Source organism: Panthera tigris, chromosome A3, assembly GCF_018350195.1.
Source record: "Panthera tigris isolate Pti1 chromosome A3, P.tigris_Pti1_mat1.1, whole genome shotgun sequence".
Classification (NCBI taxonomy): Eukaryota; Metazoa; Chordata; class Mammalia; order Carnivora; family Felidae; genus Panthera; species Panthera tigris.
The window spans coordinates 54,733,830-54,870,243 of record NC_056662.1 but is presented as its reverse complement, the minus strand read 5'-3'; the positions used below and the strand labels follow the sequence as shown (position 1 = coordinate 54,870,243).

Here is a 136,414-nt window from a genome sequence, read left to right as displayed (position 1 = left end):
GGGGAGTGAAGGAAGTGTGCTAAGGCCAAGTGACACAGCTTCGGCACCAGCGGTAGGGTGGCCTCGCTCCTGATCAGGACAGAGTAGAAATGCAATAGGCCTGCCCGGAGAGCCCGGAGATATCTCCCCAAGAACATTCCATGGCACAGTCTTGGGAGATGGGGTGCAGATCAAACATGATTTAGAAGGCTTCAGTGAACCAAGTTACAAGATTTCTTTCTGTGCAGAACTCCTCAGATCTTTCATATGCTAATTAAGATTGTGATTGAGCCCTTGGTGGTGGTCTGGAGAGAAATGGGCAGCAAAACAGTGACTGGGGGATATGAGCAACAGGCACTGGTGATGAGTTAGAAAGGAATATGGAATATGGTCCAGCTACCCCCCCAAGGTCAGGCAGTGGGTGGCTGATGGGGCCATTTGCTGTGACTGGGAGACAAAAGCTCTTGTTTAGAAGGGACGAGCATGACTTTGGTTTAGGCATGTTGTGTAAGGGAGCCTTTGAGAGAGCCAAGCAGAGAAGACACTCAGAAATGGAGATTCTGAACTCCAGGGAGAGTATTTTTCTGCAGAATTGAGATGAATGAGGGGTCTTGTGCTGCTCTGAAGGCCTCCGGGGAGCCCAACTCTATAAGTCATCTCTGGAAGTGGCCATTTAGGGGCTCCAGAGATGCCATCTCCCCTTACCTCACCCCACTTAAGTCTCCTGACCCTTCAGATAAATGCAGATTTCAGTCACGAAGTATATTGAATTCGAATAGTCTTACAATGGAAATTTCTTTTTTTAATTGTTAATTGCTTTAAAACTAGAGAATGAATCAAGAAAACGGTGATTATCACTGAATATAATTGTGTGAAACAGTGGAGGATTGCTGAAACGATTCATTTGGTCACCAAACACGCTAGGAACATCTTTCTGCGGAGGTCACTGGGTGTCCTCCAAAAAAAACCACAAAAAAAACCCAAAAAACAGTTTTGCTGAATGGGAGTGATTCAGTCGTGAAGGAAACTAGGTATTGCAAGAGACAGAAAGGAGAATTGCTGGACAGAGTCCTATTATAAAGATGTGATGACCTCAAACCGAGGATAGCTCAGCCCTCATCGTGAGGGGTCAGTCTGTGCACAGACGCACGTACCGTGGTGCTCTGGGAGGTGGCCTGGGGCCGTTCTGTTCTCCTTTACTTCCGCTGACCTGCAGCAGAAAGCAGGAAGTGACATCACAGGAAGTGACAGGATTCCAGAGAGGAAATGGATCATGGGAGAGGGAAGCTGGGTGGACCAGGAAAATATGGCCCCTCGCCACCGTTCCCCAGACTCTCTGCATTGACTCTGAAATGTATACTCCCTGCAAATGTCCAATCCCTATGTGTATACCTGAAACGAATATAATAGTATAAGTCATTTATATCTTAATTTTAAAAAGTTGTTTTTAATGTGTACTCATGGTGCACAAGAACCATCACTCATCCCATCTTGCAAACAAAAAAGCCTTGTAGCCCGCCTCCTTCCCCATCACCCAGCTGGCCTCACAGCAGTACCAGAGACTGAGCCTCACATCTGGGTGGGAAAACGTCACCCAGCCGGGCTTCTCTGACTGCCCCACAGGATGATGCACTAGCTTATAGAGATGGGCCCGCGGTGAGATCTCACCCAGACCAGCCATTTATCAGCGGGATCATTTAAGGCACATTACTCAAGCTTTCTAAGCATGTGACACTGGGCACATTGCTACCCCCTTAGTTTTAGTTGCTTCCTCTGCAAAACGAGTTAATAGTCTCAACCACAGCAGGATGCATTGCCGTGATTAATGTGAAATAATACCGGTGAGGAGCTTTATCTGTCACCTGCTACGTGGTGATCAGTAAATGGTAGTATTTTTGAATTGTGAAATGTTTCCATTTTTAATTGTGCCACATAACATAAACTTTGCCATCCTACCCAGTTTTTTTGTTTGTTTATTTGTTTTCAGTTCAGTAGCGTTAAGCACATTCCCATTTTGTGCAGTAGGTTTCTAGAAGTCTTTTCAGCTTGCAAAACTGGAAGTCCTTACCCATTGAACAACTTTCCACTTCCCTTTCCCCCCCAGCCCCGGGCAACCATTGTTTTACTCTCTGTTTCTTTGAGTTTGATTACTTGTAGATACTTCATATAAGTGGAATCATAAAGTAGTTGTCTTATTGTGACTGGCTTATTTTAGTTAGCATGGTGTCCTCAAGGTTCATCCATGTTGTAGCATATGACAGAACTCCCTTCTCTTTTAAGGCTAAATAATACCTCATTGGATGCATATACTACATTTTTTTACCCATTCCTCGTTGATGGATACTTGGGTATCCCAAGTATTGCTTTCATCTCTTGACTGTTGTGAATAATGCTGCAATGAACATGGGTGTGCAATAATCTCTTTGAGATCTTCCTTTCAATTCTTTTGGGTATGTATCCAGATATAGGATTGCCGAATCGTATGGTAATTCTATTTAAAAATTTTTGAGGGACCTCCATCTTGATTTCCATTGCAATGACGGCAGTTACCAACAGTGGACGAGGGTCACACTTTCTCCACATTCTCATCCACACTTGTTACTTTCTGTTTTATTTGGTTTTGGTTTTGGTTTTCCAGTAGTAGCCATCCTCTGAGCGTGAGGTGATATGTCATTATGGTGTTGAATCTCATCTCCCCGGTGATTAGTGATGTCATGCATTTTTTCATCAGCTTCTTGGTCATTTATAACTTCTTTGGAGAACTGTCTATTCAAATCTTTTACTTATTTTTTAATCTGGCTATTTTTGTTGTTGTGTTGAGTTGTGGGAGTCCTTCATATATTCTGGATATTAAAATCTTGTCAGATACACGATTTGAAAATATTTTCTCCCATCCCATAGGTTGCCTTTCCACTCTGTTGATTATAGACTTTGCTGTGCAGAGATTTTTAAGTTTCCTGTAGTCATGTTGGTCTGTTTTGGGGTTTGTTGCCTGTTCTCTCGGTATCAAATCCAAGAAATCATTACCCAACCCAATGTCATGAACATTTTCCCCTATGTCTTTTTTAAAGAGTTTTATGGTTTCAGGTTTTATGTTTAGGTCTTTAGGGTGTAGTTATTATTTATATTGTTGTTATTACTTTTACCCGGGTTATCCACAAATGTTTCTGCCATTGATGTGGAAAATTAAGAGCTTACTATCATGCATTTTAATCTAATAAAGACTGTTTGTGCTTACTCACATATAAATCTCTCTACTAACTCCAGTGGCAGGAATACAAAAGTAGAAAGACATATGTGTACTCTCAAATAATGTCTAGTCCAGAAGATAAAATATTCACAAAGCCAACTCTTTGCTCACTCGCAGTCTCTGCTCTTGCTAAGGGTGCAATCACTAATTCCATTTGCAGTTACTAATGTTTTGCTTGTTTCCCACTGGGCTTCATCCACAGTCATTTTGCGTGAGACGCAGAGGTGCTTTGTTACCACTGTAACTCTAGCAATTAAGAGGACATTTCCATCAGGCACTTGAGCCAAATGAAAGGACTCTGAAGAAGACAGACAAATTACAAATGTTACTAATGCTGGATGAAGCCTCACCTTTCAGGAACAGTTAATAATGGCAGAGAAGGGCCATCACTTTCCACTCAGTGTGGGCAGTCTTAATTTCCATTAAGTCATTGGCCACAGAGAACACTTTCTGTTTAACTCAGAAGTCCCATTGCTGCAAAGCCAGCCCCGGGCCCTTCCCTCTGGTGATTTCTGCATAGACCACAGAGACCATAGTAGTTTAACAATTTGGCTTCTTCCAGTCTGATTTGCCCTCCCTACCAGGACTCCAATGTTAAGCTCTCCCTCTTTCCCATCCTCTTAATGGACTTGGGGTTTTCGATACAGGAGAAAAATGTTTCCTACATCTTAGACTAGAAACAATGCAGACTTGCGTGAATCCACATCCATGAAGGAGGCAGCCTTGTGGTCTGGATTAACGCAGTAGGTAAAGACTCCAGGAAGCAATGTCCAGAGAGTGTCTGATCCAAGAAGGAGCCCTTGAGAGCCCATCTGGAAGGGCTTCACAGGTGCACGAATGTTCCCTAAACAGAAGGCCCGAGGAGGGCTATCCCTGCTTTGAGGCTTGGGGGCCACATCCTCCAGGAACAATTCCTCAGTGCCCCAGGGCTCTTGATGGCCTCACGGCATGCTGCCTGGTCCCTGTACAGAGCTTGCGCTTTAACTGCTCGTTAAGTAGTTGTCCTCTGGCAGGAGGCTATAACCTCCTTGAGGGCAGGGCTTGATTTCCCTCACTGTCCTGGCACAGTGTCCGCTACATCGAAGACCTCCAAGAGAAGCAGCCCATCAAACTTCATCCTTTTACTTTACTTCTCTTCTTATCCTTAATTATCTATTTATCGTCTCCTTCCCCCTAGACTGTAATCTCTAGGAAGGCAGGATCTGCCTTGTTCACTGCTGACTCCCCAGTGCCTAGAGGGTGCCTCGTAGTCAGATTTTGTCATGTGAATCAATGGGTGAATGGATAGATGTGTGACCCTGGACCTTTCGGAACCAGCTTGCCATGTCCTAGCTTGGTGGAGGCACGTGAATCTCTTTTCACTCTCACTACTCAGATGTTAACCTAACTCCACCTGTGCCGTCAACAAATATTCTAGTAGATCTGTAATGATCACAGCCCCCTCCTTGGCTCCTTTCTTACCTTGACAATGTTCTTCATATCTGGGTTGGGTTATTAATCAGTGCTCTCCAGAGAAATAGAACCCATAAGATGTATGGGGGGGGGGGCGGTTATTTTAAGGAATTGACTCACACAGTTGTAGGGGTTGGTAAGTCTGAATTCTGCAGGGCATGATAGCAGGTTGGAGACCCAGGGAAGGGCTGATGTTGTGGCTCAAGTTGGAAGGCAGGCTGGAGGCAGAATTCCTTCTTGGGGAGGAAGGTCAGTCTTTTTCTCTTATGGCCTTCAACTGATTGGATGAGGCCCACCCACATTATGGAGAGTAATCTGCTTTACTCAAAGCCCACTGGATTAAATGTCAATTTCATCTAAAAAAAAAAAAATACTGTCACAGGTGCTTGGGCAGCTCAGTCGGTTAAGCAGCTGACTCTCAATTTCAGCTCAGGTCATGATCTCATGGTTTATGAGTTCGATCCCCACGTTGGACTCTGTGCTGACAGCACAGAGCCTGCTCGGGATTCTCTCTCTCCCTCTATCTCTGCCCCTACCCAGCTTGTGCTCTCTCTCTTTCTCTCTCTCTCAAAAATAAATAAATATTTAAAAAATACTGTCACAGACACATCTAGAATAATGTTCAACCAATATCTGGGTAGCATGACCTAGTCAAGCTGACAAAAAATTCAACATCACACCCACTTTGGTCTGGAGGGAAGACCTACACACCCTTCTACTCCCCTCAATGCCATCTGCCCCACCTTTCACCAACCCCCCCCCCAAACTAGAAAGGCCGAGAGGGCCTCTCGCTTTTCTTACTTTCGCAAATTTCTTAGAGAAACTCCCTGAAAATCTGACCTCCAGACTTCTCTGCAGAGAACAAACGACATTTCTTTCAAAGCCCAATGACTATTTTGTGAATGTTTCATATCAAATGTTTGAAAAGATGCAAAGACTCCCTCGCATGGTTTGCATTAGCATTCTCAAAGGTATCGGCTAAAATTATTTTGAATAAAGGCGGCGGGTATTTGATTTCCCTGGGTCCAGCTGGCTCAGCCTCCCTTCTCATTTCCTTCCAAGCTTCCAGCACATCAGGAAATGGAGAACACGCCATCCCGGGACGCTCCTGCCCGCGTTTACATCAGATAAGCAGCTTGACTGGAGGGCTGACGGGGAATAATAAAGCAGGAGTTATTCACTCCTTAATTATTTCCTCAAACTGATGTGGTCACTGAAGAAAACTTTTATTGCTGGGGGTGGATGTTTACCAGACACAGAAGCTCACAATATACATAAAGGAGAAAGAAACAGAAACAAATGAACAAGTATGTCATGTGGCCTAATGGTTTTAATAAGTTCTATTTCCTTAATCCTGGGCAGTGCGACTTTTCATTGTCACGGCTGTTGCTCCGAACCACGCCTCAGCCCCGGGTTTTGACAGTTGCCTGATCCTAGTTCCCCACCTCCTTGGCTTGGCGAAGTTTTCCGGGGAGCTCAGGGACTCCCTCTCTGTTTTAGAGACCCCACCTGCCCCCTGCCTCATCACCAGTAAGGATATTTCCCCAGGCAACCCTGCTTGCTAGGGGCACCCGTATTGAGAACCTACACTATAGTTAGCCTCGAAGTTTTATCTGTCTTCATTCTTCTAGCAAGTTCAGGCACAGACCGTATTGCCCCTCCTTTCATGTAAGTAAATGTGACTTGGGCAAATTAAGTGCCTTGACCGGGGTGACCCAGGCAGCAGGGCAGGGCAAAGCTCAGGACCCCAGTCCTGACCCCAGCTGGCTGACCCCAAACCCTCAGTCTCCACCATACCGAGGCCGAAGTCAGAGAATATCCTTCCAGCCCCGCTTCCTCCTCTGCCCCACTCTCAAACTCCTAGTCACAGGGGCAAGAATTTTGCAGACCCTTCCCCTTCTGCTCAACACCGTTTGACTTCGGAAAGAATTTGGGGCTCCTGGGTGGTTCAGGCGGTTGAGCATGTGACTTCGGCTCAGGTCATGATCTCACGGTTCAAGAGTTCGAGCCCCACATCGGGCTCACTGCTGTCAGCACAGAGCCCACTTCAGATCCTCTGTCCCCCTGTCTCTCTGCCTTTGCCCCACTTGTACTCTCTCAAAAATAAATAAAATGTTAAAATAAAAAAAGAAAGAAAGAATTAAGAAGGAATGAGTGTGAATTAATGAGCTGTGAGTAACTGATATGTAGAGTGTATTTTTTCCCCTGGGTAGATGCATTAGAAGCTTGGCAAAGCCCTTGTGTCTGGCTTAGGCCTAATGACACCTTACCTTTGCCCCAAAATATTAAAGTTCAGAGTAAACCACGGGTTTCGTGTTTATTTCCTATGTACTTTTTTATGGAATATAATTTCCATATAAACATTTCATATAAAATAATCTATTTTCAGGCTGGAAATGGCATGCTGAAATCATATGAGCTGGAAGTTTGTTTTTTTTATTTGGAGCACAAAAGAGTGTCCCTTATTCCTCCAGCATCACCCTGGAGGATGCTCTACTCATGAACTTGTCTCTGAGCCATTCTCTAGGGGAGACACAATCCTGCTGTAGATGTCAGGACGTGTTATCTTTGAATTCAAGGCAATAATGTTGCCTTGTCTGTTTCTATATGTCCCTGGGGTCTTGCACCTGAGAGGGGCTCAAGCGACCTTCGATAAATAACGCTTAGATTAATGACTTTTGTTCTACACATAGTCCCAGAGCACCTGCTATATGTTAGACGCTCTGCCGTGCGCTGGGCACACAGAGGTGAAAAGATCAATGTAATTCTTGCCCTAATGGAGGCAACAGCTAGAAATCAACATAAAATGGGGACTGTGCTGGTGTCACCTGTGCTACATGGGGGCAGAACGGGATGTTGGGGGAACAAATGGCAGGTGGCCTACCCCTGCCTAGGGATCAAGGAAGTCTTCCATGAATGAGGGACATTTAAGCTGAGATCCAAAGACTAAGCACTAGCCATGCAAAGCCAAGGTGGAGTAGGGAGGAGGGCGCAGGGCAGGCAAAGGGCTTCAGGGAGACTCCCATATGTACCGAGAGAATGTTGCAAGCGGAGGGAGAAGGCAGAGGGGAATCCGGAGAGTTTGCCCAAGGCCAGATCATGAAAGGTCTTGAATCCTAGCGTTTTTCAATCCTGTCTTCACTGCAACCCGTGGTAAGAAATACATCCGATGTCATAACCCAGGACACAAACATGTGCATGAAACAATGGTCACGAACCGCTCACCCTTACCATGCGCAAAGTACTCTATTTCTGTTCCGGGTTGTTTTTTTTTTTTTTTTTTTCAGGGCTGACTATGACCCCAAAAGTTGAGTTTACAACCTTCTCGTGAGTCTCTGCACACCCTTATAAATCCTGATCGGGAGCTTGGACTTTCTCTCACGGTTGGTAGGAAACCACTGTTGGGCTTTAAGCCACGAGCAAGCTGGCCTACTTTCCTTCATGGATTGATGCTCCAGCTGCAGCAGGGGGTGGGCTGTGGTGAGAGTGAGGAGGGGCAGCCTAGGGCTGGTTGGTTGCTGTGACACCCTAAATGCAAGCTGTGGCACTACGGACAGAGAGAAGTGGATTCATTTTTGAGATTCTTAAGATGGAGAACGGGTCATTGGTTGGCAGCATGAAGCGGGGAACAGGAGGTCAGTGGTGACTCCAGGGTTCTGCTCTGGTCACTGGGAGGACAACGGCGCTGGTTGTTGAGATAAAGAGCAGTGGGCAGAGTCCCATTTGGGGCAAAGGATGCGGAGCTCTGGTTTGGGATATCTGGTGGGAGATACCCAACAGTTGACGTTCCACGGACTTTGGAGCTCAAGATGCGGTGGGGGATTGGGTTTGTAGAACAAGCAGTACCTTGAGGATGTTTGAAAACTTGGAATAGAGGATATCTGTTAGGGAAGATACACGAAAAAAGCAAAGACAGACCCTGGGATATTCACAGTCCCTTCTCTAGAATAATCTTTGCCTCCAAGTAAGAGTCAAGTGATCATCTTCTATACACTCTAGACCTTTGGATAATACTATCCAGATGAGGTTAACACAGAACGGGTCTGTGTGTTTGAGCTGATTGTTAAACATTATCTCAAGAAATCTGAACTGAGCCTCCATTATGGTGAATGAACCTCTTCTCCGGGCTGAATATGGGGGAAGCCGGCATGGAATCGCTAACCTGGGGGCCGTCTCACCCCTGTGGCTTGGCCACGTAACTCCAAATGTTTTCCATCTTGGCTGCTTTTGAACTAAATGTATTCCTCATGCTGGAGAAGGCCTGTGTTTGATGTTATTAGAAGCCTGAACAATAAAAAGATGTTGAAAATTATTAGAAGTTGGAGCAGCTGGTATTGAAATACTTTGGCCCTAGGTTTAAATTGGTGACTGGCTTTCTTGATAAGGAGGAGTATTAAATTCCAGCCCCTTGATTTAGCAAAGGACTTGGCTGCTGTCTAGGAAGGGGCCCGAAATGGTAGGTTCTGCCTGTCTCTTTCTCCCTCCCTCCACCTCACGGTCCTTGTCTTCTATCCCTGTCCATCACATCCATGTATCTGGAGTTCAAAACAGAAATGATATCAAATCAACGTGTACACATACAATGTTACTGATCTTTTAAACCAACCTTTCTTCTTATTAGAAAAAAGCTAAGGTGAGTTCCCTGCAGAAAGATTCAAACATATGGAATAGTAATGGAAGCAAATAAGCACTAGTCATCCATTCCATAAATATTTACTGAGCAGCTATTAAGTTCTAGAAACTGGAATGGGTACTGGGGATACCACAGTGACCCGCACCGACAGGATCCCTTTCCCATTTCTCGCGATAAGTGCTTAGAAGGGAGACGGGACACAAACAATCAGTGGATGGTTGTTAACATTGTGGATATGATGGACAGGGAGGGACCCCCTGCCAGGGTGACTTTTGAAGAAGGTGAAGGGAGGAGACGTGAGGGTCGCTGGAGCAGGAGTTTTTCAGACAGAGGGAAAGGCAAGTACAAAGGTCCTGAGGCAGGCGCATACCCCATTTTTTGGTAGCACAGCAAGGAAATCAGTGTGGACGAGCAGAGTAAGAGAGGAGGGAGAAGGGGGAGAGGGTGACACGGAGGAAAGCTGGGTCTGGAGGTTGGTCTTTCTAGACTTACGTTTTACCAGGAACCCCAGGCTGCCGTGCTGAGGAGGCGATGTGGGAAGTGGAGGGTAGAGGCAGGGAGATAGCCAGGGAGACCCGCTGTAAAAGGTCTTTGCCTTTAACGCGTACAATTATGAACGAAGGATCAAACTTTGTAAGCTATTCTTTAACTTTCCATTCTCATTTGATATTTCGTGAACATATTTCCTTTCCATGCCATTGAATATCTCTCGACAGCATGATTTTTGATGCCTGACACAATTCTGGTTTAGGACATTGTATGGCAAAAGCAGAAGTAATAAAAGCTGGCCTGATCTAGGATCACCGTGTTCAAGGCACTGCACTAGGAAACAGGGAAATCTCACTATGCCCATTTTCAGATGAGGAAACCAAAGGCATGAGACTCGCCCAGCTGCATAGTGATTTGCAAATGGTAGAGTTAATATCCAACCCAAGGGCTGAGACTCGAGGTCCCACCCCTCTGACCGCCTTACTGTTCTGCCTTTTATGAATAACATTGCCATAAGCATCCTTGTGGCTAAGTCTTTGTGAATATCAATAATTGTTTCCCGAGAATCAATTCCTAGAGGTGGCATTTCTAAGTCAAGCCTTTCAAGGTGACCACAGGGTCTATTTGTTTTGTAAATTAAACAAGTATGAGCAAATTGTGCCACATACTCAGAGGGACCATGTATGGTAGTCCATTTAAAAGCAATAATGGGGGCACCTGGGTAGCTCAGTCATTTGAGCGTCTGACTCTTGATTTCAGTTCAGGTCATGATCCCAGGGTTGTGGGATCGAGCCCTGCATCTGGCTCCACGCTGGGCATGGAGCCTACTTGGGATTCTCTCTTTCTCTCTCTCTCTTTCTCTCTCTGAAAGAAAGAAAGAAAGAAAGAAAGAAAGAAAGAAAGAAGAAGGAAGGAAGGAAGAAGGAAAGAAAGAAAGAAAGAAAGAAAGAAAGAAAGAAAGAGGAAGAAAGAAAGAAAGAAAGAAAGAAAGAAAGAAGTGAGGGAGGGAGGGAGGGAGGAAAGAATGAAAGAAAGAAAGAAAGAAAGAAAGAAAGAAAGAAAGAGGAAGAAAGAAAGAAAGAAAGAAAGAAAGAAAGAAAGAAAGAAGTGAGGGAGGGAGGGAGGGAGGGAGGAAGGAAAGAAAGAAAGAAAGAAAGAAAGAAAGAAAGAAAAAGAAAAAAGAAAGGGAGGAAAGAAAGAAAGAAAGAAAGAAAGAAAGAAAGGAGGGAGGGTGGAAGGAAGGAACGAAGGAAGGAAGAGAAGGAGAAGAAAAGAAAAAAGGGAGAAAAAAAAGCAGTAATTACCATTGGTCTGATGGGGTTTCTTGGAAGTGTGATTCCCTGTATACCTAGTTTCTCCAGAACAAGAACGTGGATGAGAATGGGCAGGCATTTCTCCAGAGTCAGCCTCTTTGCTCCCAGGGGCCACAGTAGGTTGGTGGCAGTACTTCTTAGCAGATTTTTGCACCAGGGACCGCGTCTTGGAGATCCAGGCAGGCATTCCCTGAGTGGCTCCACTGCAGGATGCCAGTGAGCAGGCACGGTGACTCCCAGGTGTCCCCCAGCCCAGGGATGAAAGGATGTTAACTGGAGGGGTGTGCAGATACCCACTCGGCCACTTATCAGCCCCGCCTCCCTGGGCAGGCCAGTTCTTCTATCCCCCCTAAGTAGAAATAACTCCTAGCTGGGGGGCTGTGGTCAGGGTTAAATGAGACAGTGTATTCGGCTAATACCTGGCCCCATCCAGGCTCTGTGTAAATTGTAGCTAATACCACCAGCAGCCCCTTTCGGATTTACATCCTGAGACCCTCTCTCCTCTTCTTGGGCTTGTTTTGCTCTGCCCAACCCACTCCTACCAGAAGAGAAATATGTGTTGAAAGGAAAGAATGCGTTTATACGGAGTCCCTAGAGCAGTCAGGTTCATAGGAGCAGAAAATAGAATGGTGATTGCCAAAGGCTGAGGGGAGGGGAGAAAGGAGAGGTGTTTAATGGGTACAGAGCGTCAGTTTTGCAAGATGCAAATGTTCTGGAGATTATACAACAATGTGAATATAGGTAACATTGCTGAACTATAAACCTTAAAAATGTGTAAGATGCTAACACTGTGTTTTGTGGGTTTTACCACTTTTTTTAAAGGACATCATGAACTTCGTGTCATAGTTTTCCCTTTACAATGTTAACTTGGATGGTCGAGGCAAGAGGGCTCATTGTGTTTTCTGGGTCTAATTTCCAAAGCTCTGTCACGGCCACCTTCTCAGCGGCTCAGCTACAACCACAGGAGACAGTTGTCACGTTCCTCTCGTTCTGTATCCGGGGGAAAGGCAGTGCTGAGCACTTAGCTTGCATCTCCCTATTTTATTTATTTTCTTAAGTTTATTTATTTTGAAAAAGAGAATGTGCACACAAGTTGGGGAGGGGCAGAGAGAGAGAGAGAGAGAGGGAAACACAGAATCCGAAGCAGGCTCCAGGCTCTGAGCTGGAAGCACAGAGCCCGATGTGGGGCTCGAATTTCCAAACTGTGAGATCATGATCTGATCCGAAGTTGGATGCTTAACCAGGGTAGCCACCCAGGCGCCCCTCATCTCCCCATTTTAAACATTAGAGGTGTTTTATTATCAGGGGTGGTAAGGCCAAATTCAAGAGATGACCGCCATTGCAAAGGTAGTTTCTTGCTCTCAAGTCCGAAGAGGAGGGGGCACGTCACAGCAAGGGAGGCTGCCTGGGGAAGCACCAGGGTCGTCCAGGAGGCAGAGGGATTAGGAGAAAGTGGGCAAGAGCTTTTCTTGTGGTTTCCATGGGAAGGAATGGGAGAGGCAGGGCGCGCAAGCTTAGGATTGGCTAGTTTGAGCGACCTGAGGGGGCTCTGGGACACAAGGGCTATCCGGTACCTGGCCTGGGGTGATCAGGGCAGGTGGACAGGGGCCCAGAGTGTGGGAGCCCCATAAAGGAGATGGTGTGGGGTGAGCTCTGGATTGGTGATTTGTATTTGAAATGCGTGCTCATGGATGAATTGTTTGCTATCTCTAGGGAACTGGCCAACCTTGGGAGAGGCGGTCTCCCTGGGGTCAGTAGGCCAGGCCCCAGATTCCAGAGCATGAGAATATAGAAATTAAGAAAATCTAGTTAATACGTTCCCCTTCTCCACATTGTTACTGAGTCCCCTCTCTCACGGAGCTGTGTTGCTTCCTAAGGACAAATCCGTTGTCTTCTTCCGAGTTTTCACGTTATCTGATATCCTGTAACACGGGGTTCTCATTCATTCCTGGCTGCCCTCCACCCAGGGGGGGATTTAAAAATCCCAATGTCCAGGCCTCCCCTCTGGCAATCACGTCTCCCCGAGGAGAGGCACAAGTCACCAGAGTGCAGCCGACGTTGAACCTCACCCTTTGCTCGTGCCCGGAACCTCCCACCTCCCATTTTGCTTCTGTTCCCATAGCTCCTAGGTCACTCCTTCCCAGAAGTGGGGTGTCAGCTCTAGAGCAGTGTAAATTTCAGATCTGCTACAGGAGCTGTAGAAACAACGTGGACACTTGGGTGGGGGCTGGAAACGCAGCCCCTGGAGCCCACCCTCAGCACTGATCCCGGAGGTCAGGGCTTGCCCCGGAATGTGCTCTTCTAACTACCCAGAGTAAGTTTTGGAGAGGTAACGTACAGCAGAATGACTTTTACGACGCAGATGGTTATATCCTTGTGTCATCTTTAGTTTCCTTCATTAGTATTTTAGAGTTTTCAGACTATAAGTCTTTCCCCTCTTTCGTTAGGTTGATTCCTAGGTAACTTACGGTTTTGGGGAGCAGTTGTAAATGGGATCGATTCCTTGACTTCTCTCTCTCTGTTGCTTCATTACCCGTATATAGAAATGCAACAGATTTCTGTACATGGATTTCGAGTCCTGTGACCTTACTGAATTCATCTATCAGTTCTAGTAGATTTTTGGTGGAGTCTTTAGGGCTTGCTATACATAGTATCGTGTCATATGCAAATAGTGAAAGTTTGACTTCTTTCTCACCAATCTGGATGCCTTATATTTCTTTTTGTTGTCTGGATGCTGGAGCTGAGACTTTCAGTAGTAGGTTGAATAAATAGGGTGAGAGCAGACAGCGTCTGTCTTGCGGCCCCTAGAGAGTCAGGATTCACTTCTCTTGGTGAGAGTGGCGCCTCCCACCTCCTTCCCCAGGAACCATACTCAGCATCTCAGCATGAAGCACCCAGAGCTTTGAACTGTATCTGTGAGCATCTATGCTTTATCTCTATTTATTTTCTGCCTTCATTAGCAAGATGTATCCTACCGTATAAGAAAAGCCTAAAAGAAGCTATTTTGGGGGTCTAGGAATACTCAACATTTTTCCCCCATATAAATTAATGGCATGGCTTCTTAGCTTTACATTGTTTCAACTTAAGAAAGGTTTCACAACAGGGCACCTGGGTGGCTCAGTCGGTTAAGCCTCTGACTTCGGCCAGGTCATGATCTTGTGGTTCATGAGTTCGAGCCCTGCATCGGGCTTTGTGCTGACAGCTCAGAGCCTGGAGCCTGCTTCGGATTCTGTGTCTCCCTCTCTCTCTGTCCCTTCCCCACTTATGCCCTGTCTCTCTCTCTCTCAAAAAATGAATAAACATTTTAAAAAAAAAAGAAAGGTTTCACAGGAACAATCCACTTTCAGATAGTGGGGGACACCTGCATTTGAAAGTTGGGGAGAGTAGATCTTAAAAGCTCTCATTATAAGAAAAAAACTGTAACTTAGTGATGATGGATATTAACTAGACTTATGGGTGATCATTTAGCAACATATGGAAATATCCAGTGGTTATGCGGTACACCGGAAACGAATACAATATTATATGTGAAGCATATCTCGCAAAATTAAAACTAAATAAATAGCACACCATTTGTCCCACGCCTCCCCTCATCCTATAGTTGCTCTCTGCTTTCTTCCTGATTGAATCAAGGTCCTACAGGAGATCAGATGTTCTGCTAAGAACTTCCTAAAACCAAAAACAAATGCTGATTAGTACTTGTGGCAAACACAGGAGCTCGAGCCCCAGAGTGACCACACATTTAAAGAGGTAACCTTAAGACTGGAAGAGCCCGGGGGTGCCTGGGTGGCTCAGTCGGTTAAGCATCCGACTTCAGCTCAGGTCACGATCTCGCGGTCTGTGAGTTCGAGCCCCACGTCGGGCTCTGGGCTGATGGCTCAGAGCCTGGAGCCTGCTTCCCATTTTGTGTCTCCCTCTCTCTCTGCCCCACCCCCATTCATGCTCTGTCTCTCTCTGTCTCAAAAATAAATAAACGTTAAAAAAAAAAAATTAAAAAAAAAAAAAAAAAAAAAAAAGACTGGAAGAGCCCAGAGCAATGCAGCCACAGCCAAGGCCATCAGAAACAAAGAAGAATTCTTCCCTAGGGCCTTCAGAGGGAGCATGGCCATGTTGACGACTTGACTTCGGGCTTCCGGCCTCCAGAAGATAAATTCTATTGTTGTGAGCCACCCAAGCTTGTAGTAATTTTGCCACAGCGGCCACAGAGACTAATAGAATCCCCAAACCAAAGAGCCAAGCATCCACAGGGCCTCGGGTCAGATTCAGTAGTTGCTCGAAGGGAGGCGGTCCCACCCAGTCTTTATGGTGGGTCCAGAGCACCGAGTCTTCATGGACCGCAGAGCCTAGGATGAGGAGCAGTGGGAGGAGGATGAGAATTGGGAGGAGAAGACGAAGAAAATTATATCATCATAATAATATCAGTAATAGCCTCACTCACTCTTTTGAGCATTTTATAGGCTGCTTTATTTAATCAATTCCTTACAACACTCTGGGTAATGAATATAATTGTCCCTATTTTATACAGCAGGAAAATGAGGTTGGGGAGGCTAAGGGCTTTCCTGCAGTCCATCGATTTTGTAAAAACCAACTCCAAAGTGCACAGCACTAACCACTGTGCAACACTTCTAGAAGCTTTCCAAAGCAGCCTGCCAATGTTAACCCCTAGAATAGCAACCGTTGTAACTGGGGTCGCTTCTGGGTGACTTTAGATGATCATCTGATGAGCTAGACCATGGGACATCCTACCTCTAGCTGTGGGGTGTCCGGGTGGTCAGAACAATAGAGGAACTCCCCAAGGATGCGGTCTTCCCACCATTGGCCAACACCCAAATGTCACCTCCTCTGTCAGCCTAGTGTGAGCACTTTCTGGCTAACATTTTTGGTTTAACAAGTGTGCACAGCAGAATTCAGCACGCCTGTCTCAGAGCAGGAGGAGCGGGTGATGGATGCCCCAGCACAACCTTGTGAGTTATGATCTTCGAAGCTTCTCATTTCCTCGGAAGTCTGGCACAGGTATAAGGCTGTATCATAGATCACGGATTCCCTTGGCCCAAGGCGGGAGACAGATTGTGCAGTGTGCCGCAGAGCCAAATGTGTCATCTGCCTATTATTATCTGTTACCATCCACTGCCGGTCTCAAAGACTGGGGCACTGTGAGTCCCATGAGAGCAGAGTTTTGGTCCCCAGCCAGAGATTTTGCCCTAGTGGGGTCTGAGGTTGGGCCCCAGAATCTGCCCTTTCAACAAGCAGCCCCTGCCAGCTCTGGGCAGCTCATCCACAGACCGCACCTGGGGAAAAACAGACGAGACCATAAATTCCTAAAAGGCAGAGATCACCTTTGGATGCCCCACGCCTGTTCATGGCACCCACTCACTAAGTATTTCTTAAACAAATGAATAAATTAATTTCTTGCCCATGGTTTTGGAAATCTGGCCAAAGGCAAGATTTTACATCCAAATTCGCTCTTTCTTTCTTGTGAAATGACCGAGAAAGAAAACAGCATAGTGTGAGAGTTTGTCTCTTTCTAATGTGTACAGAGAACTTACTAACATACCTTGTTTGAACTGATGAAATATACATACATTTGACCCTTGAACGAGGCACTTAGGGGAGCTAAGCTTAACTTCTGACTCCCACAAAAAAACTGAACTACTAATAGCCTACTGTTGACCGGAAGCCTTACTGACATAAACAGTCAATTAACACATGTTTTGTATGTTATGTGTATTACATACTGTGTTCTCACAATGAAGTAAGCTGGAGGAAAGAAAATGTTATTAAGAAAATTATAAGTAGAGGTGTCTGGGCGGCTCAGTCAGTTAAGTTAAGCATCCGACTCTTGATTTCGGCTCAGATCACGATCTCACGGTTCATAGGTTCGAGCCCTTCACCAAGGTCTGCAGAGCCTGCTTGGGATTCTCTCTCTACCTCTCTTTCTGCTCCTCCTCCCACTCATGGGCACATACTCTCTCTCAAAATAAATAAAAACTAAAAAAAAAAAATCATAAGGAAGAGAAAATGCATTTATGGTGCTGTACTGTATTTATCAAAAAAATTTGCACAGACCCTCACAGTTCAAACCTGTATTGTTCAAGGATCAAGTGGATATTGAATGGCACCTGTTCAAGATGGCAAGGCCGACTTTATCCAGGACCGTTGAGATAGGTACAGGGTCTGGTGCAGGGGGATTTTGCAGTAGGGGAGAGAAATGGCGCTCAGTCTCTAACACAGCAAGGTCGAGGTGGAGGAGGAGGGTAAGGCTTGCAGCCAGGGAGCAGGGTGGGGGTCAGTGTGTGGAAAATTCCTGAGAAGAAACATCAGGGGTAAGGGAGGTTCTGGCTAAGCCCACCTGACAGGAATCTTGCTGAAGGCAGGTCAGGGGGATCAGACATCACTTGGGGAAGGGTGGAGGGTGACAAACCTAGTCAGATATTGAGGCGATCAGACATGAGGTGATCAAATATTGAGGGTGGGGGTTTCCTGCTAAACTGACTTAGCCAGGTTCTTGCAAAAACCAAGTTTTACAAGGAAGTGTGCAGACGGGTCTAAGAGGAGGTTCAGGAGCCTGACTAAAGTTTGGTCAAACAAAGAATCTGTCATGACTAAGACACACATTTTTTTTGGGGGGGAGGGGTTGTTGTTGTTTGTTTTGTTTTGCTTTTCAAGTGTTCTTTTTTTTTTTCTTCACATTCTAACATCTCTAAGACTGGGATGCATCTTACAACCGTGGTCGTTGGCATAACTGTGGTGGTTGTCACCTACGCGCCATTGTCTGCGGCCGTGTGGGGGGCGGTGGTCACAATGGCTCATGGTGTTATCACTCCAATGTGCAGTCCAGTAATGAGCATCGCTGGTACCAGTCTGTTTAAACTGCTTTCAAAAAGGTTACATCCTAATTCTGTGACAAAACAGAGAGTTCTGGCATGCGCACGAAGTTACACATGAAAACACCACAGCGGGGTGTGCATTTCGCATCAGTATCCCAGGAATTACTTGAATTCCACATGCTCCCACAACACAGAAACCAAATACTTCATAGGGCCTAAGAAAGGAAGTGCGCAGGCAGATGGCTTTGTATTCTTTATGAGAAGGTGAGTCAGGTGTGGCCACCAAAGGAGACAGAGGGGCTCGGGAAGACAGTGTCTTATACTCCCAGGTCCTAGAAACAGGTACCCCACACAGGGCGACACAGAGAAGACACCAGGTAGTCAGGAGGCAGGAGCGAGAGGAAGGTTTAGGCCACTGCCTATATTGGGGTTTCCTGGGAAGGCCAAGGCAGGGCAGTGTGAACACCGTAGGATTGGCTGGTTTGAATCATTTGGGCGAGCTCTGGGCTATCGCGGTGATTTCTAGTCCCTGACACCTAGCCCTGGGACGATTCACGCAGCCCCAGGCTGCGTGGGGCCAGAGGGAGGACGTCCAGCTCTGGACTGGTCAGCTTGCCTATAGGGCAGGCTCCCGCCCGGCCCTTTGCTGTCTCTAAGAATTGGCTAGCCCTGGGAGAGGCAGATCTCCTCCCCCAGGAAGGTCTTCTAAGACGTCAAAACATCACAATACATAGAAAATGTTAAATATTTGTAATATACATAGGAAGCTGCATTGCGTTTTGCTAGCAAGACATAGGCAAAACAAAAACTAACACCCCAGGCAAAACAAAAACTAACACGCCAGTTCTTGTGTGGCACAGGACGGCCATTAAGACACTGTGGGACCCCTGGGTGGCTCAGTCGGTTAAGCGGCTGACTCTAGATTTCGGCTCAGGTTATGATCTCACGGTCTGTGATGAGAGAGAGCCCCCTGTCACACTCCGCGCGGGGCATGGAGCCTGCTTAAGATTCTGTCTCCCTTCTGTCCCTCTCCCCTGCTTGCACTCTCTCAAAAAACAATTTAAAGGGGCGCCTGGGTGGCTCAGTCGGTTGAGCAGCCGACTTTGGCTCAGGTCATGATCTTGCGGTCCGTGAGTTCGAGCCCCGTGTCGGGCTCTGTGCAGACCGCTCAGAGCCTGGAGCCTGTTTCAGATTCTGTGTCTCCCTCTCTCTCTGACCCTCCCCCGTTCATGCTCTGTCTCTCTCTGTCTCAAAAATAAATAAACGTTAAAAAAAAAATTTAAAAAAAAATTTTAAAAAATTGAGAATTACCAAAGACGCTCTGAGTCAGGGTTTACTTGGAAGTGTTTATACCTTGCTAATGTAGGTAAAATAATGAAGCCTCTTAAAATCAGTGGGCCTTAGAGTCAACGAAAGACAAAATGTGTATGTTTTCCACACCTTTTCTCATTTAGTCCTTACAACACATACAGATGAGTGTTATTCTACCCATGTCACAGATAATGTAGTTGAGGCTCATAGAATATAAACACTTAGAACACCTGACTAATGACTTCACAGGAAGACCAAATGCTGAGTCTGACCCACTCTGAGGTCCCCCCCACTTAGAGTGCTACCCCCATGTCACACCCCAACGTCTTGGATTCTAGAAGCTCTGCTTCACGGGAGACACTGCCCTTCTATCCAACACATCATTCAAGCAAAAACACTTCCAGTTTGGTGTTTGCTATTAGGTGGAAACCCAGGAAGCAATGAAATGTCACCTTTGTATTCACAGCCATCGTATAGGTGGCCTTTGTTTGTATAACAGCAGGAGAGCCATATGCAGCCGGGCTCATTTGAAATTGTCTGCTGGAAATCATGTAGGGCTTACAAAACTTAGAAGTTGACAAATCCCTTTTTAAATGTTTTAATAATTTTTATTTTATTTTTTTTTTGCATCTTATTTATTTTTGAGAGAGAGAGAGAGACAGAACACAAGAGGGGGAGGGGCAGGGAAAGAGAGAGAGAGAGGGAGACAGAATCCGAAGCAGGCTCCAGGCTCCGAGCTGGCAGCACAGAGCCTGATGCAGGGATCGAACCCAGAGCCGTGAGATCATGACCTGAGCCAAAGTCGGACGCTTAACCGACTGAGCCGCCCAGGCGCCCCTGGTTGTTTTATTTTTATGTAGACCCTCTTAGCTCATTAACCATGAGCAAAGCCACAGGCAAATTGGCTCCTGTCACAGGACACACCTTAAATACCAGGGGGCTCAAACTCTGCTGACAGAAGGGGTTGAAATTCCAGAGCTGTGCTTTCTGCCAGACCTCCACCTCTGTGGGAGAAGAGCCACAGAGATCCCAGTTGGAGGAACTGAAAAGAGAGGACCCGCGTGCCACTTTCCCGCTTCACTGCGACCTCCTGAGAGTTCAATGACACCGGTGATGGAGTCAGGAAACATTTCGCAAAGCATAAATGCCAAACATTCAGACACGAATCGATTCAGGAGTCCCTGGGTGGCTCAGTCGGTTAGGTGCCCAACTCTTGATTTCGGCTCAGGTCATGATCTCATGGTTTGTGTGATCGAGCCCTGAGTTGGGCTCTGTGCTGACAGTGTGGAGCCTGCTTGGGATTCTCTCTCCCTCCCTCTCTTTCTCTGCCCCTCCCCCATTGTCTGCCCCCACCCCCACCTCTCTCTCTCTCTCTCAAAATAAATAAATACACTTTTAAAAAAGAATTAAAACATGAATTTATTTAGACGCAAAACCCTCAGGAGAACCTCAGGACAGCACCCCCAGGGACCCACGTACCCACAGTTGACTGAGACCGTCCCTCCCATCTAGCGTATTGTGCGATGGGATTGTACTTGCCACCTGCCTTGATAGGGACCCCCTCCCTGACCTTGCCTACTGCCTTGTGATTTGCAAGGGGCTTTTATAAACGTGTAATGTTCACAGCAGCCCCGGGAGGTAGGTACGGAAGTAGAATCAGGGGCTGAAAAGTTGGGAATTGTTCTCCAGATTCCAAGGCCAAGGAGCAGAGCCCAGGGTCATAGCTTAGATCTTCTGGAGTTTACCTTGTTGCCCAGGTTCCACTACCCCTTGCACCTCATTTGTTCATCTTGACTTTTCATTAGTTGGTTAGTATTTTGGTAGAGGCATGGGTAAATAAGTTAAGTTTGCCCGGCTCCCTACCCAGCTAATACTTGTTCAGTCAGGGTCATGAATGTCAACATGGGCCAGGGCCAAAGGACTAGAATGATTTAAAAATTTTTTTCTTTTAAAGTTTATTTATTTTTGAGAGACAGAGACAGAGAAGGAGTGGGGAAGGAGCAGCGAGAGACGGAGACACAGAATCCCAAGCAGGCTCCAGGCTCTAAACTGTCAGCACAGAGCCCGGCGCGGGGCTTGAACTCACGAACAGCGAGATCATGACCTGAGCCGAAGTCGGTCGCTTAACTGACGGAGCCACCCAGGCGCCCCAGGACTAGAATGATTTAATTGATTTTTCATCTTGATTAGGAAGGTAGCCTCTTCAATACCATTTTCCACCATATGTCATGGGCCTGGGCAAGAACGTAAGGGCAGAGGCTTCTAGGATGACCAGCCCTCCGTTAGAACTGGCAAGTTCTTGGGTGGTTTGGGGAACTCACCTTTGGGGAAAAAAAAAAGACTGAAATCACTATTAAAAACTTCAATCAGTTGGGGTGCCTGGGTGGCTCAGTTAGTTGAACATCTGACTCTTGATTTGGGTTTGGGTCATGATCTCACGGTTCGTGAGATCAAGCCCCATGTCGGGCTCTGCACTGACAGCATGGAGGCTGCTTGGGATTCTGTCTGTCTCTCTGTGTCCCTCCCCCACGCTCTCTCAAAAAAAATAAACATTTTTTTAATGAATAAATTAAGAAAAATGAAAAATTCAATCAAGTGACTGAGAACAGACACAAGGGATCTTTTTTTGGGGGGGGGTGGAAATGCTCTAAATGGATGGTGAGGACAGTCACACATTATAAATTGACTAAAAAAAAATCACTGAATTATAACCTTACAATGAGAAAATTCTATGATATGTAAATTATGTCTCAATAAAGCTATTTGGAAACAGCAAAATACCATCAAAAATAATTTTAATCAAATACATAAGCTGTGCCTGTCTTTATTACAAATGAAAAGGCACACTTTTACCCAGATTTAGGGTTTGGTTCTGTTTTCAGAATAGAGGCGTGCCATGTTAGAAAAATTGCAGAAGATAGAGAAAGAAGTTCGAAAATGGCTTTATTGGGGGGCTTATTCCCCCCAGTAAAAGTGGAGGAAGGGTGCCTGCAGATGTGATTTTCAAGAAGGAAAAAGTTTTTGCAAGGCAGCCCTGTCACAACCTGAGAAGTTGGAAGTGCTGGCCTCAGGTTTTCTGCAACACGAGTAAGCCACTGCGGTCCTGGGAGCCCCAGGTGCAGGCTACTTGGGACGTCACGTGTTCTACCTGGAGGAACCCGGCATTGGCAGGTCTTCCTTCTGGCATCTTGAAGAAGCGCTAAGTGTCTCAGATTTCATTAAAATACCAAGCTAGATCCATTTTTAAACAAGTGCCATATGCTTTGTGCCTCCGGCAAAATCTTCATACGTGGATCAGGGACTTTAAAAACCCTACCTTCGATGCAACACCTCGAAACTAGTTCAGAAGGCAAAATAAGAAGTTGGCTTTTCACAGCTAAATGCACAAATAAAATTCTCAAAGATGCGCTTGGTAGCTAATGACTCTAAGCAAGTAATACACGGTGGCTTCCTCTAAAGAGAGGTGGTAACACACCTACGTAGAAACACAGTTTGTGAGTGCCAGGTAGGTTATTGGGGGCTTTTCAGAAATACTTAAAACAGCAATCGTTCTTTCTCGTCACTAGATCGAGAGTAGTTGATCTGAATCATAATCTGCATCTGGAGAAAGGAATTCGTGCACACAACAAAACCCTGAGGACACTAAGGTATCCTTGACCTGGGTCCTACCCAGGACAAAGGAAAGGGGATAAGAGCCTATGGGGAGAAGACAAGACGTTCTCTTCCACTTGTGCCACTTTTTGTTTTTTAAATTTATTTATTTTTGAGAGAGAGAGAGAGAGAGAGAGCGAGCTCGAGTGGGGGAGGGCAGAGACGGAAGGAGAGAAAGAATCCCAAGCAGGCTCCACACTGTCAGCACAGAGCCCAGCGTGGGGCTCAATCCCAGAAACCGTGAGATCATGACCTGAGCTGAAATAAAAAACCAGACGCTTAACTGACTGAGCCACCCAGACGTCCCTCTGCTTGTACCGTTGTAAGCAAATTGCTGAATTTCTATGGTTTCCTCATCTGTGAATGGGAATAATAATCTATCATCAGATGGCTATGAGAAAGAAATGAGAACATACTTTTAGAACATTCTGTATATATTTTTTTTATCTTATCCAAATACGAGATGTTATTATTATTTCTTTGATCAGAGCAAAAATTCAGTCTGCATTAGATGCTGTATATATATGTGGAACCCTAAAAGTTGGCTAAAGATTAGAGTTTCCCAACTAGGGTGCATGGCCCTGGAGCAGTGAATGGGCTACTGGTGTGTCTAAGGCATTTACCTTCTTAGCCCTCTGATGGTCATTCTAGTATTCCATACAAATATTTTCTGTATGTGTCCTGGGGAAGAAGCAAGGATTGAATAGAGACTGGTGAGGGGCCAAATCCCCAGGCTACACTGTGTCTCCCACGGATCTAGCATTAAATCCTACATCTGCAGCCAGCAGAATTTCAATAGAGGGGACAAGTAAGTCCCATCCACATTTGCTCCAAAAGCATCAGTGGGAGCTCGTCCATCTGGGCCACAGAGTGTAATCCGGGTCAGAAGCAGCCTGGTGTTCATGACTGCCTGGGGCGCTGCTACACTCCAGCCCTTGCCACTCTTACAAAGAGTCCCTACGTCCACCGCCCTTGCTTCTTCTCTGTTCCTGCTGAAACACATCCTTGCCCTTGCTCCGCAATGCTAACTTGTGGCAAATATTAAGTCTTAAGTAAACCACCACTTATATCATGGAAGTGGTAGCCAGGGATTAAACCAGGGCTCCGGGGTGAATCTACTACTTTCCAGGTAGGGAAAAGGTCGTCGGTTTCACCGGGTCAAAAGCCAGGTTCAGTGAGATAAGCTATGGTTGTGGTTCCCACAACCGAGAACAGCTAACTCCCTGGGCACTTTGTTAAAACGCGGATTGCGGAGCCCCGCCCCCAGAGCTCTGAGTCAGTAGGTCAGGGCAGGGCCTGATAATCTGCATTTGAAACAAGCCCCTGGGTGATGCCGATAGTGTAAGGGCAGAGAACCCCTGCGCCATGAAAATGGCTTAGCCTGGCACGTAATACATTTTAGGCACTACTAAGAAAAATAATCAATTAAAGACTTGCTCCCTTAAAAAGCTTCCCAATTCTGTTCTATTTGAAAACGTCCCCCACGAGTCCTGCCCGAGTTGAGAAACAAACAAACAAAAAAAATCTGGTCTCCTTCAGCTCCCTTTTCTTAGAAATTCAGACACGCGGGGTAACACCTGTTTCTAAACACAGCTACTTGACGTATTACCTTCGGCGGCTCTTGCATATTTTTTCATTGCCAATAAAGTTATTGAAATTGAAATATACCATCTGTTTGAGAGTTTGCATCAAAAAGACAGGTGACAGGGTTGCAGGTAATGACGGAGTCAAGCTGTTTCAACAGCGAACTTTCCCATCTGCCAAAATTGACTTTGTTTCTTAGATTTGGCGCTTGTGGACCCGACACGTTCTTCCGGCGTAGGAATTAAAAATCCATTATTACAAACACCAATTGGTTCTCGAAGCAATATTAACAACTACAGAGAACGGGCCCACCAAACTTCCTGCCCTTTGGCTTGAGTAGAGCCAGCAAAACCAGAAAATTCTATTGGAGATCTATATACATGCTATAATATATATTGTATGCATATATACCTATGTGTATATATGTAAATGTGTATTTTTAAATCTGTGAATTAAAATCTAGATGTGCCTGTGCATACAGTGAGTACCTGAGTTCTTTACTGTTTGTGTAAAATAGTTCAAAAGAACTACTTCTCTTTGGCATGGCACAAGGAGCCTTTCATTCCCTGAGGAGGTCACGGCCCCGCCCCCAGGAGCATACACTGAGCGGGGCCTCAACCACACAGTCAAGTCTCAAGGGTGACCTTGAGACTTGCACAGGCAGGTGCAGATGGGCAACTCACCCTGGGAAGCTTATAGCCAGGGATGTCCCGCTAGGTACAGGTACAAAGCCACGTGGGGAGAGGGAAGGGCCAGTGACTGCTGTGCTTGAAGGACAGGCAGGCGTCATCGCAAAGGAGCTCACTTCTGGCATACCGAGTCACTGCCCTGTAGGAAGATGCACTCACTTTCCTAACGAGCCTGATGGTGGTGACATGAACTTTCTGGACTACTTAATGCTTTTCACTGCTGCAGGGAGTGCATTCTGTTTTAAAGGCGTCAGGGAAGGAGGTCGGAGCCCTCCATCGCGAACCCATGCTTGTGCCTGACCACCCCAGTTGCCAGGAAGTCTTCCTTGTACACGTGGCAACTGCCCAGTGCTCTACCAGTGTCCGCCCCCTGACTCCCACCATCCTCTGCTCAGTCTTTCTCATTCGGCCCACACACTGTTTTCCCTTCTTCCCTCCAGGCTTGATGGCTTTCCGGGTTTCAAGTTTATAGCCCGATCGATCTTTTCATAGCTGACCTCAAGGATGAGAAATGAAGAAAGACCCTGGGGGTTCCATCCTTCCCATCAATTTTAAGCCAGCCTATGCCCAGCTAAAGATGAGATTCACTGCCCGAACTTGGAGCTTTGCAAAACAGAGGGCAACAGCCTATCAGGGACTCATCTCCCGGTTAGGTCCATCCTTATGAGATGAGGTCAAATCCTCGGAAAGGCTTGGAGAGGCGCCTCCTGGAATCCTTACTCCCCCTTCGGACGTCCTGTCCTCTAGAAGGCTCTCTTCGGTGTGTCCTCTCCTTGCTCATCAGGGCTCTCCTCCACCTCATAGCCTGGCCTCGTCTCTCCAAGAAGACCTGGCAGAGTCTCTTCGTGGGACTGAGAACAAGAGCCTGAAGAGGAGATATATAGGGAGAAGGAGTTGCAAAGCCGCCTCCCACATAAATGGAAGGGAGTGGGAAAAACATATCTCAAAAGCTCGGTTAAATGGGGCATTGGTATACTATTTTTTCTATGTTTCTATAGGTTTGAAACATATCATAATAAAAAGTTTCATTTTTTTTAATGTTTATTCATCTTTGAGATGAGAGAGAGAGCACAAGTGGGGGAGAGTCAGAGAAAGAGGGGGACACAGAATCTGAAGTAGCTCCAGACTCTGAGCTGTCAGCATAGAGCCCGACACAGGGCTCGAACCCACCTGAGGTGAAGTCAGACGCTTAACTGACTGAACCACTCGGGCACCACATAATTAAAAAAAAGGTTTAAAAGTTAGTAAGGAGGGGCGCCTGGGTGGCTCAGTCAGTTAAGTGTTTGAATCTTGGTTTCCGCTCAGGTCACGATCTCCCAGTTCATGAGATCGAGCCCCGTGTCGGGCTCTGTGATGACAGCACGGAGCCTGCTTGGGATTCTCTCTCTCTCTCCCTCTCTCTCTCTCTATCTCTCTCTCTCCCTCTCTCTGACCCTCCCCTGCTCACTCATGCTCTCTCTCTCTCTCTCAAAATAAATAAATAAATTTAAAGAAAAAGTTAGCAAAGACAGAAGGGGATGGCATCGCGGAGGCAAGCGGGTGTGACAGCAGCATTGGCAAGCCATCAGAGTCACCAGTGCTTCCCAGCAACCTGTTGAGGGCCCTTGCCCAGGGTGACGCCTCAGGGCACCAGCTGGTGATTCCACATGGAGCTGCCATATGCAGAGAGCAGAGGGAAAGATTCCTTCCTTCCCCTCACGGTTATCAACCACCAAAGCTCTGTTTGGAAAGATACCATGCTTCAGCTGCTGGAAAGGAGAACAGGGTGTGATTCCATCACAAAGCTTTCTGCACCCCATCTTGGATGGTTTGGGGTGAGGGATTGCTTTTCTTTTCCCCGTGCTTGCGAATGTCACAGACCTGAAACTGCCCGCACTCTCGCCATCGTCCTGACCAGACTGGTCCCCCTTTTGGTGTCTTGGTACCCAAAACCTGGTTTCCAGCCCTGGCTCCATGTTTTTAGTGCTTTTAGGACCTTGAGATCTCTTTACTGTATCAGAGCTACTCTTCCAGGCGTGAAGATGGCAAGATAGGGCATCCCTGGGGGCTTGGGAAAAAGTCTTTGCTGTGTAGAGGCAAGGTGACAGGACAGCGGGGGTGGTGTGGTTGAAGGAGCTTGAGGAAACATTGCAGTAAGGTCAGCGTATGGATGGCAGCATTTCCTTTTTGCTCAGGGTCAAAAGCACCTTCTGTCTTTTGCACGGACTCAGCTCATTGAGGATATCATCAGTGTGCTTCTGCTCACCCCAGAGCACACAGTCAATGCACAGGCTGGTGGTCCTTTCCTTGGCTTGTTTATCTTCCAACACCTGCATGACCTCCCCATTCTAGAATGAGATGGTTTGGATAGGATCTATAATAAGTGCCTCAAATCGGTTCTGTTCCCAGCTTGCTTCTTTCTCGGCTTATCATTCACACCATGGCTCCCGTTCCTCAGAGTGAAAACCACCAGAACAATGGTGAGTGCTGTTTCAAATTTAAAAAAATCAGTAGTAGAACACTCCTTGTTCACTTGTTACCTGTTACTTTGATCTTTAACTTGCTGGTAAAAGTGCTGTTGATTGGGATATTAATAACAAGGCTGTGACCGAAATGCTAAATTATCCTTACTTTTTTAATCTTTATTTTATTCTATGTCCTTAGAAAGAGCGTGCGAGAGTGCAAGTGGGGGAGGGGGGCAGAGGGAGAGAGAATCTTAAGCAGTTTCCACGCTCAGCACGAAGCCCGATGTGGGGCTCCATCTCACGACGCTGAAATCATGACCTGAGCAGAAATCGAGAGTTTTGGTTGTGGTGGATTGTACATCACAACTCCCTTCAGTTTGAGATACAGGTGTCCCCCACTAGCTGGAAGTACAGTGTTCTCGTGACACCTTTCATAAGCCGAAATGCTGTCCGGAGAAGAAGCAATTATTTGTAGTTTCCATGGGAACAACTTTGCGGTGTTCCCAGACCTTAAAGATAACCGCTGTTGGGCTTTTCGGATACCTGAGGACACATCTTGCTGGCGGATGCACAGAATAAATGGAGATAAGGCCCAGATGCTCACAGACACAGGCCAGAGCTCTGGCGGTGTGATGGTGAGATGCTGAGGGTAGCTCCGGAGAACGGGGTCCTGTGTGCACTACCCTCTGGGGTGACTCCCTAGAAAACCAATGAAAACAACAGTGAATGCTGTTGTCGCTTTTTGGCTTGTTTTGGTAAAAGCAAACTCCTCTTCGGATTTCTTTCCGTTAGCGAAAACCCCGACTAATGTAGGTTTTACGCAAAAGCAAGGTGGCTTACTGAAAACTTCCAGAGAACGGGGGGGGATCCCTTTCTCTCTAACGCGGACCATAAGGAGCTTAGAAGAAAAGACACTTCTTGCAGGCACTTGAAGAAGTGGGGGTTGATCAGCGGAAGGCAGGATGAGGGCTTCTGAAGACGAAACGCAGGAGGTCAAGAGTGTCTGCTCAGGTCATGATCCCAAGGTTGTGGGATGGAGCCCTGCACTGGGCTCTGCTGTGGTGGTGGAGCCCACTTAAGATTCTCTCTCTCCCTTTGTCCCTCTCCCTCTCTCACGCGCGCTCTCTCTCTCTCTCAAATAAAAATAAATAAACTAATAATTTGAAAAGAGGTATTCAAGGGCGCCTGGGTGACTCAGTCGGTTGAGCATCCGACTTCAGCTCGGGTCATGATCTCACACTCCATGAGTTCGAGCCCCACATCGGGCTCTGTGCTGACAGCTCAGAGCCTGGATCCTGCCTCAGATTCTGTGTCTCCCTCTCTCTCTGCCCCTCCCCTGCTCATGCTCTGTCTCTCTCTGCCTCAAAAATAAATAAAAACATTAAAAAAAAATTTTTTTTTAAAGAAAAGAGGTACTCAGTGGGGAAAGGATAGTCTCCAATAAACATGCTGGGAAAGCTGGATATTCACAAACAAAAGAATCAAATTGGACCCCCATGGCACACCACTCACAAAAAATTAACCAGAAATGGATTAAAGACTTAAATGTAAGACCTCAAACTACTAGAAGAAAACATAAGAAAATGGCTCCTTGACATTGGTCTTGGCAATGATTTTTTGGATATGACACCAACAAGCGACACAAAGCAAAAAGAAACGTGTGGGACCTTGCACCAAACTAAAAAGCTTCTGCACAGGAAAAATAACAATCGGCAAAATGAAAAGGCAACCAGCAGAATGGGAGAAAATACTTGCAAACTGTGTGTCTGATAAGGGGTTAATATGAAAAATGTGTAAAGAACTCCAAGAGCAAAAAAACAATCGGATGGAAAAAAAAATAGGCAAAGGACTTGATTATACCTTTTCCAAAAGAAGACATACAAATGGCCAACAGGTACATGAAAGCAAAAAGCTAAAAATGCAATAAAACCTAAGGAGTAAATATTGATAGACATATGGAAATACAACTTTAGTTGGAAACCTGTCAGGAACTGAGGTAGATTTGCCTGTGTTTGTTTCCTTATACACACACATATGTAACCTTTCTCCACCTCCTAATAGCTACTTACTCTTAGTTTCTGTTTCCTGGTAGCTTTGGTTTGCCAGGACCCCTTGTATCTATCAGGGTGCAGATAGGAAAGAGATCAAGGGATTCTTGTCAAAGGAGAGGCCAGGTTAAGGGAAACCCAGGAGGGCTGGAGAAGTATCCTGGGCTAGCAGCCGCGGGAAGCCCAGTCACCCCTAAACCTACATGTTGAGGCAGGGAACAGCAGGGAACCTGCAGAGAGGGCTGGGCTGTAGGAGAGGCTGCCTGGAGAGGCTGAGAGCTTTGGAGAAGAATAAACCACTGTCAACCACAACCCGGTAGAAGGGAGCCAGAGCAAGAAAGACCGTCTGTCCCTCCCCTCATACCAGAGGCCAAGGGAGCCCAGTCTCCCAGGCAGAGGTAGGAGAGAGAGTGGCCAGGAACTCTAGAGATGCATTGGTAGAATATCCACCATACCCTTGAGGCCTTAAGGCTTCTTTCTGTGTATTCTTTTGTCACATCCCTCTGGGCAGTTGCTTTAGTGACCCACTATTTCTTAGGTCACATTTCCCGCTGAGCGAGTGAGAGCATTTCAGCTCTGCCATCAGTGGCCAGGCTCTGGATTAGCTGCCCTTAGGTCATCTGCCCAGTCCAATCAGCTATATAAGCACACCTCGAAGCTATTGCAGGTTAGGTTTCAGACCGCTGCAATAAAGTGAATATCGAAGCAAAGTGAGTCAAATGACTTTTTTTGGTTTCCTGGCATATTATAATTTCCTGTAAGCATATTAAAGTTATGCTTACACTAAACTGTAATCTCTTAAGTATGCAACAGCGTTGTATCTGAAAAAAACTATGTACATGCCTTAATTTAGCATAATTTAATTTATTGCTTTTATAAAAAATGCTAGCCATAATCTGAGCTTTCAGTAATTTACAATCTTTTTGCTGGTGGAGGGTCTCGTCTCCATGTTGATGGCTGCTGGCTGATCAGGGTGGTGGTTGCTGAAGGTTGGGGTGGCTGTGGCAATGTCTTTTTTTTTTCCTCCTCCTGTCCCCCACCACTGCCATGCTGGCCACTGTAGCAATTTCTTAAAATAAGACAAAGATGAAGTTTGCCACATTGATGGACTCTCTCTCACGAACAATTTCTCTGGAGCACGTGATGCTTTTTGGTAGCAGTTTACCCACAGTAGAACTTCTTTCAAAATTGGAGTCAATCGTCTCAAACCCTGCCTCTGGTGTATCTACTAAGTTCATATAATATTCCCAATCTTTAATTGGCATTTCAAAAATCTCCACTGCGTCTTCACCAGGAGTAGATTCCATCTCAAGAAATCACTTTCTTTGCTCATCCGTAAGAAGCAACTCCTCACCCATTAAAGTTTTATCATGAGATCGCAGCAATTCAAACACAGTAATAATGAAAACGTTGGAAATGTTGCAAGAATTGCCAAAATGTGACACAGAGACACAAAGTGAGCAAATGCTGTTGGAAAAATGGTGCCGATAGACTCGTCCCACACAGGGTTGCCCCGCACCTTTGATTTGCAAACAAACAAAACGCAGTGATCTGCAAAGTGCAGTAAAGTAAAGGGAAGTGCCGTAAAACAAGGCACGCCTGTATTGGAAATGGTGAGGAGTGAGGGAACGGGAAACATACTATAAACATCCTCGCTCTGGGTAGAGCCACGTCACCTGTTGGCAGGTATACGGCAGATTCAGGTGCACCCGCAGGTATTACCTATAAATGAAGCAATAGCCAATTGTAACATTGTAATTGGTTTCCTTCAGGGCTGTGGGTGATCGAATGCCGTCTGGGATCCAGGCGTGGTGAAAATCACTTTATGGGTATTCTCCCAATCTTTGCAGCTCCTCTGTAGGGGCCTGATCATTACTCCTATGTTACAGATGAGGAGGTCCTATCAGCCGAGGTCAAGCAGAGGTTAACCTGCCAGAGGGTGCCAGAAAGTAGCGGAGGCAGGCTTTACCCAGCCCAGGCAATCTGACTCCATTCCTGAGCTACCGAACACTGTTCTGACCACACCTATGAGAAATGAAATAAAACTGAATGTTGTCTTTGAAAAGAGCTTATCTTCAGGGAGAGTTTCCTCCTTCCCATCGGCAGTTCCAAAAGTAATCCTCGGCAGCACTACAGTTATCTAAGATATTAGCATTAGGGGAAAGCGGGTGAAGGGCATCTGAGAGCTCCCTGGATTTTTTTCTGACAACTGCATGTGAATCTACATTTCTCTCAAAATAAAGTTAAACAAATATTATAGTAGCAGCATCAACTACCATTTATTTGTTAATTTCAATTCGACATTGGGCATCTTCTCTGTGCCAGGCACCGTTCTTTCTCTGTTGGGAATATAGCGGAGAACAACACACACACACACACACACACACACACACACACACACCCCTGCCCTCATGAAGCTGGCATTCTAATGGAAGCTGCCCTGTGCAAAGCTCATTTGGCCAGGCTCCTTATCATAAAAGTTATTAAATGCATGCTCATCACAGAAATATTGGCTAACGCTGGATTCACGTCCTTATCCCCATAAAGTAGGTCTGATTAGATTTCCCTAGGCTACTTGACAAGACTCATAATATTTGTGAATACCAAGCCTTGTCCTGAATGGCAAATCAACGAGCCCTTCTTTCTCTCCATTCTGTTTAGAATACTTGTAAAATCTAAACACTGCTCTATTCAAAACGTGCTTGGAAAGTCTCACTCCCTTCTCTCCCCTGCTCGTCTTTGCTCTAGGCTACAGAGAGCATCCAAGTAGGAGGCTGCAGACACAGTCGGCTGTCATGCAGATGATGAGGCTGTGATTGATGAATTGCAAATCCTGGCTAGTGCTCCCAAAGAAAACGGCTCTCTCTACCATTCCAGTATCCTCCAGATCCAAGACATGCAACCCGCAGACAGGAAATGGCAGCCACCAAAGCGCTGAGGGGAGCCCTTCCAGTCGTTTCTGTCCCGGCTCCAAGTTTTTTCCCATGATGGCCTGCAACAGCTCCACCGTCGAGACCTACCAGTACTTGCTGCTGAACGGGAGCAATGTGTCCGACTCCGGGGCCACCCCACCACCCGCCCCCCTCAGGATATCCTTGGCAATAATCATGATGCTGATGATCGTGGTGGGGTTCCTGGGCAATGCTGTCGTCTGCATCATCGTGTATCAGAGGCCAGCCATGCGCTCCGCCATCAACCTGCTGCTGGCCACGCTGGCCTTCTCCGACATCATGCTGTCCTTATGCTGCATGCCCTTCACGGCCGTCACCCTGATCACGGTCCACTGGCACTTTGGGGATTACTTCTGCCGGCTCTCCGCCACCCTATACTGGTTTTTTGTCCTGGAGGGCGTGGCCATCCTGCTCATCATCAGCGTGGACCGCTTTCTCATCATCGTCCAACGCCAGGACAGGCTGAACCCGCGGCGGGCCAAGAGGATCATCGCCGTCTCCTGGGCGCTGTCGTTCTGCATCTCGGCCCCGTCGCTGGCAGGCCGGACGTTCGTGGAGGTGCCGGCGCGGGCTCCCCAGTGCGTGCTGGGCTACACGGAGTTCGCGGCGGAGCGCGCCTACGTGGTGGCGCTGGTGGTGGCCGTGTTCTTCGTGCCCTTCGGCGTCATGCTGTGCTCCTACCTGTGCATCCTGCACACCGTGCGCAAGAACGCCATCCGCGTGCACAACCAGTCCGACAGCCTGGACCTCAGACAGCTCACCAGGGCCGGTCTGCGGCGGCGGCAGCGGCAACAGCAGGTCAGCTTGGACTTGAGCTTCAAGACCAAGGCCTGCACCACCATCCTGATCCTCTTTGTGGGCTTCTCGCTCTGCTGGCTGCCGCACTCGGTCTACAGCCTCCTGTCCGTGTTCAGCCGGGGGTTCTACTGTAGCTCCTCCTTCTACACCACCAGCACCTGTGTCCTGTGGCTCAGCTACCTCAAGTCTGTCTTCAACCCCATCGTCTACTGCTGGAGAATCAAAAAATTCCGCGAGGCCTGCATAGAGTTGCTGCCCCAGACCGTCCAGATCCTCCCCAAAGTGCCTGAGCGGATCAGAAGGAGAATCCAGCCAAGCACCGTCTATGTGTGCAATGAAAACCAGTCCGCGGTTTGAGGGACGGGAGGGAGGAGCACGCGGAAGGTTCCAGGACCGAGCTCAGAGTCCTGGCACTTTGGCCCTAGCCAGCATTTCCGGTGGCCCTGTAAGCACAAAGGTACGCCTCTGTTACCAGATAAGCTGCTGCTTCAAGTTGGCAAGATGAATTTTTTTTTTTTTCTTGCTACAGGAGAGCAGTATGTGGGTCTGATGGAAACTGGAAGGTAGTTGGGACAAAATGGGAATGGGGTGGGCTGTGTGGGCAGGAAGTTAGGGAAGAGGAGGGGTCAGGGAGGAAGGCTCTGTCCAAAGGGCTTCCAGTGCTCCTGCTTAAGAGAAACCCTGTGGTGCCATATTCTGCCTTTCTTTTTTTTTTTTTTTTTAATTTTTTTTAACATTTATTTATTTTTGAGACAGAGAGAGACAGAGCATGAATGGGAGAGGGTCAGAGAGAGGGAGACACAGAATCCGAAACAGGCTCCAGGCTCTGAGCTGTCAGCACAGAGCCCGACGCGGGGCTCGAACTCACGGACCGCGAGATCATGACCCGAGCGGAGTCGGCCGCTTAACCGACTGAGCCACCCAGGCGCCCCGTGTGGTGCCATATTCTGACATGAGAAACCCAGTAGCTGTCATCTCACAGGTTACCCCTCATTTTATTTGACGCCAGTATTCTTAACAGGTACTTATGTTTGTGGCACGTGGGGAAACAAGCAAGGATCTCCGTGTTGGTCGGCTGTACATCTCTGATCATGCCGAATCATCCTTTCTATAAACCAGAATCATGCTGGGAAGCAGAGTGAGCCCCTGTGCTAGTCAGTTCCCCAGTATGACACATGGGAAGCCTCAGTGGCTTGAAGCCCAGAGAATGATCTGGGTCCGTTCAGCAGAGGGCTCGTGCATGTACCAAGCCCCTCCTACCTGGCCCAGCTCTGTCCCCTGTGCCCTGAAGCCCTTCACCCTCCCTGCCTGCCGTAACTGTGACTGTCCTCTCTCTTTCCCTCCACTATTCCCCGCCTCTCCCTTTGTTTCATCCCATCCATCCAGCCTACAGGAAAAAAAAAAAAAAAAAAGAAAGAAAGAAAGAAAACCACTCCTCCCGAAATTCATCTTTTCAGCAAGGGTCTGTAGTGACTTGCTTTCAGATTCAGAAGCGGTCAGTAGGCTTTGTTTACATGTTTCCTCTCAACTCCCTGAGGCTGCAGGTTTTGCGAGCTGCTACATGGACTTCAGCGCTGGGGCTGCCGGCAGGGGGCATCATACACACAGACCCAGTTCCCCATTGAGCTCTCCTCCTACCTCACTCAGAGCCGCCCGTCTGACTGCTGCAGTCTGGGCCACCTACCCCAACCTGGGGCTTCCCACCCCAGGTGGGCCTGGAAGCCCACGACTAAAGCTGCCTGGAGGGGGACCTTTCTGCTTGTGCTGCACACTTGGCCGCCGTGCACAGGGCCACCCATCACTACCAGGAGCTTCCGATGTTGGCGGATGATTTTCAAGTTCAGGCGGGCCGCTGACTCCACCGAGTTCTCCTCAGAGTTTCAGATCCGAAGAGAATGGGAAGTTTAAGGAGAGATTCAGAAAATCTGATTCCGAGTCTAACTCTTCAGGGAACCAGTCACGCGAGCGTGTTCATTTTACCTCGCTTCTCTGGGTCTCATTGTCCCCATTTGCCAAGTGAGGAAGGAAGTCTAGATGATCTCCAGTGCCCCTCTCTCAGATTCTAAATGTATATGTTTTCTACTCAGAGTCACCAGATCCCCTGCATTTATTAAGTGCCTACTGGATGCAAGGCACTGTGGGGGGGTTAGTGATGAATATGGCATGGGCTATGAGCAGAAGCAGCTGTCCAATTTATTTTAGGATGATGGTGACTCCCAACTTGGCCTAACAGCACAGAAGCTCTCTTTGTGTCTCTTTTCCTATTTCTTTTCCAAGATTGTGTTAAGAGGCCAACTAATGCTCTCTTCCTGTGGTACTGGTGACAGAGGCAAAGAAAGAGAACACCATTTACATTAATCTAAGCCTAGAGGAAGGTCTGTGAAGAAAATACCACTTCTTTCCCACCCACTACCCATCCTTTTGTATTCAGACGAGACAGAGAGACATAGAGACTGAAGTCTGGCAATCGGTGTGTGATTGATTGAGGTGGGTCCCATCGATTCTGTGTCCCTAGTGCACCCAGTAAGGCCATGGTTTGCCTTCAGTTCCCACGAGGCAACTAGCGTGGCCTCCGTGGTGTCCAAAAAACACAGCCAGACCAGCCAGGGTAACAGGCCACTGGGCACCTCCCCTCTGGGGGGCATTTAAGAGAATGTTCTTGAGGAGCAAAAGAGAAATCACACACTGAATGAATGAAGGTATCGAAATTTGTATCACTCAGTGTTATATGACGTATGCTGGACAGTAATATATATGTTTTAAAATAATAATTTTGTATATATTTTAAATAAAGTATTACTGCTCTTTTGGTGTATAAGACTATGTCCTTACCAGAATTAGCACCAGGGCCATCAATAGTAAGCCACAAATCTGGTGTCTACACCTCCTAGGACAACTTCAGGAAATCTAGAACCTTGAAATTGCTAACCAAGCGCAAATGACTATAGGATATTAACGCGATAAGATGACAATGGGGAGACTATTTAAACAATGGGGGGGTCACAACTGGAGCTCCCAACTAAAAATCATTCATGGCCCCACTAAGTACCTCCAGCTAATTAGTCTTCACCTCTGACTTCAGCCTGCCACCTTCAGAATTCTCCCCCACTTCAATGAGCCTTTAATGAACTTAGCTTTCCTAAAGTAGTGCATAACTACCAAGTTCTTACATCTTTCCCTGAGGCTTGTGGTCAAGCCCTCTGTTGGCTTTTGGTTTATATCTTCTCTTTAGCCCTGGGGCACCTGACTTTTTTTCTGTGGGGCCTGGGCAGTGACTGTGGTAACAATGATCTCAGAAGCTCCTGGGGAGAGCCTAGCCTCAGACTGTCAAACTAATACTGACTACCCCTAAAAATCCAGTGCCTTCTTGTCTTGAATCTTGATTCCCTGTGGCTGGGGCGAAATAAAAGCAAAGTTTCGCTAGGACGTTCTGATAGCCAAGCTGAGCAAGAAAAAATCTAGATCAATTCCCACGTTGCTGCACTGAGCCCTGGGAACGTTTTCCCCAACATCATTTACATCACATGTTTTTTTTGGACTAAAACCCCCACCATGTTAAGTATTTCCTACATGGCTCTGCTTGCTTCAGCTGAGAGTGATGGAATAAGGTATGGGCTGTGCCACAAAGCAGTGTGGCTCGGACCCTCGAAGTTGGGGGAATGCCCAGAGACCAGGCATTTGCTGTTATGGAAACGCACGGGCAGTGGCGTGCGAAGGGCGCGTGCTCTGGGATGGGACAGTCCAGACCCCAGGGCCACCTTGCTCTCCGTGGGATTCTGGGTAAGTCATGGAGCATTTTTGCACCTCAGCTTCCTCATCTAAATGGCAGAACTACTCCAGCCAGGGGGCCTCCGTGAAGAATAAGTGAAATAATGTGTATAAAGGATCTAGCTCAGGGCCCGGTCCAGGGTAGAGGCTGAATGAACGGTGGCCATAATGATCACGGTTGTATTGCCAACTTGTTTTATGGCGAAGATTTGTTCTTTGGGGGCAAGCGTAGAAATTTGTTTCAGAGACTGGCTCTTCAGTCCAAATCCTAAGATTTCAGGGCTCAGCTGACAAGAACACAGCATGCAGCGAGGCCCAGAGCATGGGTTTGACTTCAAAGGGCAAATTTCTCAGTGGCCGGCACTGCACCATTTCATTCTACTGGAAGCTCTCCCTGGGCGATGAGTTGGCCTCCCAGCACTGCTGGTGGAATGGGCTGGATGGGAGCGGGGGGGGGGGGGATGCACCCCCATTCCCATGCCTGGGAAAGCATCCTAAGGTGCACATGCGGCTGTTCCGAGGGCGGTTCTGAGGTCTGCAGAGAGCAGAGTAGCATAGTTAGGACCACAGGGAGGCAGGAAGGAGAAAGGAAAATGGCTTTAAGACAATAACCTTGCTTCCCTTGGTCCCGGGGCAGCTAGGTGAGACCTCCGCTTGTGGGGTTGCTCAGTTATCAGGTTCCTTTGATCCAGTTTCCCACTAACCCTCCAGGGCACTGTCCTTATCTTTGTGGTCGGGTTTGCCTCCTGAGGAAAGGAACAATGACATAAGACACATCACACTCCCCTGATCTTTCCTGGCCAACAGCCGAGTCACATGACCACAGCCAGCTGCACAGCAGGCTGGGAAATGGAGTCCCTGCCTAGTGGGGAGAGAGGATGTGCCCAGCCACAGCTTTCTTAGCATGGAAGGGGAGAAGGATTTGGTGGATTCCCAGCAGTTTCTGCCAAAATATTCCACGATTTTGAAAAACAAGGGATCCTAGCACACAAATTCTGAAATCCTGAGCACAAATGTCATAAGTGAGCTTTGCTCATTGTAAAATAAAAACACCTCTACTGCATCAACCCAACAGTGGTGTCTCTGCACCTCTAGCCGTCAACATAAAGGGACCTACATCCACAGAGAAAACCTGCATGCATTTATGCCTGTGCCATAAGGAGAGAAAGCGGCCACATTTAATATTTCAGACACAAAAGAAGAACAACATGAAAGATAAACTATTTGAAAATTTGCAGCTACAGGGGCACCTGGGTGACTCAGTGGGTTAAGCATCCGACTACAGCTCGGGTCATGATCTCATGGTTCGTGGGTTCGAGCCCTGAGTCTGGCTCCAGAGCCTGGAGCCTTTTTCGGCTTCTGTGTTTCCCTCTCTCTGTGCCCCTCCCCTGCTCTTTCTCTCTCTCTCAAATGTTAAAAAAAAAAAATGAAAAGAACATTTGCAGCTACAAAGAAATGAATTTGGTCAGGATAAAAAAAAAATTACTATTTCAAACAACAGTCAACAGTGATGGAGACCAACTAAGAAGTTAAATATGTTCAAGGCAAGAGCATAATTTCAAAATTGTGCCTATTGCAAGGTAGAGACTGGTTGCCTGTGACAAGAGGGTGAGGGCAGGGGCACAGGCCGGGCTGAGGCGATTGAACTCTCCACGGAAACGGAGGGCCTGGGAACCCTAGCTGGGAGGCTGGCGTTTTGATTCTGTAAGAATAAAAGGAGGTTTGAAGGCAAAAGCATGGTGTGTGTGTGTGTCTGTGTGCGTTGCACCGGCATTATTGAGGCAGGTGTCCAAAGTTGCTTTAGCAGACAGTTCCAGTCTACCTTCTGCTCCCTCATTTTTCATCCTGGAGAATCCAGGACAAGATATGAGAGGAACAAGAGAGTTTCCTGAGACTGCCTGGCTCAGAGAGCGAACCAGGAGGGGCTATGCACAAATATATTTTCTTTTTTTTTTTTTAATATTTATTTATTTATTTATTTATTTATTAGAGAGAAAGAGAGAGGGAGAGAGTGCGCACAGAGGAAGGGCAGAGAGAGGGGGAGAGAGAGAGAATCTTAAGCAGGCTCCACGCTGACAGTCCAAAGCCCGACTCTGGGCTCTGTCTCATCACTGCGAGATAGTGACCTGAGCAGATATCAAGAGTCAGAAGCTTAACCGACTGAGCCCCCCCAGGCGCCCCTACAGATAGGCGCCCTATTATTTTCTGATTAGTCTGATAGGAGCAGAAAGAACTTACCCGTATGAGAAACACTTGAATGTGACCAGAACTTTACCTTGTTTTGATCACAAATCTGAGGGTACTAATATACAAGTTCAGCCTTCTGAGGTGCTCAGATAAATGCCCGAAGACCCCGGGGTAATAAGAACAGATCCTTGGGGCGCCTGCGTGGCTCAGTCGGTTGAGCGTCCAGCTCTCGATTTTGGCTCAGGTTGTGATCTCACGGTTCGTGGAATTGAGCCCCACGTGGGGGGGTTCTGCACTGATAGCACAGAACCTGCTTGGGATTATCTCTCTCTCTCTCTCTCTCTGCCCCTCCCCCCCATGCTCTCTCTCTCAAAAATAAATAAATAAACATTAAAAAAGAAGAAGAAAGAATAGATCCCTTGCATTGAATCTGTGCGTTCCACCCCCTCTGTGTTCTTAGCTGCTGCCTTCGCCAATCACTGCAGTTGAGGGGGGAAATAGCCAAGCTCATTTTCAGAAGCATTTTAAAAGACAGATTTGCTGCTCCTTATTAACTGTCCTTGAGGGACTGTATTTCTCATTTCCTCCCGCACTGAAATGCTGCTGCCCTATTCCCTTGTCGCAGTCTTTTTCTGTCGCGTCACGAAGTCTTCCAATGTTTTATTAAATCACGAAGACAGGGTCACTAACCTCGCCATAAAAGACAAACAAGACTGAACAATTTAAAAAATGCATAAGGAAAAATGGAAAACAGAGTTTGCTTTCAAAGTGTGAACAAAGGCAAGGGGGAAACATTATGGGAAACAGGAGGCTCTTTCTTCCCAATGCTTCCCACACTTTCTGGAATTTGCTGGGCCTCTCTGGAAGCGGTCAGTCCAAGCTACTCAGAAGGTTTCATCCCCCTTGTGGAGAGCCCTGGGGCTTCCAACATGCATCCACCTGAGACCTGCATGGTGATTGGGGGAATTCTGGGTTCACTCAGGCCCAGATGAGACTCCTGCCTTCTTCCCCATTCCTGACAGGGAGGATGTCCCACAATATTTTGTCACCTGGAGTTCAATCTCTGTTACACTTTGTGTGAGCCTCTTCTGCCTAGAGGTCCTCTTCATTCCCCAACCCTTTCTCTGGTTTTCTCCAATCTTTCTTTCTCCTTCTGACAATACAATAGATACATATGGGTAAGCTTTCAACTAGATATGAGAGGATACTATTAAAGTTTAGATTTAGATTCTGTAAAAGAATGATATAGTCTCCATCCTAATGAATGAATGTTCGCTGGCCTTAAGGAAAGTTGTAAAAATCATATCTACTAATTTTTTTTTCAATTGTAGATTTTTTATGGGGCACCTGGGTGGCTCAGTTGGTTAAGTGTCCGACTTCGGCTCAAGTCATGATCTCATGGTTCGTGAGTTCAAGCCCCACATCGGGCTCTGCGCTGACAGCTCAGAGCCTGAAGTCTGGTTCAGATTCTGTGTCTCTCTCTCCTTCTCTCCCCCTGCCCCTCCCTTACTAGTGCTCTGTCTCTCTCTCTTACAAAAATAAACTTTAAAAAAATCTCAATGATAGGTTTTTTATTTCAGTTATAATTTGCTGCTTGTAGAGATGAAAACAGTAATTGAATTTTTTTTACCCCAGCACAAAGAAAATTAAACATGTTCTAATCTTTTATAATAAAAAACCACAATTGTATTCATATGTAATAAATATAAAAAGTGTATATTTTCTTTTGCAAAGCTCAGATCATGCTATATACCACACTAAAAGTCTGTAGCCTGGTATTTTTGGTTTTTAAAATTTTGTTTTTGTTTTTGTGGGTGTTTTGAAGTGCTTTCTAATGGCTGGAGATCTTCCATTGTGTGGATGCACCATAAGCTAATTACCTGAAGTACTCCCTGTTTTTTGCATAATTTTTTTCTATTTTTCATTATTTTTTAAAAATGCTGTAATGAACATCCTTGGCATAAATTTCTCCGCCAAGCCACTGACTGTTTTCTTAAAATAAACTCGAAAAGTGGAACTGGTGGCTTTTAGGACAATACATTTTTTTTTTTTTTTTTTTTTTTTTTTTTTTTTTTTTTTAGGAAGTCTATGGCAATTTACTCTCTCACCAGATGTACTTAAGAATTGCCAACAACTTGAGAAACTGCATGGGCAGGTCATAAAGCACTTCCCATTAACCACCAATGGCCCCTCCGCCAACAAGCTGGGCAGAGGCTCCTTTGGGACTCACTTGGGTCATGAATTGGGACATCAAGGTTTCTGGGAGAGAAAACACGCAGCCATTTTGACCAAGGAGGCATTATTCAAGAGCTCTGCACTTTTGCAAAGGCTAAGGCCAATGAATATATATTCAGTAATTACATGTAGAAAGGTGTCACAGAAATAACTGTTAAAGATATTACACCTCTCCGGGGTGCCTGGGTGGCTCAGCCGGTTGAGCGTCCGACTTCGGCTCAGGTCATGATCTCAGGTCCGTGAGTTCCAGCCCCGCGTCGGACTCTGTGCTGACCGCTCAGAGCCTGGAGCCTGCTTTGGAGTCTGTGTCTCCCTCTCTCTCTCTCTGCCCCTCCCCCACTCATGCTCTGTCTCTCTGTCAAAAATAAACATTAAAAAAAAAAAAAAAGATATTACACCTCTCCAGAAACCAATTTGGGCTGACAGGATTATTTGTGGCAATCGCAGGCCAGCTTGAGTCAGCCAGACTCGAGACACCCTTTGAACACAGCAGAAGTCTGGCTGGCTGGTGGGCTGGGCCTAGGAAGCGTTTCCAGACCCTTCTGTTTTCCGTTTCTCACCTTTATACTCTCTAAGACAACCTTTTTTACCCTGCTGTTAGAAGCATATTAAGTGTTTAAGTTCAATTCTCTGAACTGAGAGGCAGAGTAGAATACAGTTGTGGCTGCCCCTGGTGGCCTAATCAAAAGGCAGTATTAAGCTCATCTCTTATTTTCTGTCTTCTGATGCTTTGCTGCCCGTGGAGAGGATGCCACTTTCAGGGCTAGTTAATTCCCAGAGGGAGTATACAGCTGGCCTACCAGTGCATCTCTTAGATACAAATCACCAATTCAGAGGCCACACCCACCACCTCCTTTCGGGCTCTCATGCTCTGGACCACTGTCCCCTGCCCTGATCAGCCCAGCACCTGGGACCAGACATCCAGCCTCTATACCCCTGAGCCTGCTGAAATCCAAACTACCCGACCCTAAGCCTGTTTCCCCTGCCTGACCCATTCCTTCCCTGGGAACCACAATAAAGACTCTTTAGTGCCCACAGTACCCACCCACGCACTCCTTGTACATCCTGACCAACGCTGGTGATTCCTCGAGTGACCCCTATGGTGTGGCATAGCCCCTCTTCCCGGGACCTGAATATAAAAATTATCTTTTCTTTCTTTTTTGTTTTTTAAATTTTTTTTAATGTTTATTTTTGAGAGAGAGACAGAGCACAAATTGGGGAGGGGCACAGAGAGAGAGACACACACACAGAATCCGAAGCAGGCTCCTGGCTCTGAGCTGTCAGCACAGAGCCCGACGCGGGGCTCGAACTCACAGACTGAGAGATCATGACCTGAGCCGAAGTCGGTTGCTTCACCAGCTGAGCCACCCAGGCGCCCCCCAAACTATCTTTTCAATAGCAATCATCTCCTGGTCTGCCGGCTTTACCATACCTCAAATCTTCTGTTCATAGAGTATATTTTATTTTATTTTTTTAACGTTTATTTTTGAGAGCGAGAGCATGTGCATGCGTGAGAGGGGGAAGAGCAAAGGGCGGGGGAGACAGAGGATCTGAAGTGGGCTCTGCGATGACAGCAGAGAGCCCGATGCAGGGCTCGAACTCACAAACCGTGAGATCATGACCTGAGCTAAAGTCGGACGCGCAACACGCTGAGCCACCCAGTAGCCCCAATACACTACATTTTAAAACGAAGGATTCTCCAAATAAACTGGTTAAAACAATTTGTGTTGTCTTCTTGGTGGGGTCCCTTCCCACGTCACTAGGAACTATGTGAAAATTAAGAGTTGGTGGTGGTTGGACAGTTGGTCTTCCCACAGCACAGTCACTTGTGTTTTTGCTTCTGCTGAGAAGCGGGATGAAGCCTCAGCCCCCAGCCTCATCTGGCATCACCCCCTGCCTTCTCCCCGGGCTGCAAACTGAGTCTCTATTTTCAAGGGGCGATCATCCTCCCCACCTCCAGGCTTGGCTCTGCTCTTCCCTCTGCCCAGAGCGCTGCCTTTCCTACCGAGGGCTCCTGTCTGTGCCGTGGACCTGCACTGCCTCCTCTTGGCATTCGTCCCACTGGGTCGTAATCTCCACAGTGAGCTCCGGCAGGGCTGAGACCGGATGTGTCTTTTTCGCTATTTTATCCACAGCGCTTAGCACAATGCCTGGCACAGAGCAATCTTCCAACATGGCTTGGGGGACGAATGAATGATTGAGTGTTATGAATGATGGAATCATGAATTGAGAAGGGAAAACTGCCCCCTCGGCATTAAATACAGTTCCTGGTAACGTGAGCCCTTTAGCCACTGCCTCCCTCTGCGGCAAGGTCGGTTCTATTTCTGCAGTTGCGTGAACAGGGTAGTAACTTGGAGTGAGTCACCACGGCTGTGACTGCCCCAGGAGGGATCACAGCTCCACACCGAGGAGGGCCCTGGACAGCTCCCGCGTCCTTCTGGCCCACTGCACGTGCGTGCAGGCACAGCCCGGCAGGTTGGGAATGGCTGACCTTCCCCGTCAGCTGCTAGGAAGCAGCTCATTTTCTGGTAGTTGCACAAACACAAGGTATCTGGAAATTACACCAGTAGGTGCACAAATTGGAATTTGGCACAACCAAATGAATGTTGCTGACGTTCAAACTGCGTGAGATTAGTTACCGAAGCAGGGATCGTGCTCTTGCACTTGAGGTGTCGAGACACCCAGCCTTGCCCTGTGACGGCATAACCTTCGCCGTGGATTGCAACAACAGTCTGCAGTGCAGGTGCGGAAACATGCTAAAAGTCCCCAGCCCCAAGCCTCCTCACAGCAGCGGGAGCCTTGACCAACGGAAACAGGCTGGTTCCCATTTGCCGCGGCAGTTCCCCGGGTGCGTGTGTTTGGAAGAAGCAGGGAATACAGCTCTCACCATCCCAGGCCCAGATGCGTACTACACACCGCATGCTGTCTACACCCGTATGCTGTCGCGTCCTTGCTCTCCCAGGAAAGTGAGGAGAGTGCCCCCTTCCTTCCTACCCTGAGTTCAACTTCAGGCTCCACACTCCTGGGACCTACTTGAAGCAGGAACTGGAGCCATATTTGAACAACAGCCTAAGGGGCATGACCAGGAATCTGGGGGCAGGCATACCTCCTTCCCTCCCCAGAAGATGTTCCACAGGTTTGTGTAAAGAGAGCTTGGAAAAATCATGGAAAACGAGCACACCTTCAATAGGAGGCCTGCTAGGGAAGCCCCCTTGCCCTCTGCTGGCCTGCTCGTCATAGGCTCTGGCTTGTAGGACAGCTGCTCTGGCTTTGGCCACTTTGTCACATAAGCTAGTCTGGGCCTTGGTTCTGAATCAAGCTTTATGCAGATTCTTGCAGGTGAACAGTGTCACCTCACGCTGGGGAAAGCTGTGTCGTTCCTTGTTGACCAAGATCTGTGTTGATTCTGAACCCATTTTCAAAGGACCCCACATATGGCCATTTGTGAGCTGTTTGTGGGTCTCTTTGAACCCAATGGAAGAGATCAGGACAATAAGTGGGTGACTTTTAGATGATTGGTACAGGGTTGTATCTTACATGTGGATAAGAATGTATAAAATTGTTATTTTATATAGCAATTCTAATTTTATATAAAATACATATCACCAAATGGTCTATGTACGCACACTTCGTACAACTAAATATACGACTTAAAAGCCATTAAGCTGAGGATTATTCAGCCTTAAAAAGGAAGGAAACTGTGACACATGCTACATGGGGGAATTTTGAGGACATTATGCGAAGTGCAATAAACCAGCCACAAAAGGACAAATACTGTGATTCCACTTACACGAGGTCCCTGGTTGTCCAATTGACAGAGACAGGAAGTAGAATGGTGGTTCCCAGGGAGGGGGAGGGAGGACGGGGAGTTAGTGTTTAATGGAGACTGAGTTTCAGGCTAGGAAGAGCAAAGAGTTGTAGAGATGGATGGTGAGTGCATCGTGAATGTATTTAATGCCACTGAATGGTAATCGGTTGAAACATAATCGGTTAACTCTATGTTATGTGAATTTTATAACTAAAAATTTCAGGAGGGGTGCCTGGGTGGCTCAGTTGGTTGAGCAGCTGACTCTTGCTTTCAGCTGAGATCATGATTCTAGGGTCATGGGATTGAGCCCCGTGTTGGGCTCTGCAATGAGCATGGAGCCTGCTTAAGATTCTCTCTCTGCCCCTCTCCCCTGCTCTCACTCTCTAAAAAAAAATTTTTTTTTTGATTTAAAAAAAGAAACACAAAAATGACAAGAAGACTAGCACATGGAAAATGTATTTACATACAGCCATTTTAGTAATATGGTAACCTTTTTTTTTTTATAGAAAATTGAGTTTGACTATCACATTAAAAAAGTGAATACATTCTTATAAATTAAATGAAAGCAAAAAAAAAATCAAATACCTTTAGACGTGTATAACAACTGGGAAAAAGCTAATTCTAAAAAAGCAAAACTTTAGCATTCTGGTTTATTTATAAGCTTAAGTCAACAGTTGACCGTAAATCAGCGGTGCATTGAAAACCACTTGAGGAACAGATGTGGGGGTTGATACCACGTTGATGGCAGAGGTGGGGGGGGGGGGCAGTCGCGTGTGTGGGTGGAAGAGGCAGAGGCCAGGAGGAATCAGTCAGACGGGCACCACCCGTGCCATGGGCTGTGTCGTCACTGCCTGTTGAGATGAGGTTAGGAACCTGCCTCCCCGGCTTAGTTGGGGACACCACTGAAAAGCGGACCAAGTGAGACAAATGGAAAACGCTCGCTAAAGGAAGAGAACTGTTAACGGTGAAGGACTGTGGGGGGGCTCGGGCACAGCCTGAGACCCCACAGCCTCTGGGGCAGCTCAAAGGCTGGACCGTACCTGCACCGCTGCCGATTTCCCGAAGGGTCCTCAGATGCCACCCAGCTCCAACTCCAGTCTACTGATGACACCATCATGGTCTAGGGGATGTGACTGGCCCAGGACCACAGCTGAGTGTCGGAGCCTGACGAGACCCAGGCTCCCCTGCATCCAGTGGTGACATTTTCCTTCGGAACCACACCTGGCCCGTTGACTTGTATATGCTGCTTTCTAGCCCCAGCTTGCCACACGTCTCATTTAGCTAATTTACGGCTCCGGACTGCAGACTGAATTATAGCTATTTGTTTCCCTTCCCTGGCTGCAGTGCAAGCTAACAAAAAGCAGGCTTCATTAATTCCAGTGCTTATCACCGAGCAAGGTATTAACAAGCGTTTAGATGATGCTCCAGCCATTTAGTGTTTTTGAGAAGGTGAAAGGGCCTCTGGTCCATATGGTCTAGCTTCTCGTACATTTTCCTTTCAGACGCTGAGGCTGACAGACCTGCCAGGAGCAAACGGGGGTGGTAGTTGGTATTTAATTAATCTAACACGAGTCACAGCCCATTTCACGAAGTCAGGCGCCAGTCTTTGCTTCTACCAACAGTCACATTTAGGACATCAACTCACGCTCTCTCAGCCACTTGGCCTTGCGATGTTCTTGTAGGCAGTGGGAACCTACCACTTCTCCCTTTCCAGGCAGGTTTGTAAGCCTAAGCATGCTCCCCTCTACTCTTTAATACGCTGAGCCACAGGATACCAAGAACACAGAAATAAGGAAAGGATCTTAAACTTGCTGCTTTATGACTTTCTGAAAGCAGTGACATCACTGTGTGAATACTACAGTCAAGGCTAGCTAGGTTGCAGGTTCTCGTGGCTTGAGAAGCACCAGGCGGGGATCTCTGCCGGCAGAGACTTGAACTCTAGCTGGCTGGACTTGTCCTCCCAAGAAAATCATCCCACCAACCTGTGCCTCAGTGTCTTCAGTCTGAGATGCGGATGATTTGACACCTCACCTCTACTATCACCCACACGTACTTGGAATTTACCAACCGGAATGGCATGCGGTACAGGGTTAGAGCACTCAGGGACGATCAGCTGTGTTAACACAGCCTCTCCTCAGGGCTCACACAGCACCTATAATGAAAAAGGAAACACGGTAGGGGCGCCTACGTGGCTCAGTTAAGCGTCTGACTCTTGATTTGAACTCAGGTCATGATATCGCGGTTGTGGGATCAAGCCTAGTGTTAAGCCCTGCGCTGAGTGTGGAGCCTGCTTGGGATTCTCTCTCTGCCCCTCCTCTGCTTGTGCTCTCTCTCTCAAAATAAGTAAATAAACACTAAAGAAAAAAAAAAAGAAATATGGGAATATGCCGTGAAATTCATTTGACAGGGTTTCTCGAAGACTTGCTATGAACAAGGATGAAGTAAAATTTTAAAGGTGAGACAAACAAAAAAGTTCTACTCCTTGAATATGTTCAGAGTTAGAAATCCACCGGCAACAGGTCTACTTAAAGGGCATTTGGCTGAAAGGTGAAGTATGTGGGAAGTTGCCAGAAGTCTCCTTGGCTAAATTTCTCAGGGTATGATTGATCTAAAGGTAACAGATGTCAAGGAGCACCTTGAGAATATGCAGGAGATAAACACAGAAGAGGACCATTTAAAACTCAGTAAAGTGGTAACGGGGCGCCTGGGTGGCTCAGTCAGTTAAGCGACTGACTTTGGCTCAGGTCATGATCTTGCGGTTTGTGGGTTCGAGCCCCGCTTGGGGCTTTGTGGTGACAGTGGGGAGCCTGCTTGGCATTCTCTCTCCCTCTGTCTCTGCTCCACCCTCGTGCACTCTCTCTCTCTCAAAATAAATACACTTAAAAAACATTTCAAAAATTATAAAATTTAGTAACGTGATAACAAAGAATTTCAGAGGTGGCCAATGCAAGTCCTCTGCAGGTGCAGGTAGGAGCCACGAGGTACGGATGAGTAAGTTCCGGAACTCCTTGGACTAGGTATTGCACCAAGTGGAAAGCACCACTTCACCGAGATGTTTTTATTAAAAAAAAAAAAAAAAAATTACAGAAAGAACAAAGAATTAAAAGAATTTTAATAAAATCAACAAGTTTACATTTGTACATCTTGTGTATTTGGGACCCGACCAGGGGTGAAGGATAAAGTTGCAAGGACAAAAGTTTCCGTAGGAGAGCAAGCGAAAAGCAAGGGCTACCCTCGTTGTGTGACTGGCATGGGTTTGATGGTACGGCCTCCTGAGCTGCTCTGCACTCACCAAGGTCATGGGCAGGAGGCATCCTGCTCTGAGCTCAGGCCCAATGCTCCACACCCTACAGGACACGCCCATATGAACACCTGCGGGGCAACAGCAGAGAAACAGTTCATAAAATCTAACAGTAGTGCCCCTCGAATATTAATGCCAACTGGGTTCGGCTCATGCTGTTTTAACTAGAATGGTTACACAGAACCTAATGAGGGGAGAAAAGGGCTGAGCAATGTTCTAATTGTTCCACTCAATGGCACAGTCACAAAATAGCAGGCCTTTAGAGAGAACTATGTATTTTAAAAATCTGATTTGCAAAAAAGGGCCTGTGGACGTCAGAGAAAGAGGAGAACGAGGTACGGTTCTGAACACAGGAGGCCACTCAGCTTTAATCCCCATCATTCTAAAGGATGAGAAACGTTTCAAAAAAAACCGACCAGTGTTCGGAGAGAGCGGAGACTAGTGTCCCCAAGTTAGGAATGAGCAATCACAAGGTGCTCTCAAGATTTTACCCACGTCGTGTCCAGCGAAACAGCGCTTTCGGAAGCGTGACACGGTACGTGCTAGGGGCTTGTTCTTGGAGGAATAAACACGAGCTCGTGAGTTGTAACCATAACATGCACAGTAATATGACCATCCCGGAACAGTCATCCACAGGGTCAAGGTGTCAAACTCATGACCGGACTTGGGCTTCATCCCCACGTACGCAGTGTGTGGCTGAGTTGCAAGAGTTTCTTCATTTATTCTTTAGACGGAGACACAGGGAAGAACGCGGAGGCGCCTTTGCTTTCTTGGGCCACTCGGAATCACAGAAGGACGAAGAATACTGACCATCATGAGTACAGGAGAGCACTGTTCAGACAACGGACAAGGAGCGCTTCACCCCTGCTCTGTAAGGCCCGGGCCGACGGCGAGAGGCTCTGTTCTAGGGTCCTCTCCTGTGACACACGAGCTAATGCTTGTTTCCCTAATGCTACAGCGGGGGTACAAGTGTCTAGTGTTAGTTCTTAACAGAATCATTAATCCCAACGATGAAATTCAAAACAGGGCAGCGAAGGAGGGACGGCTTCGGCTCCTCCACGACGTTAGGCGGAGACACAAAATGACTCAGTCTGTGGTGAACAAGAGGGACTCCTCCTGTGAGTTCAGGAAACCTCAGAGCAGGCGTGTAAAGTGCTGGGAGGTAAGGCAGCCTGACTGGACTTCCTCATCGGGGTGTGCAGAAGCACCCGGCAGGAAAGATGACAGACACCTCAGTCACGGGCGAAGGCAGCTGTCACCGCTGCCCGTCCTGCTGAGGGTGTGAGGTTAAAACCGGCCTCTCCTGAAATTCTGCTCGGCTTGTGCTCGTAACGCTTCCCTTTTAATTTCCCGAGTGTTCAGTAGGAGGTACATTGTAACAAGGAAAAAAAAAAAAAATGTCCCTAACGGATATGACGGATGAATTTCTAAACAAGAGAAAAACTGCAGAGATGACAGAACTTCAAATAAAACTTTTTAGTCAAACATGTCAATTGCGGAGTTTCAAATTGGCAGGTGTTGTGACAGTACAGGGACCAAAACCTGGGCCCTCACCTGCCACGGGTCTCCCGTCCACTGTCCTCTTACAGATGGGGCGAGCGGCTTCTCTCTTGGGGCTACACCGTTTTCCGACAGGTCCTCACTGGCGAGGCAGCCAGAAGCGTACAAATTCCCCCGAAAGGGGGTGCTCGGGTAAACAAGGCAGAATCCTTTAGGGGTTGAGAGTCACACGGGAAGTAGAAAGAACAAAAAGATTTCCCCAAGGTCAGCTAAGGGCAAAGGCGGAGCCCACGAGGTAATCCTGGGAACAGACAGCCCCCCTCCCCCCGAACCCCTGCTCGCAACCGTGCGGCTCCCCACCCTGCCGAGCGAGCTTTTCATCCCTGTGCCACCCTGGAGCACGTTCCCAGTGCAAATGCACATCTGGAGACTAGGGTACCGGAGTGGGGGAATCCAGGATGTCCACACTGCAGAGAGAAGGCTCATTTTTCTCTCAAAGTAGGCATTCGTTTTGGATTACAAAGTACCGGGACGGGCGAACCCTAACATGTCTCTATTTGTGGGATTTTCCATTTACATTCAATGTAGAGTGGTCAGCAGTGAAGAGCCCCTGTTTCACGTTGACCGACGTCTCCCCAGCACCCAGATGTCACCCCTTCGTCCTGGCTGGCACAAGTGCAGCGGCTTCTGCTCTCTGCACCCAGCAGGCTTGGTAAAGAGCTCAGGGTCCTTCTCACGCCCTCGGGTGGGCCTCCTCAAGTCCGTGCGCCAGGGCCGGGGGGGCTGGGGTTCGTGTGTCTGCCGGCAGCACAGTGGGTGTGGACGAGACCACCATTTGGATACCTAACAAACACGGGCTCACGAAAGGGATTTTGGCACATCTGGCAGAGCTTTTTGTCCGAAAGCCGAACTGAGCTTCCTTTCAACTTCATCTGCAAAAAAAAGACCGAGGACACTGTCAGCTAGAGTTATACCAGTTTTTCAGAGTGGACATGCGTTACCCCGTGGATGATTACTACTCATGAGGACTGCTTTAACGTCCATTTCTTTGAACAGAATATTAGAGGAGGGGCACCTGGGTGGCTCAGTCGGTTAAGCATCTAACTTCGGCTCGGATCACGATCTCACAGTTTGCGAGTTTGAGCCCCATATCGGGCTCGGTGCTGGCAGTGCTAAGCCCGCTTTAGATCCTCTGCCACCCGCCTCAAAAATCATAAACATTAAAAACAAAAAAACAAAAAAACCCACCAGAACATTAGAGGTGAAAATAAACAAAAACGTCCCTAGGAACCAGAGAGATAAAAAAATGCTACAAAACTGCTTTCTTATTTTATAAAAGTAACTGCTGCTCGCCAGCCACGGGCATTTCTAAACAGGCCCTCTCTCAAACGTTCTCTGAGCTCTGTGTTTGAGCCAACTCCTGTTGGAAAGTCATGTCATGTTACAGCTGAATAAAGCTGTGTAAATCATCCAATTCCTTGGCCCTCTCATTTGCAAACAGGGAATGTAAGGCACAAATAAGGGACTCCATCAAAGCCATATGGTTCATTCATGGCACATTCCTGCCTGGTCCTAGAAAACATAATTTCATTTGTTTAAAGGCAGCGAACAAAACCGGGCTGTAACCCCCTCAGTTCTGCGAGGTAAAAAGCCTTTTTGCACCGTTCACTGGTGTCAACCCAGGCAACTCTGCCTACCGGCAGGACCAATTACCAATTCAGTGAATTCACCCTGTACTCATGAGTTTCATCAGTCACTCAACAAACACTTATTAAACACTTTTGAGATGCCAGGCTTGGCTCTAGGGATACTGACATACACAGATGAAGTTCTGTGCCCTCAAAGAACCCAGAGTCTAATGGTGAAGGGAGACAATTATGAATGCATGCCGAACATGCGGTGGGCGAAGGAGGGGAGTTATCTGCTTGAAGGGATATGAAGGTTTCACAAAGGAAAAAATACCGAGGCTGGGTTTTGAGTAGGTGTTCACCAGGCATAAAAGGAAAGGTTAGGACCATCTCAGGGGGCACCACAGGTACGAAGCCTGTATGTGTGAAGCAACCTATCACATCTAGGAGATTCCACACGTCCTGGGAAGCAGCAATAGACGGAAAGGGCCAGACCAAAGGAGAGGAGATGGAACCCTCCAGGCCTCAACTCCTCTACTGGGGACTCACGAAGGCTTCCACGGGGGAGGAACACATCGGGTTCCTGCTCTGGAAAGATCCCTCTGCCGGCTGCATAGAGTGTGGGGTGTCACAAGAGAGAAGTCTCCAGAAAGGGATATACACTGGGGACTGTCGGGGACAGAACGTTTGTATCCCCCTCTCCCAGGCCCTTCCTATGCAGAAGTTCTAATTTTCAATGTGATGTACTGGGGGCCTTTGGGAGGTGACAGAGGTTGGGTGAGGTCATGAGGGTGGGGCTCCCAGGACGGGACTCGGGCCGTGACAGGAAGATGTGTCCTGCTGGTGGGAATGCAAACTCTTGCAGCCTCTCTGGAAAACGGTATGGAGCTTCCTCAAGAGTGCAAAAACAATTCCCACACGGTCAGCTATTCCACTTGTGGGCGTTTCTCTGAAGCCCAGCTCTCACCTTGTCGTACTTGTAGATCAGGTTTTCGGACTTGGCCAGGCCGAGGGCCACCTGAGTGGTCCTCCGGGTGTGCACGCTGTCCCTGACGGCCCCGGTCAGGAACGGGCGCAGGAGCTGCACCGACCAGGTGCCCGGCAGCAGCTGCAGGACGCGGGCGGCGTCGAACTCGGCCGCGTGGTGGTTCAGGAGGTCCGTGGCGGCCACGGCCAGCTCGGGCACGGAGGGGCCGGGCTGGAGGTACATGGCCAGCAGCGTGTGGAAGAGCCGCTGCCGGTACAGCGGGTCTCTGCCCTCGGAGCGCCACAGGCAGTAGTCCTCAGCCGCCGAGAAGTCCCGCAGCTCGTGTACCAGGATGCGCAGGGCCTCCTCGTGCTCCTCCAGCTTGCCGTGCAGGATGGCGCTCTCCATGGGGAGGCCGGCGCCCCGGACTCTATCTGTGCGGCAGCAGCCAGCGGTTAGAGCCAGCCCCGGCTTGCCCCTAACCCCCGGGTGCTCTCAGCCTAAGAAGGGGTAAAGCGGAGCCGGCCACCTAGACGATTCACACGAGGCCTGCCTTTACCTCCGTGCTGCAGATCTGGCGTCCCCAAAGGGGAGGCCGGACCCTACTTATAGGCAGAGCCTAACGGCAGAATACGTTATTTTTCATAATGCTTAGCGGCTGAAGGAAACAAATGACCTGTCATCTCAGCGGGCCCTGGTCAAACGGGAGTATCACGGCTTCAGGCTTCTAATTAATCCAGCACTGTTCCCATTTTCCCAGTACGGGATCTTCGACCACAGTGGAAAGGCACTACGCTGACTTACGTACCGACAAGAACCCTGCCCTGCCAAAAACGTGTGGCGAGCCCCTTTCTTCCAACTGAAAATACAGTTCACAGAAAGGAGTATGGGTCCCTCTTGTTAACCATCCATATCGACATTACTCTAAAGCTGTTGTGTCTCCTGCAATTTAAGGTGCCAGGCTATGAGCAACACGACACCACCACAGAAAGTTCTGACCGAGGCCCTGCCCGCAGCGGGCTGTGTCTCACTGGTAGAGGCCCCTTGTTTTCCGCTCCCTCGGCAACCGAGGAAGGTAACATCAGATCGCCTCCTGCTGCAGAAGGATGTTTGAGGGACAGCTCCTATTTCAGAGGCCAACATTAATACTGGAATTCTGGGCATTCGGACTTAGGAGCGTGGCCACACTCCGGCCTGAGGTACACGGCAGACACTTGCAGCAAACGGCTGGTTCCACAACATGTGTCACCTACAGCACTAAACACAGAAGCTGCAACGCACATCCTTGTCATCCTCACAAGGAAAGGTCACCAAATAATTGCTGAGTGGCAACCACATGTAGGGCATGGGAGAGGCGCAGATTGGTTGAGAAAAGCCCATGGCAGTGACTGCACTTTCCACGTCTATCATCCCGTTTGTATTTGGTTCTCGGCCACCCCGGGCGGGCAGGCTGCACAAGAAATGCTACTACAACGTGCCCAGGCTGATGCCGCCAAAGTCACCCAACGAGGGCAAAGAGTGAGTCTCTCAGCTTCCAGTGTTCTTCCACAGTGCCCTGGAGGACACCCCCTTTCCTGCAAGCTCCCCAGTCTTATCTGCAAGCCCTGGCTTATCTCTGTGACTGCTCAAACAGCGCCTTCTCCGTGCTCCCTCCCCTCCACCCCACGCAGAGCTGCTATCGGCCGCTATGGGCATGCTCATTAAACTGAAGGCCAGAACCGAGTAACATCCACCTTTATATCCTCGGTGCAGCGTCTGATACTTTACACACGCTCACAAACGTTAGCTGACCGAGAACCTGATCAACAAACCCATGACTAGTGTGAGATTTGCACGAAGAGACTTGTAAAGCATGAAGCATGACGGAAGTCAGGGGTGACAGTAAAACTGTTTAACAACCATACAGCGTGGGCCCCACCCAAAAAGCACGGACAGCGGCCGTGAGGGACCAGGGTGGCTGGCGAGCATCACGGCTGAAGGTCCTCTCCATGGTGTGTGCAGTGCCACGATTTTTGCGTTTTTGTGCTTTTTGCTGGTAATTTTGCCATTTAGAATGGGCCCCAAGCACAGTGCCGAAGTGGGGCCTACCGTTTCCAAGCACAGGAAGGCTGTGACGTGCCTTCCAGAGAAAATGTGTGTATTCAATGAGCTTCGTTCAAGCCTGAGCTAGAGTTCTGTTGGCCTTGAGTTCAATGTTAATGAATCAACAATACCTATTAAATGAGGTGTCTTTAAACAGAAGCACTCATAAAACAAGGTTATGTACTGATCAGTTGACAAAAATGTGAGCAGAGGTTTGCAGGAAGCTGACCCTGTATTTCTTGGATAGCACTGTTCAGGATTCAGTAATTTAATGTCTGTGGAGACTTTATAGAACATAACTACAGCGAATAATGAGAACCAACTGTAGTTATGGTCAAAAAACACTGCACATTTAAGGAGAAATACATTACTAATGCCAGTAAGGACCAATCTGAAAACTCTACTATGTCAAGTACATCAAGAATCCAGTTCATTCTACCAGGTGCAAGCACTATGCTGCTTTGTGGCACTTTACGCAACACAAAAACCGTGGGCTCTGCACCCCAAGGAAATGAAAACCAGGCTCCCATCCAAGACACCTGTGGCTCAGAGCTCACAGTTTGGAGCCTCGAGAAATCTGAGTGGGCTGCTGGGGGCGGTGCTAGCTGGCACAGCCTCGCCCAAACGCTGGTGCCATCAGAAGGAACTGAGAATCAAGCGGGCCGAAGAGGAATAAGGCAGTCTAGCGAAGGTAGGCTCGACAGATAAGCGGCCTTCCAACCCCCGCCCCTCCCCGCCACCTGCAGCTTTGTGTCCCTGGCTAAAGGGCCAACGTCCCTTTCTAGAAGGTGGAGGCCTGAGAGGCTTCGCCCCACCCTCCAAGACGGCTGACTTTGTGCCAGAAGAGGCCCAAGGAATCGCCCCATCAAAACGAGGAGCTATGGCAGAGCCTTCATCCGCGCCTGCCAAGGTGAGCAGGTCAAGGAGAGGCTGGCGGGATGTTGCTCACCTATCAGGAAGTGGACTCGGTACAAGTCAGACTTCTGGAGCAGGTGTCGCAGCTTCGCCTGAGTCTCCGTCGCTTCCGCACCCTTGCTGTTGGCGCCGGGCCTCTGCTGCAGCACCTCGTCCAGGTAGAGGAGCGCCAGGTGTGTGTGGTACTCTTCCTTCTGCAGGAGATGACGGCGTTGGCAGGCGGGAAGCCGGAGCGCTCCCAGCCAGCGGGCGCTCCCGACACCAGGCCTGTGCCCAGGCGAGCCGGGGCAGGGGCTCGAGGGCACTGAACGGGACATATTTGTTGGATCGGAAACATCTCAGAAACCGCCAATACGGGGAAGGCAGACTTAAGCTCTGAGAGCAAAATATAAAAGGGTCACTTCTCATCTGAGAAGGGCCACGGGATTTAGGCATTTCCCAAAAAGGTACGGCTCCTCTCATTTCCCTTGAGGATAGAAACAAGGAAGGAAAGGAGACAAAAAATAGGAGCTGGATGGATATAAGATGGAGGGCAAAGAAAAGGCGACATGCCTCTCCTTCATTAGCCTCCGGGCCTCTAGACCATCCACGAGCACGGACTGAGCATCCGGGGAGCAGGGCATTTAAACTATTACGCTAGAACACCGAAAACATCCACATTTAAGATATTACATTAGAACCATCTGCCAACATGCTTTCCAGTCAAATTCTCTCTCTTACGTTACTACTAGGACATGGCAGCCCTGCTCGTGGTAGTCCAAGTTCAAAGGCACTCACCTGCAGTCTCCTGTCTATGACCAGATGTTCCAGATACTTAACAAGGGCTTTAGGGTATTTCTTAAGGCAAGTGATAATGCTGTCGGGATTAAAACTGTTCTGCTGTTCATCCAAAGGTCTCCTGGTGAAAACTTGAACTCCAACCTGAAAGGAGAATAGTAATTTAGCTATTTCCTTCTCCGGATGCCATCTTATGTTTATTCTAATCGATGGACATTTATGTCTGGGGAAAATTGTTGTCAAAAACACGGAGATACAGCAAAACAGTATGGGGTGGGGCACTGGCAAAGACCAAAGAGCACGGCACAAAGACAGGAAACCTCATACACCTCATCGGAATTTCTCCTAAAAGGGTCAGAAATTAGGGGCGCCTGGGTGGCTCCATCGGTTGAACGTCCGACTTCAGCTCAGGTCATGATCTCACAGTTCGTGAGTTTGAGCCCCGCATTGGGCTCTGTGCTGACAGCTCGGAGCCTTGGAGCCGCTTCAGATCCTGTGTCTCCCTCTCTCTGCCCTACCTTACTTGCACTCTGTCTCCCTCTCTCAAAAAAATAGATAAACATAAAAAAAAAATTTAAAGGTGAGAAATTAAAGAATGAAACATTAATTAACCGGAGAGGCACCAACTCTGTAATATTAAGGCGATCTGCAGACAAGGATGGTCACTTGCTGGCCAGTAAGTGAAAGAACAAATACAGTACTGAACGTTCAGTAAACTCAGTTCTCTGCACACAGGGATCCACTATGTGGATCATCTATGTAGATCCAAGGCCCGTCCCTGAGCAAGTTTCCAGACGGCCTTCCTGTGCCTGCTGAATGGAGCTCCCTGTGGCAATTCCATCTTCAACAGAAATGCTAATGGGTCAGGTAGGCAAGTAAAGGCATGCTGTACTTCCCCTGGGCATTCTATCACACACATGTGCGCGCACACACATGAGAAATACAGCACCGCTCTTCTGAGTGTGAAGTCTGAGTTCTATAAGCCTGGATTTGTGTCTGTGCTGTACCAACTATTCAACCTTGGGAAGTTTCTTTTTTTTTTTTTAATTTTTTTTAACGTTTATTTATTTTTTTGAGACAGAGAGAGATAGAGCATAAACAGGGAAGGAGCAGAGAGAGAGGGAGACACAGAATCCGAAACAGGCTCCAGGCTCTGAGCTGTCAGCACAGAGCCCGACGCGGGGCTCGAACTCACAGACCGTGAGATCATGACCTGAGCCGAAGTCGGACGCTCAACCGACCAAACCACCCAGGCGCCCCTACCTTGGGAAGTTTCTAGAGCTGAGCTTTGCTCTCCTCGTAATTCCCCCTTGTGGCGTTGTTGAAAGAAATGATACAGGTCGAGTGGCTGGCTCATCACCAGGCACACAGAATCCTGGGAATGACATGCTGATACCATCTATTAGCACTGGGAGGAGCCCAAAGCTTTCAACCGTTTTGGATCCATGTTGCAGGTGTGCCTGAGTGTGTCAGGGTATGTTGTAGGTGTGTGTGCACAGAGGCCAAGTAAAGAGGGAGTTAAAAGCACATGAAGCCCATGGGCTCAGACCTCCCAGTTCAGAGAGTACCATGGAGAACATACCCCAGCTCGGATTTTTCAAAGGCAGATGTGACATGCAGAAAACTCTACGTTTAAGACGAAGGTCCCGAGTCAGGAAGCTACGTTTCTCTCCTCCAAGGGGAACCAAGGAAATGTGTGTTTTTAACGGTGACGGCTGAGATACTATCTCTTTTCCAGTCCTCCAGTGGCTTCACAGAGGAGTCCTGAGCTTACACGCTACTCCCCCCACACCCTGCAGCCAGCAGGAGTTTCCTCGGGTGCTTCCTCACTGCTGCCCTTCCTCAGCCTCCAAGATGGCAAGTCCTGCGCAGGGCTCCCTCCTACCTCCAGAACCACGACTGCCACGCCAGGGGGTGCGGCACAGAGACAGGACAAGGGTCTGCCCGGTGTGGCCCAGGTGGGGTACCACGCCCTGCAAGGCGACCATCTGATCCTGCGCCAGCCCACAGATATCAGAAGGGTCACACTCGGTCAGGCATGGGGGTTCACACACACGTTTTTCAGAAGATGCAAAGGAACCCCGGCCACGCTTTCTGCTTTTCTACAGAAGGGGCCTGCCCCACACTGATGTGCGGAACAGTGTATCTCAGAAGTGCTGAAATGCAGAACTTCCTAAGACTGGGCATTCCAAAGGCTCAAGATGAGCCATTAGAAGGGGAGGAACAACATGGACGGTTGTTGTTAAAATCAATCATTTAAAATCACTCCCCCCACCCCCACCCCCCCCAATGCATTTATGAAGCACAAACCTCCTCACTTTTCTGCAGGACCCAATCAGCGTACTTCCACACGAGTTCCTGGTCTAAGCTATAGGTAAGGAAATCAACGACATATTCGTATAGGTCTGAGCGAGTGGAGTCGTGAATGTCCCCGTTCACAATGTTCACCCATAACTGGAAAGGAGTAAAGAACAAAAAGAAACGGAAGGTTACATACCTTTCAGAATTACCTACGGAAGGGCACACGTTTACTTATTTGGCCTTTTGATCCTTTAAAGTAGTAGGACAAATTTTAAACTTTGAAGGCCTAAACGAATTTTAAGCTTTTCAGAGGAATAAAGCAATATAGAAGACGGGGTCCAGGACATCAAGAAAATAAAGCACCAAATTCTTTTTCTTTCCTTTTTAATGAGATCATAGTAATACGAATAGTAAACACAATAGGTGGAAAGACGTAGATGTATTAAAAATGTTTCCTCATGAGATAAAACGATCACTGACAGCATCTTGATGCAGACAAAACCTACCTGCCTCCATCGGCGGGGCTGTTTCCACCTTCCCCACCACAGGGATCCTGGACTTTGACGTCCTTTGTGGACCAGGAGGGTCAGACACTGTGCTTTCAAAAATACTGGTGATTCTGTCCCCTAGTGCTCTGTCTTGTGCACAGGGGCTCATGACAGCTGCTAATAATAAAAGTCCCTTGCTATTTCATCCAGAAACTTCCCCGCTGTGTAAACCAAAGCTTACTTTCGGAAACCGGGGATGAGGCTGCATCACAAGGGAGTGGAAGAGATGACGGAGGCCCCTCAGCCTGTACCGCATCGCCTGTACCTCACCCACCTGCCCAGTGCGCCATACTTCAGGACCACACCACCCGCAAGAGGCCCAAGAAGCAGGGCTGCTGGTGTAGACTGTACTTCTGATATTAGCATATGAACCTTTCTTATGGTCCCAGTTTCTTCCACACTGTATTCCTCAAACCAAATAACCTAATCACACATACACGGAAACATGTCATTTTCTTCACAGTAGAGTTCTGCCATATATAAAGATTTATTTCGTATCACTTGGATTTTGCAAACCCCACTCTATAGCCCCGCTGTTATTATTAGACTGCCATCAAGCTATAATTCTTATAGCCATGTGTTTTACAATATAAAAATGTTATTCTTGACGCCCAAATCTACTCTTGGCCATTGGGTGTGTTGATAGAAACCTTTTTTTTTTTTTTTTTTTTTAACCTCATCTGCCATCAGGTTAATGACAGTGATTGCATGTATAGCTTTGCCAAAGTCATAGGGCTGACGTTAGCCTGGGGACTACTGCCAATGTTCTCGGCCACTCTCAAAACAACAGAAAAAGAACGATACCAGTGCATACCAAGTGACAGAAGGGGAGAAGGTCTCCTGACAGTGTGAGATGACGTCTGTCACAAGGCGTGAGAGGCGAGACGAGACAGAGGAGACTAGGGATTGATGCCTTTTTATCTCAGGTGCAGTATCCCTGCCAGGGCCACCTGGAATCGTGGTTCAAATCCCTGTTCTACCACGGAGCAAGGCTGTGACCCTGGGCCAGTGACTGGCCTTGATCAGCTTTAGTTCTGTCACAGGTGACATGGGGATAATGATTTACTCTCCCCACTGGCAACGGTTAGTGTCATTAACGGCGGAGGTTATAAATAAGCTGATATTCGCAGGCTTAGTTTTCGAATAAGGCAGTGGTGCCCCACGCCTTGTGGCTCAGTAAGAAGTCGTATTTTTAGTTCTTAAATTTTCAAAACTCAGTCTTGAAAATGTCCTTGAAAGAGACGTAAAGACAAGGAAAAGAAAGCCCTTGGCTGACATTTGTCAAGGAGGTCACTTTCTAAAACAGTTGTTGTTCTTATTCTGTAAAAAGGGGTGTAGACTGGGCAAAAGCAGCCTCCGCCAACTTGGGAATCTCCTCCCCAGGTAACACGGAGCTAAATGACAGAGGCTTTTAAGTAATGCTGGAACGCTTTTGCACTAACCTGCACTGCCGCAGCGTCTTGGTGATTATAATGATAGAGCAGTCCAAGTGCAAAATACCTGAAAGGAGACACCGCGTTAAGTGCACCCTCTTCCGCCAGCGGCTGCGGGTGGCGCCCACCCAGCGACAGCCTCCCCGCGCCCCCCGACCCCCGCCCCTCGCCCCGGTCCCTCGTATTCGTATTGAGTTCAACAACAAATTTCCAAAGACAAAAAGATCCTCATTTCTGTTTATTTACTTCGGGTGTGCAAACGTATGCCCCCTCAACTTCCAAAAAGGATCGTATTCAAGTCTAGCATAAGCTGAAAAATAAAACAATAATTATGCTATGGAAAATCATGTTTGGAATGGCTTCACAATTTCCTCAAATGTTAATACGATTCTGTATCTTTTCAGATAATCACCGTCAACCATCACAAGGTATTAAAAGAGTGGTCGGAAAGTGTGCCGTCTGAGCTATTACGGAAAGAAGGGGTAAGGAGTCTGAATACGAACGACAGCAATACGGGCCAAGAGCGCCCAGCCACCGCGGAGGACAGCAGGGAGGGGCGGTGAGCCCTGGGAGAGGGCACCCAGGGTTCTAGGCCCTGAGCTTCAATTCAGGTTTCATGACTTAGGGCCTCCATGGCCTCCTGTCTCCACCACCCATTTTCTCCCTCGTGAGTGGAAAAGACTAGCGACGGCACTGACACTGCCCGGGTGGTGAACCATTCCAGCCTCCCGAGTTCCACTGGGGTGTCCTGCTCCAGGTCATCCCCCTCCCCAGCTGGGGACTGGAAGAAGCGAACACAGGGGGATGTTGGATTTCTTCCCTCCGAGAGCAAACTCGTAAGATAACGAACTATTCGCTGGTGCCCTCCTCTTTTCCTTAGCCTCTCAGGCAGTTACCCTGTCTGCTCCCTACCATTCCAAGTCACCACCATGAGGCATCAGTGTTATTTTCTGGTTCTGAAACAAAATAACGCCCTCCCATAGCGTGTTTGGGAAACTGAGGGAAAGCGCCAGGAGGAGCGAACACCCACGCTGAGGCCGATCACAAGCCCCGAGTTGTCTCTGGCATTTGAATGGGATCCAGCACTGTAACCCCCGTGGTTTCCGTGGGATTTCGTCAGTACTTCTGCTACTTCGAATACACAACAGAAACCACAGATAAAGCATCTTACTGCTTGCAGGACTCTAGGGATCATCCAACACTTTTGAAGAAAGCCCTCCCGCACCTGCCCAGAATGAAGACGACACGGGCCCTTCTTCCCACGTCAGTCACTACAATTAACCGCCCTTGTGCGTACGGCAAGGGGTGGCTGCCTACCATCTCGTGCTCATAATAAAAGTAGAGTTTTAAGCCATAAACTTTTACCAACAAGACCAAGTCCCCCTTTTTATTCATGCGGATGTCTATCTATCTGTGCAATCCGGTCATCAATGACTCAAGTGTGCTGCTGATTTTACCAACACACACATGGCGTCCTGCGTGGGTGAGTTCTATGTGGAACGCTACGGATATGAAGGCTAAGAATCACATCCTTTTCTAACTGGGTCTCTGACTGGCCAGGGTCAGCATCATTAAAGAACTGGTATGAGAACTAATGCCTTCCAAGACCCTTCCAGTTGGTCTGCAGACTGTGCCGGGGGGATCTACCCTGAGGGGCACTGGGCTGTCACCACGGTGTCACAGGGGTCCTGTGACGAGTCTCCGCTTCCTAACAGCCTCCCTGTGGTGGCGGAAAGGCCAGCGTGCGGCCCCTGGCCGCGTGTGGGGAGGGAACACTCACTTCTTGTGCTTCTCGAGCCAGGCAGCGCTGTCTGTCAGAAGACAGGAGTTCTCGGTGACCAGGAGGTCCAGCAGACTGTCGTGGTCGGCCTCCGCATACAGCTTGAGCAAGGCCGTGTCGATGTCCTCTTTGTAGCCATTTGCGACCTCTGTGCTGCGGACTTCGTTCAGGTAGCTCATGAGGAAGCGCTTACACTTGGCCATCTTCTCCTGGTCCCCCTGGGTCAGCTGGTTCAGGTCTGCATACTCGTGGAGAGGAGGGTGGGACCGTGTGAATGAGGAAGAGGTGGGCAACAGGAAGGGGTAGAGAGAGATCAGCTCCCGGACGTCAAGCTGGCCGCTTCTGCAATTACAGTGTCAAACTAAATGAAGCAAAAAGAGAGAGAGAGTACACATAGGCACACAAAACAACACGGGGGGGGGGGGGCGTGCACGCCCGCACACGTTAACGGAGAGCTGGATGTGTGGGGGAGCACGTCAGAGCGAGCGTCCGGATGCGCGAGCCCAGCAGAGCACTGCTCAGGGGAGTGCCACCACGCGATTCCGACGGCAGAGAGGGGACCACGGCGAGAGACACACACGCCCCCCTCCAGTGCCGGCATGCAACATCAAGACACCCGAGGCGGTCCCAACACCAAGGGAGCGCCGGACTCCCTGGAAACCGAGGCCAAGAAAGGAACGTGAAGGGAACACGTCACTGTCCGGTCAAAGGCGAAGTACAGTCCGACATTTCTCCTGGCACAAACTATAACCAGGTGTGCTGCACGGTCCACAAAGAAGGGACTTCGCGAGAACAGGACTTACAACATCCCCTTCAGAGATCTTCTAACAGGAGCCGCGAGAGCATTTGTGAGGCCGCATCCGTGGTGACTCTCGACGGCCTCTCAGAGCATAAGATGAGGCTGTGGCTGAAATGGCCAGTGTGGTGTCCTACCCTCGGAAGGCCAGGGAGCCCATCTGGTGACATCCCACCTCAGCTTCACCACTAACCCTGTCCCCACCGCGCCTGCTCATCTTGTCCACAACAAGACAGTGGTGGCATTACCGAGCTGCGGGGCTCAACCTTGGCCCAGAAGCAGCCCTACCTGTGGGGCCCCTCTTGCAGAAACAGATGCAGGGCCGCCAGACATGAATGGGAACCTCAGGTAGGGCCTGGGGTCTACACTTTCTGCGATGTTCCCTGCGTCCGCCTTCCTTCAAGCTGAGTCTCCTCCTCCCCAACTTCCGGCCTCTGGCCCTCCTTTCTTCCACTCCTGCCCTCTCCCCACTTCCTGCGGTTCTGGGCCTCCCCAGGATGAACGTCAGACCTCTGAGCTCGGCATTCAGGGCCCTTCCTAGCTGCTCCCGATGACCTTACAGCTTTGGCTTCTACTGTCCCTCTCATGTTCCGAGGCTTCAACGCCACCTCATCACCTCTCCAGTTTACACACTTCATGCCTCTCAGCCTTTCCTGTGTGTTCCCTCTGCCTAAAGCAACGGTCCTCCAGGGAAGCAGTTTTGCTCCCTGGGTAAGTTAGCAATGTCTGGAGATACTTTTGATCACCACTGGAGGGTGCTATTGGCACGTAGTGGGTAGAGGCCAGGGCTCCTCCAATGCACGAGAGCGCGCCCGTAACAAATTATCCAGCTCAAAAGGTCATGACTGCATGACTCCATTTGGGAAGCTTCTCACCATTTGAGATCCGGCCAAATCCCGATCCAAGCCCATGCTCTCCACTGTCCCCCAGAGCACCTCCACCCACACCATGGAGCCGCACCTGCACTGCCCAATGGGCACACAGCCAGATTCCAGACTTGTATGGGCAGGCCGCAAAAGCCGGGTGCAGTCTTACCCTGCCGCTCTGGCTCTGGGGCTTGCGCCAAGTGCTGGCCTGACTGGACACAAGGACAGGCTGTGTAACATCTAGAGAAACAGACACAGAGCGTACGGACCCCCAGCGTGCCGACCATGATTGGCTGGCAGTTGGGGCTTCTAGCACTGAACTGAGAAGGAAGTCTGAGGACATGTCCCACACCAATGAGAAAAAAAAATTCATGTTATTAGCAACATCTGTCATGGACACAGGAAGGGAAAGTGGAGTCACGTCTGTCTTGGAAGTGTCTTCCTCAAGCGTCAATTCCTTCGGCCACACTTTTGTCTTTTTTAAGTTTATTAATTTTTGAGAGAGAAAGAGAGAGCGAGCAGGGGCAGGCGGAGGGGCAGAGAGAGAGGGAGACAGAATCTGAAGCATATGCAGGCTCTGAGCTGTGAGCACAGAGCCCGACGTGGGGCTCGAGCCTACGAACCGAACTTTGAGATCATGACCTGAGCCGAAGTCGGACACTTAACTGACTGAGCCACCAGGCACCCCTCGGCCACACTTTTGACAAAAACTGAGCATCAGTCAATGTAAACCAGTAAGAGGCTGAAGCATGAAAGACAGGAACCTTCTATTAATGACTGACAGGCCCTACACGAGTCTATTACAAAATCCACGAACTCTTCTATGAATATATTGTGACCATTCGCCCACTTTTGCAAATTAACCCAAGAAAAAAGATGTACCCGTGACCCAAATGAGGTTTTCAACACTGCAGGGACAAAGCAGGCAGGACGGAAAAGCGCCCAGGTCCAAAGGGACAAAGAATCTATTTAAGCCCCGAAATGACTGATCCTGCCAGGAACCGATGGTAACAGCACACAGAATTTACGAAGTGTAAGCTACATTGGGCATCGTGATTCGCTGAGTGGTTCCTTCTTTACTCAGATACCTGCTCCTACAACCAAGCATGTGCCAGAGGAGGAGGTCGGAGCTGTGGCGGGTCTGATGCCTGACAAAACAGCGGTGCCCTGCTCTGGTTGTTATTTGGATGTGAAGGATCTCTTCTGGTGCTTAGCACACATTTTATCTTTTAGATGATTCCAGACTACACAGAATCTATTCTAGTTAGACATTTTGAAACGTATATCCCAAGTTGTTCTTATGAACATTCTCCTTGTGAAGTCTTTGGAAGGAGTTTTCATGAGTCTTCCCAGAAGCACCCGCTCTTTTCCTAAGCTCCCTGATTTCCTGTGCAATCTCCAAAGGAAAGGAAAAGTGGGCAACAGTATTTTCCTAGGAATTCTTCACGTTATTAAATTCACTCTTCGGGATTCCCTTCTCCTCTCTTCGTGGGATTGTTAGGGGCACGCCCTCGTCAGCCTTTGCCCTCCTCAGGACACAGGGCAAGTAAACTGAGGCTAAGGGGTGGGGGCGAGGAATGAGTGTTGGTGATGGCTGCTACTGTCAAGAAGCCTCACCACTTCCCCGTGAGGGACAAGCTAAGCGCGGCGACATCTCCCATCACGGCCACACAGTCTAGGTGAATGTTTTGACCACAGAGGGACACACAGGAGGGCTTGCTACCAACACCTCAAATTACCTGAAGAGCTCTTTAGCTTCCAGAAACTGAAGTTGTGCGAACTGTATGAACCCCGCCTGCTGCAGAATCCTTCTGTACATTACCTGCAAGGAAAGACAGGTTTAATCTCTTAGACGTACCTTGAAACCAACGCGGTGGGGAGAAACTACCTTTCTAATCATAACCCAAGCTAGATGAGCTAGATGCTCATTATTACACAGAAACCGGAAGTTATAAGGTAAAGAGAAAACATGGCATATATTAAATTGTTTTCAACATAGATGAAAATATTTGTGTGTGTGTGTGTGTGTGTGTGTGTGTGTGTGTGTGAGAGAGAGAGAGAGAGAGAGAGAGAGAGAGAGACAGAGAGAGAGAATCACCCCTTTGTTCCTGAAGTAAAATTGTTCTCTATTTGACCATTCTTCCTTCACCTTCCCCATGGATCTTTTCTGTAAATCCCATTTCCTTCCCAAATGTGTTCTTTTATCTTCTGTTCTCCTCCTCCTTAGCTCACGGGGCTGCCGTGATCGCTTCTCCTTCTGGTTGCTCAGGAGGGTAATCAAGAGCTCCAGTGTCTCTGGCAGTCTGGGAGCGGCTCACCCGGCTTCCATTGTTCTAGAGCTGACACTTCACTTCTGAGTATCCCCAGGGCACAGGGCCAATGCCAATCAATAAATGGATAAATGAACCAGTTTTCCTACTAAGCTGCGGAAACACCGCACATTCCCTTTCCTGGAGCTGTAGGACCCCACAGTCACACACTACAGCCTGACAATTCCAGCCATCAAGGTGCCGGGTGATTTTTTATAATCCAGTATTACCCAGATTTCCTTGACCACTGAACTCCTTTGTTCTTGGAACATCTGGCAACAGCAAAGCACGCTAAAGGGAGCTGGCCTGTGTGTTTTAGTTCCACCCCTTCCACGTCTCTGTCCAACTTGGTCAGGGTTGGGGTTTGAAGCATCCTCTGTTTCAAGTACACTTTGGACATACCTCTCTGCTCTTTTCTTACTGGTGCCATCCCACAGCCAGGCCATCACCTCCTCACGAACAAAGACTCCAATTGTGTCTCAGACCCTGTGAGTTCAATGCCTCCCCCTTCCTACCATGGTGCTGTTACAGAAGCCACGAATTCCTTGGAGGCACGGCATATACATGATTCATTTTTGCAGCCCCATGCCCCAACACCTGCCATTCAGGAAGTGCTTCTGGATCTGAAGGGCTCTGTCCACCATACTCGTGAACCCTGAGGGAGGGACGCTTTGTTCAGAGATATTAAGATCTCAGCCCAAAGTTAGTGAAGTCGTAAGCGGCTGAGCCGGGATTTTAAAAGAGCAGATCTTTCTGATGCTAGAGCCCAATTCTTTCCACTCATGGAGTCGCCCAGGTACACGGCAGGCAGTTAGTGCTGTTACCCCCTGAAGAAGCGAGGAGCTGCAGATGGTCAGCACCTGGACGCTGTCACTCCTGTGCCCTCACAGCAGCTTTTCAAGGGGCTTTCGCTATAGTTTCGAAGAGTTTTCAAAAGTGTAACATTTCCTCCCTCTCCCCACAGAAGTTCCTTTAGAGAAGTCAGAAGAGGTAGGCTGCTTTTTCATCTTCTTACCACCTGCCTTTGTTTTTCTTCCCTGACACCAGCCATGTGTGGCCTAAAAACTGGCCTATTCATGCCCCCCCCCCAACAATAAGCGGCGGACAGGAGTGGGTCAAGGTCCTGTTGCATAGGGATGCCAGCTCCTCTGGAAGCAGAGGTAATAAAGACCATCCACTTAGCAGAAAGGATAAAAAGGACCCATCAACTGCAGCAGAAGAATTCTCGATCACACCCTGGCCTGTTGATGAGAAATCAGCCAAAAGACAATGGACTCCTCGTGGTTGCAGGACTCAAAGGCCAGCGATCTACTCTTTCCCTTCCTAGAGAGGGATGAAAACCACTTTTGTGAACACTCCCAATCTCCAAGAATCTGGGATTATTCTCTGTAGTCTAGTCCGCAAATGCCATAGGTGGACTAAAGAACAGGCATGCAAAGAGGTCCCATCATCCCAAACACAAGCACGTAGATGTGGAGCTGTGGATGGAGCACAGGACAGAAGCGCGAGGAAGCACAGCCAGTTCCAGGTGCTCTGAAAGCGACTGTCTCCTTTCCAGACTGCCTGCTGTGACTGACAGGTCCCTGGCACTCTGCTCAGGTGATGCTGAACTACAGACCTGGGGCTTGGCTGGCCACCAGGGGACAGACCAGGAGGATGAAAGTCTGTTTATCTCCCCAACATCACAGCTAACTCAACAGTGGGATTTTCAGCTGTTTAACTTACTAATTTGTCCCCTGGAGTAAGGCAGCTGCCAGAAGTCCCAGGCCAAGAAAGTACATTAGCAAAACTTATCTCTAAGCAGTGCCATTCAACACGGGCTCTGTGCAGAAAAGAAGCCCTCCTCCCGCCCCCCCCCCCCCGCCCCCGCCACAACCAGCCAGGTGTAGGAGGTCACATGTACTCTGAAACTGAGGTCAAAACCTATGTTTTGACTATGACATTTCTGAATTGAGATTTCTAACTTTCGTGCTTTGGGTAACTAGAAATTTTGTGAAACAGAAGATTCTATTCAATTCAGAAAGAGGCTTGTTCAAGGGCAGAAAAGCCCACTTCTAGGGTCAGGCTTGGCTCCCCCTCCCACCTCAAGTGCTCAGCACTTCGGCTTTGCCAGTGGGCTTATCTCCAGGAGAGCAGGGCCAACGGGCACAGCCCCTTCCTACCGAAAATGACCGCAGATCTGTTGGGGACTGCCAGGTGCAGCCATTACAACCAGATACAAATGTGGAGGACAGCCTATTCTTGACATGAGACTACCCGCTAATTAGGTTACAATGCTCTGTTAAGACCAAGAGGACTTGGGATATATGGTATATACGTATCATTCCTGTAACATGAGTACAGCCAACACTTAAACAAAAATTGGTATGAATGTTATACTTTTAACTGTATTCATACCTTTTCCTGTAATACATACTTCAGTGCTAGGTTTCTGGCTTTTTCAACTTATCTTAAAACTCTTCTTACTTAATTATTGCCTAAATAGAAACACCTTTCTCAAAATATATTAGGTGAAACAGTAGCCTGCCTAAGCTTCCAGGACATTCTCTCCTTAATCAAAAGGCAATCCAAGGGTGCCTGGGTGGCTCAATCAGTTGAGCATCTGACTTCAGCTCAGGTCATGATCTCACACTCATGAGTTCGTCGGGCTCTGTGCTGACAGCTCAGAGCCTGATGCCTGCTTCGAATTCTGTATCTCCCTCTCTCTCTGCATTCCCCCACTCACACTCTGTGTCTGTCTCTCTCAAAATAAATAAACATTAAAAAAAAAGGCAATCCATCCTGATTAAGCTTGGAAACAGATGTGTGTGTGTGTATACATATATATGTGTGGTGTGTGTGTGTGTAGTAAATGTTGGTATGTAAAATATATACCTAAAAAGGACTTACATGCCATATATATACACACATGCATGCCCACACCTGCATATATAATACAAATACATAATGTATAAAATAACATACTTTACATATATCCCTTTTTGGGAATTCACAGAAAGACAATAATAAAACTATATGATATATGCCTACTTAGGGATCACAATAGATATTAGTATAGTAAAAGCTCTGAGAAATCCTCCAGTTAAGAAACACCATTAAAACCTGGCTGGCTTGGTCAGGTGTAGGGATAAGAAAGGGAAAAGGAAGGAAGGAAGGAAGGAAGGAAGGAAGGAAGGAAGGAAGGAAGGAAGGAAAGTAGGAAGGAAGGAAGGAAGGTAGGAAGGAAGGAAGGAAGGAAGAAACCCAATTAATGTGAACTTGTAAAACAGAACCTCTTCCACCCCACACCCATCGCTGTCCCAGAGCAAGGGTCTGGAGAAAATGCAAACTGGAAACGCTGGTCCAGAAGGCAGCTGTGCAATGGATATGCATGCAGAGCAGGAAAAGTGGTCAGTTCCAAAGGTGGGGATGGCGGGGCAGTGAGGGCGGGGCCAGGGGGGCGGGAGGCCTGAGGAACTCATCATGCATTACGAAATCTACCCAAAGCACAGGTCCAAACTCTCGCGAAGGATACACTAACAAATAGTAACATAAGGCTCTTTAGGAAGGAAAATGACATTCTGGGGCCAAAAGCCGACTTGCTCGTCGATTTTTTCTTTCTTTAAACACATGCATGTATTTTTTTTCTGCTGTATATTTTAGGATTTACAATGTATGTGATACAGTCATATGGCTCAAATTTGAAAACATTCGAAGGGGCTTTCTGGAGAGTCTCCTTCCTACTGCAGCCCCCACCCAGCAGCTCCCCAGAGGTCATTGATGCTATCGATTTCTCGGGCAGCTACACAGAAACGTGTTAGGTATTTATGAGCAAACCCTTTCCCCCAATTTAGTAGTGCTATCTGTCTGCACTGTCTTTAGACATCCTTCTGCCTCGACACACAAAGTGCCTGGTTCTCGTTCCTGGCTCTGTGGCACCCCAACAGCCCGCGCGACCCAATAACTCCTCCACCGGCAGCATCTGGTTGGTTGTTTTTTTGTTTTGTTTTGTTTTGAACAAACAATGTGAGAACGAAGTCTTCTACACTGGTTATTTTGCGTTTTTGTGATTAGATCCATGGAATACCCCTCTAGGAGAATGGTACCATGTAACTTGGACAGATACCATCAAAGTGCCCTCCTGCAGAGGCCACTTCTGTTCACATTCTCAGAAGTGATACATACGAGGGCCCAATTCCGCACACCCTCAATGAGGGCTCATCAAACCCTCTGGTCTTTAACAATCTGAGTGAAAAATGCATTAGTGAACTTTTAATTTGCACATCTCCGTATGAGTGAGACAACACATCTTTTCATACATTTGTAAGACAGGTGATTTCATTTTCTAGGAAATATCCGTTCATATCATTTTTCCATTGGGCTATTCATGTTTTTCTTATTTATATGTTGAAGGAGGTCCTGACATTTTAGAGAAACGAGCCTACCTTCTGTGCTTCAAACTGCAAATACTGCAAAAATTCGTGTTTTTCATTCATGTATAGTAGGCTTTGCCATGCAGAACATGTTTATGAGTGGATGTGCATGCATGTAAATTTATTAAATTTCAAAAAATTACTTTAGAATGTTCCAGAACCAAGGTATCTGGGAAGATAGTGGCAAGGCTGTCCTTTTAACCTTGCAGCCTCTGCATAAAAACAGAACAATTACTTCATAGCAGCTCACAACAGCCAAAAGGTGGAGGCAACCCACGTGTCCACCAGTGGATGATGGATAAGCAAACTGCGGTACATATATACAATGGAACGTATGACTCAGCCTCAAAGGGGAAGGAAATTCTGACATGTAGGCACTATGCCATGGAAGAGCCTTGAGGACACCACGCTAAGTAAGCCCAGGCACAAAAGGACAAGTCCTGCATGACTCCACTTATACGAGGGGCGTGGGATGGCCACAATCATAGACACAGAAAGCATTGAGTTGCCGCGGGGAGCGGGAGGGGGAGTTAGTGCTTAATGAGGACAGAGCTTCAGTTCTGTAAGAGGAGAAGATGTTCTGGAGATGCCTGGTGGTGACGGCTGCCCAATGTACCTAAGGCCACTGACCTGTAAACTTAAAACTGGTTAGGATGGTAATTTCTATGTTAACGTGTATTTTACCATGAGTAAAAAACAAACACACAAAAACAGCTGGGATAGCAAAACCAGAAACTCGCTGACAACATTTATAACAGCACGAAGTGGCACACAGCGTACCCACAAACCCAAAAGCGCGAGCCACTGGGGAGAAGTCACCACCCAACTACAGGAACTGGGTGGTGTTAGAAACTGTGGGGAGAAGCAGAGAGGAAAAGAGGCTGTGGGGCCACAGAAGCCAGAGTCCCCAAGCCACTATCAGGAACCACCCGAAAGCCTGGCAGGCCATCTGCGGATGGCAGTGGAAGGGGCCATGGCCAGCTCCAATGTGCCAGTAAGTGCCAACGATGAGAAACTGAGCTTTAAAGACAAGGAAAGACTTCTCTGGGCATTCAAGGCAAAGGACCAAGTCCCAGAAGGGAAAGGAATTCAGACTGTCACCCAATATTCGCCGATGCTTTATGCCGAAAAGTAATGGTGGAGTTCATTTCAGTTCCTCATTGAAAGATAATGTGAGTCAAACGTTTTCTATCCAGCCTCGCTGGCCTGCAAGCATAAAGGCTGCAGGTGAACTGTTAACCAACATGCAGAGTCTCTGGGACGGTGTTCCCATGTGCTTATCCTGAGATATCTCCCGGAGGATCGATCGCTTCAAAACACCAGAAGACTAGAGAATCAGCAGCATGAAATGTGTTGGTGAGCGATTGGTACACACCTCCCCTCAACGAAGACAGATAAAGATACGGGAGACAGTAGACGGCTGTAGGCTTTGAAAGAGACAGTAGAGAAAATACGACCATCGAACATGAGGGGGAAATGGGGAGATGAAACCGAAGTGCAATACGCTCGCTGACCCGCTGGGAACAGAGGGATGCCACCTGAACACAGGTGCTGGGGGAGAGAAGGGCAAGGTGCTAAGAGGTTACCAGCTATTTCCAAAAGCTGCTCAAAGTGGGCAACCAGCAAACAGCAGGAGCTCCCCCCAGCAAGAAAAAGAGAAAAGCAAAAGGCTTTTATAAAGTAAATACTATTACAGTCACCGTTAGAACAAAATTTGCAAGTTTCACACCAAAAGACAGGGAAGAATGTAGCTTCCTTTAAATGGACTTCGGTTGATCTGACTTCTGAATTAGGTAAATATTTTACATAATTCTGAGACAAAATTAAATTTCCAAAAGCAATCCCTAGGAAACAAAAGGCAAATGGAACAAAGGGCCCTGGGCACATATATGAAAGATGTGGTGGCAATTGGAGGACAGGACCCTCCCAGGTGGCTCAGGCACAGTCACCTGACCACACAGCCTGGCGGGGGTGGGGGGGACCCCCAGGGACAGAAATAATGGTGGGACATAAGCACTTATGGGACAACTGGGGAAATGTCAATGTCGATGGGACATTGTTCCATAAAGGACTTCGTTATGACTTCAGGGAGTTCTGCAGACCGTGCAGTGTTTACATTTCAAAGGGGACATTTTGTCTCTTAAAGAGACATACTCGAAGAGTTTCAGGTGAAATAGAAAAAAACAAAAAAAACAAAACCACAGGTATTAGGAGTTCAACCTTAATTATGAATACTATCCATAGCACACAACACAAATCAAGAGAACTTTCTGGCACAAGCCTTCGTCTATAATATAAGGTCTCCTTACTGCTGCTTTATGACGTCTTAAACTTTACTATAATTTAAACATGGCTTTCTTTTTTCTTTTTAATTTTTTTAATGTTTATTTTTGAGAGACAGAGCACGAGTGGGGGAGGGGCAGAGAGCGAGGGGACACAAGGATCCAAAGCTCACTGCAGGCTCTGAGCTGTCTGCACAGAGCCGGACACGGGACTCGAACCACCAACCGCGAGATCATGACCTGAGCCAAAGTTGGACATTTAACCAACTGAGCCACCCAGGCGCCCCTAAACCTGACTTTCTTAAAGATCTAAACTCTTGCCCTTCGGGATCTCTAGAAGCATTCTTCTTTTAATCCCGGTCCCAGAGTTAAACTTCTTGATAAATCCCTCCCTAGTTCAGAAGTCAGTGACACAAAACTGACATGCTATTTTTTATTTATTTTTTTAAATTAGAGAGAGGGAGAGAGAGAGAGCGAGCAGGGGAGGGGCAGAGATAGAGAGAGAATCTTACTGTCGAGTATGGACGTGCACCCCAGTAATGGACACGAGCATAAATACTAAGTCAGGCAAAGGAGAAAGCGGAGGTGTGTGAAAGCACGCAGGGTGAAGCACTGTTTTAGGGGGCCAGCGCTGATGTGACCAGATAGGTGTCACACACAAAACCATCTCAGCTGTCCTGCCTCCCGTCTTCGGACAGTGGTGTGGATTATTTCTGAATCGTTTCGAGAATTAAAAATGTTTTGAAATGCCTTGCTGAGTGTTTGCATGCTGAAGGGCTCAAGAACTGTTGGCTCCCTTCCCCCCTCTACCCTTTCAGGCAGAATGCGGGTTCATGGAAGTGGGTCGGGCCAGACCACGGGCGCTTCAAGGGTGCGGATGAGGGGCACCTGAGTGGCTCAGTCGGTTGAGTGTCTGACTCTTAGTTTCAGCTCAGGTCATGATCCCAGGCTTGTGGGATCAAGCCCCACATAGGGCTCTGCACTGAATGTGAAGCCTGCTTGGGATTCTCTCTCCCTCTGTCTCTCTGCCCACCGCCCCCTACTCACGCATGTGCTCTCTTTAAAAGGGGAAGGAAAAAAAAGTGTGGATGAGGTGCCCACTGGAGCACTCTGGGCAAAGGAGTCTGTATTTCAAAGAGATCATTCCCACAGTGGCATGGAGTATGGACCAAACACACACACAGACACACAGACACACACACACACACACACACACACACACACACACAAAGGAGGCAGTTAAAATAATTCATACAAAATAGGAGAAGGGTCTGCATTGTCAGCAGTAGCAACAGACACTGGGAATATGGGGTGAATTCGAGATCATTCTGAAGGTGTATTTCCAGGTCTGGATATACAAGGTTGCAGCAACCAGGAGATGGCAGGGAGCATGTTAGAAAGGAAAAAACTCCAAATGAGAAACTAAGATGACACTCGGATGACACCTGAGCAAGACGATGACTAATATGAGCCAAATATCGACTGGACATCGCTACTTGGTGAAAGGAGAGGCGAGGGAGAAAAGATCACACAAAGAACACTGCACCTTCCCATAAGAAAATGCTGCACACTTAACGTGTGCACATGTGTGTATGCAAAGAGGGGGCACCCCGATGTGTGGCCCACCTAGACACCCAACACGTCCACTGGGACAGCTCACGGGGCCGAGAGCAAGCAGGGCAGGGGCAGGCCTCAGAGTCTTGGAGGTCTGATCCTGACCCTTCTTAGCCCGGCCACCCCACCAGGAGCTGATGCACAGGCTGCAGAGGCAAGTATACTCAGCACAGCACCAGTCCTGAACTGAAGAGCTCTCTTCTTTTTGCCTCTGCTGCCCCCTGCTGAACACTAGGAGATTGGTCTCACTTTCCAAAATCAGGAACACAGGGAAGGAAACCATCAACAAAATCAAAAGGCAACTGACGGAATGGGAGAAGATATTAAGAACTGATCACACTCAACCCCCAAAAAACCAAATAATCCAGTGAAGAAATGGGCAGAAGACATGAACAGACACTTTTCCAAAGAAGACATGCACATGGCCAATAGACACATGAAAAGAGGCTCAACGTCATTCATCATCAGGGAAATACTAATCAAAACCACAATGAGATACCACCTCCCACCTGTCAGAATGGCTAAAATGAACAACTCAGGAAACAACAGATATTGGCGAGGGTGTGTAGAAAGGGGAGCCTCCCCTTTTTTTAGTAAACTATGAAGCTGTTTATTTATTGTTTCATTTTGAGATAGAGAGAGTGGAGGAGGGGCAGAGAGAGAGAAGGAGAGAGAGAATCCCAGGCAGGCTCCACACTGTCAGCACAGAGCCCAATGTGGGGCTCAAACACACAAACTGTGAGATCATGACCTGAGCCGAGATCAAGAGCCAGACACTTAACCGGCTGAGCCACCCACGTGCCCCAAAAGGGGAGCCCTTTGGCACTGTTGGTTGGAATGCAAACTGGTGCAGCCACTCTGGAAAACAATATGGAAGTTCCTCAAAAAATTAAAAAGAGAACTACCCTACAACCCAGTAATTGCATGAGTAGGTATTTATCCAAAGGAGTCTTATCAACAATCATCAAATTACGGGAAGAGCCCAAATGTCCATCAACTGAGGAACGGATAAAGAATTTAGTATATGTATACTATGGAATATTACCCGGTGATCAAAAACAATGAAATCTTGCCATTTACAACAAAGTGGATGAAACTAGAATGTATTATCCTAAGCGAAATAAGTCAGTCAGAGAGAGACAAATATATGATTCCACTCATATGTGGATTGTAAGAAACAAAACAGATGAACATATGGGAAGGGAAGGGAAGGAAAAGATAAAAACAGAGAAGGAGACAAACCATAAGAGACTCTTAAATACAAGAGAACAAACTGAGAGGGCTGATGGATGGCCTCAATGGGTGATGGGCATTTAAGGAGGGCACCTGCTGGGATGAGCACTGGGTGTTATATGTAAGCGATGAATCACTAAATTCTATATATGTTAACTAACTTGGACTGAAATTTTAAAAAGTCGGGAATAAAGAGGGAAGGCTCATCAATCTTTCAACATAGAAAAGACAGCCTCTTCACTTTGGTGAGCACAGCATAACATTTAGAGAAGCTGAATCCCTATGTTGTACACCTAAAAGTAACATAGCATTATATGTCCACTATACTCAAAAAAAAAAAAAAAAAAAAAAAAAAAAAAAAGCTCTCTTTCATACCCATAACCATAAATTACACGTCTGGTCTTCTTTCATTTGACAGCATAAAGCAATTGAGGCCAGAAGGCATTACTTCACTCCACAACAATCACTTAGTCATGTGGAAATCTGACTGCTGGGTAACCATCAAGGGATCATGATTAAGTCATGAGAACTTTTCATGATCAGTTTCCATATTCAATGAAGCATACACACACCCTACTATGTTTCACTATTTTCAAACATGTAGAGTAATGTGAACTAACGACTGACCGAGAAGCAATTTTTAGGGAACCTGATTCCACTGGATGTAAGAATACCTTATGATTCTTGGATTGGTTTTATTTATCATACCAACCACATTAAAGTTGGTGCCTCAAGGGCATTAAAAGTGTCCTTCTATGGAAATTAACCAGATGGATTTCTGCAGTCTTAGGTAGTTTATGAGCATGACTCACAAAGCTTTTCCTATAGTTTAGATAAATCTAAACTTTTAAAATTGAACCCCATCCCAACAAACACAAATTCTAAATTAGGAGACAAATGAAGCTGACGTCGTTACCCTTTATGAGAACTATCCCCGACCCCTCTCTGAAGGCCCACAGAAGAAGAAAGTTGACTAGAAACACAACGTGTTATATATGTCAGACACAGGAATTACTCGGCCTCTGTTAGCAGTGAGACCTTGGTCCAGCTGTCCGACTGCAACTTGCCTCCATATCTGTATGATGTGAACAGGCTGAGGAAGTAAACTAACAGACATGAAAGCAATCTTGTGGTGCATCGGGAGGGCCGACGTACGTTAATGAAATCTGAGTGTTTCTTAACCGGTGGCTTGGAGGCATGCTTTCTTGTAACCAGCTAATTACAAACCTGAAATTTTTCTTTTGGAATGTTCCTCCGGGCTCCTTTGGCTAAAACCAAAGCCTCTTCCACTCTACGGCTTGCTAGAAGATCCTGTATTTGCTTTTCCAGGGGCAACGGAACCAAGATGTAAACTCCTTTACTTGTGGCGACAATCACTCTTCCTGGGAAAAAAAATCAACAGTGTTGGAAAGAGAAAGAATACATGCTCTTCCCAATAGGATCATTACGGATCTGATGACTGATTTCATCACAGTTCTCTCAACACAGAATCCCTTCAGAAATTATCAATTACAGTGCTTCTCTTTTCTTCCTCACATACTGCCAATGGTCAGAAAAAGTGGGGGGGGGGGGGGGACACTAATACCACATTTCCAAAGTACGAGACAGGCTTTTTTGCCGTTTATTCAAAAGTGTGGGTAAATTTAAAATCAGTTGAGTAGGTACATAACATAAAGCCCAAAGAAGCTGTACAGATCAATTATGGCAAATGATCAGTGAAGATTATGATATACTTCCCCTAAAATGTTTTTTAAGAATTCTTTTCTTTCCATGATACTTTATAGGAAACTAAAATTATACGACACAACATTCTGAACCGTACTTCATACTCACCTCCCACCCTAATATGCCCAGGTCTTGGCGTGACCTCAATCACTTCCTTGCAGCCCCGTGAGTTCACCTGACCTGTGGCCAACCCCATCACCCATCGCCCTCGTTTTACTTGGGAGACCCGGTGCAGACAGTCCACAAAGCTAGAGCTGCAAAGCAAGTTGCGCTCCGGCTCCGAAGCCTTGAGTTCCGCTCCTGTCTGGAGATGCTCTTGAAGCAAACCATCACCTGTCCGCAGCAAGCAACAGAACGATCTTCTCTTCCTGTCTGAAGGATGACTGGGTATCAGCCAACCCTTCTCTGATCCTCTGCTTTTCTCTCCCGGGAACCCACTGTTCCATTCTGGCCCCACTGCCTGAAGGCCTCATCTTTCCTTGCCTGGATTACTGTCACATCTTCCTAAGTCTTTCCGCTCTGCTCTCTTGTCCAGGTTATTTGCCTTCTCTATCACGGCCGAAGTAACGTTTCTCATACTCAGAGGAGATGCTGTCCCTTCTCTGCACTGGGGTCCCCTTTCCCAAGGAGTCTCCCCTTGATTGCACCTACAGTGGGTTATGTCGGCAGCCTCTATGTGCCTGTGACCCCGTGCCCACCTCTGCCACTCGATGTACACGGCACCGTGATATTGTTACGAAACATGCACTCCTGATGCATGTGTCAGGGCCCCCGACTGGATATGCCATGCTTAATGCGGGGGCCGAGAGTCTTAGTAAGTTTATATCCCCAGCATCCAGAACAGGAAGGGTGATGTTTGGTAAGCTAACATCCTTAAGTGGCACATGTAACATATAAATCTAGATCAGCTCCTGGTTTGAAGAAAATATCATACAAGGCATTCATAGGACGACTGGGGAAATCTGAACATGGCTCACTTTCTAAGGTGTGAAAAGGGCTTTGTGGTTACATGGGGAAATACCTTAATTCTTAGGAGATTGCACACTGAACTATTTCGGATTAAATGCCATGATGTCTTTTACTTGTTTTTAAGTAGCTCAGCAAAATGTTTACAAGTGTTGAGTCTAGGTCAATGGTACATGGTGCCTCACTTTGTTTTCTTTCAACTTTTCAGTACATTTGAAAATGTTCATAATAGGGGCGCCTGGGTGGCTCAGTCGGTTAAGTAGCCGACTTCGGCTCAGGTCATGATCTCTCGGTCCGTGGGTTCGAGCCCCGTGTCGGGCTCTGTGCTGACAGCTCAGAGCCTGGAGCCTGTTTCGGATTCTGTGTCTCCCTCTCTCTGACCCTCCCCTGTTCATGCTCTGTCTCTCCCTGTCTCAAAAATAAATAAAACGTTAAAAAAAAATTAAAAAAAAAAATGTTCATAATAAAATTTAGGAAAAGTAAAATAAATCCCTCGCCCAGCTCACGGCTGCACATGAGGGGCGGTCCCTCCCGACTGCCCGGGTCTGCCCCAGCCTGGTGTCATGCCAGGCCTCCTCACGCGTGATGTACTCCAGTGACACGGAATTGCCTGCATGTCCTGAAGCCCAGGGCTCCCTCTCAGCAGGCACCTTTCTCTCTACCTGAAGGTTCTTTCACACCAAATCTGCTCGGCTGACTCCTACTCATCTTCAGAGGTTTGGCTCAAATACCATCTCCTCCAGGAAGCCCTCCCTGATTATTTCCAGGAAACAATTCCTCCTCTGCTCTTCCAATTGGCCTTGCTTTGTGTTTATCAAGCTCTTAAACTGCTGCAGCTATTTGTTCAAATATCCGTCTCCCTTTAACCTCGGGGCCCCTGGGGCACAGAGACTGCACCACCGTCACCTGTGCATCTTCCAAACTTACTATGAGGCCCGGCTCCGATGGACCCTTAATAACGTTTACTGTAGAAATGTCACAAGAGGGTTGATAACGAAATTCCATTATGATTTCTGTGTAAAGTGGTACCTTCAAAATCCTGGAGAATGTGGCCCTCCTTAAAGGGCAGGGTCTGCTTTTGCTGCTGGTCCAACATGCTGTGCACCGTGATGAATTCGTTATCCAGAGCTATGACATACGGGAAGCAGATGGCTGCCCCAATCACGTTCTCCGACCAGTGCACGGGGGCTCGCTGAGATATACCGGCAACCGTGGCAAACATGCCTATAAAAATAGGAAGGGTCAGTCGGACCTCCAAATAAGTACGGCATTTTTTTCTGTCCGTAGACGTGTCTGGACGCGGAACGCACACCACCCTCTCCTTCGTTATATTTCAGGAGAGGAAGGATGATGTCCTACGCTGCAGGTGTGAAAACCCCTACATGGCTTCATTTTTGTGTAGAAAACCACCTTCCCCTGAATGTCTACCTTGTATTTACTTCTAACTTAAAATGAACTTAGGGGCGCCTGGGTGGCTCAGTCGGTTGAGCGACTGACTCTTGATTTCGGCTCAGGTCATGATCCCAGGGTGGTGGGACTGAGCCCTGTGTTGGGCTCTGTGCTGAGCGTGGAGGCTGCTTGAGATTCTCTCTCATTCTCTCTCTCTCTCTCTCTCCCCCTCTGTCCCTCTCCCCCGCTTAAGCTCTCTTTCTCTCTTTAAAATACAATTTTAAAAGATGAACTTGAAAAAAGTTTACATATACCCACATGAAGGTATATAAAGCACATGTCATCATCTGTGGGGAAAAAGTTACCTCCAAACAATTTAAGCAGCTTCGCAAGCTCTCTCTCATATCCAGTCTTCCAACTGGCTTGCATCTCTAAGTTACAGCTCTTCCTTGTCAAATGAATACTGAACACTGTCACTCAGATATTTATTGAGCTCCTACTATGTGCCAGGCACTCCACAAGGTGTCCCATAAGGAGCTGGCCCTGCTCAGAGCTGAAGGCTACTACTGGACATACATACTCTACAATGCAGGGAGAGAACCAGATTTGCACTTCGAGACAGACTGCTGTTAAGTGTTTGTAAGTTCCACGTCAAATGACTGCTTATCTGTCTTGTACATAAAGCACCAAACTAGCCATTTCTAAATGAGCTACACATATACAGTCCACAGATACTGGGTTTACCAAAATTAATACATTCACGAAGGAAAGTCAATTCATTTTAACTTGGTTTTCAAACAAGTTGACATAAAACACCTTTAAAATAGCATGCTGGTGCCTGCAAATCGTCAGCTGCTACTGCAAACGACAAATGGTTTCTACTAGACAGGATGGAGAGAGGGCAGGGGAGACCCAGGAAGAGATCTGGAGACAGCTTTAAGATTAAGGACAAGGGGAAATATCTCAACTATACCATATGAGCAAAATTCCTAAACCCATGAAATCGTCAACTCACCTAAATTTTCTGTAGTTACAAAGACTGAAACATACTGCAGCCAACCAAGTACAGACATAGCTCTGTTCCTCTAAATTAGGCGCTTGCTGAAAATGGGTATCACGCAGGACCCACAGGGGTGTATGTGCCCTGCTCTCAACGGACACATGCTGAGGCCCTCCATGAAGAACGACGCTGCTCTGAACACTGCTGGGCTCTGCTTAACATGCTACTTACGGGCTCTGGGCAAGTGGTAGCAAGAACCGAAACTCTGACAAGAGGATAGAACACTGGGGTGCCTGGGTAGCTCAGTGGGTTGAGTGTCCAACTTTGGCTCAGGTCAGGCTCTTGCAGTTCATGGGTTTAAGCCCCATACTGGGCTCGCTGCTCTCAGTGGAGGGCCTGCTTTGGATCCTCTGTCCCCCTCTCTTTGCCTCTGCCCCACCTGCACTCTCTCTCTCAAAAAAGAAATATTAAAAAATTATTTTTTTAAAAAGAGGATAATACACTAAGCCTACTGTGTGTGTGTATGTGTGTGTGTGTGTGTGTGTGTGTGTGTGTGTGTGTTATGTGTCCCACTAAGGAGTTACAACTGCCTAAGGTAAACCATTCTGACCTTACATATTTCCCTTTGACCCTCCAAAGTCTCCAAAGATCATTTTGAAAAAGACTAACTCAGGGCGCCTGGGTGGCTCAGTCGGTTGAGTGTGCGACTCTTGGTTTCGGCTCAGGTCATAGTCTCACGGTTTGTGAGTTCGAGCCCCACATCAGGCTCTGCACGAACAGCATGGAGCCTGCTTGGGATTCTCTTTCTCCCTCTCTGTATCTCTTCCACTCCCCCTCACACTCTCACTCTCTCTCTTTCTCTCTCTCTCAAAAATAAATAAAATAAACATTTAAAAAAAAAAAGAAAAAGACTAAACACAGAAAGAGAGGCTATAAATTAGTAATTCACAAAAGACAAAAAATGCAAATGGCTGGTAAATTCACAAAGAGATTTTCATATTCATTAATAACCAGGGGCACAAATTTAAATGAAAAAAAAAAAAAGCAGTCAAAAAACAACTTTTATCCATCAGATTGGCTAAAGGTTACAGACTGATAACACCAGTATTGCTATAAGGAAAACACACTGTGGAGAATAATTTGGCATTATCTACCAAAACTGAATATACACTTACCCTTTGTTTTATTGAAAAAAATTTTTTAATTATTTTTCTTTATTTTTGAGAGACAGAGAGAGACAGAGCTCAAGTGGGGGAGGGGCAGAGAGAGAGGGAGACACAGAATCCGAAACAGGCTCCAGGCTCTGAGCTGTCCACACAGAGCCCGATGTGGGGCCCGAACTTGTGAACTGTGAGATCATGACCTAAGCTGAAGTCGGACACTCAACCGACTGAGCCACCCAGGAGCCCCTGAGTATACACTTACACTTTAATTGATTCTACTCTTAAATCTAGCGCCAATTAGTAAGTACCAAGATGGTCACTGCAGTGTTTTTAGTAACAGCATAAAATTGAGTATATAACACATTAAAAGAATACGTGGCTCTGGCTGAGCGCATCACGCACAGAGAAGAAAGCTCACCTATTAACTGTGGATATAAAAAAAGGGCAAACACAAAGTAGCGATTTCAATTCAGTGAACTCTTACTACATGGAGCACAGAGATAGCTACCAAGTGATAGACCAGCGTTTCAAGGATTCACAAGTGGTGAAGGGGTACAGGGAAATTCGTAAAATAAAAATTACCACACAGGAGATAAAGACCAGGGCACAGAAAGGTGTAAAAAGCTTTCTGAGTGCTGACAGAGTTCAAGTGTAGACAGAGCCCAGCGATCAAACAGCAGCCTGCACCAGGAAGGTGACCGGGACAGGGGGCAGCAGTGGGGGAGGGCATGTGTCGCCAGAACAGGGTGAACCCTGTCGGAAAGTCAAGTCGGGGTTGGAATGGGACGTGCGGGCTGTAGTCAGGCTGAACAGTAAAGCGATAAATAACAAAACGTGTTTGTCACACGTCACAGGTGCTTCGGAAGGCCAACCTGGCAGGAGTGGGGACGGGGGCTGTGTGCAAGGAGCCGGACCCAGGGGAGGCCAGGCGGCTGCCCACCACCAGGAAGGAGGTCTCGGTCAGCCCAGCACTGGGGCAAAACGGAGGGGAAGTGACTTCCAGAGCTGAATCAGGGAACCTGGCATCTGACTCAGTGGGAACAAGACAGAAGGTGAGTCAAGGGCCACCATGCGGCTGTTGGCCTCGGGATTAACACGACCACGTGGAGTCTAAAATGAAACAGAGATTAGGATGCGGGTAGGAGGCGATGTTTGCACTTCACAAACTCAAGGTCACAGACTTCTGGGAGAGGGGAGACTGGGGTTTCAGCGCTTTCTCGGACGATAGCAGCATGCTTCCTGAAGGGGAACAAATTGGTGCACTGAGCACATCCAAAGCCACAGCAGAATACAGGAGGACAGGACAGAAACCAGAAAACGTCTCTGCAGAGCGCAACCAAGGGCTGGCTGCTCCTGAGGCTGGTGAGGCCCCTTTGATCTCAGCTCTTTCCAAAGCAGGTAAGAAGTCAGGAGTTCAGTGGAGACACGGAAAACTCCACCGAGAAAACTCAGAGCTAGAAGGCGGAACCGATCAGTAAGAGCTGTCTGCTACTGTCCCAGAGGTAGACGAACTTGGGACCGAAGGCACGGGGTTTGGCGTTTCCACTGTTTTACAGTAACAGAGAGGACATAATTACAGTCTGAACTGGCCCACCAGCTGCATCGCCCAAGTATTCAGCCAGCATTAAAAAATGCTGGAGAGAAACCCGAGGTGCAGAGCTCTGGGAAGCATGAAGAATCTGGAATGAGGACTTAGCTTTGGAGGAGGAAATTCAGTTAGCACTATCCTGACTTTTCGGTGTGTTGAGAGCCAGCCAGCTGAAAAGAACCCAAGGGCATAGGTGCTGGCACGCCACTCAGCCAGGCACTTGGCCAACGTAACCCCCCGGAGGGACCAGCATACAGCGAGCCTGAGATGCTGCGAAACTTCCTGTCAAGTAACCGTGTTCTGAACAGCACACTCTCGTGGGAACGTGGACAGCAAGACGTGGTCCAGCCTCATCTTGGCATTAAATCCGGGTGACTGCATTTCCTGCTTAGTCTGGGTATCGCCCGACCTGGGAAGTATGCAGCGCAGAGGCCCTGACATGAATGTTCTCGAAATGAAAAGGGCAGAAACCAGAGGCCAAGAACAAAGGCTTCTACACACCCAAAAAGCAGAAGACATCACTAGAATAAAAGAGCAGAGCAAGAACTGGCAATTGAGGGGCCCAGGTCAAACAGCATAAGGTGCCACAAAACCACGTAGGAACAGAAGGCACTGTCATTAACACAAATTATACACTTGCTAAGCAGGTGACAAATTCTACTGTCTCTATATTGTCAGAGTCAAGTGCAAATGTAACAAATGTGTAAATTGTACATCTTTTTAAAAAAAGCATTATTTTCAACTTGTGCACCCTTTAAATGTCAGAGGACCCCCTTCTCTGAGCTGGGAGCGGGGAGGGGGCCACATGGAGTCAGGAGTAGCTAAACCATCTGCATTTTCCAAGAAGGATTAGCAAAATACAGAGTTGAAAGTGACAGTGCTCAATCACAGTATGAAAATTTCAACCAAATATTGCTGAAAATGGGAAGATGTAAGCTAACACAAAAAGGGAAGAGTGGTTTCTCAGGACACGGGGGGTGAGCACATACCGTCTTCAGGGAGAAACGAGAGCAAAATGAAAATATATGGCTTTCACATGTTGAAAGGTGCATTTGCAGTCATTACACTCATTTATTTGAACTCAGTTTCTGAAGTCACGTAACGATGGTGTGATGGCTGTGCCGTATACAGAAGCTGTATACAGGTAACGTATGAAAGCACTTACAAGTGACACTAGTCAAATGTTTTCACTATAAAGCCTTTATAACAGAAACAGTCAGCTACTGGTTTATAAGCAGGCAAACACACTGACAGAACAAAACAGAAAATCCAGAGACAGGCCCAGTGGCATAGATTGAGAGTACATTAAAGGCAGCTGCCTAAATCAGTGATAGAAGGTGGGTTCTGCCATCAGTTTGTGGACGTAACAGACAGTCATACAGAAAAAGATAAAATTGAATCCATTCCTTATACTCTGCCTATAAAAAAAAAAAAGGAAGCCATAAAAGTACTAGCAGAAAACATGGGTAAATCTGTCCATAACCAGAAGAGAAGGAAACCTCTAACAATGACTCAAAATTGCTTGGATTGGTGGCTCAGTGATAGAGTTCTTGTCTAATTATGACTCAAAATCAAGAAGCAATAAAGTGAAAAACAAGGTTAATACATTTGATTATATAGAAATGTTGAAGAAAAGCTTTTATGTACCAAAAACTGTAAACAAATATTTGAAACATACACCAGACAGGTTGGTATCTAAATACGTAAAGAACACAAAATAAATGGGGAAAGAAAAGAACAGATAATTCCCATCAAAAGAAATGCAAATGACTCTTAAATGTATGAAAAATGTTCACTCTTGCTCCTAATAGGAGAAATGCAATTAACTACATTGAGATCCCATTTCTTATGTCCAGACTGGGAAAAACACAAAAATCTGACAACATACTCCACTCTGTTGGCAGAGCTGAGGGGAAACAGGCATCATCATATGTTGCTGGGGAGAACAGAAAATGGGACGATCTTTTAAAAAAAAATTTTTTTAATGTTTATTTATTTTTGAGAGAGACAGAGACAGAATGTGAGTGGGTTAGGGGCAGAGAGAGAGGGAGACACAGAATCTGAAGCAGGCTCCAGGCTCCAAGCTGTCAGCACAGAGCCCGACGTGGGGCTTGAACTCACGAGCTGTGAGATCATGACCTGAGCTGAAGTCGGACGCTCAACCGAGACACCCAGGCGCCCTAGAAAATGGGACAATCTCTAATCAAAGGAATATGGCGATACCTAGCAAAAGTCACATGCATATCTACTTTGACTCAATGATCCTACTTATAGAAGGCATTCCCATAGATCCATCAGGAAAATACAAAAAGATAAGTCCTTATTAATACCATAAAACTGGCAAAAACCCATATGCCCCAATAGGGGATTTAAAACAACCATGGTGCCCCCACACGACTAAGGAGCATGCAACTGTGAAATGAGGAATATTTCTGTGTTATAGGGCAAAAGGATCTCCAAAATACATTAAAATAAAATAAAAAAGCCAAGAAGGAGGGAGATGCAAATGTTTACACATCTGTTTGTATTTTTCCCTTAAAAATGAAAGGATAAACCCTAAAAATAAAAGTTACCTACGGGAGAAGAAGAGAGTAAGTGAAGGAGACAGGATAGCAGTTCTCTGAATATACCCTGCTGCATCCACCTGAGCTGCAACCTTATAAATATTTACATGTAAAAATATAAAATAAAATAAAGCAATTCCTAAATATCCAAAGTAAAATAAAACAAATTAATCGAACTGTATATGCAGGTGGTGGCATAACCACACAGAGGGGAACTCTTCCAAGGGACTTTAGAACACAGTGATGTGACTGTACATTCCTGACAGGTTATATATGCCCTACCCTGAGAACACAAAGAACTATAACAATCAAACTTTTTCCAGCCATTACACTACGGGAGCAATGGTGTCAGTATTGTCATTCTGTTGTGTGTCCTGTGAGATAAATCAAAGGAACAGCCATGTCGGGCTAGGGGTTTACTAAGATTTTTGGTGTGGTTGAAAGGAGATACAAGAATAGAGACAGATGAGGTCAATGCCCTTGCAGCCCTGAAGTGGTTCTATCAATAGGATCTCAGAATGGACTTTACCGTTAAAAAAATGCATCCTTCTAACCCTGTCCACTGAAGAGACCTCAAAACAATGCACAACAAGCAGCTCTAGCACCCAGACTGTGGTCTCTAAACATCAGGGGTCCTTAGAGAAATGGCTGAAACCAGATCTAGGGCAGGAAATGCACAAAATGAACCTGGAACCCCTTGTCACACCAGAAGGCAAGGAAGACATCAAAGTTCCAGGGTCATGTGAAGGGGGCTCAGCAGTCAACCTGGATAAACCCCCACCAAGCACAGATAGATGAAACGTACCATATGGGTCTGAATCCATGAAGCGTAATGATACTTTTTAAAGTGTCATTCTGGAAGAGAAGGGATCACCTTCTTGTTCTGCCTGTCTTACACAATGTACCTGGGGGCGACCAAATACAAGAAGTTTTTCCTCACTGAAGCAATCTAGTTAAGGTATGGAGGAGGAATGGACAGAAACAGAATGTTGCCATTTAGCAACCGCCCCCGCCATGATTTAAGGATCTACATCTCACTCATCAATAGCTACTGACATCACGGAGAGAAAAAAAGAAACTACACAACCGTATGGAAGTCCCACCACGAAGCCTTTTCTCTCCCCAAAACAAGCAATAAAAAACACTTGAATCTGATAAAACCTGTCATCCTAAGTACAGGCTGGCAGGAAACATGAAGGTCAGCCTGACGTAGTAAACAATATAAGGGGTTACAATCATCAGAATGCAGGCCGTGGGATGCTATAGGTGAAATGATCCAACCTCTTCAACAAAAAATTAAGGAAAAATCAAAAGGAAGGAGGGAAGAGGACTCACAGACCAAGAGAAGCTTAACACATCAGTCAACTGCAGTATACTGGCCTCATGCAGAATCTGATTCAATCAAGCTGAAAAATAAACATATACTTAAAACATAAATTTATGTAGATAGGTATTTACATGTTTCTCTGCATATATGTAACCAACAGGAGAAATATGGCATGCCTTGATATTTGATGATATTAAGGAATTACTGTTAAAAATTTTTAGGTATGTAATGGTGTTGTGGCTTTCTTTCTTTTTTTAAATTTTTTAATGTTTATTTATTTTTGAGAGAGAGAGACAGAGTGTGAACAGGGGAGGGGCACAGAGAGAGGAAGACACAGAACCCAAAGCAGAACAGAGCCCGACACGGGGCTCAAACTCATGAACTGTGAGTGAGATTATGACCTGATCATGTCCCGAAGTTGGACGCTTAACCAATTAAACCACCCAGGCGCCCCTCTTTTTTCCTTTTTTTAAAAATTTTTTTTCAATGTTTATTTATTTTTGAAAGAGAGAGAGAGAGACAGAGCATGAGTGGGGGAGGGGCAGAGAGAGAGGGAGTCACAGAATCCGAAGCAGGCTCCAGGCTCTGAGCTGTCAGCACAGAGCCCGACACGGGGCTCGAACTCACGGACCGCGAGATCATGACCTGAGCCGAAGTCGGACGCTCAACCTACTGGGCCACCAGGCGCCCCTCTTTTTTCCTTTTTTAAGTGACTTAGAACTACATACTGAAAGGTTTATAGGTAAAGTGCTATGATGCCCAGGATGCTAGGATAATCGAGCAGAGGAAACGGTCAGGTGCATAAATCAAACAACTAGCAAGGAATGGGTACATTTGAGTTCATTATAATATTCTCTTTACTATATATATTTATGTAGGCTTTCCATAATACAACTTTTTTTCATTAAAATTGAAATTTTTGTTAAAGAAGAAGGTGGTTGGGATAAAGAATTTTTTCCCAGAAAGTAAAAATTTGAGCTATCAAGTCATGAAAAGCCACGGAGGAACCTTCAATGCATACTACTAAGCGAAAGAAACCAATGTGGAAAGGTAACATGCTGTATGACACTCTGGAAAGATCAGTGGTTGCCAGAGGCTGGGGGTGAGGGGATGGACAGGTGCAGTACAGATGGTTTTAAAGACAATGAACATACTCTGCATGGCACCATAAAGATGGCTCCATTTGCCCAAACCAATAGAATGTACAACTCCAAGAGTGAACCCCAATGTAAACGTGGACTTTGGGTGATGTTAATGTATCAGTGTAGATTCATCCATTATCGTAAGTATACCACTCTGGAGGGGGATGTGGATAGTGCAGGAGGATGTGCACGTATGGGGGCAGTGGGCATATGGGAACTCTGTACTCTCTGTTCAGTCTTGCTGTGAACCCCAAATTTCCTTAAAAAATAAAATCCGTTGGGGTGCCTGGGTGGCTCAGTCGGTTGAGCGTCTGACTTTGGCTCAGGTCGTGACCTCACGGTTCGTGGGTTCGAGCCCCGCGTCGGGCTCTGTGCTGACAGCTGAGAACCTGGAGCCTGCTTCGGATTCTGTGTCTCCCTCTCTCTCTGCACCTCCCCCACTCGCACTCTCTCTGTGTCTGTCTCTCAAAAATGAATAAATGTTAAAAAAAAAATTTTTAATAAAAAATTAAAAAAAATAAAATCTGTTTAAAAACCTAAAAATCAGCCAGTGTACGCTCACTAGCTCATGACCTCAACTTTTGTTGTTACCAGAAAATATGTTTGTGCCCATCACCCTGAAATGAGACACCTACACCCAAACTATGGTTAGCGAGTACCAGCGGTCAGGGGACCCGCCCTCCCCAGCACCTGTATGTCCCAGACGCACACTAACGCTAAAATGAGCCATCCACGGCAGAAAGAAAGTACAAGCCACCCATGCCATTAACCGTTCTGAGTCTTAATTTCGATTAGGCAGCACAGAGAATTAGCAAGGCCATACAACAGAGCCCTTTTCAGGAGCTAGCTACAAGAAACTGTGGTGGAATCAAACTGCAGTCGATAAAATTGGGGACAGAGCACTGAAGTTTTCTCATTTGAAAATGCCTCCGAGAGAGCTCAACTCCTCTTTATAAAGGAAAGTAAAAACAATCCACTGACAAAGCCACACACGTGAGAAATTCGTGTAAGGCAGGCTTACAGACTCTTATTTGGTAGTTATTTACTTTGAGGGATTTTCTCCCCGGAGCCACCTGCAGGCTCCTCTTTGGCACGAAATAAGGCTGGCTTTCCTTTATGATGGGCCTCCATTTATTCCATTAACCCTCCATTCACAAAACAATCTAAGGAAGCTGTAGCAAATGCTGGTTACGCGGTTCTGTTTGTATCTTGCTACATATCCTCAGTGTTGCAAACACCCTTTAGGAGTGTAGTATCTATCGTCACAGCTAACCGCTCCCTCTCGGATCTCCACAAGGGTTCACGGAGATACGGCAAAAGGAACGGACAGACGGGAGGTGAAGGTTGGCGGGGGCTCACCCAGTCCTCCGGGGCCTGCCAGGAGGAACTCCTGTCTCCCGATCCTCTTGACGATGGGTCGCTTCTCGTCGCTGCAGTAAGGAAACAGGTCCTGGGCGACGCCCGTGTTGTAGTTCAGGATGATGTACTGGGTGGTCAGAGCCAGGCACAGGAAGTGGCCATCCACAGCCACGGCCAGGGGCTGCTCCGGCGTCGACACCTCCCTAACGATCTGAACCCGGTCCTCGTACACCAGGAACACCTGGATGGTCCTGCGCTTGACCGAGATGATGCAGACTTCCACACAGAACGGGTCTCCGCTCACGGGGTTCTCGTTCAAGGCCAATGCCACGGCCCCTTTGATGCGAGCCCCCGAGGGGACAGGCTCCAGGCTCATCATGTTGACCAGGGTGATGGAGTTGTCACAGAGCACCAGCAGCCTGTTGAGGGCCGAGGCCGCTCGCAGCTCACTCACTGGCTTCCTGAAGCCCAGGTGCCGGTGCAGCTGCTTGGTGGCAGAGAACGTGGCTGTCCCTGCGGGCTGCGCCCTCTCCTCCAGCAGGAAGTGGTAGACGATGCAGTCACTGGTGCCCACGTACAGGTTCTTGCCACAGCACTCCACGCATTCGATGTGCCCCTGCTCCTTGTCACCTACCAGCAGCTCCCGCTCCACGGCAGAGACCAACGTGAAGGCCTTGGTGCTCATCATGTCTGCTGGCCGACCTGCGGGGAGAGGGAAGGGAAGGTTAATTCAGGGTAACGAACAATAAGCAGAACCATGGCAGGTCACAGGGAATGTACCTGATTCCTCAGTTACAACCTCAGTGAAAGGAAACCATTCGACACTGGTAAGAAACAGTGCAGAGAAGAAAAGCTCTCCTTCCTGGTCTCCTTCCACCAGGCAAATGGGAGACCCCAGCAGGAGAGCACACGCGTGTGCTCCTAATTGAAGCCATCCTGCCCATTCTCAACCCAGCTGGGATTTACACGGAGTTTCCTCATTGTTCTTGGGAGATGAACCTGCAGGCGGAAGACAAGCACACGTATTCACCCGGAGACAACACGACAGAAATGTTTTCGAAAAAGGCAAAAATGATCCTCATTAATCTTCCCCTGAGCTGCTCTGGCCCCTTTTTAGCATTTAAGGGAATGGTGGGACGCAACTATGCCATGTGGTTAAATACTGCCCCTCGGATCTTGTCAGAAACATGGAGGCAGGGACCACACCTTGAACTCCTCTGGGTTCTTCCCAGCACCCTCTCTGGCTCCCCGAGGAAACGTGTTCATGCAGAGTGGTAAAGACGTGCCTCAAATCTCCGTGTCTGGCAGGTAAGGAGGGGGGATACCTAGCAGGTTTGTGAGAAGGTCACTTGTCAGTTCACAGATGACTCCCCCTGCACGACAGACTGCCCCGACCTCTCAACCCTGCCCCGACCTCTCATCCCTGCCTTCCTACTTCCTCCTCTCAAGAGGACTCTGGTTTCACGTGCCACAAAGCTAAAGGCAGCAGAAATGAGTGAGATGGCCTTTCCCTGATCTCTTGGCCAGTAGGAAGGCAACTCACACAGGGTCCCCGATCTGCTCAAGCAGGAGGGAGAAATCTAGTTCCAAAGCAACGTACAGTCAGTTAGGAGAGGCTGGGTGGACTTTTCCATCACTCCAGGCTGCCCAGAAGTAGGGCTGCCTCCAGACAGACTAAATTCCTTAATCCTTTGAGGCGTTCTAGCCAAGGCTGGAAGACCTCTGGAAACTATTCGAGAAAGAATGGAGAATGCTATGATTTCTCATACCCCCCCCCCCCCCCCCCCCCGCCGTCTACAGGGGCAGCAACAGCTGCATTCCGGTCCTTTTCCTTGAGTCAGTAAAATCCCCAGGGAGGAGGGTATCTCAGGTCTGGGGATGAGGTGTTTCCACTGGACACCATCAGAGTTATCTTCCTGTCCCCTACTAGCTGTGTGACCTTGGGAAAGTCACTCGGCTTCTCCATGCCTCAGTTTCCTTGTTTGTAAAATGAACGTAATAATGGCACCTCCTCCATACAGTATTTTGAGATTTAAGGAAGTCAGCTCACACGATATACTTCCTGTCTGGCACATGGCAAGTACTCGATACAAGATTGTGATCTAATCTTTAATACATCCCTCTCAGAGCCCCAGCCTACTTTCAGTTTTTACTTCCCAAGCCGCGCACCAAGAAATGAAATAATGCTGTCTTCTGCCCTTAGCTACGTATAACCTGTGTCCATCTCCTCTGAAGGACAGACTGAAACATAAGCCAGACACTCACTCAACACACAACCTCCTCCAGCCCAGGCAGTTTCATACTCGTTTACGCAAGCTCATCCTCGCAGAGACTATGGAAAAGAGGCAAGAAAGTAAAGCACGAAGCTCAGAAGGCACCACAGAGAAGGAATCGTGTCCGTCTCTCTGGGGCTGAGGGAACTCACAGGGTCCCAGGGACAGTCCAGGGTTGAGGGAAAAGCAGGCTTCAGTCTCTGACACCAACAGTTTTTTAACACTACCATCCATTTGTCATGACCGAAAAGAACCACAAAACTAAACCCAGGCGATAATCTTTTTTTCCATTTCAACACCAATGAATGGTAAGTCTGTGAAAGCTAAGTATTATGGAACACTTCTGCCTTCACTGATTCATTAATAAAGGCTATCCTTTAAAATGGCAAGATACGGGCGCCTGGGGGGCTCAGCAGGTTAGGCGTCCAACTTCGGCTCAGGTCGTGATCTCACGGTTCGTGGGTTCAAGCCCCGTGTCGGGTTCTGTGCTGACAGCTCGGAGCTTGGCGCTTACTTTGGATTCTGTGTCTCCCTCGCTCTCTGCCCCTCCCCCGCTCCCATGCTGTCTCTATCTCTCAAAAGTAAACATAGAAATAAATAAATAAACAAACAAATAAATAAATAAAATGGCAAGATAGAGCGATTCTACTGTTGAAACTGTGAATTGTACCTTTCCCTTTGCAGAAGGAATGGGAAACAGGCCTCGGGCACTCAGAAGCAAGTTCCTCGATGTAACTCTTTAAAGGTGTACTGTCCATACATAATTCTAGCCTGTCTTCACTTCACACAAGGGATAAACTAAACACATCTGCGGTGAAGAATACAGGAAAACAAACACACACCTCATATTTAGTCTAACTACTGGGTGGGCAGAGAAGGAGGCAGGGGAGAGGCAGAGCTATAAGAAAAGCATCTGGTTTATTAAAAAGTCACGGTTTTACAGTATTGAAGAAATGCAATAGTGTTTCACTACCTGGTAACTACAGCTCCTCAAGTCTTGCTAAAGTTCCCTACAACAGGCCTTTAAAAAACATTAAATGTAGTTTCTAAGAAGCAGGAGACTGATGTCAGCATCATGGTGGCTAAGATGTTCCTCCTTTCAGCCCCTCTTTCCGTAACAAATTAGACGTCCATGCACAAAGGCCCCTTGGTGGGTGTTGGGATCTAGCGCCACCCACTATGGGTCCAGGGAAGTCTCACCCACTTGCGCATCCAGCAACAGGCAGCCAGAACCCAGCAGGGGCTGTGGAATCAGTGGCGCCACCAAACCCACCGAGGCCCCCCTCGCTGTGACCGGGGAGAAACCTGCAGAATGCCCACCCGGGCAGATCGGCACACGAGAGAGAATGCGCAGAGGGCCAGCCTTCCCAAGGGGAGATTCCAGCAGGCCGCAGGAGCAAGCCGGACACTAAACAGTCTGAGCTCGGTCACAGCAGAGGCAGCCTCTAAGAGAAACTTTCCCAGGGCTGCGCCCCGCCACGGAATCAGGGGGCTGATCTATCAGGCGGGGGCAACCTCTGCCTCGGAGGGGGGCGGACAGTGGTGCATGAGTGCCCGGCTCCCCCAGCTGTGCGAGATGCGGCTCACCACTGCTCTCCAGCAGGACCCATAGTACTGAGGCTGGATGTCCATGACTGCGGGGAGGAAGGGGAAGAGGAGAGAGGCGGATGGGAATTTCAAAGGGCGTTAATGGTATCGTGTGCAGCAGGAAGTCCAGCGGGGCCCTGTGGGAGTGCCACATCCGGGGATCTCACTAGTGTGTCTCCAGGCGCGCCCCCCACCCCATGCCTGCGCACTTGACCCACACCTCCTCCCACCAAGCAGCGGCTCTGTGCGTGCCTCCACATACAGCACCAGGGAAAGCTCAGTAGACAGAGCCGCCCAGACGGACCACAGGGCTGCCTGTGGGCCAGGGAGAAACCACAAGCGAGCTACAGTGCCTCCTTCGGGGAAAACGAAGGAGAAGTTTCCAGTAGCCGGCAGGTGGGACTGTAAGAACCAAAGACACAAAAGCTTAAGAGTCCTGCCACAAGAGGGAGCAGGAAGAGCAGAGCGGAAATCTGCGCGCACACGGAGAGGAAACCCACTTAACACTGACATCTATGGTGCACAGAATGCCCCATCTCCAGGCAACTCGCACAGATTTAAGAAGCTGTCCCCTGCCACAAATGTGAACGCAGCAAGGCCAAGCGACAGCGAACGTAACAAACCAGGAAAACACGCCATGACGGAATAACCACCCTCCAAACTGAGTTCAAAGGCACGAAATTTGTGAGCCAGCTGATAAAAAATTCGAAGTAGCTGTTCTGAAGACACTCAGTGAGCTACAAAGGAAACTCAGGAAGACAATTCAATGAAACTTTGGGAAAACATAGGATCAAAATGAGATTTTTACCAGAGAAGGAAATCATTAAAAAAGAACCCAATACAAATTCTGCTGCTGAAGAGCTCAGTGAGTAAAATGAAAAATGCAATGGGTGGGTGGGGGGCGGTGTGCCTGGGTGGTTCAGTCGGTTGAGCATCTGACTCTCGGCTCAGGTCATGATCCCAGGGCCATAGGATTAAGCCCTGCAACTGGCTCTGAGCTGAGCGTGGACCTGCTTAAGATTCTCTCTTTCTCCCTCTGCCCTCTCCCCCACTTGACCACGTGCTTTCTCTCTCTCTCTACAAAGAAAAATGCAACAGAGCATCTGCAGTAAGGAGGACGGAGGCCAGAAAACATGGGCTAGAGGGTGAGGATTCTCAAACAGCCCAGTTAGGGGAAGACAAAGAGGAGAGAATGAAGAGTGAAGAAAGCCTAAGCGATCAATAGGATTCCTTCAAAAGAACAAATACTGGAAAACCTGGAGTTTCAGAAGGAGAGAGAGGAAGGAGCACAAAATTATTTAAAGAAATAATAGCTGAGGATTTCCCAAGCCTAGGGAGAGATTGGGACATCCAATGTCACAAAGCAAACAGATCACCCTATTATCTCAATGCAAAAAGACACATTACAAATGAAACTGTCAAAACTTAAGGACGAAAGGAAGAACTCTAAAAGCAGCCATGGGAAAAAACACTGTAACCTTCAAAGGAACCCCGTTAGGCTATCCAGGGATTAATGCAAAAAGACACATTACAAATGAAACTGTCAAAACTTAAGGACGAAAGGAAGGACTCTAAAAGCAGCCAGGGGAAAAAGCACAGTAACCTTCAAAGGAACCCCATTAGGCTATCCAGGGATTTGGGACTTACCCCTCACAGGCCAGGAAAATCTTTCAACTGAGGAATGGACAAAGAAAGTGTGGTGTACGTATATACAATGGAATATTATTCATCCACGAAAAAGAAAGCAATCCTGCCATTTGTAACAACACAGTTGGATCTAGAGGACATCATGCTAAGTGAGATCACTCAGACAGAGGAAGACAGACAAATACTGCACAATCTCACTTGTATGTGGAATCTAAAAAAGCCAAACTCAGAGAGTTAAATGTTCTTAGCAGACGCTGGGGGTGGGGGAACTGGGGAGACGTTGTTTAGGGCACAAACTTGGAACTAGGGGATAAATAAGTCCTGGAGAACCAAAGCACAACTTCCTGATTATCAGCCACACTGTATTATGAACTTCACAGCTGCTGAAACAGAATCACATGGGGGTTTACTGAAAGCTGAGAAAGTAACATTCTAATACTTACAAGTGGTTTATTCCTTTATGCAGCAGGAAGTTTTCTCCATGCTCTAACTCACAGGATAAACTCACTTAAAATAGAAATCATGAAAACATAAACTATAGGCCATCCTTCTCCTTATTATCATTAAGTCCAACTTGCTGGGGTTGAAGTCAGAGAGATTTTAATTCACGCTTTATTATGTGATCTCACACTGACTTGAAATTGAAACTTTCTGACAGAATGTCACCTTAAAAGAATGGTTATTAATTGAAAGATCAACTTTTTTTTTTAAGGTTTATTTATTTTTTGAGAGAGAGAGAGTACAAGCAGGGGAGGAGCAGAGAGAGGGAGACACAGAATCCGAAGCAGGCTCCAGGCTCTGAGCTGTCAGCACAGGGCCTGAAGCAGGACTCAGACTCACGGACCGTGAGATCATGACCTGAGCCGAAGTCGGACGCTTAACCAACTGAGCCATCTAGGCACCCCGAAAGATCAACTTTTTAATATTTTTTTCAAAACTGCACAGTACAGACCTGGTGAGGGAAAGAGACTTAAAAGTATCAGTACATTCATGGGCAACAGTTTAAATACAGATACCATTATATATGCAACAAACACTTCTCAGTGTACAACAAGAGCAAAAAGGCACTCTTCCATTTTCCAGGAGTATCCCCATCTTATTAAGGAAAAAGGACGAGGAAAAGAAGCATGTAACAGTGCAAAGCAATATGTAATGACCAAATGAACAAAATTAAAACATTAGCAATGACTTTCCACCAAACTGAGAGCATACACACGCCATGGGTGACATCAGAATCCAAGCGAGCGTCTTTATAAACACTAGTGGAAAAATACTAATTTTCTTGTGCAGGTGTACACAGAAAATTGTCTTTTATGCTCATGACTGTAGCCACTGGTGAAGGGCCTTCCTGCTTTAGCATCTTGCCTCGGATTCTTTAGGCTTCTTAAACCTCAGCTCAAAAGTGACAATCCCATTCTTTCGGCTACATACCGAGCTGGGCAGCAGAGACTCATAAGCCTCAGAAATGTTTTCCGTGTTTTTGACTTAAGACCTGTGACAACAGTTAGACAGGCTTCTGGAAGCCCAGGAGAGCTGATTCGGATGAGTTTATATGCAACGCAAGAGCACCGGCTACGCTCGGCTTTCATGGACACTGCCTGTCCCATAAAGCAAGCACCGTGTCCATATGGCTCTCTTAGCAAGTTCTACCAAACATTTAGGAATCAGATAATACGAGTTTTAAATAATAAATCTTCTGGAGAATTAAAAAAAGGGGGGGGGGGTGGAGGGAGCACATATCCCACTTCATTTTATAAGCCAGTATAAAGTAGAACTGTAATATCCAAACCAGATAAGGACGTGGGAAGAAAAGAAAATCCTAATCATTCTCACTTATAAATCAACATGCTAAAGTATTAAATATTAGCACACTGAATACACAGACACACAGTATGAATAAGATGGCATGTGATATTGGCTTAAGGTAATAAAATCTGTTGGTTTAATTCACATTTCCAAAATAAAGGCAAAAAGCATAGAACAAGGAACAAGACTATTACCATCTGTTTGGGGTAGATTACATCCCCCCAAATGTGTTAAAGTCCTAACTCCCATTACTTGCAAACAGGACCTTATGTGGAAACAGGGTCCTCGCAGATGATCAAGTTAAGATGAGGTCATTAGGGTGAGCCCTAATACAATGTGACAGGCGTCATTATAAACAGGAAATCTGGACGCAAAACGGACACACATAGCGGAAAGACACGTGAAAACACAGGGAGAAGGTGGCCACGTATAAGCCCAGGAACGCCTGGAGCTACCAGAAACAGACGAAAGGGCCTGCAGCATAGTGTGTCTCAGAGCCCTCAGACACCAGGACCTCAGACTTCTACCTTCCAGAACTATGAGGCAATAAATGTATGTTGTTTATTTTTTTTAATTTTTTTTAATGTTTACTTATTTTTGACAGAGAGAGAGAGAGAGAGAGAGAGAAAGTGCGAGCAGGGGAGGGACAGAGAGGGAGACACAGAATCCGACGCAGGCTCCAGGCTGTGAGCTGTCGGCACGGAGCCCGATGTGCGGCTCGAGCCCACAAACTGTGAGATCGTGACCTGATGCGAAGTCGGACACTCAACCAACTGAGCCACTCAGGTGCCCCTAATGTATGTTGTTTAAGCCACCCAGTCTATGGTCCTTGGTTACGACAGGCCCAGCAAACTAATGCACCATCTCTACTCAACACTGTGCATGGAGTCTTTGCCAGTTAAAAAGGAACAATTATAAAAAACTGAAAACAAAGACACAACACTATAAATATTTATAGATGCTATCATTGTTTACATGGAAACTCACAAATCTATTAGAATTACTAAAATTTTAGAAATGTCTTTTACATATATTATATATAACATATAATGGAATATTATTAGTCAGCTGTAAGAAATGCTATCTTGCCATTTGTGACAACATGGACGGACCTAGAGGGTATTATGCTTAGTGAAATAAGTCAGACAGAGAAAGACGAATACCATGTGATTTCACTTACATGTGGAACCAGAGAACAAAAGCAACCCTCCCCAAAACATAAAACACAGAGACAGAACCGTGAAACAAACTGGTGGTTGCTAGAGGGAAGGAGATTGGGGGGGATGGGCGAAAAAGGTGATGAGGATTAAGAGGTACAAACTTCCATTTACAAAATACATTAGTCAAGGGATGAAAAAGTACAGCATAGGGAATATAGCCAATAATATTGTAATAACGTTGCATGGTGACAGATGGTGACCACACTTGTCATGGTGAGCACTGAGTAATGTACCGAATTACAGAATTGTGAAATCATTATGTTGCACACCTAAAACTAATATAATATTGTGTGTCAATATACTTCAATTAAAAAAACAAACAAACAAACAAAATGGTGCCATCACTTTGAAATCAGGTGAGTTTTTTATAAAGTTAAACATGCATTTATCCTGTTACTCCACAATATTACTCTGAAGGTTTCCAGTTCTCTTGAGGATCTATCAGTATCTGCAAAAAGACTTTTATGAGAATGTGCATAGTAGCTTTATTCATAATAGCACCAAACAGGAAACAACCCAGTTTCACCCATTTGTACCCATTTCTATGTGGGGTGTTCACACAACTTGGAAGTAAAAAGGAATAAACAACTGCTAGGTAACAACACAAATGAAACAAAAAAGTATACACATACTGCATGTTTTCATTTATATGAAGTTCAGAAGTAGGCAAAACTCATCTCTAGCAACAGAAATCAGAACAGTGTTTACCTTGGAGAGAAAGGGGTGACCAAATGGAAAGGGACACAAGGAAACTTTCCGGGGTGACAGAAATACTCAAGATGTTGTCTGGGGCATCGGTTACACAGGTATATACATTTGTTAAAATTCACTGAGCTGTACACTTAGGGTCTGTGTATGCAATTCCAGTAAAAATTCTCACAGGTGTATGTGTGTGTGTGTGTGTGTGTGTGTGTGTGTGTAACTCAAAAAGCATATTATAAAATTCATACGGCAGAGGAAGGGCAAAAAAAAGCAAGACACTTCTGGAAAACATAAGTAAGGAGACCTGACTCAACCGACAAAATGTAATGTAAAGCTAGATAACAGGGTACTGGTATGAGGCAAACCTAAGAGAACAAGTCTGGGTGCCAGAAATTGACGTGCGCATACGGAACCATGAACTATGACAAGAGAGGCACTGTATATCAATGGGGTGTATATAGAGTCTATACGTGTTCAGTGATCAGTGCAGGATAGCTGGATATCCACAAAGAAGGGAAAAAAAAAAAAACCAACTAGATTCCTATTGTATACCATGTATTGAAATTATTCCAGATGGATTAAGATACTTAGGTATAGATCTTTAAAACTTTGAGAGGTAAATATGGAAAACAATATGTTTCTGATCTTGGGGTAGGGAAGAATTTCTAAAATAAGATCTAAAAAGGGGCGGCTGGGCTGCTCAGTCAGTTAAGCGACTGACTTCCACTCAGGTCATGATCTCACAGTTCGTTGATTTCAAGCCCCGCGTCAGGCTCTGTGCTGACAGCTCAGAGCCTGGAGCCTGCTTCAGATTCTGGGTCTCCCTCTCTCTCTGCCCCTCCCCTGCTCATACTGTGTCTCTCTCTCTCTCTCAAAAAAAATAATAATAAATAAATATTTTTTAAAAAAGATCTAAAAAAAAGCAGAAACCCCAGGAAAAAAGTTTGTTCGCATTAAAATGTAAAACCTGTGTTCTTCAAAAGACACCCCAAACAAAGTGAGGAATTAAGATGGGAAAAGACCCTGATGTCACATATCTGACAATAAAAGATCCCTGGATGATACAGGGAACTCCTACAGAAAGAAAGTACCAGCAATCTCATAGACGAGTCGGCAAGACACGTGAACAAGCGTTTCACAGAAGAGGAAACATGGTCAACAGACATGAAAGAATGCTCAACCGGATTCATCATCTGGAGTTGCAAGTTATAACTACCATGAGACTTCATTTTATACCCATGAAACTGACAGAACATTTGATATCCGATGACAGCAGCTGCTTGCAAGAACACGGAGCAATCACTCTCTACGTGGCTGGTGGAAGCTTCTAAACTGGCAAGACCATTCTGGCATTATGCAGAAGCCCTTGACATTGGGAGTAAGCCAGGGACTCTACTTTTAGGCATATGCCCTACAGAATTTATGTTTACCACACCATAAGCAAGAACATTGGCTGCAATCTTCTTTGAGAGGGAAGCTGGGAACTACTCACATTCCCTGGACAGGGTGGAATACTCAACAGCTGGACAGCCAGAGGTGCAGCTATCCACAGACATTGATCTCAAGCTCAAGGGCAAGTCGCCGAACACTCTACACTGAATGACAGACAAGGCTCTGTATGACTCAAAAACCTGACCATCCATCTAATAAAATGTTTAGGGTCTCAGCCCTACATAGTCAGACCATAAAGCAACGTAAGGGAATGATAAACACAAATCTAGGGAGGCTGCATGGAAAATAAGGATAGGCTGGGTTTCAAAGGTATTAACGATGTTCTGTTTCTTACGCTGAGGTTGCTTTTATTATTACTCCCTATATCCTAATCCAGACTGTAACTATTTCTTTAAGGTCATTAAATAGTAATTAAATTACATGTGTATACACACACACACACACACACACTAAAATTCTGATTGCCTCAAACCAGCTTACTGTGGAAATAGATATAGAACATCAGCTTAATACATTTGGTAAGATTCACAGCATGCATGTTCCTTGTTTAAAATGGCACCAATGAAAACATTTATCACAGATGTAAGTGGTTTACTTACAGTTTCTCAGTTCATCTAAACCCAGTGCTTACTTTACTGTACCCATATTTACAAAGTTCAATCGAGGGCAACCTATCAGGTATTTTCCACAAATCCCCCTGGATTCTTAGAAGGCAGAGGAAAATACTAACATGTGATGGAATGCCCAAGAAGGTAAATGCCCTGGACAGGGTTGGTATTTGTACCTTCTGGGGTCCCAGCTTCCAAGAGGCCAGCCTCTTACCTTCTGGACCTCTCCCTAGCCTCAGTTTTCATACAAGTACAGTTGACGCTTGAATAACCCAGGTGCTACCCTCCCCCCACACCAGCACAACCCAAAATCCATGTGGAACTTTTGACTCCCCACAAAACTGAATTACTAGCAGCCTACTGGTGACCGGAAGGAAGGCTTACAGATAACATACTCAGCAGATGAACACATATTTTGTATGGTATATGTGTTATATACTGGACTCTTACAATCAAGTAGGCTAGAGAAAAGAAAATGTTACTATGAAAATCATAAGGAAGACGAAATAACATTTACACTAGGGCACTGTATTTGCGGGAAACCATCTGAGCGTAAGTGGAACTGTGTAGTTCAAACCTGTGCTTTTCAAGGGTCACCTGTAACTCCACTCTTATTTTTCAACTGGTTGAAGACTGGTATTACTAACTGCCTCATTCGCCTTTTCTTTTTCTCTGCACTAAGTCTCACCAAGGCCAGGCCTCATTTTAAAAAGTCAAACAGAAAGAATAAGCATGGAACAAAAGCCAGGTTTGAAGCAGATCATCTAGATGTAGAGAGTGGCTTGTAGGTCCCACATTACAAGATTAAATAAAAAAACAAAAACAAAAACAAAACACACATAGAGACCCCTGACTTGAGCCAGAAAGAAATACATTCTGCCACAAGAAGGCCATGACAAAGGGACACTTGCTAAGATGAGATCTTTTCCAGTAATTATTATTCTTGAGCCAAAAGAATGACGCTCTGTTATCTCCGGTCACAGAATGTGCACAGGAGTGCAGCCTCAAGGTGGTGACGGTGTCCTGTGTGTCTACAAAAAAAAAAAATCTCACATTGGAGGGTGACGTCCACACTTGAAAACGAAGCAAACTCTTGAGTGCGGCTAAATGTGCCCCAAGGAGCCATCACTTTAGAGGGTAAAAACTCAAAAACTCACCAACGTGTATGACAGCCTTTAACAGGAGATGCTTTCCTATGAACAAGCTAAGGATTAATTCTTCATCTACATTTTAAAAAGGACACTCTACCTAAACTCAGATTTGCTATTTTTCTCAATTCATATTAATTTCTTTTGAGTGTCTGATGGTCCATCGTGAGCGAACAGAGATCCAGCGGTCATCCTTATGTTTGGGCCGAAGTCAGGGCAGGTCTGACGTCATACATGAGGAAGGGCAGGGACGTGGATCTCATGCCTAAAACATCACTATACTGTCCTTAAAACACTTCACAGAGTATACCACTGCCTAACACATGAACTCTAAACTCAGCATAAGATAAGCAGCCCTTAAAAATCCAACTCCAGCCAACCTTTCCGCTCTTATTTATAAAGTTATAGTTATTAACCTCTTCATATTATCCACATTAGTCTCTTGTTTTATTATTATGTAGCTACATTCGGTTCTGAATTCTTGAGTCTGCTAGCTGCTGCGAGTGTCCAAGGTGCTCTACAAACCAACCAGTTGTGAAGAGGGATCCTGAGCCCAAACTACTCTCTGGGTACCTTTCCAAGGGACTGAAACCATTAGTCAGAAAATAGTTATCATTAACTACAGTGGTTTGTTTGAATTTAACAACATAATAATCCGTAAGGTAGAAAACACTGCCTCATTCCCATTGGCCAAATCTAGTCATTTGCACACATGCAAAGAAGTAATACAGGGGTCAAGTTGGTGTCGGACCTGTGCATGGGGGGACTGCAGACTTACCCGCAGCCCTTCACTGGCTGACCACAGGAATTCAGGCATCAGGTCGAAGTGCGCCTGCTTTCCTGAATATCCCTGTGATTTGCCGTATTTCTATAAAAAAACAAGAACTTAAAAAAAGTTTGTATTTTGCCATTTTAATAAAGGTCTTTCCTTTTACGGGGGGGGGGGGGGGAATGTTTCTTAAGAAGTTTCTCACTCATCCTAGGTAAACATACTTATTAAAACTGAAGCCATAGGCTATAGCCAATACCTATTACAGGGGAAAAATCTGCGAAAAATTAAAAAAAATCAGCTCTAAAAACCAAACCTACAAGGGAGTTAAGCAAAGCCATCATCCATTCTCACACTCTTGGAGAGGGGGTGGGAGGGAACACAGAGCCTTCCAGGCTTCATCAGCTGTTTTCAGCTCCATGTCAACGGGTCATGACGTTGGTCCCCTGTGATCAGGAGAGACAGCGGAAGTGCAGAGGGCAGAGCTGACAGCACAGCATCGTGGAGGGGAGGAAGGGTCCAGAAGGGAGTGCTCTGCAACACAGCAAAACACTCTGCCTGATTCCTGTGATGTTTCAGGCTGGTCCTGAGGGATATTTCAGGTGGGAAAAGTTAGAAGCCAGTGCAGAGGCCCATTTTCTTGGTCCCAGCCATGGAGGCTGACCTGATGCCTGGACTGGGCCAGCCAGAAACATTAAGAGATGGACTCGGGTGGGTGGAGGGCACGTGCCGGTGCCAGCCCCACTCGGGTCAGCTTGCTACCTAAAGCAGAAAGTGTGGGCAGTGGCTTGGGACCTGCTGTTCAGTGTCCAGCCTCTGTCTCTGTACCTGGTGGCACTGAGCACCAACCCTGACCCGCCCATCCTCCTCCCTCCCACCCCACACTCATCGTGGCCATCAGGCAGAGCAGGTAGGTGGGACTGGACACTCACTTCTCCTCTGGCCTGGAAACGTCTATTTCCTATGTTATGTTCCTGAACGAATGAACAGCCAAGTCACAGACTGAAAAAGTCTCTCTTGGGTGGGAAAAGGCAAATCTTGCTAGCCAAAGTTCTTCCACTACAAGCTACCTTCAGATGCTTTCTTAGTGCTGAACTGGCAAAATAAAATGTTAATTGAAGTCCCCCACTAAAAATAAAGTGCTAAACACCCCCAATTCCTATGGGCGCTGACAATCGCCTTTAGTCTGCAGACGTAAGACGTTCAATTAAAACACACCGGTGTCTCCAAACTTTAGTTCACACCTGAAAGATGAATTTTGGTAGCCCTGTGGGCCAATCAGCATTCTTCTTGGGATATAAATTGACTCTAACTACAATTGAGATCAAGAAAAATATATGACTTATCTTACTGACCACTCTAGAGTCAGATGAGCTTTGATAGGGCTCAAAAGCTCCTTGACAATGACTTTATTTACTTATTTTTTACTTTTTTAATATAATTTATTGTCAAGTTAGCTAACAGACAGCGTATACAGTGGGCTCTTGGCTTCAGGAATAGATTCCCATGATTCATTGCTTACGTACAACAATTTTTTAATGAAAAGAAATCTTGACATTTTTGTTTTTTAAACTGCAAATTGGCTCCTCTGACAATCTCCCCCAAATCCTCAAGGAATATAACAGGGTAATCAGGGGACTGTACATGTAGAAGCAAGAGAGGCACGATGGGGACAAAGAAGACATTTCTGTCCTGGCTCACGAGGGACACGGGCAAGGGGAATCGTGTACTGGAGCCTGGGCAGAGTGCGAGGGATCCAGTAAAGTTTCAGCATAGTTTCTCCTGCTGTTTCGGGGGTGGGAGGTGGAAACATGGAGTGCATCCCAACATTAAGTCAAAATGTAATTGAGGCACGTCACCACTGTGGTATTCTACACAAACATCTATCACTGCAACCTAAGTGTGAGACAACACCAACAAGCCCACAGAGGGACACTCTACAAAATCCCTGACACTTTGAGAGTGTTAGGGTCATAAAAAATGAAGACTGAGACCAAGGAGACATGACAACTAAATGCAATGTGGGGAAATGGGATCAGAAGCAGGACCATGGAACAGAAAACAGATGTCAGGGGAAAAACTGAACATAAGTAGAGCATGTAGTTTGGTTAATAGCACTGATGTTAACATACCAGTTTTGATCACTGTACCATGGTCACACAAGGTGTTAACAAAAGTGGACGTTGGGGAAGGGTGCATGTGAGATCTGTACTATTTTCTCACTCTTCAGTAAGCCCAGAGTCACCTTCAAAACAGGAAGTTGAAAAGACAAATGTAATCCCAGTTTATTGGTTTATTATCTTGCCTTAATCTAACAGAGAATGAGAGACCTCCAATAATGTCCTTTTTCTAGCAGGAAAGGAGACACTCAGAATGCTCTTGAGTGTCTGTAACCAAACAGGACCAAAAGGAGCACACAATGGGCAGCACTCCAGCAGAATACCCCGCGTGCCTCAGGTTACTGGGGTGATTTTACCAGCTGTTTTATGCAGTTACTTTTGGAAATGATTTTTCTCAAGTTTGGTGTCCTAGCTTAAAATGACAGGTATGGAATAATACCTACAAATTAAGTTTTGTTTTGGTTTGGTTTTGTCTTGAGAATACATTTCAAAAAGGAGAGTTTTGGACTTTTGCTCATTTGAAGTACTTCTTCCCATAGACAAGTTCAGAACTGGGGTAAATGTGAGCTGATTCCCACTGGGTCCAAAATCTGATATCCTATGAGCTTCAGGAGAAGCAGGCAGGCGAAGGACTCTGATAGAGAACAGTAGGGCTTTGGGTCAGCAGAGCTGGAAAAGAGCAGAAATGTAACCTTCCAATGCCCTCTGTAAGAACTGAGACTCCAGGGCTAACCCAGCGAACAGTGGTAAGGCAAGCCTGATCCAAGGCAGGCATTCTCAGTGTTAATCTGGGGATCCTGAGCTCTCGTGGCTTGGGTACCTGTTGACGATCTTAAAACTTCTGGGCCCAATGCGTCCTTGTAAAAATAGGAATTTGGACTGGACTACATACTTACGCTGTACTATTCTCAAGCTCCTCTGGAGGAAGGGTATTAATAACAGTACTATAGGCGAGTACTGTAGGGGAGACAAGACTTCCAGAATGCGCACTGGGTGCCAGACTCTGTATCAAGTGCTATCTCCATACTCACAAGGAGCCTACAGGCAAGTACTATCGTTATTCCATTCTGCAGGAGAGCAAACAGGCTTAGAAAGGTTAAACGACCATGGAGAGCTGATTCCAACCCAGGCAGCTTGACTCAAGAGCCCACACCCAGAAGCACCGTGCACACAGCCTGCCCAGGGGTAATGACTGCTCCATGTCTGGACTGAGGACGGGCACCTGCTCTACAGCACCCTAAACAACTTTTGTCACAAATAACTGACTCCTACCAAATGGGGTTCAGTCTCAGCACTGCCTTGCTACATTTCAGACACAGATATGATATCTTTACACTTTTCTCCACTAACCTAGTAATCTTAGGAAAACAGGGTATGTGTTCGTGTGACGTAAATTGTTCTTCTGCAACGGCACCCCATACTGGCCCCTGAATTCTTCACCAAGTTCTCATGGCCATCTGCTGAATGACTCAAACGTGAAATCTGCCAGGAATCAACAGCAAATTTACTGACTTGTGCCACAATGTTTCCTGCTATCAGTCAGGACACTACCTGACAACCATTTCATGTTATCTTTGCACTCGTGTGACAGAGATAGCGTAAGACTAGCTATAGCACAGTAAACCTGCTCCAGTGACCCAAAAGTGTACCTGACAAAAGGAGAAACAAACAAAAAAACAAAAAACACAGCTAAGGTCTAACATCTAACTTGTCACCTTGATATTATCCTGGCACATACCTATATGTAACTATTCATAGTTGGTATCCTTTTCCTTGGCAATACTAATCAAAATTATTTAGATGCATGTAAACATAACATACAAAAGTATATACATACATAACTACTTATATATACCACATACACCCACACGCCCTACATGCACATATATGGTATAAAGACGTCATACGTATATATATACTACAAACATATAGGTATCTATGTATGCAGTTACACACACACACCATTGTGCATACACGTGGTGTGTGTATATATATGTATATATGTATACATCCTACCATCAACAGTTATAACTGAAGGGATTTGGGAGGGGAAGGTGGGGGGAAGGGGACCAGAGTGGGAGTATGGGTCTCAAGGGCATCTCCTTTAGAGCACTTCCTCAATACCTTTAAACAGCCATAAAGAATTACCAAGCGCCTGCTGGAAGCTAGGCAGTTGGTCTCTTTCACATACCTTATTTTCCTGAGTCTTCAATTTACTCAACAGTGATGGACTATCGAGACTAGATCTTGCTCTCAATTCTGCAAGATTTCACAAAATGCTCAATGAGCGTGCCTGTTCTTTTGCACGAAGCACCCAAGCTCGTCTGGGGCAGCCCCAAATTAACTTGTTACTTCTACATTCATTTAGTAGCCACGCATTTTTTAATAAAGAAAAACGGGTCAGGTTTGCCACAGAGGAGATGAGTTGTAAAGTCCCAGCCAAATTATTCCAGCAGTATCCAAACACCTGGCCACCACCAATGATTACTTTAATGTATTTCTAATGAGGACTGGATTCAGACCAAGTTGAAGATGCTTAAGCCAATAAGGAAAATTCGCTCAAGTTTTCTTAAAGGATCACAAATGTTTAATATCAGCGTGAAGAAGCCACAGTAACTCCTTTTTTTTTTCTTTCTCCCTGACTACAAATGCTAGCCGCAAATCAGGCCTAGAAAATGTAGCATTTTTAGAATAGTGAGCTCTGTGCTTTTAAAACTTGTCAACTAGAGGAAGATGCCCTGTTACAAGCTGCTGTGGCTAGAGGGTCAGGTGAGGCTGAAGCAGCCCAGGAGCTCGTGGTGGTTGGACAAGATCCCCGCCGACTGTCAGACCACAGGGCTGCCGTTCATGGTCATGAGTAGAGGAGGAAAGGCAGAGGACTCGAAGGCAAGGGGCACACCTCTCATCCGATCTCTTTGTAAAATGTATCCTGTGATGTGTACAGCAAAACTGGGAATTCAGAACCCACAAGGAGCCTAACCCGGAGTACAATACTCATTGGGTTGACAATTTCTCAGAGCATAAAACCACTGCTTTCCAGAGCTGAGAGACCTACAGCTCCAGATCCTTATTTATATTTCTTAATAATTTATCGAGCACCTACTAAGTGCCAGGCCCTGTGCCAAACGCACATTTTCTTGTCAGAACGCATGCAAGCTTTCCAATATTACCACTATTTTGATTGACGAAATCGAGACACAGAACAACCAGTAAATTGTCCAAGGCTCACAGTTAGGAAGCGGCAGGCGCAGGGCAGCGGCAGCTCCCAGCGGCAGCTCCATACTCATTACCATCATGGAGCAGCTCTGTCCCCATTTCAGAGAGGAACTAGAGCCGGGGAAGGGTAGTTGTAGACAAGTTCCAGGGGATTCTGGTCAGTACTCTTCCTGGTGCCACACATCAAAGAGGCCATTTCAATGACTGCTGAATCTGCCCGGCTAGCAGAAATGGAAGGAAAAAAGCAAAGGAAGCAGCCAGCCAGAAGTTCCTTCCTATCTGACCCCAGCTCTGGGAGCTTCCAGCTGAGCAGCAGAGAGAAGCAAGTCCACCAGGAGGGAGCAGAGGGCACTGGCAGGCCCCTCCACGACCTCCATTCTGGTTCTGACTCGGGGTTGGCCAGCTCACACTGCCCTAGGACCCTCCTCACCCACTTCTGTCAGTGTCTTAACGTGTCACTGGAATCACAATGGCAGCTGCCTGCCCTCACTCTGGATGGACAGGTGCCTACCCACAAGCACTTCATCCAGGATTAAATCCTGATGGGACACGTTTTGACCCCAGAGCCTAACACAGTCCATTAGCAATAAAAAGCACTGTAGGAACCCCCATTTCCAGCAGCCAGATAGAATCCCCAGGGCGACTAGCCTGGGGGGCTTTCTCAGGTCACCCAACAGGCCCTGGACAGAAGGAATGACAGGTGCACACAACTGAAGACCACAGCTTCTGTCTTGAAAGTCGTCGCCATATAACGCACAGGAGGCTGGAGGAGAACCCAACTTCAACCTGCACCTCCAGACAGCAATGGAAAGGAAAACTCCCACAGGGATGGCAGCTTCCAGCACCTGTGGTCTCTTCCCTCCTCCCCGACACACCCCTGCCCAGTCTCCCACTGCGGGGCAAAACTTCAGGCCCGAACGTGACCCGGAATTTGAACTCTCAAATCCCAAGAGCTCCAGGAAACATCTATTAAAGCGACAAAACCATTCCTTACACCGGGTGGCGGGGCTTGGGGCGCAGGGGTGGAGTCCTGGGCTCCTCCCCTCGGAAAATCGAAAGCCTACCCCAAACCCGGGACTGGGTCTTTTTCGATCTGTCCCTACCCCAAATACACGCACACCCCACACCATCCACACCCGTTGACCCCACGCTTGGGCACACCTGCCCCAGCCCACACGCACGTGCACACCTGCTCACCCCAACAAGCCCCCGGCCCCCCAAGCCTGCACACCTGCTCCCCGCACACGCGTGCACACACACACTCACACACACACACACACACACACACACACACACACACACACAAACAGCCCTCTGCCGGCTCGCGCCCCCCCGCCAGGCACCACCTCGCTGCCCCCCCCCCCCCCGCAAGGCCCCTGCCCTCCAACCCACCCCGCTCCGCGCGCGCCCCGCCGCACCCCGCGCCCGGCCCTGCCGTCTCCCTCCGCACTCACCGGCGCAGCGCCCGTCTGCCTCCGCCGTCCCGCGCAGACCCTGGGGCCTGGGGCGCCGTGCCGCCCGCCGCCCGCTCCCGGCCCGCCGCTCCTGGGCTGGCCCGGCCCCGCCGCCGCCGCCGCTTCCCGTCACGTGGGGCGGCCGCCCGGCGCCGGCAGAGGGCGGGAGCGCGGCCGTCCCCGCGCCGTCCAGCCCGGTCTGCGGCCCCCGTCGCCCATCCGCCCCCGGGCCTGGAGCGACCCGGCTCGGCGCGCGACGCCCACGTGGGACTGCCCCCCTGGGCCTCAGTTTCTTCCAACCTGCCGGGATCACAACGGCTCCTGCCTCGGGGCGGTGCGCAGGGTCAGAGGAGTTAATTCGTGTAAAGCGCTTAGAACACTGCCTGGCACAGAGCGGGTGCTCCACAAATGCTGGCCCGGGACTGTTGTTAATGTATTTTCTCCTCCCCCACCGGCACGCAGAGCTTCAGGAAAACCCAGGCCTTGCCTGATTTGCTCACCGCTCAATGTCGGACACCGACACGGCGCTGGGCGCTGGGCGGACTGTAGGCTCTCGGGAAATCCTGAATGAATGAATGAAGCAATCAATCAAGGAGTCCTAGGAAAGGCCTGACCACGCTATCATCTGATAAAGTTGGGCTTGAGTTGACTGGCTGGTGGTGTTCCCTGTGGGGCTGAAATGTCCCGTTGGGCCTGCGCTGCCCACCCCGAGCCCACAGCTAATACAGGGCCCCTGGGGCCGAAAAGGAATCCCTAGTATATCCCTCATGCAGTATATTTGCATGAGGTATTTATTTTAAAAGGGAGTCCTGGGTCTATTTTACCCAATCTTTTTAGCAAAGCCCATCAGCTCTTCCAGCCACAATGAAGTATCCTGGGGTACCATGAATCCATGAACCTGTCTTTTCAACATATACAATCCAATTTTAAGATGACTAAGGAAGCTCCCTCCAGATTTGTCAGCGTTCAATTATTAGCATATAAAAGGCACATTTTCTCAGTGATTTTCCCTGACTTTAGAACCCACCAGTGACCTGTGGCCTCAGCTTTCTTCTGGCCTCCCAGGGATTGTAAAACAAAGATGTTATCCTGAACCGTGAGGCAAATACTGGATTCTTCTTTTTCAAAGGGGAACAAATGACCTCGCAATAAAGTTAAATGAAGGAAATAAGGAACCATCAAGAAGCAATGTTCTGCGACCTGTCCTTCACCTTTCCCTTGTGAGTTCATGGCCACACACATGCCCCAACCCCAAACAGTGCTTGTTCTGCTCAGTGGTACCCATGTCCAGATGGGGAACGGGCTCCCCAGAAGTGTAGAGCTGTGGCCAGCAAGTGCACTTCAAGGGCAAGCGGTAGTGAAGGGACGGATTCAAGTCTAAGGAGGCCAGCAGCCAGGGGAACCCAGGAGCAGGAAGGCATCAGAGCAAATGCAGCCCAGTCTCATTTTGCCCAGGCCCACGAAGAAAATGTGAGTGGTCGTCAGCTCATCACTGACCCAGCTGAGCCTAGAATTTGTGCTTCTCCATTTTAATCTACCATAGTACAGAGAGCTACACAAAACTAGCTGCAGAGGGGATATCTCCTGACTGCCAGATACTGGCCTAACAGCAATTATCTCATTTAAGCCTTGCCATATCCTTATAAAGTGGGCACAGTTAATGTCTCCATTTTATAGATGAGTTGCCTGAGGCGAAGAAAACGGAATGATTTGTCCCAAATTCCATGGTAGTAAGAGTAGAGTGGGCCTAAGAACCCAAAATTCAACAACATAGTGAACGTTCGTATATATAAAATTAAATTCTATTGATTGAGCAGTTTATGGAACCCCTATGTTCTGCCTCGATGTAGAAGTGAAAACGTGTATTAACAAAAAAGAGGGGAAAAGGGCAATTCCGAAATAATTATTTCCTTTATGAAAGGTTTACCATAGGATTCTTAAAATGGCAAGCTCCACATGCGCACATTATTCCATCTAATAACATTTGCTCTGGAACTTTCTGAAAAGTCCGTTTCACATATGACAGATACCTGGATATAAATAGCTGTTTCATAAGTATGCAAGTATCTGCATCAGACTAATTCTAAATTCCTCATGTTGCTTTGATTGGTTACACTGAAGAAGAAATATCAAAGTCGTAAGTTTTGCAAAGGAATTATTAACCTCATTTATTAATATTTAGTAAATATCCCTAGGGCCCATACCAAACACGTTAGGCGTATTTCATAGAATATACAAAAGATGAATTCTAACAGATTAATGACGATTAAGAGTTGAATAGATACAACTGACTCCTTTCATAGTTCCCAGCTACTCCCCAAATTTAATATCCCCTATTACACCTCCTCACACTTCCTCTCGGTTCCTTACTTCCTCACTGGCTATAAGCTCCTGAGGGCAACTAATGTGGCTACCATGTTCTTGCTGTGTCTGTCTGCATGTGGGAAGCACTCAACCAATTTTGAAAATTCCTGATGCTCGGGGCTGGGTTCAAGACCCGCCTCAGGCTCTGTGCTGACCGCTCAGAGCCTGGAGCCTGCTTCGGATTCTGTGTCTCCCTCTGTCTCTGCCCCTCCTCCGCTCATGCTCTGTCTCTCTCTCTCTCTCTCTCTCTCTTAAAAATAAACATTAAAAAAAGTTTTTTTTAATTCCTGAGGCTCAATATTAATAAATTACGTTATTTTTAAAAGAGGCTCTTACTGCAAAGATTCTGTCGCTCTCATTTATAAGCAGACTTGCTGCGTACACCCCTCGAATGTTTGGGTATCATTTTAGAAGATGAAGTTAAGCAAAGAAAGGTTACAATAATGATTTTTTTTTTTAATTTTAGCAGACAGAGCTCACTATACTATGTATCAGCTCATTTAAGGATACATGCACATACATTCATATACCTATAATCTAGATTCAGTACAACAAACTTTTTGAACTATTATTCAAGTCAGCTATTTCTTGAGCAACTCCTATGTGCCAGGTACTATGGTAGAAGCTGCAGGGGATCCTGGAATGAAAAAGGCACAGCCCCCACCCTCAAGCAGCTTAATTTAGTGCGATGGTTTATAAAGTATGGTCGATACTCAACAGTACCCACATCATCTCCAAACCTGCAAATGCAAATTCTTGGGTCCCTACTCCAAAATTCCTAAATCAGAAACTGCAGGACAGGGCCCAGCAAACTGTTTTTCATAAGCTCTCCAGGTCACTCTAATACTCTCTCAATTTTGAGAAACCCTGAGTTAGTAGAACATGTGGAAGAAATACCCATCTAAACAGCCCCTAACGCAAAAAATAATGTGTTCTAGAAGTTGGGTGACAGGAGAGAACCCAAAAATGAAACACTGTTTCAAGGAGCTCATGAAGAGGTGACCTATGAGATGAGTAGTTTAAGTATGCAAACGCATCTTAATTATGATCTGATCGTAAAAGGAATAGAAGTGACAATAAAACTACAGTCATTATTCTTGTGGTACTGAAGGTAGTTATTTGAAATTCAAAGCAAAACTGGGGTTTTAAATACCTACAAAAACACAGGTCAAAATGTGAAGTATTCTTTAAATTGTTACATTCACTTTGAAGCTCCTTAATTTTATTTGTGCTCAAATATATTTTTGACAACTAAAATATTTGGAACATAAGTATCTTATTTCTTTTTTAATGTTTTATTTTTGAAACAGTGCAAGCGTGGGAGGGACAGAGAGGGAGGGACAAAGGATCTGAAGCAGGCTCTGCGCTGACAGCAGGGAGTCCGATGTGGAGCTTGAACTCACAAGCCGGGAGATCATGACCTGGGCTGAAGTTGGACGCTCAACCAACTGAGCCACCCAGGTGCCCCTGGAACATAAGTATCTTAAATATTACACTACCAACAAGAAGAATCAACACCCAAAGTTTTCAGTCCATATTTTGTTCATGACCCATTCATTCAACATTTACTGAGTACCTCCTAAGTGCAGGCATCGTGTGTGCTAATAACCAGGTAAGAGATTCAAAGGAAATGTATGGACCTTGTCCCAGAAGAACTCATAACCCAGTGAGGTGATGATGCCAGGCAGGGAAGTGTTTGTTGATTTCCCTCAGTTTGTTCTTGTCAACTATAGGCACCAAGTAAAAATGTGAAAGAATAAAACCCTATGATCTTTGAGTAAAGGGAAAATTCTTATATTACTGAACTTAAAAACTAGTGGCTACTAGTTCACACTCACAGGTAACAGCATAGCAGGAATGAACTTCAGTCTACAAACTCAAATAGGTAACAAATAGAAGTTTTTCTGTAACTGAGCTTTCTTTCTTTCTCAAGCCCTCACTCAGCTGCAGTGACAATAATCTTATCAACTGAGGCCCTCTCCCTTTCCCAGGGCTGTGTTAATCAGGTTGGGGAATTTCTGAAGTGCCAACAGGGGAAGCAAGAGATGTCAGGTCCTAGCATCACGGGGACTTGGAGATGTTCTTTGTCCACTGGGATATTTGGTTTTCAGTTTTATGGCTTCCGTATTGACAGGCCTGGCTTGAGGGTCAGGGAATGTCTGGGTTTTCTTGTTCTGGGATGAGGCAGAAATCTCTGTGAGGTGGCTCTTCAGCCTGGACATATTGGAAACATCACATCAGAACTTGTCAGAAATGCTAATTCTCCCCTACCCCAACTTCCTACATCAGAGACTCGGATTAAAGCACAGTCACCTGACCACAAATTCTCCGAGGCTCCACTCTCCCAAGCTCTGCCCAGGATGGAGTGTGGCAGGCTTTACCAAATAGTCTCTCCTTCCTTTGGGGAGTGTTAGAATCTCATTCTACTTCCTCCACTCTGAATCTCGATGGTTTTATTTCTGCCCCAGGGGACACCCCCTCTAGAGATTTTTGATTCCGAGGCAACTGGAATTATCTTAACGGATTATTTTTAAAGCAGAGAAGTACTTCTGGGAAATTAGGAAAAACAGAGAGGGAGAGAAAAGAACAGATCTTACCTCCTGCAAAACATTTTTGCTGATTAAAAGCTTGAGGCTTTGGGTTAGGTGATTGGTTCAGCAAACCACAGGGAGAAAGAGCCCAGCAAGAACCTATAATCACATTTTCAGACTCTTAAACTCAATTTTTTCCCCACCTACACCACCATCATGCCACATGCCTCCTTCGCTGACAGTCAATAGGCTACAACAAATCTCCAGGTAGTGGCTACAGAGGAGGCACTTTACAGACTCTAGCTCCAATCTCAGCACAATGTGGGGTGGCCTTAAAATTTCCATTTTACAGGTGAGGACACTGCAGTGGAAAGACATGGAATATCTGTCCTAGGTGAGTGCTGAAGCCAGGCTAGAACCCAAGTCTGAGCCACTCCAAAGCCTTCCCTTGGTCCAATTTGCTAGACTGCCCCATAATTACGGTCGAATACTTTCTAAAAACCAGCTACCAGTTAATGAGTACCCTGCTCTGTGCCAAGTGTGTTATATAATCTGTACTCCTTTGATAATTCTTCACAGATGTTAGCACAGCGTTTGTTTCTGATAAGACTGAGGCTGAGAGACTTGAGTAACTCACCCAACGTCTCGTTTTGCAGCAGAACAAAATCTGAACTAAGTTCTAGTTTTCAAGGCCAGGTTCCTTCCAAGACAACTGCTTTTGCCATTAAAACAATGTGCTTTCCGGTGAAGGAAATGGGGATACCAGTCACACTAATTTCACTATTGTTAGGGAAACGTAGGGGTGCCTGGGTGGCTTAGTCGGTTGAGCCTCCGACTTTGGCTTAGGTCATGATCTCACAGTTCGTGGGTTCGAGCCCCGTGTCGGGCTCTGTGCTGACAGCCCAGAGCCTGGAGCCTGCTTTGGATTCTGTGTCTCCCTCTCTCTCAGCCCGTCCCCTGCTCACGCGCTCTCTCTGTCTCTAAAATAGTTTTTACAAAATATTTAAAAAAAAAGAAATGTATTCAGATTTTGGTTATAAAATACCATGATCCTAATACCATGAAGTTAATGCACTTAACTCCAAATTAGAACATCCAAATGCCTGCCTCAACTCGGGTCTAAACTCTGTTCTATTTTGGGCAAGTCATCTTAAATGTCTTTCATTTAGATCAGCTTCCTCATCACTAATATGAAAGGACCGGGCTAACGTTTAAGTTTCTGCCCAGCTCTGAAATTCAATTTCTAGACGGAAGTATCATATACATAAATGATTAAGAAAAATTGCAAAACAGCTCTCAGCTTTACCTTATCTTTTTAAGCTGGCACCTCATTTATTTCCCAACTTTTTCAAGGTTTATCTTTTAACATCCTCAGATTTGGTCACGTTTTATACTGCAATAATTTCCAATAAAATGATACATCATAGAGTATTTAGAATAAGCATTTACAACATGCCTGCAAGTTTAAGTGTTAGATGTGCCTAATGTTTTGGAACATGTATCTCTTCCACAAAAGATGAAAGAAGTAGAAAAGATTTCTTGAATTATCAAGGTTTAGATCATATTTGAACCTGCAACAATCTATTTAAACTAAAACTGTTCCTTCATTGTAGTTACAAGTACAGAGAAAATGTACTTGTCATTTGTGCAGAGCAAATGTATAATAATATACATAAGTGTAGAGAAATTAGTGCAGAGAAAATGTACTTGTCAGTGTTGCTACTTCCTCAATCTCTGATCTTGAGCAAATTACCCTGTTTCCTCACCTGGAAAATAAGCATTCTAGTAATATACACCTCATCGTGCTGTTCTGAGGAGCAAGATTATCCATATAAAATCCAGTACCTGGCACATCGTAAATGTCTAACAAATGTTTAGCTGTTGTCTGTCACCTGCGGTTTCCTTATTTTCATATGCGAGGTCAGCTCGGAGTATTATTATTTCGGTGAATACTTGAGCGCCTACTATGTGGGAGGCCATGGGGTTACAAGGAATTAAAGTCCCTGGCCTTACATCATATTGGAAGAGGATTAGGGGACAAAGAGGTCAAAAAGAAAAACTAAGACAATTTCAGAGGCGACCAGAGCTATACTTTGGGTAACGGACGTCAGGCTGCCTCGCCTCTTTCCCGCGAGACTGCCCTCGGAATCCCTTTGGCCTCTGCCATTGGACGTCACAAGAAGCGCGACCAATCGTGACCCTCTCTGGGAACTTGGTTTTCCCCTCTCTTCTTGCAAGGCGTCAAACGCCAGTCGTCTCCTCTGCGGACGTCCCTTTCGCTCCTACCGCCCCCAGGAGTGTACCCTCCGCAAGATCTCTCCCAGCACCCCGGCCGGCCGCGAAAAGCGGCGCGGACGCCTGGCGCACTAAGAGTGACGTCAAACGAGGCCCCGCCCGTTACATCACTTCCGGGACGCTTCCTTCGCGGAGCCTTGTGGGTAGCCGGCCGGGGTCTCCTGGCGACGACGATGGCGGGGGATGTGGGCGGTCGCAGTTGCACTGATTCGGAGCTGCTGCTGCACCCGGAGCTGCTGTCCCAGGAGTTCCTTCTCCTCACCCTGGAGCAGGTCGGGCGCGCCGAGGCGGGTGGGCCTGTTTGGGAGAGAGGTTCGGACTTGAGCCGGCCCCAAGTAATCCTGAGTGGCAGCGGACACACCCGCCGCCGTCGCTTGTCCCGCCTGGTTTGTGTCAGCGTCCACTCCACACGGACCGACCAGGTCTCCCCACGCCCCTATCCGGGAAAGAGACGTCCTTAGACTATCAGGGATTCCTGGGAATTACGACTTCTCTTTTTTGGGGTCTTTGATGGCTCCGACACAGAAGTCCTAGGCGACCCCCGCGGCCTGGATGTGAGCAAGGGCCTGGGGAAGAATCGTAGTAGCAATGAAGGGTAGTAATCAGAGACTGTCAGGGCTGGAAAGCATCGGAGAAATCGCCCTTTTTTCATAGTGTCACCTCGTTTAAAGATAAAACTGAGTCTCGGAGAGGTGAAGTGACATATTTGAGGTCGCACCACCGGTAAGTGGTGCAGCCAGGAGGAGAAACCAGGACTCCTGGCTCTCAATGTAGCATATCCTCTTTTCGAGCTAATGTGGCCTCTGATAGTCAACAAAAGATAAGACAAAAGAAGTGATGAGTTTGGTTTAAAGTGGTAGAGAATTACTGAAAGTTTCCTTGTGGTTTCAAGTAGCTTGTTTTGTAGTTTTCCTTGTGTTTTCTCCTCAGTACTCTTTCTCTAACTTCCTCAAGTGCCCTGCAGATGTATTGATATCAATTACCTTTCACCTGCAGTTCTCAAACTTTTTAGGTACATCAGAATCACTCTAGGGTTTGCTGGGCTCCATCCCCAGGGTGTCTGATTGAGTAGGTCCGGGGTGTGGCCTGAATATTGGCATTTTTAACAAGTTCTTCCTGCTTGTCTAGGGACCACAGTTTGAGAATCACCACCCTGGAGCAGTGCGTCCCAAACTAACGTGCCTATGAATTCCCTAGGAATGTTATCCAAGAGACCCTCCAGGGTTTTTCCGTATCTCTAAGTGTATAGAGGGTGAAAATTGATAACAAAGGGTGGTCAAGCATAAGAGAGAAAAGTACTACTTGTGCTTTTAAATTTGGAAGGAAACAGTAAGTGGGATAAGTTTATCAGAGCACAAAGATTGGGCTTGTTTTGCCAGTTAAGCTGAGCACATGTTTCCAAGCTTTTCTGAATTGCAGTTGAGGAGTCCATGATCTCATTACCATCTTCGTTTTCCTTCCTAAATCCAAACTCTATCCATAGCTACTCCTCTTTATGCTATATGTTTTCCGTGATGTTGAGAGCAAATTGGAAAATGAGGGAGAATGAGGTAATATTGACAAGGTTGATGGACAGTGACTGGAAGCTACTCGAAAGGACTGGTGATGGGCACCTGAGTGGCTCAGTAAGTAGGGCCTCTCTCTCTCTCTCTCTCTCTCAAATAAATAAACATGAAAAAAAAATTTAAGTAATAAAAATAAAGAAAGGACTGATGAAAACGTAAAAGGGAGGTTGTAATGATGCACTGTTATGATGGTCATCAGTAAGGGACTGCAGTTTCCATCTGTAGGGCCATCTGAAATCTTGGTGGTTAACTTCAACTTAAGCATTATTAGGGAGACATGGGAAACAATATACAGCCCACACTTTGATCGTGATGGTAACACTCTGGGTGACCTTTGACAGCAGGTAGTAAATTGTCATCACTGTTGGAATTCTTTTGTCTGGTTTCCCCAGGCAGTCTCCCATTTTCAGTTTACGTCCTAGATTAAGATGATGCTGCTGGGGGGCGCCTGGGTGGCTTGGTCGGTTGGGCGTCCGACTTCGGCTCAGGTCATGATCTCACAGCCCGTGAGTTCGATCCCCGAGTTGGGCTCTGTGCTGACCGCTCAGAGCCTGCAGCCTGTTTCAGATTCTGTGTCTCCCTCTCTCTCTGCCCCTCCCCTGTTCATGCTCTGTCTCTCTCTGTCTCAAAAATAAATAAGTGTTGGAAAAAAAAAAAAAAAGATGATGCTGCTGGAAATGGTCTTCGTGCCTGGTATGCTGGCTGACTAGATGTGAGCTGCAGTCCTTGTCACACTGAACGTGTGGCCATTGTCTTTAAGATGCGGCTGAACCTGATGTTTGCAGAGCTGAATCTCTTAGTAATAGTACTTCTTAGAGAACTGTATAGGACTGCGGTGTACTTGAAGTACCTGTAAGTCCGTGTAAGACTTAGATAACAATCTCTGACTTAAATAACAAATTTTGTAATTACATTAAATATATAATAATTGGAAATTTAAATTATGAGTATATTATATTGATTTTTATGGTTATAAATTATAAATAAGATTATATATTATACGATACATTTTATGATTATAAATAAACTATAAATTATATAATTACTAAATTTTATTATTATAAAATTTGTTGTTTAAACAGAAACGTTCTACCGTGTTATGTAGGTAGTAATTAAAACAAAGGATGTTATTTTGAAATTACTTTTGTTTCCTTCTCCACAGAAGAACATAGCTGTTGAAAATGATGTAAGAATAAACAAAGACAATCTTACTGATCTTTATGTTCAGCATGCAATACCGTTGCCTCAGAGAGATTTGCCAAAGAATAGATGGGGGAAAATGATGGAAAAGAAAAGAGAGCAACATGAGACGAAAAATGAGACTAAAAGGTACTTTTTAGTGGTTCTGGTTTATATGACTTAACAGTGTTGTGTTTCTTCTTTTTCTCCAGGTAAACTTAGGTAAGAAAAATTCATTTGCTCAACAACTATTTATTGAGCACCAGGCACTGTGCTTATAGCACAAATAAAACTGACAGAATTCCCTGCTTGTATTTTAATTGGGAGAAACAGAATTTAGAAAGTGAAATAAAATATACGGTATGTTACGTAGTGATAAATGCTAAGGAGAAAAGGACAACAGGGAGAGAGATTACCATTTTAGGTAAAGTGGCCAAGAACAACCTCACTGAGAAAAGACATTGCAGCAGAGAAACCTACAAGGTAGAGAGCAAGCTAGCATTCCAGACAGAATACAAGAGTCAGGAGTGTGCCCATCATAGACCAAGAACAATAAAGAGGCTATCAAGGCTGGTGTGGAGAGAATCTGAGGGAGAGTAGAGAAAAGAGGTTTATTGGAGGGGAGTAGCAGAAATTGTTGGCTAGATCCCATAAAGGTGTGTAAGTCGTTGTAAGAACTTTGGCTTTGCTCTGAGATGAGGAGCCATTGGAAGATTCTGAGCAGAATGATGACACCATATGATGTACATTTCAACAGCATCACCCTGGCTGTAACTTAAGGTGGGGGGAGGGAGATAGGGAAGTCAAACAGGAGACTGTACTGTGATCCAGGCAGTAGATGGTGGTGACTTTCAGTGAGGTAGTGAATTTGGTAAGACATGGTCAGAGTCTGGATTTATTTTGGAGGTAGAGCCAACAAGATTTGCTGAAATGGGAGAAAAGGTAGAGTCAAGTTAAGACGTTAAGGTCTTTGAATGATGCAGGAATGAAGGAACTGTCATGTAGCTTCGGGGGCACTATTTACAGTTTTTAAATTTCAGAAAATACTTGATAAAACCACAGCAAATAAATTTCCTTTTTAAAAGAAGGCTACCTTTCTTTAACAGTGATAGCTTAATGAGGACAAGGTGTCCTAACATCCCTGAGTGTATTTCTCTTCCTGTGTCTGTTGTATCCCATGTGAGTGCTATTGATTAACTACTGAACTTATTTTTGGAGGTTTCTGTTTGTAAGGTAGTGTCTATAGGCAGTACACCAGTGATTGTGGAAAAAGATGCAGTGAAGGGTGGGAGCGAGGGAAAATGCTAGTGGTGAGTTGAATAGAGGCTTTAATTTGTAGTTATGAAGAAAAACTCATGATTGACCAGGAGATTATTCCCCCAAGTGTGGAAACCATTGAAGAATGTAACACGTATGCTCTTAGTCTTTTGGAAAATACAGTCACTTTTTGATCAGGAACACATTCAGTTCAGATCGAGGATCCTTTTAGCTTGATGGTTATATACTGGGATAGGCTACTTATTAGAGTTAGCTTTTGTAAATCTTTGGGTTAGGCCAAATATATTTTCAATTTACTTCTGTTGATTCTTAATAAGAAAGTATTTTCTTCTTGCTCTGCACATTCAGGCACACTGTTCTAAGCAAAGCTTTCAATACTGTTATACTTCATATAAAAATCCCTTTAACCCCTCAGTATCCTTTTGGAAGACATCTTTGGCTCTTAAAAAAAAAAAAAAAAAAAAAAACACAATTTGACTTTAGAATCAAAACATTAAAGCTGGAAGCATCTAAGAGACAATCAGGTATTGTTGAATTGTTTATTAATTTTTTTGTGGACGGATTGAGCTCCTGTGACGTCCTCCAGACCACACAGAGCTGGGACCAGATCTACAGCATGGTGCCCAAGCTGGAGCGGGCCTCTGGGCTCTTAGGTTGAACTCTCACAAGCTGACGCGCTGTTTCCCTTCTGTGGTGACAGTGGGTGTATAGTGAGCTTATTTTTTACCTTCTACCAAATAATGTTCAGTGGTGACCTGAGAATTGGTAAGTTTGGCGAATCACCTAGGATCTGGTTAAAATGCAGATTCTGAATCAGTACAGGTTGAAGCCTCAGATTCTGCATTTCTTGAGAGCTTGTTTGGAGGTTCTAGCAGGGGAGCGCAGCTACTCATATACCCTTGACCGAAGAACGGTCCTCCTATCGGGGAAGGTCGTCCTCTTCGACCGAGCGCGCAGCTTCGGGAGGGACGCACATGGAGCGGTGAGGGAGGAAGGGGACACCTGCCTAGCCAGCCAGATCAGCCGAATCAACCCTGGAGATCAATGGGGTGACAGATGTCACAGCCAGATCGCCCTCACATCCAGATTCTGCATTTCTTAACAGGCTGCCCAGAGGATGCTTAATGCCCCTGGTCCCTGCACCACACTTGGAGATGTAAGACTAAAGTGTTCTTCCTAATAAATGGCCGCTCAAATTCTTACGTGTTTAATTAAAAGGTTTTGTTCCCCCCCCCCCCCCCAAGAACAAATGTGTTGTGTCCCGAGGTGTCATGAATAATGGACAAATGAACGCTCTTATCATTTGTCTTGGTGATTCAGAGTAGAAATTTGGTTTTCAGAAGCTAAATGTGAAGACTTGCTGAATTTTAACATTAAAACTTTATAAATGTTATAGTTACAGTTTAGAAAATGCCTTGGCTTTAGAGATCTTTAATGAATAGAACAGAATGTTCTGTCTCGTTGTTTGTAGACTGCTACTGTAGTAGTCTTGTGATAGTTTTCTAGGTTATTATCCTTTTTAAAGTAATAATTGATACACAGTCAAGATAATTCTGTCAATTAGAGGGTGATTTTTAAAACTTAAAAAAATTTTTTTTAGTTACTTAGGAATCTTGTTTTTAAGTCCTAGGGTTAATTTGTCAGCTGATGTTTTCAAAATATTTGTATCTTGTGTGTACATTAAAGAAAGCTAACTTACGTTTCTTGTCAGTAAATACTTTAAACGTCAAAGCCCTAGAATATTACCATTTCATTTAGGGTGAACATAGAAAATTTGATTCCCAGTAGTCCTACTTAAAATAGATTAGTCTTAGCAATGTTTTTTTGGCCATTGTTTTAGCTTTGAGTTCCTGTGAACGAATGGGTTTGCTGTTCCAATTATGTTTTCCGTGAATACATCTCTGTGATTGCAGGAGTGGCACTGTGGATGGGTTAAGGAAAAGGCCCCTCATTGTGTTTGATGGAAGTTCAACCAGAACAAGCATCAAAGTGAAAAAGACAGAGAATGGAGATAATGATCGACTCAAGCCTCCCCCTCAGGCAAGCTTTACCAGTAATGCCTTTCGAAAATTACCAAATTCGTCTTCCAGTGTTTCACCCCTAATTTTGTCTTCCAATTTGCCTGTGAACAATAAAACGGAACACAATAATAATGACACTAAACAGAACCATGACTTAACGCATAGGAAAAGTCCTTTGGGTCCTGCAAAGTCCCCACCTTTGTCCCCTGTTGGAACTACTCCAGTGAAGTTAAAGCGAGCTGCTCCTAAGGAAGAAGCGGAGGCCGTGGTAAGTGTGCAGAAGTTTCTGGGCTCATGGGAGATGTGAATGAAATCTTCGAGCAATCTGCCTCATAGCTGAGGTGGGAGAGCAGTGCCGCAAGCAGATCTTGAACTCTTAAATGATCTTACTTTTTACATGTCCTTTCTCGTGTTTGAATTCTGGAAGTATAAAATCCATGATGATAAGTTAACATTTTTTAAAGTCTACTCGATTTCTTTCTTTTTTTTTTCTATATTTATTTAATTTATTTTTTAATCTACATCTGAGTTAGTTAGCATATAGTGCAACAATGATTTCAGGAGTAGATTCCTTAATGCCCCTTACCCATTTAGCCCATCCCCCCTCCCACAACCCCTCCAGTAACCCTATGTTTGTTCTGCATATTTAAGAGTCTTATGTTTTGTCCCCCTCCCTGTTTTTATATTATTTTTGCTTCCCTTCCCTTATGTTCATCTGTTTTGTATGTAAAAGCCCTCATATAAGTGAAGTCATACTGTTTTTCTCTAATTTTGCTTAGCATAATACCCTCTAGTTCCATCCTCATCATTGCAAATGGCAAGATTGCAATCTTTTTGATTGCTGAGTAATATTCCATTGTGTGTATATACACACATGTGTCTATATATATATGTATATGTATCTATATATAGATGTATATAGATATACACACACACACACACACACATACATACATACATATACACACCACATCTTCTTTATCCACTCATCCGTTGATGGACATTTGGACTCTTTCCATAATTTGGCTTTTGTTGATAATGCTGCTATAAACATTGGGGTGCATGTGCCCCTTCAAATCAGCATTTTTATATCCCATGGATCAATTCCTTCTAGTACAATTACTGACCCTTAGGGTAGTTCTATTTTTAATATTTTGAGGAACCTCCATACTATTTTCCAGACTGCCTGCACAGGTTCACATTCCCACCAATAGCGCAAAAGAGATCCTCTTTCTCTGCATCCTCACCAACATCTGTTGTTGCCTGAGTTGTTAATGTAAGCCATTCTGACAGGTGTGAGGTGGTTATTTCATTGTGGTTTTGATATATATTTCCCTGATGATGAGTGATGTTGAGCGTTTTTTCATGTGTCAGTTAGCCATCTGGATGTCTTCTTTGGAGAAGTGTCTATTCATGTCTTTTGCCCATTTCTTCACTGGATGATTTGTTTTTTGGGTGTTGAGTTTGATAAGTTCTTTATAGATTTTGGATACTAGCCCTTTGTTTGATATGTCGTTTGCAAATGTCTTCTCCCATCCTGTCGGTTGCCTTTTAGTTTTGCTGATTGTTTCCTTCACCGTGCAGAAGCTTTTTATTTTGATGAGGTCCCAATAGTTCCTTTTTGTTTTTGTTTCCCTTGCCTCTGGGGACAAGTTGAGTAAGAAGTTGCTGCAGCCGAGGTCAAAGAGGTTTTTGCCTGCTTTCTCCTCAAGGATTTTGATGGCTTCCTCTTGCATAGGCCTTTCATCCATTTTTAGTTTATTTTTGTGTATAGTGTAAGAAAGTGGTCCAGGTTGATTTTTCTGCATGTCGCTGTCCAGTTCTCCCAGCACCACTTGCTGAAGAGACTGTCTTTATTCCATTGGATACTCTTTCCTGCTTTGTCAAAGATTAGTTGGCCATACGTTTGTGGGTCCATTTCTGGGTTCTCTATTCTGTTCCATTGATCTGAGTGTGTTCTTATGCCAGTACCATACTGTCTTGATTACAGCTTTGTAATACAGCTTGAAGTCTGTGTACACTCGATTTCTTTCTGCTTAAAATGTGTAAAGAGAGTGTCTTAGGCACTTTTCCTAGCGTTTTCTCATTTAGATCCTTTATCTTGGAACTAAAAGAGGAAAATATTCCTTTGTTAGCAAAGCTCAGAATGTTAAACTATTTGCCCAGGGTCACATATTTATTAAGTAGCGTTTTAGAGCTTGACCTTTAGTCTGTCTGTTTTGCACTTAATTTAAACCACCCTAGAGTGTTTAGGATTTATCACTTACCTCCCCTTCTCAAATTTACCTATCCTTGGAGGGTAGAGGAAGTTTAGGGGAATCTACTGTGTTGGACTGTGTTATAGTTAACCATTTAGATGCTTGGATTTCATATACTGGCAAATTTGGTAGAGATGGGCAATATATTTAGAGTTTACTTAGGGTTTAATTGTTGAGATTGTGTGTGTGTGTGTGTGTGTATTTGATCCTTCCCTAGACTTGTCAGAAAATTATTTTACTTTTAAATATCCAGTTTTGTAGCTTTTATTTCTTGTCTTAGTCTATTTAGGCTGGTATGACAAAAAAACAACTTTGATTGGGTGGCTTACACAGCAAACATTTATTTTTTATAGTTCTAGAGGTTGGGAAGTCCAGAATCAAGGTGCTGACAGGTTCAGTGTCTGGTGAGGGCCCACTTCCTGGTTCATAGCTGGCTGCTTTTCGCTGTGTTCTCACCTGGTGGAAGGGGCTAGTAAGCTCTCTGAGGTCTCTTTTATGAGGGCCCATTCATCAGAGTTCCTCCTTGTTATTTAAGCACCTCCTAAAGGCCGTGCCTCCTCACACCATCACCTTGGGGGTTAGGTTTCAAAATGGGACTTCCGAGGGGACACAGGCATTCAGTCTCTGTAGTATTCCTGTAGTATACGGTGACTTTATTATCCTCTTGGAATTGTGTGCCCAAAGGATCAAGACTCAGACTAGTTCCAACATTCTAAAATAGTAGACCCTGAAAAAAGAAAACTATTGTGAGTGTGACCAACTCATGCTTCTTAACGTTAGTTCATCCTTTCAGTGACCCTGTGACATAGCACAGGTCTTTTTCTCATCTCGCAGATGAGGAAATAGAAGCTCAGATAATTTAAATAAAGTTGTCCAGGGTGTCAGAGTTACTAAGTGGCCAGGCTGCAGTTGGAATTCAGGTCTGTCTCACCTCAGTGCATGCACCTTTGACACCGGGCTGCCTCTAGACTGACGGACTTCAGTCACTTCTGTGGGAAGTGGGAGGAGGGTGTCAGATAAGAGAGGGAAGAATAAGAGAAAAGGTAGGAGGAAGAATCCAGACCTCAAATATTACAATAAAGACTTAGCCTCGAGGATCTTTTCTTTCGGTCTGTTAGAAAGCATTTTTCTACTCAAAAATTTTACTCCTTCAGAGGTTTGTTTTATTTATTTTTTTAATTTATGAGTGTTAAGATCTTGGATTGTGAATTTGAGGAAGGCGATGGGGCAGGCAGGAAGGAAGCAGGTCTGGAGCCTTCAGTGCTTTTCAGTTCTGAATGCACCTTAGAATTACCTGGAGGAGCTTCCTGAAAACCCAGACAGACGTCAGAGCTTCATTCCTGCCACCTCCTGTGGATTCTGACTTAATTGGTTGTGGGATAAGGCCCTGGTCTGGGCATGTTTGTAAGTGCCGTGGGCAATTCTAATTTGCAGACGTTAGAACCACAGCTAGAAAAAAGGGTGGCCGGGGGCTTGCTTTTTTTCCCCAAGCTCCTAAAGTCTTTTCCCACCAGATGGCAGCAGTGATCTACTGTGCATAGATTAGTAGTACACTTTGGTGGTTTAGAGTGCTCATTTGAAGTTATTCTCTGACATTTCTGCAAGTATATACTGATTTCTGTTCATGTCTTTTCAGAATAACCTGAAGCCCCCAGAAGCAAAGAGGAAGATACAGCATGTTACATGGCCATGAAGGAAAGTTTCCAAAAATGTAAATATAACTGTAACTAGTTTTTCAAGCAAGTTCACATATATTGACAGTATTTACAGAGATCCTGATTATTGTGGAATTTTCCAAAGAGGTTTCAAATTAGGTTTGAAAAAAGTCTTTCCTTTTCCCTCCCTCCTTTTTTGTTTTTTTTAATTTTTGCATTCTGTTCCCTGATTTAGAAGGAATTTCTTTTTCAACAAGTGGCTTAGTGTTTGTCATTTATAGCAATCCTAGTCAATTATTAGCTGCAAGTCTGGTATAAAGCATCTGATGACTTTTAAGAATTATTCTCATTAGCCTGTTTTAGTCTTTGGGGAAATTTGAGGTTTTGTTTAAGCTCAAATCTTCTGGAAGTTCACCATTTTTATTTCTTTTCCCTAGCAAAAGAATTTGACAGTTTATCCCAACATTTTAGTAAATACTGCCACACTCCTCAAGGTTCACCAATAAAGCATATTTGTAGTGCTGCCGATAAACTATTCAGAATATACAGATGAAACTGCTGTTCTCCAAGTGCTTACATTGCCTTTCCCCATAAAAATCAAAAGGTAAATCAGTGCTTGCTGTTGCTCCTTCCCTTGAAGTCCCGACAGGATTGGTCTGTTAGGAGCCGACTGGTCATTCTCACAGCTGGTCTGCCCTTTAAAACGTCCTGGCCGTGTAGTAGCCCTACCTGCTGTTTTCTTGAGCAGTCTGTGATCTCACTCTGAGCGCAGGGATCGCTCCTTCCCAGGTGCTGCAGCTTTTCAAAAAGAAGCCAACTGTAAAACCTTCAGGTGTGGTCATGTTCAAGATGGCACCCGATGGCAGAAGGTTTAGAGAGTAGGAAGAGGGGGATGGAATTCTAGAACTTCAGAGAGTCCGGGAAGGATAGCGGTGAGAGGGAAGCTTAGCGTCATCTGGAGTAGGCAGAAGACGAGAAGATACTGAAGCCACAAGTCACCCCAGAGTGGCAGCATGGGAGACAAGTACCAGCTGGACGGGCTCCCTGCTGGGGTGACGGGGACAGCTCCCGCAGGACTGTCTGTCACACGCACAAGTTATCCACTGAAGTTGTGTGTTCCTGTTGGAATGGTGTCACCATCCCATTTGTACGGTGGGAATCAGTGGGAAAGTAGGGTATACCTTAGAGCCGTGAGTTCTCATGTCCACGTTTTGCCTTGTATTTCTAACCAAGTGCAGAGGATACTTTATACTTTTTTCCTTATGTGATCGATCTTCAAATTGGGGTTTGCCTTTTCTTTACTTTTGACAGCAGTCTCGTTCCTCTTTTGATTTGTTAACGCAAGTATTTTAGTTCAGCTCTCAAATAGCCTTACAAAAATTCATTCAGCCTTGCAGGTACATATGGTACTAAAACTTTAACCCTACGGTTTTTAGCCGTTCTGCCTTTATCCAGTCGATAAATCTATACATACGAGACAAAATTGGTACATACGATGTGTTGCATGTTGTGCTAAATCAGTAACTACATAGTTACCTGCGGGGCTGATGCATGTAATACTGTTGAAGGACAACTGTAACCCTCTACATAACTGTAAAGGGAGATTTTAAAAGTGCAGATTTTAGAGTAGAATGACAGATTTTTGTATTCAGTTGTCCCTGCTGCTCCCATCTGCATTCTCTCTTAGTTAAGAGAGAGTTAGCCATTTGACAGTTTTAAGTCAGTGGAAACTTATTTTTAGTTACTCAAGAAAATTAATTTTTAATTTGTATATTTAACTTACAGAGTAGGTTGGTAATAACAGCTGAACTGTGTAACATTGTTGCTTCAAATTGAAGTTTATATTATGAACATTCAGAATCAATGCTCATATAGCAGCATATTATTGGGCTATTTTGAGTTTGAAATGTGGAGAAGTGGGAAACCCTGGACTGTGTATTACCTAATGCTGACATCTCAGAGCGCTGTGCCTTCTCAAGGTGTTTACATACAGTCTTGAGATGTCTTCCTCCACATGACGGAGCCTACTGAATGATGGGACTTTGAGGCAGAAGTGTCGGGAATCTTAGGTTTTGAAGGGTTGCTTTGGTGTGCTTCAAAGCTTACAAGGAATTGAGTTGAATGGCAAACGACTTTGGAATACTCTTGACTCACGATCATTGTAATATTGTTACTATCGATTTCCTGTTTCAACAGAGCCAGCTTTTTTGGGGGGTGGGGGGTGGTGGTAGGCAGACGAATAGCATTTGAGTCAGTGAGTGGCTTCTGAGGTGTAGTTATGAGCACTTGACCACTTCTGCCACTGGCAGGTGGTCTTGCTCTTTTCTTCCCCTACTTCTTTGTTCTCGGTTTCTTTTTTCTTACTCTCCTTTCCCATATTTTAACTTTCTTTGCTTCTATTCTCCATCCTCCTTTCTGCAGACCCTAAGCATCAGGCTTAGGTTTGCGGGTCATAATGCCTGGCCCTACGCATTCATTGAGGAGTGAAGATAGGATAACTCCCGTTCCTCTTACATTTGAGGGATCATAGACTGCCACGTGAATTCTGGAAGTTTCCAGCCCCTGCAGCACCAAAGGCCCTAAATTGCTTCCCAGTGGCCGTAAAGGCAGTACAGTTTACCAAAATAGCTTTATTAATCTAGACAGCTACCAGACACTTTGGAAAGTTGGTTCAACTACCACTATGAGGCCATAATATTTTTGCTAGTATTAAAATTCCTCAGAATTGTAATTATTATTTGAAATAATATTTTGGTTGACTTAGTTTTCTGAGAGATGATTCTAAAACTGGTCTAGAGACTCATTCAATAGCAATGACCTTTTAAAAACTTACATTAAGTAAAACTGCCAGTAGCTTAAATCATACATGTGTAAGAGCTTCCTCTATTTACTACTGTGGAACTTCAGTAATTTTAAGAGGTTACAAAACGGTCAAAATGTTTTTAAGCGTGCTCTTTTATTAAATGCTTGTGCAGGTTTTGTAATTCAGTACAGAGAGTTTAACCTTGTAATGTACATTTTTGTATGTAAAGGTCTTTTAAGTAGCCTTATCCTTATTTAAATAAACTGAATAAAATTATTGAGTAGGTCTGTCATTCATAAAAAAATAAAGTGGAAAAACATTCTGTAATGACTTGGTCTCCTTTTATTTGAGCAGACTATCCAGTGGAAAAGTGTCATTCTTTATAGTACGACCTTCTGTACCAGAATTGACTGGGATCAGGCATGATCCCCATAGTCCAGCCACGTCTTGGGGACCCTACCGTGAAGTGCTGGGGGCTACAGTGGCTCGGCGTTCAGGAGAGCCTGATGCCACAGGGGCTGACACACCGACTGCCACTATTCTTTGGTAGATGGAAACAAGTCCCTCAGACCTTATCCTGTGTAAGCTTTCTTAACAAACTGGAACAAACCAGAGGTTCAGGCGAAAGGATTATTTGCGTGTGGGGTGGTCTTTAAAGAGTAAATCTCTAAACTGGTCATCTTAATGTTGGAAACCGAAGCTCTAAATAAACTGACTTGTAAAAACACCTCAGGTTACTTTATCTACCTTGAATTTTAAAAAACAGGTCATTTTTGGGGAGGAGACAGAAGAGACAAATTTATGTTCATTTACCTTGTTTTTACTAAAGTGCTATTTACTGAAGTGCTCTGCTTTTCCAGCTGTTAAACCTGGTTGTCTATAGTGTTGTGGCAGAAAGGACAAAGGTGTGAGTTAATTATGTTCCTGCTCAATGAAATAATGGATGATCGTAATGACAGAAAGAAAATCAAACCGAGAAATGAAATCGTGAGAGATGGGGAATGTAGGGTGAAGAGCTGCTTTAAATATAGTGGTTGCGGGGTGCCTGGGTGGCTCAGACACTTGAGCATCTGACTCTTGATTTCAACTCCGGTCATGATCACAGGGTTGTGGGATCGAGCCGTGTGTGGAGCCCGCTTAAGATTCTCTGTCTCCCTCTGCCACCTCCCCGGCTTGTGCTCTAGCTCTCTCAAAAGGAAAAAAAGAGAGAGAGAGAAAGAAAGAAAAAGGAAGAAAGAAATGTATGTTAGGAAAGACCTCTTTGAAGAAATTTAAAAACATTTTTTAAATTCTCTTTTAATTTTAAGTAAACTCCACCCAACATGGGGCTCCGACTCACGACTCCAAGACTGAGAGTTGCATGCTCTACGGGCAGCCAGCCAGGTGCCCGCCAAAGAGATTATTTTTAAGGGGACAGTTAAGGAAAGCTTTCAGGAAAAGCATTGTACACGTGATAGATTTTAAATGTCTACATATTCTTTGTTGCTCCTTCTGTCAGACATGGAGTCTGTTCCCTGCTGCTCGAATATAGGTTGGTCTTCTGATTTGCTTTCATCAGATGAATGCTCCTCTCACTCTGGGACCCCTACTGCAGCCCCCTGAGAGAGCCACTTTTCTAGTATGCTAGAAAAACATACTAGCCAACAGCACTGACCACCAGGTGTGACTTCATCCCCCGTCCCCGCTCCAGCTGCCCCATGAGTGTCCAAGGTGAGACCAGCCCAGATAGACTCTGAACATCCTGAGTGAACAGAATAGGGGCTACATTAAAGCCACACCAAGTGTTGCGGATGGTTTGCTGACCGGCATTAGATAACAGATACCGGACAAGAAGAGTGAAAGCAGAGAGACTTAATAGGATTTTAGAACGGAAAAAAAAAGGATTTCAGAATAGAAAGACTGTGCAGCTCCAATCAGTGAAAATAGCAGGAAGCGTAGTTTAAAATGCAGCCAAAGGGGTGCCTGGGTGGCTCAGTCGGTTGAGTGGCCGACTTCGGCTCAGGTCATGATCTCGCGGTCCGTGAGTTCGAGCCCCGCGTCGGGCTCTGTGCTGACAGCTCAGAGCCTGGAGCCTGTTTCAGATGCTGTGTCTCCCTCTCTCTGACCCTCCCCCGTTCATGCTCTGTCTCTCTCTGTCTCAAAAATAAATAAACGTTAAAAAAAAAATTTAAAATGCAGCCAAAGCAAGTAGGCAGGAGCCGGATTCTGTGGGCCACGCTAAGGACTTTGGATTCGATTCTAAGAGCAACTGGAAGCTGTCAACTGTTCAGACTTGACCAAGCATTTAGCCAAAAGACAGAAATAAGACTGGCTCAATAAAGTATGTAATAGCTCTAAGCATCTTTTTCTCTAGTAAAATTATCCAAGTTTTTTCATTTTGTTTTTCAGTCCATTTGAACTAAAATATTTCTGTTTCTTTGGCTAATGATTAAACCTTAAGAGACTAAAACACCACTTGTGGCAAAAGAGATTTTTTGTAAATGTAGAAACACCGTATCTAGCCAAGCTTTCTGTTACGTCCGTCCTGCCCTGCTATAGGATTTTTTTTTTTTTAATAAACTTTTAAAAAATCAACCTTTTATTTTAGGAACGTTCGAGATTTGTAGAAAAATCGCCAGGAAAGGATAGAGACTTCCCGTATACTGCACACCCAGTTTTCCCTATTACTGATCGACATCAGTCTGGTACGTTTGTGGGCTTCCCGTCAATACCGGTCCGTTACTGTTAGCTGAAGTCCATAAGTTTATTCATATTTGCTTAATTTTTTACCTACTGTTAATTTTTCTGTCCCAGAATCCCATCCAAGACCCCACCTTATCTGTAGTATCTGATACCCTGCATACATTAGGAGTATGTATAGACTCCTCCGTAGGGTCTCCTTAGACTCCTCTTGGCTGTGACAGTTGCTCAGATTCTCCTTAGATTTTGGGTGACCTTGACTGTTTTGAGTCATGCTGGTTAGATAGGTGTGGAAGGTCCCTCCGTTCAAATTTGTCTCGTGTTCTTCTCATGACTAGACTGGGGTTATGGATTTGGGAGGCAACATCACCGAGGTAAAGCTCCACTGTCATCCCACGTTAAGGGTACGTGCTGTCAACGTGACGTAACTGCTTTTGCGGTGTTAGTCTTGGTCACCTGGCTGAGGTACTCTGTGTCGGGTTAATGCAGAGCTACTCTTTTTCCTCCTCTTCCTACTGGACTCTTTGGAAGGAAGACCTGAGGAGAGCATTATTCTCCACCTTATGGGCCAAGTGTTCCACATAAATGACTTGTGATTACTCTGTGCAGATTGATCTACTCGCCCTTATTTATTTACTTAATAACTTATGTCCGTGTCGACTTGGACTCTTACACTTTGGGTTATTATCTAATGCCTTCTTATTTTTTTTCTCCAGTTGTTCCAGATTTGGCCATGGGAAACTTTCAGCTGTCTCCTGTGTCCCTTTCTTGGCTCATCCTTGTGGTTTCTTTCGAGCCCTTCCTTCCTTTCTAGCACGTCCAGCGGCTGTAGGTTCATCTTGTGAGGTTCCTGCCCCCGTCCTAAACTCCGCCATCCCTCCGCGGAGTCTTGGTTCCTTTTACTGACGAATGGTGTTAGCAAGATCTGGACACTGAGAGTGGGGCGTCGTTGCTTCTAGATCTCAACTGACAGAGCAAGGAAATAGATGTGTGTGTATACTAACCATGTAGATACATGTGTCTTAAACATCTCTCTATCAAGTAAGTTTAACATAAGTTCATGCTGATATCTCCAACTTGAATCCATTACCTATGGATCATTCTAGGCTTCCCTTGCTTGTCTGTAACCTCCCACCCCAACAGTGAGAAACTTGGCTCCCACCGTCCACCATCCATTTACTTCATCGTTCAATTCCAGCACTCCAGCAGCTGCAGAATTGTTAGCCTGAATCCGTGTGCAAAACGTTACCGATTAGAGTATGGCGCTTATGCCTAGTTCCGTTTGCTTTTATTTGGACAGATTCCTCTCATTTCCTCTCATTTAAGTCATTATCACTTGATGGGTTTGCAGTTTTACCATTGTAATGAAAAAGAGACCGTCAAGTTAACTTTTCTCTATTTTCTTAATCACAAACAAAGTGAACTCCCTGGAAAAACGTATCATTCATTCAACAGGTGTTTGCTGTGTTTTCACGCTCTTACAAGGCATCGTTATAAGACACACGGCCCCTGCCCTCAAAGGGTTTTATCCTTTGATTAATCCCAATTGTTTCAGTCTAAGTATTCAAATAATTTGAGAAGGAATCTGAAGAACATTTAATGAACAGTTCAAGTCACGGTATTCTGCATTCTAGATAGTTTACTAGTTACGTTTTTAATTCTTTGAAACCTGAGGAAGCCAACCCAAAACAGAATGGATTTTTCTTTTAGAAGATCCGCCGGGGGAAAATAATTAATGAGTTAAAAATTAAGTTACATGCCCTGTGTTTGAGACAAATCAAAACATAGGTTAGTGTTGGATTGGGTAGTTGAAGGCCCCACATGTGCAGGTATGGCGTCGCATGGGCAGGGGGGCCCTGAGGAGGGGTCTGTCCTGTTCCCTAGCCTCTCCACCACCTCTCCGGTGGGGAGCAGAAAGTGTAGGGGGGCAGAAGGAAGAGAGGCTCGGGTTTTTTGTTTTTTTTTTTGTGGTTTTTTTTTGATAGTTGACCTATATTAGTTTCAGATGTACAGCCTAGTGATTAGGCAATAATGTATATTATAAGACGCTCACGGTAAGTATAGTCACCATACAGGGTTATTACGCTATTGGCGACCATGTTCCCTGTGCTGTACTTTTCATCCCCATGACTTCTTTATTTTGCAACTTATTTATTTATTTTATACCTCTTAATCCCCTTTACCTATTTCCCCCCATCTCCCCACGCCCACCCCCTCTGGCAGCCACCCATTTGTTCTCTGTATCTAGGAGTCTGTCGCTGTTTGTTGTTGTTGTTGCTGTGTGTTCGTTTGTCTTGTTCCTGGATTTTTTTTTATTCATATGCTTTTTTTTTTGAAGAAGAAGTATGTTCTTTTTTTTTTTAAGGTTTATTTATTTTGATAGAGAGAGAGAGTGGGGGAGGGACAGAGAGAGAAGGAGAGAGAGAGAATCCCTGGCAGGCTCTGCAGTGTAAGCGCAGACCCTGATGTGGGGCTCAAACTCACAAACCATGAGATCGTGACCTGAGCCAAAGTCAGATGCTTAACTGACTGAGCCACCCAGGCGCCCCTTTATTCACATGCTTCTAACTGTAATTGCTGATAGATGTCTGGGGAGAAAGTTACACTGCTCTTATTTTTGTAACAGGGTTTTATTTGTCATTCTCTCCCAGTTGCTTTGCCACTCTTAAGAAGATCATTTTCGGGGTGCCTGGGTGGCTCAGTCAGTTAAGCGTCCGACTTCAGCTCGGGTCATGATCTCACGGTTCGTGGGTTCAAGCCCTCCATCGGGCTCTGTGCTGACAGCTCAGAGCCTGGAGTCTGTTTCCGATTCTGTGTCTCCCTCTCTCTATGCCCCTCCCCTGCTCATGCTCTGTCTCCCTCTGTCTCAAAAATAAATAAACATTAAAAAAAATTTTTTTAAATAAAAAAAATAATAAAAAAAAGAATAATAAAAAAAAAATGCACATTTTGGCATAGGTATCACCCGGACGTTTCCTCGGTGTTTCAGAAGAACTGCTATGTATTCAGAGATGGCATTTCCCCCAAAATCATCTCTTCATGTAAGAAAATAGTTTGTGTTTTATTTTAGATAGATTACCCTCCCTGAAACTGATTAAGTCCAATGATGGGTTTTTCTAGTTCTTCTCCAGTGGAGGTTATTCCGACTGTAAACACAGTCTAATCCAACTTCCTGATTTTACAAAAGAGGACGCTGATACCTGGAGGAAGAGTGGCTTCTCTGAAGGCGGGCAGTTTGATGGTGGGCTGAGTGGTGACTAAAACCTACGCCCTTCTGTATTAAACCAGAGGTTGGGTCCCTTTCTGGAAGCCACCCCCATCCCTGCCCTGGGAACAATGTATACAATGGTACCAGCTTTTGGAAAAGCAGTTATTCAAAAGGACAGTCAACTTGGCTGCC

General features: G+C 46.2%; 3 protein-coding genes and 1 non-coding gene across 12 annotated transcripts; 3 read left to right on the top strand and 1 right to left on the bottom strand.

Moving 5' to 3' along the window:
* Positions 1-32,642: 32,642 nt before the first annotated feature.
* On the top strand, positions 32,643-33,776 carry GPR45 (G protein-coupled receptor 45). Its single transcript, XM_007097770.3, has one exon. It carries the CDS (start codon positions 32,655-32,657, stop codon positions 33,774-33,776), a length of 1,122 nt encoding a protein of 373 aa, XP_007097832.3. The 5' UTR covers positions 32,643-32,654.
* Positions 33,777-48,508: 14,732 nt separating this feature from the next.
* On the bottom strand, positions 48,509-117,544 carry TGFBRAP1 (transforming growth factor beta receptor associated protein 1). Of its 9 annotated transcripts, none has more exons than XM_042981072.1 (14): positions 117,048-117,266; positions 115,348-115,440; positions 91,165-91,383; positions 90,385-91,086; positions 79,882-80,076; positions 77,389-77,543; positions 66,051-66,133; positions 62,650-62,991; positions 60,879-60,936; positions 58,898-59,041; positions 56,588-56,731; positions 55,845-56,004; positions 52,814-53,247; positions 48,509-51,150 (listed from the first exon to the last, which is right to left on the bottom strand). In XM_042981072.1, the coding sequence occupies exons 4-14, from the start codon at positions 91,070-91,072 to the stop codon at positions 50,974-50,976; spliced, it is 2,580 nt and encodes an 859-aa protein (XP_042837006.1). In that variant the 5' UTR covers positions 91,073-91,086; positions 91,165-91,383; positions 115,348-115,440; positions 117,048-117,266; the 3' UTR covers positions 48,509-50,973. The 9 variants fall into 9 exon arrangements, with proteins under 9 accessions (XP_042837006.1, XP_042837005.1, XP_042837009.1 ...); XM_042981071.1 differs by having other exon boundaries at positions 117,127-117,266; XM_042981075.1 differs by lacking the exons at positions 115,348-115,440; positions 117,048-117,266 and adding exons at positions 91,591-91,709; positions 108,946-109,283.
* Positions 89,310-89,394, top strand: TRNAQ-UUG. The gene has a single exon. It is a non-coding gene; the product is annotated as a tRNA-Gln (tRNA).
* A 158-nt stretch (positions 117,545-117,702) lies between the features above and the next one.
* CA3H2orf49 (chromosome A3 C2orf49 homolog) lies at positions 117,703-130,657 on the top strand. Its single transcript, XM_007097767.3, has 4 exons — positions 117,703-117,848; positions 120,304-120,470; positions 123,512-123,887; positions 127,514-130,657. The coding sequence occupies exons 1-4, from the start codon at positions 117,750-117,752 to the stop codon at positions 127,568-127,570; spliced, it is 699 nt and encodes a 232-aa protein (XP_007097829.1). The 5' UTR covers positions 117,703-117,749; the 3' UTR covers positions 127,571-130,657.
* The last annotated feature ends 5,757 nt before the right edge of the window (positions 130,658-136,414 follow it).

Excerpts from the sequence above, each read along its gene's own strand:
- CA3H2orf49 (XM_007097767.3), top strand. The coding sequence starts at position 117,750 with ATGGCGGGGGATGTGGGCGGTCGCAGTTGCACTGATTCGGAGCTGCTG. Across the intron at positions 117,849-120,303 it reads TTCTCCTCACCCTGGAGCAG|AAGAACATAGCTGTTGAAAA; the intron begins GTCGGGCGCGCC and ends CCTTCTCCACAG. Across the intron at positions 120,471-123,511 it reads ACGAAAAATGAGACTAAAAG|GAGTGGCACTGTGGATGGGT; the intron begins GTACTTTTTAGT and ends CTGTGATTGCAG.
- GPR45 (XM_007097770.3), top strand. The coding sequence starts at position 32,655 with ATGATGGCCTGCAACAGCTCCACCGTCGAGACCTACCAGTACTTGCTG.
- TGFBRAP1 (XM_042981070.1), bottom strand. The coding sequence starts at position 117,261 with ATGGCCTCCCACATAGTAGGCGCTCAAGTATTCACCGAAATAATAATA. Across the intron at positions 60,937-62,649 it reads TGGCTCGAGAAGCACAAGAA|GTATTTTGCACTTGGACTGC; the intron begins GTGAGTGTTCCC and ends GTCTCCTTTCAG. Across the intron at positions 53,248-55,844 it reads CCGAGTCCACTTCCTGATAG|ATAGAGTCCGGGGCGCCGGC; the intron begins GTGAGCAACATC and ends GCTGCCGCACAG.